The 144,179-nt window shown below is 45.4% G+C and overlaps 2 protein-coding genes and 1 pseudogene across 2 annotated transcripts; 2 read left to right on the forward strand and 1 right to left on the reverse strand.

Moving 5' to 3' along the window:
• The first annotated feature begins 25,481 nt into the window (after window positions 1-25,481).
• On the forward strand, window positions 25,482-26,303 carry LOC125534639. Its single transcript, XM_048697808.1, has 2 exons — window positions 25,482-25,875; window positions 26,079-26,303. Exons 1-2 carry the CDS (start codon window positions 25,611-25,613, stop codon window positions 26,300-26,302), a joined length of 489 nt encoding a protein of 162 aa, XP_048553765.1. The 5' UTR covers window positions 25,482-25,610; the 3' UTR covers window position 26,303.
• Window positions 26,304-38,386: 12,083 nt separating this feature from the next.
• Window positions 38,387-103,305, reverse strand: LOC125538559 (annotated as a pseudogene).
• Window positions 67,265-69,918, forward strand: LOC125540477. Its single transcript, XM_048704091.1, has 3 exons — window positions 67,265-67,853; window positions 68,056-68,285; window positions 68,767-69,918. Exons 1-3 carry the CDS (start codon window positions 67,316-67,318, stop codon window positions 69,388-69,390), a joined length of 1,392 nt encoding a protein of 463 aa, XP_048560048.1. The 5' UTR covers window positions 67,265-67,315; the 3' UTR covers window positions 69,391-69,918.
• Window positions 103,306-144,179: the final 40,874 nt, after the last annotated feature.

The raw sequence follows: 144,179 nt of genomic DNA on the forward strand, positions 1-144,179 counted from the left end.
ACTAAGAGGTCTCCAACAATACCCTCGGGATAGGCCATAGTAGTAGCGATGTCCACTCCGGCCCGATCCACACTCCCACCCCACCACTCTCTCTCTCTCTCTCTCTCTCTCTCTCTCTCTCTCTCATCCCTAAAAAATACTCTCTCACGAACTCACATGCTCCTCTCCCCACGATCTCCTCGCCGCCTCCACCACCCAAGCCGGCCGATTCCGGCGAGCATCGGTCGCGCGCAATACTCCCCCAAGCTCCGCCCCTCCCTCCCCTCCGTCCAGATCCGACATGGCTGCAGTTCCTACATGGCCACCCTCCACCGCGCTCTCGCACCACCTCATCCCGCTCCTCCGCCGCCAGGCCCGCCGCCGCCGCCTCCTTTGCCTGCGGCCCGCTGCGCGCAGTGTCGGCGCTGCTGGCGCCGCGGAGGCGGCTCCTGCTGCCCGTGGCTGTGGGGGATGCCGAGGGGGAGCAGAGCGAGGGCAAGGCCGAGTACTCCGAGGAACTCAAGGTCTTCGTCGGATACTTGTAGTCGTTACGTCCAAGGGATGTGGCTCCGTTCAAGATTCCGGCGTCAGTTGCGTGCTAGTTGGGGGTCCATCGCCAAGGTGAAGGGGAGATTTACTTGCTCATCCGCTCTTTGATTCGTTTCCCGGTCTTCATTTCGTCTCTTCAAAACTGCAGGCTAGGTGTTTGTGGAATTGCCTGCCTCCTTTGCAACTGCAACGGCAACGCCAGCAAAGTAAGGAACGCTAAGGCTAGGCAGAGCAAGCAAGGGGAAGGATGACCATGCCGTGGGGGCTGGCGGCATACATGGTGGACATGGTGTGGGCGGTTCTCGCCGGGTGGGTGTCGGCGTGCCTGCTGGTCACCAACGAGATCGCCCGCGGCATGCGGGCCGCGGAGATTGGCCCCTTCGTCGTGGGGTGATTCTCACTTCGGGAATCGTCCCTTCTGACTCCTTCATGCAGGTGCTCTGCTCTGAACCTTCTGCTCTAGTTTCTTTGCTAGTAAATTGATGAATGATATGTCTCCAACGTATCTATAATTTTTGATTGTTCCATGCTATTATATTATCCATCTAGGATGTTTTATATGCATTTATATGCTATTTTATATGATTTTTGGGACTAACCTATTAACCTAGAGCCCAGTGCCAGTTTCTGTTTTTTCCTTGTTTTTGAGTATCGCAGAAAAGGAATACCAAACAGAGTCCAATTGACGTGCTAATTTTTGATGATTTTTTATGGACCAAAAGAAGACCACGGAGCATCGGAGTTGGTCAGAAGAGCCCCGGGCTGCCCACGAGGGTGGGGGGCGCGCCCCCTGCCTCGTGGATAGCCCGAAGACCCCCCTGACTTGTTCCCGACGCCAAAAATTCCTAAATATAGAAACCTCCAGAAACAAACCTAGATCGGGATTTCCGCCGCTGCAAGCCTCTGTAGCCACCAAAAACCAATCGGGACCCTGTTCCGGTACCCTGCCGGAGGGGGGAACCCTCACCGGTGGGCATCTTCATCATCCCGATGATCTCCATGACGAGGAGGGAGTAGTTCACCCTCGGGGTTGAGGGTATGTACCAGTAGCTATGTGTTTGATCTCTCTCTCTCTCTCTCTCGTGTTCTTGAGGTGGTACGATCTTGATGTATCGCGAGCTTTGCTATTATAGTTGGATCTTATGATGTTTTTCCCCCTCTACTCTCTTTTAATGAATTGAGTTTTCCCTTTGAAGTTATCTTATCGGACTGAGTCTTTAAGGATTTGAGAACACTTGATATATGTCTTGCCGTGCTTATCTGTGTTGACAATGGGATATTCATGTGATCTACTTGATGTATGTTTTGGTGATCAACTTGCGGGTTCACCTTGTGAACTTATGCATAGGGGTTGCCACACGTTTTCATCTTGACTCTTCGGTAGAAACTTTGCGGCACTCTTTGAAGTACTTTTGTGTTAATTGAATAGATGAATCCAAGATTGTGTGACGCATATCGTATAATCATACCCACGGATACTTGAGGTGACAATGGAGTATATAGGTGACATTAGCGTTTTGGTTGATTTGTGTTTTAAGTTGTTATTCTAGTACGAACTCTATGATAGATTGAACGGAAAGAATAGCTTCGTGTTATTTTACTACGGACTCTTGAATAGACCGAGTAGAAAGAATAATTTTGAGGTGGTTTCGTACCCTACCATAATCTCTTCATTTGTTCTCCGCTATTTACTGACTTTGGAGTGACTATTTGTTGCATGTTGAGGGATAATTATATGATCCAATTATGTTATTATTGTTGAGAGAACTTGCACTGGTGAAAGTATGAACCCTAGGCCTTGTTTCCTAGCATTGCAATACCGTTTACGCTCACTTTTATCATTAGTTACCTTACTGTTTTTTTATATTTTCAGATTAGAAAAACCTATATCTACCATCCATATTGCACTTGTATCACCATCTCTTCGCCGAACTAGTGCACCTATACAATTTACCATTGTATTGGGTGTGTTGGGGACACAAGAGACTCTTTGTTATTTGGTTGCAGGGTTATTTGAGAGAGACCATCTTCAACCTACGCCTCCCACGGATTGATAAACCTTAGGTCATCCACTTGAGGGAAATTTGCTACTGTCCTACAAACCTCTGCACTTGAAGGCCCAACAACGTCTACAAGAAGAAGGTTGCGTAGTAGACATCAATGAACATGGGGATACATTTTTTATTACCCTATCTGCTCTGTATCCTGAAATACACGCCGGCTATGTGTTAATTGGCTCTAAGATTTGTGTTTGCCAAATATATTCGAGTACCTAACAAGAGGCCAATGAGAGACTTTATACAGAGTAGTTTTATCTACATCAGTTATCGTGTATTAGGGAGAACTGATACATTTTTCCAAGTCATTTCTGTCATGATTAGGATAGAGATTTCGAGTCGGGACGTTTTGTTTAAGTGTAGTGTCAGGTTGTCCAAGGGATTTGGAATTGTTGCTGTGTAGATTGTGTCCTCCAGGATAGGATAGGGTACTGTAAATTTTTCTCGGCGTGAAGTAAGTTGGAGTTGGTTCAGTACTTCAGAGGCCTCGTAAATCACTACAATGAGTGACTGCTCAATTGTACCAGAGCTGCGCATGGACGTGGAGTTGTTATATTGGTATAGGTTATTTTTCTTCTGGATAAGATAAGATGTTGTAAAATAGTCTCGGCTTGAACTAAGTTCAAATTGGTTCAGTAAATCACTATGCAAATGAATGCTCCATTGCAGCAGAGCTGCACATGGACGTGGAGTTGTTATACTAGTTCCGTCCTCCACCTCAGGTGAGCCCTTCCCTCCTGTACCATGTTTCGTCAATTTTTTCCCAGAAGTTTCTCGCGGTATAACTGCAATTGGTCAACGCAGTTAGTAGCCACTAGTTAGACGCCCGTGCGTTGCCATGGGATAACAAAAATATATATAATGATAGGTTGAAAGGTGTCATGTGTGGTTTCTAAAAAGTCATTATGGATGTTCATCTCTTCCTATGTTACGCTCTTTTGGTTCGTTTTCTACCACCTTGTCCCCGCTACTACCCCTTTCGTAGCGCTTTGACCTCATAGCCATGACGCCACGTCTGAAATCGTCACTGTCCCTAGGGTTGCCTATGACTTGTTATCCGGTGTCCTCATCATCGCCAGATATCACCTCCTCTTTACCCACAGCCCAACAAGACATGAAAATGCAATCTAGGCACATGTTGGCCCAATGTAACATAGCACAGGTTGCACAGCCCAACAAGGCATAATAAGCAATCGGGCACCTAAGAACTTTACAAAAACTTAGCTCTCATGGATGCATATAAGATAGTACACTATCAAAACAAAGTAGTCTATGTGGTAATTTGATAAAAAAAAATTACATGATCATACTGAAACCTTCATCAGTAGATTATGTTCTGTAAAAGGTTATACACTCAGACATACATAGCTTTGACTTCAAAATACACATTCACTTGTCAACACGCACAGAAGGTGTCATCTCAAAAATAAGTAATCATAAGTGTTATACTCATACACTTATCTCACACAGACTTACCATGAACAAAGCCACGAACCGATTTCTACATGCATCTGTAATCATGCATCAGCCCTTGCACATACAAAATCCATCTTTTCCGTTTTTGCGGGCTACATCTATATTTGTTGGAGCTACAATTCAGGATGAAAGGCACCTCACAACAACTTTAAGCAACGCCCCTTGCTTTAGCATACTCCAGAGATATGAGTCCCAGGAAACCAAAAAAATAGAGTGGGCCAAAATTAGATAATCACATGGAATAAGCAACAACCTTAGTTGGAATGAAATTGTATTAGTAAACAAGAAACACAATTTTGATTCATTTTGCACACTTGAAAACAAACAGATTCATGGCCATAAATTCACTTCACTTTGAGTATAAAAGATTGCGTATAAATAGCGTGAAGCCTAGCTAAATCTTGCAGTGTAATACTATAACTGTGTAAGGGCCTGAATTTCTAGTCAAATCTTCACAACAAACGTCACTAGTAGGAAAAAAGCAAGACATGCATAGATTGTCGACTCTGTGATCCCTCCTCCTCCCGCGGGCGTCCGGGAGGCTAACCCTAGCACTGCCGCCTCCCCTCCCCTCCTCCCCCTCCCTCGCCGCCACCTGGGGGCAAGCCCGTGCGTCGCCGGCGGCATTGGGACTCCTTCGTCTCCTTGCACGCGCGCGCCGCGGGGGGGGGTGGGTGGCTTCGTGTCGGCGCGTCCGTATCCGCATTTGACGCTACGGGTCGTGGGTGGCCTCTCTCGCCGTGGCGCAATGGTGAGGGGGCAGTGCGGCAGCGGCGGAGGTGGGCGGCCCCCATCCAGTCGGGCCCTTGCGGCTCGACGGTGGTGCTTGGCGCGGGAGGGTCTCCTTGGTGGGCTTGGCTGCGGCTACGGGTCAATGTGGTATCCCTCGTCGGTGGGCGCGCGGTTGCGGGAATGTGTGTCGGCTGCCATGGTGAGGCGACACGGTGGGTTTGTTCGATGGGGAGCTCAGTAGGAGGGATGGGTGGCCTTGATGCGGTCGTGTCACCTATCGCTGACACAGGGGTGTGCCGGTCCGGATGCGTTCACTCCTCGTTCTCACCCTATCCTCGTGTTCAGCGGGGAGCTCGGTAGGAGGGATGGGTGGCCACGATGTGGTCGCGTGACCTGTCGCCGGAACAGGGGTGTGCCGGTCCAGATCAATGCACTCATTTGTACTTTTTCTTTTGCGGGTGAAAAAAAAGTACGAATGAGTGCATTGATCCCGACCGGCAAGTTCTAGTTTGTAATTCAAATAGTGAAACATGCTAGTGCCTACTGACCTCTTCCCACTGGTTGTATGTAATGCCACAAAAATGATTCGCCATCAGAAGCATGAAGTATAGGTACACTCGCAGTCTTGAATCATCACAAGAATACAATACGATCAGCACCATGACTAACTATGTCTCAAGCAAAAATAATATCAGGTAAAGTTCACTGATAAGTCGTTGCACTGATCAATGGAGAAAAGGGTACAAAGATGAATATTTTGGGGGTGGCGCAAAATAATTCGCTTCTCCACAGGATATCAAACTAACCGAGGCTACAATGCCAGTTCCCTACAGGATTGAATGGAATAAGATATAGAGCAACACATCTCTTGCACCTCGCATTGCAAGATGGTAAACAAATTGAACTGGACAAATGCACGTAATATAGTGTTGGACAAACCGAACCTGCTAATGAAGATGCAAATAATCAAGGCTGATTAGTCGGATCCTTCTCACCGTAAAATTCAGAAGCAGCAACATCCATTCCAATGACCAACTGTGACACATGAAAAGTATACAAGGTCTGAATCATGAGCTATGTGTAGACAAAAATAAATTCTTCTAGTGTAGCCAGCCTTAGCTACAGCTGTCTTCAACAGTTCAAAAATCAAGACCCTCTTTATTTTTGTGCATGAGTATAAGTTTTTCTAAAGCACATATGAGCATTTGGATTCACGTATTCAACTGAAGTCGTCACAAAACAGTCAAGGCTCATTGTGCTATCCTATGATATGGTAGCACCAGAGAAACATGTGGGTGACTGTTACCTGAATGCTAGGTGCAAAACCACCTTTCATGATCCTAAATGTTTGTCGGGTCTTGGCCGTACTTCTTGGTTATGCGATGAACACTCCATCTACATATTTTGAAGTATAAATACATTATGAAAAGGCCAGGTTAGCTGTTCACCTTGAAGTGGTTGTACACCTGAACTCCCATCTTTAATGGCCTCCCTGAACAAGGAGGCGCCATCATGAACTCCTGTACATTACAAACATATTATCTGACATGTTGTGGGAAATTATATTCATTCCCCAGAAACAATATAAGCCGCTTGGCAAGCTTGAGGAGACATGGAAGCAGGGATCTTCTTTCTAGCAAGATTGGCAGCGTGCTGCTGTAAACAGATGATATACTTGAGGATCTTCTTTCTAGCAAGATTGGCAGCATGCTGCTGTGAACAGCTGATATACTTGAGGATCTTCTTTCTAGCAAGATTGGCAGTATGTTGCTGTGAATAGCTGATATAATTGAGTACATCATCTAATAAATCAACAGATGACCTGTGCAGTTCAATTTTACAAACCTACGAATGAGGGCTGGGTCCTTCCGACCTTGTGGTACGCCCTAATCCCCGTCCGACAAACGATAGGTTGTCGCCGCCGTTGTGGTCGCAGGCCAGCGGGATAGGAGGAGACCTGTACACCATCCGGGTCGGCTTCGGTGATCATACAGGAGCGGTAGACCATGTCAAGGTCCTCCAACTCGAGGTCTGAGCTGTTGTCGGTGTACAGGTTCATTGAATTGGCGACGATGCACCGTGGCAGAGGGCAAAGACAGTGGATCGAGGTGGGGCGAGAACACAAGCGGCGGCGATTTTCTGGGGAGAGAGAGAGGAGGGGAGAGAAGAACGACGAGGAAGATGGATCGTGCGTGCAATCGTGGGTTGGGGTTGTTTCTTTTTTTTTGGTTGTTTTTTCATGAGCGGGATGGACGGGGCGTGGGCTGTTTTTCCGGGTCTTTATTTTCATCGAACGAACGGGGGTGGAAGGGGTAGAGTAGGGGGGATCGAACGAGGTGGTCGAACCACGAGGGAAGGTCGAACCATCACGACGTTCGATCCCCCTTTAATAGTAGAGATTATGCCTCCAACTGCAATGCATGTGGCGTTTGTGAATCGTGAAATGGTTCCTTTGCTTGCTTGCGATTAGTCTAGTCTATGCAGCAGGTGCACGCTCTGAGCTCGCTCGCAAGGTGTTTGCCACAATGCCTCTAGGAAAGTTGAAATTTCAATTTGTTCAGCCAGTGTAGAATTCTATGTTCCACAAGATACGAACGAGCCTATGGACCTTAAACTTTGCTCATTAAATTGAAAAGAAAACATTATACTATTCGTACACAAACAAAACATTTATGGGTGGGGATGTTGGCATTGCGCGATTAAATTGAAAAGAAAATGCTCTGATAAGATTAGCATATACGGTGTGCTTCATGCATCCAAGAGACCAAGACAAACTTGTACTCCTAACAGTGGGGCTGTAGCATATACGGTGTATTTCCACTAGCGTCTCTTCTCTGTAGAGAGAAGCTGATTTTGCATTGACGGCTAATGATGATTCTTTGTGTTCCATAGTTTAAAAGGCAACCATTTTGCACTGGATAACCAAGTATTCTGCAAGGGTTAAATTTAATTAAGAATGCTGTTCTGCACTTTTGCTTATTGCACGCTCCTCATTTTGCCCATTTTATTTCCTTAGGCAATGTACTCTGATTCAGCCAGGACATCACACGACCGTGCCCTGTTTCTTCTCAGGTCCAGCCTGATTCGAGCTTCCTGGACAGCCACAAGACATGCCTTGGCCGCCATTGAGCAGAATGCCGCTGGTGGCCAGCGGCAACAGAGTGCCGTCTCAGCGCACAAGGGAGTATCAAGCGAGACATCATCATCATCAAGCGAGCATGGGAGTTTTTCCTGCAAGCAATTATCTCATTATCCTTACCTTCATCTGAACCACACTTGCATTTTCAAATCTTTGGAGATGACGTAGGATAAGGCCCAGATGAACGCTAGTGGAAATCAAGTTTAGTCCTGATAGACTGGGCGTAAGTGGATTGGTTTGCCTTTTGATTAGTATAAGTAGATGGTAGCAGACCTGGACAAATAACATTGGATCTTAATATCTCATGACATTGAGTAGAGGACAAGAGATCGGATGAGTCTTATTGTCACATGTGGTTCGGATGGTCAAAGTAGATGATAGTTGGATCCGAGCACCCAGCCAGTGATGCTCTGCCGCCCGATTTAAAATGGTGCTCTCTGGAGAGTCAACGTTGACCCCGGCGCTGGTGCAGGAGGTGTCCAAGGGCAACGTCCTCAGCGCAAAGCTCGGCTAGGCCCCGGCCATGTAGGCCTCTCTCCGCGTCGCCTGCTCAACACCGTACCCTGCACTACTGTCAACAAAGTCTGCTCGTCGGGGACGAAGGGTATCCATATTTCATCTCTTCACCTGCAATGTCTCCGTAGTTACTTGTCACCGCTGCTAAAAAACTTATGTTGTTGCCTGTTGGCCTGCTCCTTGCTATCTGAAGTATATATTTTTTGTCTATCGCTCATTCGCGATCTGAAGAATTTTATGAAGGTAATTTTAGTGTGTGTTTAGCTTTCAGTTTTTGCTTCTACTTCACAGATTGGAAGATCGTAAGAAAACATTGGATGATCTTTAACAATTATTCTTAGAAGTAAACCTGAGCAGTATTTAATGATATATTGTGAGTCACTGAAAATGTATACTGTTTTTTTCTTCAGGATATGGATGACTATCTAAAGGGATGCAGGTTTCTTCCCAAACTTAAGAATGAGATACCTGGTGAAAGAAATGCTCCCTAGTCCCTACAGGGAAAGGTTGAGCAGCCTAGAGAATTTAGTACTGATCATGGTAAGGCCGACGAAGCCTGAAATCTCATTTTGATCCACGTTCAAAGATTACATGCTAGCATATATACTTGAAGTTGGCATAGAATATCAAAATTGAAAATAGACTTCGCCTATTCCCTGTTTTGAAGATCAGTGGGAATCAATTTTCTGATGTCCTTTGTTGGCGATTTCCCTATCCATGAAATGATAAATTTTGAACAGATGTTAACTGTCAAATATTTCAAGCATATATAGCTCAAATACACTAGTATTTCTTGAATGCACCAAAACAAGAAGATAGCATGAACACGTACATCTAGGGTATGCATTTAGTAGGTGTTTTTCCGTTTTGAAGATTCATAATAGACTAAAAGAGACAAATAATTGAAGAAAATACCCTACTGGATCTGCATGAGGGCGCTAACTAACAAGTTTTCACTTTCTCGACTGGGTGCAGGCTGATCGACGAGGACTACTGCGGCTCGATGGTGAAGGAAATATGCCCTAGAGGCAATAATAAAGTTATTATTTATTTCCTTATATCATGATAAATGTTTATTATTCATGCTAGAATTGTATTAACTGGAAACATAATACATGTGTGAATACATAGGCAAACAGAGTGTCACTAGTATGCCTCTACTTGACTAGCTCGTTAATCAAAGATGGTTATGTTTCCTAACCATGGACAAAAGAGTTGTTATTTGATTAACGAGATCACATCATTAGTTGAATGATCTGATTGACATGACCCATTCCATTAGCTTAGCACCCGATCGTTTAGTATGTTGCTATTGCTTTCTTCATGACTTATACATGTTCCTATGACTATGAGATTATGCAACTCCCGTTTGCCGGAGGAACACTTTGGGTGCTACCAAACGTCACAACGTAAATGGGTGATTATAAAAGAGCATTACAGGTGTCTCCAAAGGTAGATGTTGGGTTGGCGTATTTCGAGATTAGGATTTGTCACTCCGGTTGTCGAAGAGGTATCTCTGGGCCCTCTCGGTAATGCACATCACATAAGCCTTGCAAGCATTACAACTAATATGTTAGTTGTGAGATGATGTATTATGGAACGAGTAAAGAGACTTGCCGGTAACGAGATTGAACTAGGTATTGGATACCGACGATCGAATCTCGGGCAAGTAACATACCGATGACAAAGGGAACAACGTATGTTGTTATGCGGTCTGACCGATAAAGATCTTCGTAGAATATGTAGGAGCCAATATGGGCATCCAGGTCCCGCTATTGGTTATTGACCGGAGATTTGTCTCAGTCATGTCTACATTGTTCTCGAACCGTAGGGTCCGCACGCTTAACGTTACGATGACAGTTATTATGAGTTTATGCATTTTGATGTACCGAAGGTTGTTCGGAGTCCCGGATGTGATCATGGACATGACGAGGAGTCTCGAAATGGTCGAGACATAAAAATTGATATATTGGAAGCCTATGTTTGGACATCGGAAGTGTTCCGGGTGAAATCGGGATTTTACCGGAGTACCGCGAGGTTACCGGAACCCCCCGGGAGCTATATGGGCCTTAGTGGGCTTTAGTGGAAAGGAGAAAGGGGCAGCCCAAGGTGGGCCGCACGCCTCCCCCCTCCCCTAGTCCTATTAGGACAAGGAGAGGTGGCCGGCCCCCTCTCTCTCTTCCCCCCTCAAGGAATCCTATTCCAACTAGGATTGGGGGGGGGGAGTCCTACTCCCGGTAGGAGTAGGACTCCTCCTGCGCCCACCTCCTGGCCGGCCGCACCCCTCCCCTTGGCTCCTTTATATATGGAGGCAGGGGGGCACCCTAGGACACACAAGTTGATCTTCGTGATCGTTCCTTAGCCGTGTGCGGTGCCCCCTTCCACCATATTCCACCTCGGTCATATTGAAGCAGTGCTTAGGCGAAGCCCTGCGACGTTAGAACATCAAGATCGTCACCACGCCGTCGTGCTGACGGAACTCTTCCCCAACGCTTTGCTGGATCGGAGCCCGGGGATCGTCATCGAGCTGTACGTGTGCTAAGAACTCGGAGGTGCCGGAGTAACGGTGCTTGGATTGGTCGGATCGGGAAGACGTACGACTACTTCCTCTATGTTGTGTCAACGCTTCCGTTGTCGATCTACAAGGGTACGTAGATCATACTCTCCCCTCTCGTTGCTATGCATCACCATGATCTTGCGTGTGCGTAGGAAAATTTATGAAATTACTACGTTCCCCAACAGTGGCATCCGAGCCTAGGTTTTATGTGTTGATGTTATATGCACGAGTAGAACACAAGTGAGTTGTGGGCGATATAAGTCATACTGCCTACCAGCATGTCATACTTTGGTTCGGCGGCATTGTTGGACGAGACGACCCGGACCGACATTACGCGTACGCTTATGCGAGACCGGTTCTCCCGACGTGCTTTGCACATAGGTGGCTTGCGGGCGACTGTCTCTCCAACTTTAGTTGAACCGAGTGTGGCTACGCCCGGTCCTTGCGAAGGTTAAAACGGAGTCAAATTGACAAACTATCGTTGTGGTTTTGATGCATAGGTGAGATTGGTTCTTGCTTAAGCCCGTAGCAGCCACGTAAAACTTGCAACAACAAAGTAGAGGACGTATAACTTGTTTTTGCAGGGCATGTTGTGATGTGATATGGCCAAGACATGATGCTAAATTTTATTGTATGAGATGATCATGTTTTGTAACCGAGTTATCGGCAACTGGCAGGAGCCATATGGTTGTCGCTTTATTGTATGCAATGCAATCGCGATGTAATGCTTTACTTTATCACTAAGCGGTAGCGATAGTCGTGGAAGCATAAGATTGGCGAAACGACAACGATGCTTCGATGGAGATCAAGGTGTCGCGCCGGTGACGATGGTGATCACGACGGTGCTTCGGAGATGGAGATCACAAGCACAAGATGATGATGGCCATATCGTATCACTTATATTGATTGCATGTGATGTTTATCTTTTATGCATCTTATCTTGCTTTGATTGACGGTAGCATTATAAGATGATCTCTCACTAAATTATCAAGAAGTGTTCTCCCTGAGTATGCGCCGTTGCGAAAGTTCTTCGTGCTGAGACACCACGTGATGATCGGGTGTGATAGGTTCTACGTTCAAATACAGCGGGTGCAAAACAGTTGCACACGCGGAATACTCAGGTTATACTTGACGAGCCAAGCATATACAGATATGGCCTCGGAACACGGAGACCGAAAGGTCGAGCGTGAATCATATAGTAGATATGATCAACATAGTGATGTTCACCAATGAAACTACTCCATCTCACGTGATGATCGGACATGGTTTAGCTGATTTGGATCACGTGATCACTTAGAGGATTAGAGGGATGTCTATCTAAGTGGGAGTTCTTAAGTAATATGATTAATTGAACTTAAATTTATCATGAACTTAGTCCTGGTAGTATTAGCATATCTATGTTGTAGATCAATAGCTCGCGTTGTTGCTTCCCTATGTTTATTTTGATATGTTCTTAGAGAAAATTGTGTTGAAAGATGTTAGTAGCAATGATGCGGATTGGATCCATGATCTGAGGTTTATCCTCATTGCTGCACAGAAGAATTATGTCCTTGATGCACCGCTAGGTGACCAACCTATTGCAGGAGCAGATGCAGACGTTACGAATGTTTGGCTAGCTCAATATGATGACTACTTGATAGTTTAGTGCACCATGCTTAATGGCTTAGAATCGGGACTTCAAAGACGTTTTGAATGTCATGGAGCATATGAGATGTTCCAGGAGTTGAAGTTAATATTTCAAGCAAATACCCGAGTTGAGATATATGAAGTCTCCAACAAGTTTTATAGCTAAAAGATGGAGGAGAATCGCTCAACTAGTGAGCATGTGCTCAGATTGTCTGGGTACTACAATCGCTTGAATCAAGTGGGAGTTAATCTTCCAGATAAGATAGTGATTGACAGAATTCTCTAGTCACCATCACCAAGTTAGTAGAACTTCGTGATAAACTATAATATGCAAGGGATAACAGAAACAACTCCCAAGCTCTTCTGATGCTGAAATCAACGAAGGTAGAAATCAAGAAAAACATCAAGTGTTGATGGTTGACAAGATCACTAGTTTCAAGAAAAGGGCAGAGGGAAGAAGGGAAACTTTAAGAAGAACAGCAAGCAAGTTGCTGCTCAAGTGAAGAAGCCCAAGTCTGGTCCTAAGCCTGAGACTAAGTGCTTCTACTGCAAAGGGACTGGTCACTGAAAGCGGAACTACCCCAAGTGATTGGCGGATAAGAAGGATGGCAAAGTGAACATAAGTATATTTGATATACATGTTATTGATGTGTACTTTACTAGTGTTTATAGCAAACCCTCAGTATTTGATACTAGTTCAGTTGCTAAGATTAGTAACTCGAAACGGGAGTTGCAGAATAAACAAAGACTAGTTAAGGGTGAAGTGACGATGTGTGTTGGAAGTGGTTCCAAGATTGATATGATCATCATCGCACACTCCCTATAATTTCGAGATTAGTGTTGAACCTAAATAAGTGTTATTTGGTGTTTGCGTTGAGCATGAATATGATTTGATCATGTTTATTGTAATACGGTTATTCATTTAAGTAAGAGAATAAATTGTTGTTCTGTTTATATCAATAAAACCTTATATGGTTACACACCCAATGAAAATAGTTCGTTGGATCTCGATCATAGTGATACACATAATCATAATATTGAAACCAAAAGATGCAAAGTTAATAATGATAGTGCAACTTATTTGTAGCACTGCCGTTTAGGTCATATTGGTGTAAAGCGCATGAAGAAACTTCATGCTGATGGGCTTTTGGAATCACTTGATTATGAATCAGTTGATGCTTGCAAACCATGCCTCATGGGCAAGATGACTAAGACTCTGTTCTTCGGAACAATGGAGCGAGCAACGGATTTGTTGGAAATCATACATACTGATGTATGTGGTCCGATGAATATTGAGGCTCGCGACAAGTATCATTATTTTCTGATCTTCACAGATGATTTGAGCAGATATGAGTATATCTGCTTGATGAAACATAAGTCTGAAACATTTGAAAAGTTCAAAGAATTTCAGAGTGAAGTGAAAAATCATCGTAACAAGAAAATAAAGTTTCTACAATCTGATCGTAAAGAAGAGTATTTGAGTTACGAGTTTGGCCTTCAGTTAAAAACAACGTGAAATAGTTTCACTACTCATGCCACCTGGAACACCACAATGTAATGGTGTGTCCGAATGTCATAACCGTACTTTATTGAATATAGTGCAATCTATGATGTATCTTACCGATCTACCACTATCGTTTTGGGGTTATGCATTAGAGACAGCTGCATTCACGTTAAATAGGGCACCATCAAAATCCGTTGAGACGACGCCTTATGAACTGTGGTTTGGCAAGAAACCAAAGTTGTCGTTTTTTTAAAGTTTGGGGTTGTGATGCTTATGTGAAAAAGTTTCATCCTGATAGGCTCAAACCCAAATCGGAAAAGTGCGTCTTCATAGGATACCCTAAAGAAAATGTTGGGTACACCTACTATCACAGATCCGAAGGCAAAATATTCGTTGCTGAGAATGGATCCTTTCCACAGAAGGAGTTTTTCTTGAAAGAAGTGAGTGGGAGGAAAGTAGAAAACTTGATAAGGTAATTGTACCTTCTCCTTATTGGAAAGTAATTCATCACAGAAATCTGTTCTTGTGACTACTACACCAATTAGTGAGGAAGCGAATGATGATGATCAAGTAACTTCAGATCAAGTTACTTCTGAATCTCGTAGGTAAACCAGAGTAAGATCCGCACCAGAGTGGTACGGTAATCCTGTTCTGGAAGTCATGTTACTAGACCATGACGAACTTGCGAACTATGAGGAAGCGATGATGAGCCCAGATTCCGCGAAATGGTTTAAGGCCATAAAATCTGAGATATGATCCATGTATGAGAACAAAGTATGGACTTTGATGGATTTGCCCGATGATCGGCAAGCCATAGAAAATAAATGGATCTTCAAGAGGAAGACGGACGCTGATAGTAGTGTTACTATCTACAAAGCTAGAATTGTCGCAAAAGGTTTTCGACAAGTTCAAGGTGTTGACTACGATGAGAGTTTCTCACTCGTATCTATGCTTGAGTCTGTCCGAATCATGTTAGTAATTGCCGCATTTTATGAAATCTGGCAAATGGATAAACAAAAATGCATTCCTTAATGGATTTATTAAAGAAGAGTTGTATATGATGCAACCAGAAGGTTTTTTCAATCCGAAAGGTGCTAACAAAATGTGCAAACTCCAGCGATCCATCTGTGGACTGGTGCAAGCATCTCGGAGTTGGAATATACGCTTTGATGAGTTGATCAAAGCATATAGTTTTATACAGACTTGCGGTGAAGCCTGTATTTACGAGAAAGTGAGTGGGAGCACTACAGCATTTCTGATAAGTATATGTGAATGACATATTGTTGATCGGAAATAATGTAGAATTATTCTGTAAAGCATAAAGGAGTGTTTGAAAGGAGTTTTTTCAAAGAAAGACTTCGGTGAAGCTGCTTACATATTGAGCTTCAAGATCTATAGAGATAGATCAAGACGCTTGATAAGTTTTTTCAATGAGTACATACCTTGACAAGATTTTGAAGTAGTTCAAAAATGGAGCAGTTAAAGAAAGAGTTCTTGCCTGTATTACAAGGTGTAAAGTTGAGTAAGACTTAAAGCCAGACCACGGCAGAAGATAGAAAGAGAATGAAAGTCATCCCCTATGCCTTGGCCATAGGTTCTACAAAGTATGTCATGCTGTATACCAGATCTATTGTATACCCTGCACTGATTTGGCAAGGGAGTACAATAGTGATCTAGGAGTAGATCACTGGACAGCGGTCAAAATTATCCTTAGTAGAATAAGGAAATATTTCTCGATTATGGAGGTGACAAAAAGGTTTGTCATAAAAAGTTACGTCGATGCAAGTTTTGACACGGATCTGGATGACTCTAAATCTCGATCTAGATACATATTGAAAGTGGGAGCAATTAGCTAGAGTAGCTCCATGCAGAGCATTGTAGACATAGAAAATTGCAAAATACATAACGGATCTGAATGTGAAAGACCGTTGACTAAGATTCTCTCACAAGCAAAACATGATCACACCTTAGTACTCTTTGGGTGTTAATCACATAGCGATGTGAACTAGATTACCGAATCTAGTAAGCCCTTTGGGTGTTGGTCACATGACGATGTGAACTATGGGTGTTAATCACATGATGATGTGAACTATCGATGTTAATCACATGGTGATGTGATCTAGATTATTGACTCTAGTGCAAGTGGGAGACTGAAGGAAATATGCCCTAGAGGCAATAATAAAGTTATTATTTATTTCCTTATATCATGATAAATGTTTATTATTCATGCTAGAATTGTATTAACCGAAAACATAATACATGTGTGAATACATAGACAAACAGAGTGTCACTAGTATGCCTCTACTTGACTAGCTCGTTAATCAAAGATGGTTATGTTTCCTAACCATGGACAAAAGAGTTGTTATTTGATTAACGAGATCACATCATTAGTTGAATGATCTGATTGACATGACCATTCCATTAGCTTAGCACCCGATCGTTTAGTATGTCGCTATTGCTTTCTTCATGACTTGTACATGTTCCTATGACTATGAGATTATGCAACTCCCGTTTGCCGGAGGAACACTTTGGGTGCTACCAAACGTCACAACGTAAATGGGTGATTATAAAGGAGCATTACAGGTGTCTCCAAAGGTAGATGTTGGGTTGGCGTATTTCGAGATTAGGATTTATCACTCCGATTGTCGGAGAGCTATCTCTGGGCCCTCTCGGTAATGCACATCACATAAGCCTTGCAAGCATTACAACTAATATGTTAGTTGTGAGATGATGTATTACGGAACGAGTAAAGAGACTTGCCGGTAACGAGATTGAACTAGGTATTGGATACCGACGATCGAATCTCGGGCAAGTAACATACCGATGACAAAGGGAACAACGTATGTTGTTATGCGGTCTGACCGATAAAGATCTTCGTAGAATATGTAGGAGCCAATATGGGCATCCAGGTCCCGCTATTGGTTATTGACCGGACATTTGTCTCAGTCATGTCTACATTGTTCTCGAACCGTAGGGTCCGCACGCTTAACGTTACGATGACAGTTATTATGAATTTATGCATTTTGATGTACCGAAGGTTGTTCGGAGTCCCGGATGTGATCATGGACATGACGAGGAGTCTCGAAATGGTCGAGACATAAAAATTGATATATTGGAAGCCTGGTTACCGGAACCCCCCGGGAGCTATATGGGCCTTAGTGGGCTTTAGTGGAAAGGAGAAAGGGGCAGCCCAAGGTGGGCCACATGCCTCCCCCCTCCCCTAGTCCTATTAGGACAAGGAGAGGTGGCCGGCCCCCTCTCTCTCTTCCCCCCTCAAGGAATCCTATTCCAACTAGGATTGGGGGGGAGTCCTACTCCCGGTAGGAGTAGGACTCCTCCTGCGCCCACCTCCTGGCCGGCCGCACCCCTCCCCTTGGCTCCTTTATATATGGAGGCAGGGGGGCACCCTAGGACACACAAGTTGATCTTCGTGATCGTTCCTTAGCCGTGTGCGGTGCCCCCTTCCACCATATTCCACCTCGGTCATATTGAAGCAGTGCTTAGGCGAAGCCCTGCGACGTTAGAACATCAAGATCGTCACCACGCCGTCGTGCTGACGGAACTCTTCCCCAACGCTTTGCTGGATCGGAGCCCGGGGATCGTCATCGAGCTGTACGTGTGCTAAGAACTCAGAGGTGCCGGAGTAACGGTGCTTGGATCGGTCGGATCGGGAAGACGTACGACTACTTCCTCTACGTTGTGTCAACGCTTCCGTTGTCGATCTACAAGGGTACGTAGATCATACTCTCCCCTCTCGTTGCTATGCATGACCATGATCTTGCGTGTGCGTAGGAAAATTTATGAAATTACTACGTTCCCCAACAGATGGGAGTCGTGCTCTTCAACTACTCGGAGGCAGGCTTCACCGTGAAGCCCCGCAACCGCGTCATACAGATCATCGTCCAGGTGATTACGACGCAGGAGGTCCCCGGGGTGGAGGACCTCGATGCCACCGTCCGGAGGTCACCGAGGTGGAGGACGACACCACCGTCCGGAGTTCCTCAAGGTGGAGGACCTCGACGCTTTGTACATACATCTAGAGAAGTGGTCTGGTTAGGTTGGTGGTGAAACGCTAGGGAAGGTACCAACCTTTTGATGGTGGTTGTGTGCGTCCTCGTGATCTCTTCGAGTTGAGATGTTGAATGTTGCATCCATGAACACTGCAAGTGTTAAGATGGTTCTATGAAATTTATTTTGCACTGGACGTGTCTCTGATCTCCATTCATGAATACTTCATCTATTTTTATTTTTTTAATTCCTAATTTTTTACTAGTAGCATTGGGAAAAAGTGCCCTACTAGTATTTAGGATACTAGTAGCGCTGGTATTATAGGCACGCTACTACTACTTCACTAGTAGTAGCGCGTGTTTGTAATAGCAGCAGCGTGGTTAGTAGTAGCGTGGGTTTTACCCATGCTACTACTAACTATTAGCTGTAGCGCGATACTAGTAGCGCAGGTACCCGTGCTGCTAGTAGCCTTTTTCCTAGTAGTGTTAAAGATCCATCCACTAGACAGATCCAATTAGCAACTTCTTTGACGACAATAGAGCCACACTTGCTCTCCGGGCGTCATGGCCTCGACCCCAAGCCGCGCATGGATGAGTTGCTTCCATCAGCGGCAGGCAGGCTGTGCACGAGGCCCAAGCTAACCGGTTAATGCCGTCGTGAGTGTCATGTGCGTGCTTGCAAGCTAACGTACGGTGTGTCTGCTTGAGCAGCCACTGTTAGATAAAATGATAATAAACGAGACACAAGAGACATAGATTTTTTACATGGAAACCATTGCCGGAGAAAACCACGGATGCACGAAGGCGCAATCACTATGAGGAAGAGTATTACAAGCACGAGACGACATGCCGTCTTCAGGTGCGACTTCGTGGGGTACATATTAGGGGCAACACATAAGAGTCTTTGTAGGACAAGTAAATGAGTTGTACTCGTACCCATCGGTACCAACACAAAACCCGCACCGGTTGTACTACGTCTAGTCCAACACGGTATTAGAATTTGGATCACAATTTAACAATCTCCACCTTGAGCCAAATTCCCTCTAGTATTCGAAGAAAGTAAATAACTCCATCCAAATCAGCATAAACACCTTGTGCGTCAAAGTCCATAGGACTAGTGAGAAATACCAACTAAGCATGAGCAAAGCTTGAACTTATTGGTAGGAACTGGCTTTGTCATCATATCAGCATGATTATCATGAGTACTTATCTTGTATATCTTCAAATCACCTTCAACAACAACATCTCGAATATAGCGATATCTGACATCAATGTGCTTTGTTCTCTCTTGCTACATTGGATTCTTTGTACGATATATAACACTTTGGCTGTGAGAATATATGATAGGGAAAGAATAATCTCCACAAAGATCAGTGCATAAACGTCTCAACCATATAGCTTCTTTGCATGCCTCAGAAATAGCCATATACTCGGCATCAGTAGTGGAACAAGCCACCCTAGACCGCAAAGTTGCTCCCCAACTCATAGCACAACCACCAATGGTGAAAACATAACCTGTGAGTGAACTTATCTTATCAAAATAACCAGCAAGAGAATATTTCTAGGTCCCAATATATATACCCAATGCCAGATCGCTGCCAAGAAACACAGGCCAGAAAACACAATATGCGTACCTGCCACACCTTCATAACTCCAAATACCTGGATTTGTTACAGTTCCTCCTGAAATACTCCAACCACCGCACGAATCCGTTATTCCTAAACGAGTCATGAAGGGAATTACGAAAATACCTTTTCCCCACATTGGATCCAGAACAGGAGCAGAGGGATCAAAAACTACTAATTCGTATAAAGCCATTGAGCCAGCCCAACCAGAAACTAGAGCTCGACAAAACCAACAAGTCCATCTCCAGTTTTTCCAAACTATAAATAAGCATTAGAAGCACCTCGCAGGTATCGGAAAATCTACTGAACTGCTTTCCAATGCTATTTTCGAAGAAAAATATGCCCTAGAGGCAATAATAAAGTTGTTATTTTAAATTTCCTTATATCATGATAAATGTTTATTATTCATGCTAGAATTGTATTAACCGGAAATTTGATACATGTGTGGATACATAGACAAAACACCGTGTCCCTAGTAAGCCTCTACTAGACTAGCTCGTTAATCAAAGATGGTTAAGTTTTCAAACCATAGACATGTGTTGTCATTTGATAACGGGATCACACCATTAGGAGAATGATGTGATGGACAAGACCCATCCGTTAGCTTAGCATAATGATCGTTCAGTTTATTGCTATTGCTTTCATCATGTCAAATACATATTCCTTCGACTATGAGATTATGAAACTCCCGGATACCGGAGGAATACCTTGTGTGCTATCAAACGCCACAACGTAACTGGGTGATCATAAAGATGCTCTACAGGTATCTCCAAAGTTATTTGTTGAGTTGGCATAGATCGAGATTAGGATTTGTCACTCCGAGTATCGGAGAGGTATCTCAGGGCCCTCTCGGTAATACACATCATAAGCTTGCAAGCAAATGACTAAGGAGTTAGTCAACGAGCTGATGTATTACAGAACGAGTAAAGATACTTGCCGGTAACGAGATTGTACTAGGTATGAAGATATCGACGATCGAATCTCGGGCAAGTAACATACCGACAGACAAAGGGAACTACGTATGTTGTCATAAAGGTTCAACCGATAAAGATCTTCATGGAATATGTAGGAATCAATTTGGGCATCTAGGTAAAGCTATTGGTTATTGACCAAAGAGGTGTCTCAGTCATGACTACATGATTCCCGAACGCTTAACGTTTGTTGACGCTAGAGTAGTATTGGGATATTTGATGAGTAGTAACCAAATGTTGCTCGGAGTCCTGGATGAGATCCCGGACGTCACGATGAGTCTCGGAATGGTCGAGAGGTAAATATTTATATATAGGAAGTCATATTTTGGGTTCCGGAAAAAGGTACAGTTTTTTCGGTATTGTACCAGGAAGCTTCTAGAAGGTTCCGGCAGATTCCGGAGGGGTTCGGAAGTCCACAAGTGGGTTCACCGCGACCCAAGGGCTAGCATGGGCTGCGGGGAGGTGCCCTAGCCTTATTGGGCTAGGCGCACCAAGTCCTGAAAAGCCCATGTGGGCTAGGGAAAGGAAAAAAGGATGGAGTCCTAGTAGGAATACGATTGGACTTGGATTCCAAGTCCCCCCCCCCCCCCGGCTGCGCCTTGGACTTTGGAGGGGCTGTTGCCACGCCCCCACCTATATATAGAAGGGAGGGGGCGCCCCAAGAGTACACACAAAGCCCTTGAGGCCCCTCTCTCTCCCATTACTCTGTAGTTCGAACACCTCGTCCCGGCGATGCTTAGCGAAGCGCTGTCGGTGCTCCACCACCACCATCACCACCATGCCGTCATGTTGGTTGTCATCCCATCTACTTCTCCTCTCCCTCTTGCTGGATCAAGAAGGAGGAGACGTCATCGAGCCGCACGTGTGCTAAACTCGAAGGTGCTGTCCGTTCGGTACTAGATCGGTTGGATCGTGATCAGAGCTAGAAGGAGTCCAACTACATTAACCGCGTTGTCTAACGCTTCCGCTTTCGGTCTACGAGGGTACATAGACACACTCTCCCCCTCTCGTTGCTATGCATCTCCTAGATAGATCATGCGTGAGCGTAAGAAAATTTTGAAATTGCATGCTACGTTCCCTAACACTTTTCTAGGATTAGCCATGTATCAACTGACAACACTCAATGCATAAGACAAATCCGGACGAGAAAAAACCATGGCATGCATAAGTGAACCAACTGCACTTAATAGGGAACTCTAGACATGTACTCAATATCTGCATCTTACTTAGGACATAAAGCTGATGATAACTTGAAGTGTGCAGCTAACGGAATACCCACCAACTTGACATTATGCATATTAAAATGACAAAGAACTTTATCATTATACCCCTTCTGACTTAGATATACTTTTCCAGACGGTCTATCTCTGGATATTTCCATGCCAAGTATTTTCTTTGCTGCACACAAATCCTTCATCTCAAATTCATCACTCAATTGCTTCTTTAGTTCATTAATATCTAACATACTCTTTGCAGCAATAAGCATAGCATCAACATAAAGGATAAAATAAATAGTTGATCCATTGACGGTTTTCAAATAGACACAACTATCATGATTAGACCATTTGAAACCTTGAGAGAGCATAAAAGTGTCAAATCTCCTGTACCACTATGTAGGGGATTTCTTTAACTTATAGACAAGCCTTTTCTTTTCCAACAATAACAAAACCTTCAGGTTGTTACATATAAATATCCTCTTCTAATTCTGCATGTAAGAATGCAGTTTTAACATCCAATTGTTCAAGCTCAAGATCATGCATGGCAACAATACTGAGTAAAGTGCGAATAGAGCTATGCTTCACAACAGGAGAAAAGACTTCATTATAGTCAGTACCTGGAATTTGACTATAACCTTTAGCAACTAACATTGCTTTATATTTTGTCTCATCATTAGGAGAAACACCTTCTTTCCGCTTGAAAACCCACTTGCAACGAATATGTTTCTTCTCTCTAGGTAATTTTACTAAATCCCAAGTGCCATTCTTTTCAAGTGATTCTATCTCATCATGCATAGCGGTTATCCACATATTACTATCACCAAAAATAATAGCCTCGGAATATGAAAAAGGCTCAGCATTACCTTCAATTTCTTCTGCAACATATAAAGCAAAAGAAACAATATTGCACTTTTCAATTAACCTTTCAGATTTATTAGTACCTCGCCTAACTCTGTCATGTGCAAGCTTCCAACTGGGTGGAAAAATAGGATGATTTGGAGTGGGAGTGACATGTTCATCATCAACGATGGGTTCATCATGTGCATCAACATTTTCCTTATAAGATGTATCACCTGAATCAATAATATGCTCCACGTGAACAGTAGGATGCTGAATAGTAGCCTGCTGTACACTCTCAATAGGAACATTAGTAGATGAAACATCATGTAACATAGCAGATGCATTAAAGATAACGTTTCTGCTTATAACAACTTGCTGGGTGTCAGGATTCCACAATTTAAAACATTTAACACCAGACTTATAACCAAGAAAGATGCACTTAACAACCTTAGGCTCCAACATTCCATTATCGACATGAGCATAAACAGTGAAACCAAAAACTCTCAATTGTGAATAATCAGCAGGTGAACCAGACCATACCTCAATTGGAGTTTAAGGAATAGACTAAACCCTATGAAAAAACTCAAATGGACTGTGAATTAGCAAAAGACAATACATGAGCACCAATTAACCTATGAATATTTCTCCAAAAAAAATGATGGCTAACGAAAAAAACAAAGGATTAATTTAAATGTGGTTTTAGAAACTCAAGGAAGGAGACGGAGCGCGAGTCCGGAAAGAGGACGGAGATTCGGCAGTGGATGGAGATGGAGGGGAACTCAAGAAGGTTCGGTACAAACTCAACAAGAAGACGAGGAGCTGTTGGAATTAGGTAACCACAAGGACGCGTCCGGCTTGGAGTTGAACTCGATTAAGAGTCGTTCTCAGTTATTACTAGTAAGATATAAAAAGCGATCCAGTGGGCCGGTTTCTGGCTGAGCGTGAGACCCCACGGTGTACGTAAAATTGCCACCGACCGGCGAGCGGCGGCGGTGAAGCCATCTCTTCTCTTCTCAACACCCCACCCCACCCCCCAACCAGAGATCCTTCGCCCCCCTATATACCCTCCCCAACGAGGGATCCACGGCCGGAGGCGGCGGAGAGGGATTCCGGCAGTAGATGGAGGGGGAACTCAGCAAGAAGACGGAGAGCAAGTCCGGCCAGGGGACGGAGATGGAAGGGGAGCTGATCAGGAAAGAGCAGGAGAGGATCAGGAAGCTTCGGGACCAACTCATCAAGAGTTGTGAATCCTCCACGGACCCGACGACGCAGAGGATATTCTTGGATCAGCTGGATAAACTCTGGATGGAGGAGTACGCACTCCGCACCAACATGAGCAAGTCCGGGATGGAGATTCAGAGGGCTTCCGGTTCCGATACCGATTCCGATTCCGATTCCGGTTCCGGCGATGAGATGGGCAGTTCGGGGGTGCACCCATCCCTCATAAGGATGGAGTGGAGACTCAGGAAGGAGATGATGGAGAGGGATTCCAGCAAGGGGACGACCGAGATCGAGTCCGGCAAAGAGCAGGAGATGGTGGGCAAACTCAGCAAGGAGCACCAGAGACTCAGGAAGGTTCGGTACCAACTCAACAAGAGGTGCCCGGCGACGCAAAGGATACTCTCGACTCAGCAGGAGATACTCTGGACCAAGGAGCAAGCACTCCTCACCGTCATGAGGCAGTCGGGGAGGGAGATTGATTCCGATTCCGGCAATGAGATGGGCACAGATTCGCCCCTCATAAGCATGGAGTCGGGACTCAGCAAGGGGACGGAGAAAGACGCCAGTGGCAAGGAGATGTGTCAGATGGCCAATGACTTGGTTGTTGCTCTTTCTTGAGGTGCTTAAGAGGGAGATCTCGTTCCTCAGGACTAGGGCTGGACACGAGCCGAGCCGAGCCGAGTTCGGTCCGAGCCTGGATTTGGCTCGCCATGAACGAGCCATGCTCGGCTCGGCTCGCTAGTTGAACGAGCCCGCATCTGGAGGCTCGGCTCGTCTTGCCTATGGCTCGGTCCAGCCCGAGCAGCTCGTTTTGCCTCTGGAGGCTGGGTGCGTGGGCGTACGGGCGCCTCAGGCGAGGTTGGCTTGACGGCGTTGAGGGGAGCACGACGGAGACGTGCCGGCGTGGCGAGGTCGGGCGTCTGGTGCGTCGAACGCAGGTGGCTAGCCTCCGTAGCAGTTGATCTTGCTTCCTCTCGTACGTGTACATCCAGCCAACTCCAGGATTCAATCAACGTGCTTCAAGTTTTGTACTTGTGTCCAAGAATCAATCAACAGGCTGGTGATGCGTGCGTGCGCTGCGGCCGCTGGATGCGCTCGTGCGTGCCGACACCGGTGGCAGGATGCGTCGTGGTGGCATGCAGGAAATAGCTTGGCGAGAAGCGTGGGACGGCGGCGGCGGCGGCGGCGAACCCTAGCGGGAGGAGACAGTGGAGACGACGCGACTCGCTGGGTTGGGCTGGTTGCGCTCCTCTGCTGGGCTGCGTGATTGCGTCGCGTCCTGGGCTTCGGCTTCGGACGAGCCACCGAGCTGGACCGGGCCAAAACAGGCTCGGCTCGGTCGGCCAACGGGCCCATTTCACGTGGCTCGGCTCGGCCTATTTAGCTCTCGGGCCGAGCTGAGTCGGGCCGAGCTGGAGCGAGCTCCGAGCCAAGCCCATTAGCCCGTTCGGACGTCCAGCTCAGGACAGAGGTCACCTCCCGGGGCAATGGCTCTGGTCAAGAGCACATCATCAGGTCTAATCTGTCCCTCGATGATAATCTACTCAAGAGGAAGGTGAATCTGCCATACCTAGGTTGTGAGGCTGAGGATGTAATGGATTTCCTGCTCATCGAGACGCAGCAGTTGCTCTACCGCTTCAACTCTTTCGTACCCATTCTACAAAAATTCAGAATCCCCATATCTTCGGACAAGATTGAGAAGCTGCGTCTCATATTCAATGCGCTTGTGGGCATCTCGGAGCTTATCAAAAGGCACAAATCTGCTGCTGCCAAGGGTCATGGAGATTGTTTGGACCGTGCCGGCTGGGATGCTACGTGGGGATGCTCGACGAGAACACATGGTGCCTTTGACGACATAAGTAAGCCAAAAATACTGCTATATAGCTATCTTAGATTTCCTCTCTCTAATTAATTAATCGTGCCTCGGTCAATGAAATGCAATGCCCTTCTTCTATGTCGCCGTAAAATACAACTCTTCTTATATATGCATAGATTTCAATCTGCCAACTTTAGCAGTAGCTCAATTTCTAACAGTCCTCAATCTCTTGATTTTGTGCTGCAGCGACATTGAGTCCTATGCAATTCACGGCTTGCACGCCTGGAATCTTCCCATTCTCGTCCGTGGCAGGCCCTGCCTTGCAGATCTATTCAATCAGGCTCGTTAATCTTAACCGTAATCTGAGTTGGCCACTTGATGTCTACGGCGTGGTCGCTGCACGAGACGATTTTGACCACAACCTCAACATTCTCTTCCGACGGCCAAGTGCAAACTGCCAAAGAATTTAGAAAGAGGTATGTATAATGTCTATCTTCTCGTTTTACTTTAAATGGAGTGGACAACTTGAATGCTACCTTTTTGTCTATGTACAACTAGAATTTCTCATTTTCTTACACATAGAGCCTGGTTATGCATGTTGCTATACTACATTTGGAGCCTGGCTGTGTTGCTATACTAGTTTCTTTTTAGACATACAACTAGTATTTTTCATGTCACTGCTGTTAAGTTATTCCACTCTTGATACTTGGGGTATTGAACTAGTTTACTAGTTTTGATTTCTGGCTTGCGCGGATGTTGGTGATAATGTAAAGCATAACCTTATTTTTTACTCGTATTGTAACTGAGTTCTGGTGGATGGATGGATGCTTTGGTTTGATGTTGCTATCTTGAGGCAGTGTGTGAGCTGAAGCCAGTTGTTTCATCGCAATTTGTATATATAGCCTTGGGTCTGTTTTCAGTTTAATCCTGGGAATATGGTTTTCTGGAACATGTTTCTTGAATTGCAGACTCTGAATTTGCAGGTAGGTTAATGTTACTGCACGGTCGGTTGGATCTGGAACACTGGACCCTCAAATGGCAGCAACATATTTGACTTTGCAAAAGTAGATTATGTTCTGTTTTAGACTGGTTCTGTGGTTTTGGATTTCTGAGACTGCTAGTTGACTGGCTAGATGTTAGTCTGCTAGGTAGAAGAACTACTTGCCTTGTGAAACGCCCAGATCATGGTTGAATATATGTTTCTTCCCTGTCATGTTATGTTCATTTCTGTATATCGCACAAGCAATGCAGCAAAGGCTGAGTGAATCCGGCTGACATTGGCCGCCTGATTGGGTGGTTGTGTGACAGACGGACGCTAGAGGTATGCAAAGGTTGTAAAATCTGGATATTGACCTGCTGTTTCTTTGGGTGTGGAAGCAGTAGGTGCCGGTTGTAAATACAAATTCATAACCAGTGTATTATAGTAGTAGAGATTAGTAGAATCTGTTTGGGAACTATTTCTTTTAGTTTCTGGCCAAATTATGGCCATGTAATCTCTATTAGACTATGTCTAGTTAAACTGAACTGTTATTTTGCCTGATGTGGGTGACTGACGTTGATGAACCTGATGCTTGCAGGAACCTTTCTTGCAGTTGATTGGCCCGTCTCGTGCAATTGTGGCTGGCGAACCTGTTTTGTTTCAAATTGACCTGAAATTGAAGTATGGAGCACAGTTTGAACATACAGCATCGTTCACTGCCAACCAAAGTTACCGCGCTATCAAGCGGTGTGACACCATGCAGATCCGCAACTCCTGTTGTACAGCAAAGATAAGACTTGGGCGAGTTGCCGCAGCAATCCAGGCCACAATAGTAGGTGTTCGTGTGGTTGAAGGGAAGTGACCTTTTAAGTATGGATGTAACGTTTCTTGCTTGTTTTCTCCTGCTGATGCAACTGAGGGATGCGCGGAAGAAGTCGTCTTGCTTGACTGCCGCGCTAAAAGGATGCGTGCTGGATCAGATGGCTATCTTTCTTTGTCAAGAAATGTTGTGTCAGTGGCGTTGCAGGGCACACTTCGAGTTGTCACAGGAGCATACTCAAAGTCCGGACTCAGTATTGTTCGAAAATATCACATCGAATTTCCTATCCAGCAGTCTCAGACAGATAGTTGTAGATGCTCAGTTGACGGCTCCACATTGGAGATAGTTATTGCTTGGTCTCGCCTTGTCATGGACAAGCATGATCATGTACTCGACGGTTACTGAAGGTGTGTGGAGTCGTAGTGCTTAGGCTTTTATCTTGATTTTTGAGCTTAGCTTAGGCTTAGTATTTTTATTCAGATATGATATTAGTTTCCCACTTTCATCTGATAACTTATTACTAAACATTTCTAATGTGCAGGTCGAAGCGGGGTGATTTAATGGAGAAAAGGTTTAAGAGCTCATGTTATTGATTTGGTAAGTCGGAACCAATAGCTAATTAATTTGTTAAGTCGTGGTCTCCGATTTTGTAAGTAAGATAAGTTTGAATCAGTAGCTAGTCGAAACAGTAGCACGACAGTAGCATGCTTAGTAGGATTACTGAGTCTCATGCTGGTGGTCTCAGTTTTAACGAGCTGGTCCATTTTCTTCCAATTCTTACGAACGAGCTGGTCCATTTTCTTCCAATTCTTACCCTTCTGTTCGTTGTCTGGCCCTAAAAATATGTTCGTTAATTCGGAACAGCGCATGGATTTGATTCTAAGCAATTTCTGCCTACAACACACATGACTGACGCTGCTACATATAAATAGGAGATGAAGTTTTAGATGCACATCAACCCTCATTCAGTCTAAAATACACGTAGCAAATCAGTCATGTTAAGCCATACTAGCAAATTCCAGCATGAAATTATTTGTCCAGTCAGGAATTAGGGGGTCATTACAGCACAAATAACACACGCACCTTCACATGCAAGTATTTTTTACTCTAAAATGTTAGTTTCAGGATGTCATTGCTGGGAAATTTTAATAAACAACTCAGGGTGCGTTTGGATGTAAGGCAAGGGGCAGCTCTACCCTAGCTCGGCAAGGTTTGCCATTTGCTATCTGAAAGCAATCTAGCCCTCAACTGCCAAGAAAACCTTGCCGCTGGAAGCTAGCCGAATTGGCTCTCCCACGCCGGCAGAATGGCAATCGTGGGCGATTTTTTTTTTTTTTTTGAAATGGAGGCGTATCCCCGGCCTCTACATCATAATGATGCATGTAATCAGCTTATTAAAAAAACATGAAGTAGCACAAAGTCATAAAAGTATTACAGCTCGCAAGCGGAGCGAAGCAAAAGAAAAAAAAGTGCATGCTGACAAACACAACCGGTACGGCAATATGAAGGATAAGCTTCCTAGACTTCTATCATGTTATGGGACCGCCATTTGAACCGGTTGATTATAGCTCGTGCTACCATCTCCCACTGATTGCACCCACTAACCAAAGGCTCACTGGAGTCTATAGGAGTGAGTAAGGACCACGTATGGATCGATGCGATAGCTCTGAAGTTGACCTGCAAGAAAGTTAAAGTTTGTTGTCCGTTAAAAATCAAATCATTCCTACAGTTTCATATAGCCCACAGAAGCGCATATATTCCAATTCGAATACGAGCCGCAGTAGTATGTTCAACCCCAGCTAAGCACGTTCCAAACAACGACTCAATGTCAACTGGAGGATTAATGTTGAAGGCTATATGAATCGTTCTCCACAGCAATTTGGTGAGTGGGCATTCAAGAAATAAATGTTGTATTGTTTCATCATGATCACAAAAACAACAACGTGAACTACCTACCCATCGCCTCTTGATTAAGTTGTCCTTGGTGAGTATTACTTGCTTGTGGACGAACCACATAAGATTTTTAATACGCAAGGGAACCTTAATCTTCCAAATATGCAACAATCTTGAGATTGGACCAGAATTAATCAAATCAATATAGAAAGATTTCACTGTAAATATCCCATTTTTTAGCTAATTTCATTGCGTCGAATCCGGCTGGTCGGAGTCTTGAACATCTATCAACCAAGTGCATCCAGGCAGTCCATCGCTCACCAGGTAGCGCACGTCTGAACTGAATATTCAAGGGAATCGTTTGAAAAACTGTGCCTACGTAATCCTCCTTACGTTGCATAATGTAATAAAGGGTGAGATATTGTACGGCTGGGGGTGTCTCTCCTAACCACGTATCCTCCCAAAATCTAGTTGACATCCCATTGCCAACCGAGAATTTGATCCTACGAAAGAACAAGACCTTCGTTCTCATAAGCCCTTTCCAGAATGACGAGTCAGTTGGTCTCATGGTAACCTGGGCGAGCATTTTCGACTGTAAATTCTTATTGCGCAAAATATGTGCCCACATGCCCTCCGGCTCTGTCTCTAACCTGTAGAGCCATTTGCTCATAAGGCATTTATTCTTGATTTCTAAGTTCCCAATCGTGGGAGGTTATAGCTCTAATTAGCCATTATCAAGATAACTAGCCTTGCTTCTAGCAGCTCTATTTTTGAAACATTTTATTTTTTATTCTTTTGAAACATTTGCTTCTAGCAGCTCTTGCCGGAGCAGGCTAGATAATTATAGCCCAGCTAAGCTAGGTGAGCTAGCTATCCAAACACACCCTCAGTTGCCCAGGTTGGAATTACGCCCAACAATTCAGCTTACAAGATAACAAAGAACCCTTTGCAATGCACAACTGGAGGGAATTCGATTCCTACTGTCTAACTATTTGGCATCAATGCCGACTATTCTTTGTAAAACTCAAGCCCCTGCCCCCAATGTCAATTCAGCCGCCTTTTGTACAATTGTTTCTCCAGTGACCCTCTACACTTGCACCGAGTAGGTTTGCATGGTTGCTTCATATCTCCCCGGGCAGGTAGTTCACTTGTTTCTTTGTCATTGTCTCGTCGGCATATTGTGTAGAACCTTGTCTTCATTCTAAGCATTTCGTATGGGGCCTTCTCCGCAGCTAACCTGTTTCCTGTATAGTTTTAAATAGCCGGCTATAACCCGCTATTGCCTTTTCAGCAAAGTACCGCTAAATGGTCGCCTTCTTAAATAGCCCGCTTTAGCCCGCTATAGCTCCACTATAACTGATTTTGAGGTCCGCCGCTATTTTCCATAGCCCGCTAAACATTGGTTTCCAGGCATAAAAACTGAAAGGTTGTCTCCGCTAACTGCAGCTGCTGGTTTTACTTCAGTGTCGTGTTGTACAACTTCTCTATCCACCTGCACGATTGCTCCATTTTCTGCTAGATGATCTTCCAATCCTAGTCCATCTCTTGTCTGAGCATATAGTTGCATTTCGGCCATTTTAAATTGAACAAGGCGATGAGCCGATCATAAGCATTGGTACTAGTGCCACCGAGTCAAAACTCCATTGCGTGCATATACATGTTTAAGTATCCATAAGAGCAACTCCAATCGGGTGACCCATTTCGTCCGCCCATGTCCATTTGGGTCGAAGCAGACCCAAAACGCATCTGGTTCGTGTCCGCGCCAATGCATTTCAGACTGACACGAAGCGGACGCGCTGCACATCCCCTCAGTGTCCTCCACGGGCCCACATGTCGGATAGCCAACCAGCACACGTGCTCGTATTTATTGCGGCCACCTACCGCCGGCCCAAGCGTCAGCGAGTGGAAGCTACGGGAGGCCATCCTTTTTTATCCACTTCCACGGCCCGTCCACATCTAGCCCCCGTGTGCTCCCTCATCGGTGACAAGCAAACCCTAGCCATGGGTTTCCTCAGCGGATCCGGCAAGAGGAAGGGGAAGCTCACCCCAGGGGCTATCTTGTCCCGCATGCTTCCTCCTTCACCGCTTGCCCTCCTCGTCAGGCAGCGGCTACACATTCCAGCGCAACAGGCACGGTGGTACTGGCAGTACAGGTAGCCACTGTCGTACCTAGACGTCACCCTACCACAAGACCGGCATCTTGATCCGCAACGGATCTCGATGCCGCGGTCGCAGTGGGCGCATGCCGGCGTGTGCAGGCGGCGGGAGCTCCTGACGCCGGAACAACATTGGCTTCCGACGTATGCGGCGGACTCTGCCGATTGGGAGATGTGGTTTGCCTCGAGCACGAGGAGATAAATAAAAAGGAAAAAAAATGCAGCAAGGTATTTTTGTGTTTTTATATATGATAAAGGTAGACCCGGGGGGCCATAGTTTTCACTTGAGGCTTCTCTCATGATAGCAAACATACGTGGGTGAACAAATTACTGTTGGGCAATTGATAGGAAAGTGCATAGTTATGACGATATCTATGGAAATGACCATGTATATAGGCATCACGTCCGTGACAAGTAGACCGAGTCCTGCCTTAAGCAAGATGAAAACAGAGTAACGCCTTAAGCAACATGACAGGATGTAGACAAAGTAAACCCAATTAATATGAATAAAGCCCTTCGTTTTATCCTTAATGGCAACGATACAAATATGTGTCATGTCCCTTTCTGTCACTGGGATTGAGCACCGCAAGATTGAACACATCACAAAGCACTTCTCCCTTTACAAGATAAATCAATCTATTTGGCTAAACTAAACAGGTAGATCGAAGAGAATAAATAAAATCATGCATAAAAGAGTTCATATTTGACTCAAATAATATTCATAGATACTCTGATCAGAAACCCACAATTCATCGGCTCCCAATAAATACAACGCAAAAGAACATTACTTTGGATAGAACCCCATGAACAGGTTGATGTAGAAGCCCACCATGCATGCTCGATTCCCCCTCCGGTAGAGTACCGAAAAAGGCCTCCAGATGGGATCGCAGAAGAACGGAGACTTGTGGCGGAGGAAAAAGAGTTCCAAGTGCCTCTCTGGTATATTAAGAATATTTGTGAATTTACAGAAGCGAAATTATGTCAGGAGGTGCCACGAGGGGCCCACAAGCTCAGCACCCCCGGAGGGCACGCCTGGTGAGCTTGTCGAATGCTTGAGACTCCCAAGGTCTTCTCCTGAACTTTATTGTGATAATTCTTCTACCATCACACAAGTCAAGGAGCCGAGCAACCACCACAAGAACAGACACACTGATCGGAAATATCACCTGATATGAAAGATCGTAAAGAGTGATGGTATGGAGTTATGAAAAATTCACATGGATGCAAATGTTGCAGATCCGTTGATTAAGCCGCTTCCACAACCCAAGCGTGAGGGGCACGTTAGAGCTATGGACATACAATGTCTATTTGATTGACTCTTGTGCAAGTGGGAGAATGTTCGAGAAAAGCCCTAGAGGCAATCATGTATGATGATATTTCCTATGTGATTATGATTAAAGATAGTCCTTGGATATTATCAATGATGTGTATCACCAAGTACGCGACTTGTTTGTGTGGCAATGCATTTTACGATGACTAGCCTAAAAGGTCCCTAATCGTAAGGGTTATGTGGATGCTCAAAGAACTATACTAGCATATGATATGATGGATGGCTCGCTCTCACTAACCATGGAGTATTGGATGCTAACCGGACAATAGGGACTTGGAAAGGTTTCGTCGGATTCGATGTAGTCATATCCAAGTCGGACAGACCGAACTATGAGACACAACGATATGTCATGTGTAAGTTTCTAGTACAACCTAAGTTCTATGTTCTAATACCTGAGTTGGCGCATGTACTCGGGATGGTGACATACCTGCTTTGGGCCGACCAAACGCTACTCCATAACTGAGTAGTTATAAAGGTAGGTTTCGGGCTTCTTCGAACCCGTGTTGCAAGACATGGTCAAGCAAGATGGGGTTTGCCCCTCCGATCAAGAGAGATATACTCTGGGACAAGGATTATGAGATAGTCGGTCTGTGGTCAGCATCACTAGAGCGAGAAAGAGGCCGGGCTAGCACAAGGATGACAGACTCGCCTTGAGCCCGACAACATATATTGTGTGGTAAAGGGAATGTAAGTGTGACATACAGGTTCACCAACTGGCTTCATAGTCTACTTGGTGGTCGGCATGCCTTGCTGGAGGCTTCTACCAACCGAGCAGGTCGGAGGTGATCCGGCCTGCGAACGAGACGACTTGAACCTAAGGGTTCGCACAGTTAAGGAACCTGCAAGGTTGGATCCGAGGACACTGGTCGGATGTAACCCGATCTGGACTTGGATCGTGACCAAGTAGACATTGGCCTTTTGGGATCCGTGTGAATCCCAAGTGCCGAGCCCTTGATGGATGCCTATATATATATTGGAGGTGTGGCACACTTATACGGTTGATCGCTTCGGCGCCATCATTAAGGCTTTGCATGTGTTGCATCTAGCCACCTCCAAACGCCGCTGGTTGTTGTTGGGGAACGTAGCAGAAATTCAAAATTTTCTACGCATCACCAAGATCAATCTATGGAGTCATCTAGCAACGAGGGAGGAGTGGATCTACATACCCTTGTAGATCGCGCGCGGAAGCGTTCAAGAGAACGGGGTTGATGGAGTCGTACTCGTCGTGATCCAAATCACCGATGATCCTAGCGCCGAACGGACGGCACCTCCGCGTTCAACACACGTACGGAGCAGCGACGTCTCCTCCTTCTTGATCCAGCAAGGGGGAGGAGAGGTTGATGGAGATCCAATAGCATGACGGCATGGTGGTGGAAGTAGCGGGATTCCAACAGGGCTTCGCCAAGCGCTGCGAGAGGTGGGAGATGTGTCATGGGAGGGAGAGGGAGGCGCCAGGACTCAGATTGGTGCTGCCCTCCCTTCCCCCCAGTATATATAGGGCCAAGGGAGAGGGGGGGCGCAGCCTTGGCCCTTCTTCCAAGGAAGGGTGCGGCCAGGGAGGAGTCCCTCCTCCCCAAGGCACCTCCGAGGTGCCTTCCCCCGTTAGGACTCTTCCTTTTCCTCTTCTCTTGGCGCATGGGCCTCTTGGGGCTGGTGCCCTTGGCCCATACAGGCCAAGGCGCACACCCCTACAGCCCATGTGGCCCCCTGGGGCAGGTGGCCCCACCCGGTGGACCCCCGGGACCCTTCCGGTGGTCCCGGTACAATACCGGTGACCCCGAAACTTGTCCCGATGGCCGAAATAGCACTTCCTATATATAATTCTTTACCTCCGGACCATTCCGGAACTCCTTGTGACGTCCGGGATCTCATCCGGGACTCCGAACAACTTTCGGGTTACCGCATACTAATATCTCTATAACCCTAGCGTCACCGAACCTTAAGTGTGTAGACCCTACGGGTTCGGGAGACATGCAGACATGACCGAGATGACTCTCCGGTCAATAACCAACAGCGGGATCTGGAGACCCATGTTGGCTCCCACATGTTCCACGATGATCTCATCGGATGAACCACGATGTCAAGGACTTAATCAATCCCGTATACAATTCCCTTTGTCTAGCGGTACGATACTTGCCCGAGATTCGATCGTCGGTATCCCGATACCTTGTTCAATCTCGTTACCGGCAAGTCTCTTTACTCGTTTCGTAACACATCATCCCGTGATCAACTCCTTGGTCACATTGTGCACATTATGATGATGTCCTACCGAGTGGGCCCAGAGATACCTCTCCGTTTACACGGAGTGACAAATCCCAGTCTCGATTCGTGCCAACCCAACAGACACTTTCGGAGATACCTGTAGTGTACCTTTATAGCCACCCAGTTACGTTGTGACGTTTGGCACACCCAAAGCACTCCTACGGTATCTGGGAGTTGCACAATCTCATGGTCTAAGGAAATGATACTTGACATTAGAAAAGCTTTAGCATACAAACTACATGATCTTGTGCTAGGCTTAGGATTGGGTCTTGTCCATCACATCATTCTCCTAATGATGTGATCCCGTTATCAATGACATCCAATGTCCATGGTCAGGAAACCGTAACCATCTATTGATCAACGAGCTAGTCAACTAGAGGCTTACTAGGGACATGGTGTTGTCTATGTATCCACACATGTATCTGAGTTTCCTATCAATACAATTATAGCATGGATAATAAATGATTATCATGAACAAGGAAATATAATAATAATCAATTTATTATTGCCTCTAGGGCATATTTCCAACAGTTGTGTGATTGGACCTAGCAGTCCGCTGCACGACGTTCCTCCTGAACATGTGGATACCGTCTGAGGCGGTGCACTTGCGCTGCCCCGGCGAACCTTTTCATGGGATCTGATCGGCTACGTGGGAGATCGACAAGGAGGAGACGACTCCGGAGACGCGCTACCCCGACTCTTCTTCCGCTGGACGGCACTGCGCGTCTAGTGGCAATGATCTCTGATCAATCTGTCGTAGCATGTTCTTCGATGTTGTGCGGGCATGAATTTCTAATTTGCAGTCAACGCACCCTACCGTAGATCTCAGTAGACAACATATATGTATAACTAGTTTTGACAACAACAAAATAGGACTATTTCATATAAAAAATAGCAACAAAGTTTTAGGATGACAACATATATGCATAAGGTGCATTATATATAGGATGAAAAGCATATAATGAACTAAGTTAATTGTCTACATTGCCATATCGAACTACGTTAATTGTAGGCAGCATCTAATGAGCTAAGTTAATCGTCTTCATTGCCAAATGTGACTAAGTTAATTGTAGGTAGCATCTTATGAACTAAGTTAATTGTATACATTGCCAAATCTGACTAAGTTAATTGTGTGCCCTAATTCAAATCTGACTACATTATCAAATCCGACTACATTATCAAATCCGACTAAATTTCCTAACTGAAACATGTGTATCAAATAAAAATGCCAAGAAATTATCCACATGTGTATCAACATGTCTATCAACTAAAAATGCCAACAATTTGGCACTGACTTGGCAATGCACTAGGGCAAACACATTTGTTAAACATTGTAGTTTCTAGTTCAATTTGGCCTGCTCACTCTAATTCAATTTGTCCTACCAAAGAAACAAATTGTAGTTTCTAATTCAGTTTTGCCTACCCATTTTAATTCAATTTAGGTAGGCTCACTTCACTGCCAAACTGAAACCAGGGACGCAATCAAATCGGGAGGGGATGATCTCACTGATGATTTGCAATGGAGGGGTGATGGTGGAGGGTATGAACCCTAGCAGTTTGTCGTTTCTGCAACAATCGTCGCTGAAACCCTAGCGACACAAATCAAAACAAAATGGAATGAAATCGAATCTGAGGGCAATTAGCGGCGAGAGAGGGAGAGGAGATGAGAGATTAGTTGTTACCTCACTCGGAACCAGCCAGAATCGAAGCGGTGACGACAGAGAATGGAAGGGGAACGAGAGAGAGAGAGAGAGAGAGAGAGAGAGAGAGCGTAGGGGCAGAGAGTGAGGGAGGGGGCGAGGCCATTGCCCCTTGGTTTTGACCCCCACTACTTCCTAATAATTTTTGGGCTTCGCCGAATATGCAGAAAGTAAATTTAGGAAAACATAATTTTTTCTTACTTTAATAAAAGCAATACAATATTTCTACTTTACTAAAACAAATAAAAGACTCAAAATAACAATAGTACATTAATAAAACTCAAAAATATTCTTAATTTCATTAGAAACTAAAATACTAAATATGTTTTCAAAAATGTCAGAATATCCAATTAAAATGATATAAATTTATTAAAAGTAAAATACAAAATACCATAAAAATGATCACCACCTACCAAAAAATTAATTTTTTAAAAAAGTTGATGTCTCAAAATATAATATAATAATGTCCACATTGACAAAATAATATTATTAAACACATTTCAATCATTTAAGAATAAATACTTATTAAATTATATATTTTAAAATGGCATTATTTCCATTTAAAATAATTTAAATTTGATAAATGTAAAATATAATATAATATAATATAAAAATGATCACCACCTAAAAAAAGTAAAATATTGAAGTATCAACATATAATACAAGAATCTTCACATTGATAAAATAATAGTGATGTCGTTCCATGTTAATCAATTAAGAATAAACAATTGTAAATAAAACTAATTTGAAACATTAGACCCCACGTCATATAGTGCTGGCGTGGCAACGCATGACATGCCACAACTAAACTTAATAGTGCTAGTGGCATTTCCGCACATGGGAGTGCGAGCTTCCAGTTTTTTAAAATGTGTTTTAAATGTATTTTGAAATGTTAAAAAATTCAAAAAAGAAATTTGGCGCACCCATTGTCATATTGTACATGCTCATCAAGTCCTTTCGAAAAAAACCAACAACTTATGTGTAGCGTGCGAGAAAGACAAAATCCGATGTTCAAAAGTGCTTTCCACAAGACATCTTTTTGTCCTTTTTACACAAGTAAAAATAGGACGGTTTTCTTCGAAACTTGACGCGTAATGTCCAGATGTGTGCGCCACATTTTTGTTTGGAATTATTTGATACTTTGAAATATTTTTTCCGGTGGTAGGAGCGCGTGCTCCATGTGCCAAAGCGAATTTCTGTGGTATTCCATGTCGTACCACACCAGCACTATATTACACCTTTTATAAAATGTGGGTCCTATATACCTGTTACATCCAACTATTTTCCTACGCTACTAGTGTATCCCTAGTAGTGTTGTACAAAATAAGCCAACGTAACAAGTATTTGAAATATATAGTGTTGGCATCGTTTGAAAATGACGAGCCTAGCAATTTTTTCACTAGTGGTAACATTTCTATATCTCCCTAACGACCAGCCTCCCTTTCGGCCTCACTATTTGGTCCACCTCCAGAATCACCATTCAGCACTTCGGTCAGACATTCAATCACATCCAATGGTTCTATCAACAACCATAACAACGATATGTTTTTTGTTGGAAATATGAGCAATTTACGAATGATTTTATTAACAGAAATATTAGATAAAGCATGACTAGTATAGCAGTGATAAAACAAGCAATGCGATTTGACAAAGAGAAGGTAAACAACATCTTCATATATGAACCGTAACTAAACATATCTAGAGCAAACAGTATAGCAAGTTGCATATATGAAATATAGTCTAACATATCTAGGACAAATACTAGAACAAGGAACTGCAGTAGGACCTCTAATAGAAAGATGAAGAACACGTATGGGACAGCAATAGCAGAAGCGCTGGTCTTGGGGTCGGTGTCCTCGCCAGCCATGTCGTCGAGGAGGTCATGGACGTCGTTGAAGAAGTTGTCGGAGTCCGGGGCGTCCGTGACGAAGAAGTCAGTAGTCGCGCGAAGCGCTCCCGAAAAACCTTATCACCCTTCTCCCGTACAGGAGTCAAAAGGTGCGGTTTCGGAGGCCTACTGTCCCGACCTGCGGTGCACGCCGCAAGCCGGGATGGGGAAGATCGTAGCAGTAGCTCAGTGTCGGGAACTCTGAGGCGAGAGGGTTGTGTTGTTCTGGTGCGTCTCTCTGAGAGGAGCGACCTCCCTTACGCGCAAGAGAAGGAGGCAAGAGGGCATCAACGGAAGGTGAAACGAAGAGACGGAGATGAAGCGAATAGCCAGCAGCCGAAGGGTTGCACCGTTTGCATTCGAACTCCACTTTCGCAAAAAATCTTTTCAGCTTCCATGTGACCTTTCGTATACCCGTAGTGCGTGGCAAAAATTTAGACATCGGCTCGGCTCATTCCCGCAACCCGCGGCGCGTCGTGATGAGGCGTGGCGTGGCGTGGCAAGGCGGGCGATGGAGGAGAGCGCGCGTGGATGTCCCTCTTGTTCTCATGCTCATACAAGTGGGGAAAGAACCTCCCTTATAAAGAAGTCCAACTCCCTCTAAACTAGCAATGTGGGACTAAACTTTAGTTCCACCTCTTGCCTTGCACGAATGGCCTGCGTGCGCCTCTAGGATTTATTAGGAATTTCTGAAACTACTATTGGGCTAGGACCAAAACAGACAAAATTCCAGCAATCCCTCACCAGATCCCAGAGGCACACAAAATTTGCCTTTGGTTCCAAAACACTGTTTTATATACCGGTATTGCAGTGGAGACTGTTAAGTTGAACATCCACCTAGAACTCTATGCTACACTAGTAAGCAAGTTGAACAGTGGACTGGGCCTTGAACTGCAAGTTTTCTCCGAATCTAGCTTCACACAAAGCCTTGACCGAATGGTGGCTACCGTGGGTCTTCCCCGCGGGTGGAGCTTATGCGTCATACTCTAAGACATTCTATGAGTTTACTAGAGAGAACCCTACTCTCATAGATTGCGACGTTTTAACAATTAGACTCATAGGTGCGTTCTTCAAAAGATGTTCTGCAGGACCACATCTCTTCTTCAAAGATATACATCAACCTGCCATGCAGATTAGGAGAGTATTGCATCTTCATGGAGTGGTATTGTTAATAGTAAGGATACTCTCATCTCAGTTGATCAACAGCTTGTCTTCCACATCTAATTCACGGGATCTCCGATCACAAAGAATAGGTTACCACTGCGAACAACATATATTGTGGGTCTCATACCCATCTCCCTCGATGCATTATCTATCACATTACGTGATAGACTCTTAGTAAAAGGATCTGCCAGATTTTTAGACGTTTGGATATAATCCAATGCAATAACTCCGGAGTTTCTCATTTTTCTGACAGACTTTAACCTTCTCTGAACGTGTCTTGATGACTTCATGTTATCGTTTGAGCTGTTCACTTTCGTCATCATAGTTTGATTATCGTAGTTCATAAGGATACCCGATACAGGTTTCTCAACAATCGGCAAGTCATTCAAGAGCCGACGAATCTAATCTGCTTCGACCGTAGCTATATTTAGTGTTGTGAGTTCTGCTTCCATTGTTGACCTCGTTAAGATGGTCTGCCTACAAGACTTCCAAGAAACAGCGCCACCTCCATGAGTGAATACATATCTGCTCATGGCATTTATCTCATCAGCATCAGAGATCCAGTTTGAGTCACTATACCCTTCAAGCACCTTTGGGTGCCTAGTGTAGTGAATTCCATAATTCGCAGTGCCTTTCAAATATCGCAAAACTCTCTCTAGAGCTTTCCAATGCACATCTCCTGGTTTTGAGACAAACCGGCTCAGTTTGCTAACAGCAAAAGAAATGTCAGGTCTTGTAGCACTGGTTACATACATAAGCGAGCCAATAATCTGAGAATATTTCAATTGGTCTCTAGCAATTCCTTGATTCTTTCGAAGCAACACACTAGAATCATATGGTGTTGGAGAGGGCTTGCAGTCACTATAGCCAAAGCGACTCAAGATCTTTTCCACATAGTGAGATTGAAGCAATGTATCCCACCATCATCGTCTCTCAACAACTAGATGTTCAGAATGACATCAGCCACTCCAAAATCCTTCATCTCAAAGCAACGAGATAGGGAATCCGTGACCTCCTTAACAACCTTTAGATTTGTTCTGAAAATCAGAATGTCATGAACATACAAGCAAAGGATAACTCCCTCGCCCCCACCATGGCGATAGTACACACATTTAGCAGCTTCGTTTACAACAAAGCCTACGGCTGTTAAAGTTCTTTCAAACTTCTCATGCCACTGCTTGGGTGCTTGCTTAAGTCCATACAAAGACTTCAGCAACTTGCACACTTTCCCTTCCTGACCATCTCTTACAAACCCATCTGGTTGTTCCATATAAATTTCCTCTTCTAACTCTCCATTTGGGAAAGCAATCTTAACATCCATTTGATGAACAAGAAGACCATGTGAGCAGCAAGTGAAAGTAGTGCTCGAATAGTGGTCAGTCGAGCCACAGGTGAGTAAGTATCAAAGAAGTCTTCACCTTCCTTTTGGGTATAACCCTTAGCCACGAGCCGAGCCTTGTACTTATCAATAGTACCATCGGGCCTAAGCTTCTTCTTGAATAGCCATTTGCATCCTATAGGTTTCACCCATAAGGACGATCAGTTATTTCCCAAGTTTCATTTGCCAAGATGGAGTCCATCTCACTACGGACCGCTTCCTTCCAGTAGTCAGCATCTTCATATGCATAGGCCTCTGAAATAGAACTGCGAGTGTCATCTATGAGATACACAAGAAAATCATCACCAAAGGACTTTGCAGTCCTCTGTCTTTTGCTTCTAGTAGGAACTTCATTGTTCTCCTCCACAGGACTTTCAAAGTCTTCCATCGAAATGGCAGGTTCGGTAATTGTAACTGGTTCCTGATTTGATGAACTAGGCATCTCCTGATTAGATGAGGTAGCCATATCCTTCATGGGAAAGATATCTTCAACGAAAGTTGCATCATTCGATTCCATGATCGTATCGACATGCATGTCAGGTACCTCAGATTTTACAACCAAGAATCTATAACCAATGCTATGAAAAGCATATCCCAGGAAAACACAATCCACAGTTTTTGGTCCTAGCTTCCGCTTCTTTGGAATTGGCACATTGACTTTCGCCAAACAACCCCAGGTTCGTAGATAAGAGAGCTTTAACCTTTTCTTCTCCCATTCCTCGAATGGAGTTATCTCTTTGTTCTTTGTGGGAACTCGGTTTAGGACATGACATGCGTCCTCTCATGGATTATACCATGTCTCTCTTGTTCTCATGCTCATACAAGTGCGGAAAGAACCTTCCTTATAAAGAGGTCCAACTCCCTCTAAACTAGCAATATGGGACTAAACTTTAGTTCCACCTCTTGCCTTGCACGAATGGGCTGCGTGGGCTGCGTGGGCCTCTAGGATTTATTAGGAATTTTTGAAACTGCTATTGGGCTAGGCCCAAATTAGACAAAATTCCAGCATTTTTTTCATGCATAAATTCAGCAGGTTAAACAACATTTGATAGTCATGGTGATTTTCATGCCATGTCGGTTTCTCTAGTGAAAAGACCATTACCTCTACTTAATCTTGGAGAAGAGATGGCTTACGTGGACAAGATCATAGCTTTCTAGGGTAGGTGCTAAACCACTAGCACCAGTCATTGTAGAGTCCAAACAGCTCGCCCTCGTATATGATTGCTAGCGTGTGAGGTGAGTCGATTGGAACTACATTCATGTCCCGCAAAGCTGCTGCAAACCTATAATAGGACGAGGATGACACAGATTAATATCACGTAGTGCAGTATGCTGGATTTTCCCGCTCCAGGACTTGCAAAGAACAGTTGATGTCAATGCTACTAACATAGATTGCAGTGGAAGAAAACTGCAGACTGGATGGCAGAAGTTTTTCCTTTACAGTGCTAGAAACAATGATGACATGCTATGTTATTATTACTCCCTCCGTCCCATAATGAAGGAGTGTTTTTTACACTAGTCTGATGTCCAAAATGCTCTTATATAATGGACTAAGGGAGTAGTTCTTACCCTCTGCAAATAGCTTTCATGTACATGACATATCTGACAGCAGACCAATCAATACGCAGGCCTTCCATATATGAATTGCATATCACCCGCTTCTAGTGCTTGTAGTCTACTTGAAAATCCCCAGTGGCAGGTTTTCAATATACTCCAGTCTCAGAGATTTGCAGCCAGTAAGGAGGTCCTTCCACCCGCAATGGCCCTTCCTCTGGCCACCGTGAACCGTGGACGATGGGCTCTACGGGCAATTTATGCATACAAGACTGCAATGAAACATTCCTGAAGGTCCATGAGAGAATATATGAAACCAAAATTAGGTAAAAGATTTGGTGACCGGCATCAAAGATCCTGTTGAGAATGTGAACACTCACAATGCAGCATCAGGATTATTGTTGTTGACCGAGCTACCCGGAGCTGAGAACGAGGAGCTAGAGAGACAAGGGTTTTGCGTTAACGTTGATTTTGATGAACTTGGTTTTTCTGTCAAGGATCGAAGGATGAAACGGGTGATCCTCCGGTGTAACTCCGCCGGCGATGAACTGTACCCTGTCACGCAGTCTGCTCCGTGCTGGTAAAGTTTCTCTGTAGGTCGACCTACATGGAACCTCTTATCTTCAGCTCTCCAACATTTCTTTGAGATCTGTACTCTTCAACTAACTTACAACAAGAAGATTTCCCTTTTTTGTTTCTCTCAAATGAAATAACATATAGACTTCAAACTTTCCAGATCAAACAAACTTTACAATTTCAATGTGTGAAAAAACTTTCAGATTTTTTGGACCGACATAAATATGCAAAATGAGAATTTTCTTGATTAAAAAAATAATTTTAGCATTTAAAATGCATGAAAAAATCCGAAAGTTTTTTCCCACATAGTAATTAGAATGTTTTGTTGTCCTGTGAAGTTTGAAGTTTATACGTTGTTTCGTTTGAGAGAAACAAAAACGACAAATGTTTCTGCACGGATCCTGATGCAAAAATGGATGGCTAAGATAAGGGGTACCATGTAGCTCGAGCTACACAAAACCACACTCCCTCCATGCTCCTCCGACCACCATGTCTTCACCGCCACCATCGTCTCCTCTGACCTCTGGCACCAACGCCTTGGTCACCCCGGACACGACTCGTTTCACCGCACGCTGTGTGCCAGCTCCATCCAAGCTCCCGTCGGCTTGTCCACCGTCTGTCATGCGTGTCAGTTAGGCGAAAGTGTCATTTTTCCTTTTCAGTTAGTTCATTGCGATGTGTGGACCTCGCCTGTACCTAGTGTCTCGGGCAAGAAGTACTATCTCGTGTTGCTTGATGATTATAGTCACTTCGTCTGGACGTATCCGCTCTCTCACAAATCTGGTGTGTTCCCGCTCATCCACACATTTGCGCATTTTGTTCACCATCAGTTCAACCGGAACCTCCTTGCCCTCTAGTGTGATAATGGCAAGGAATTCGACAATGCACAGGCACACTCCTTCCTCTCTGATGAGGGGATTGCCCTACGCATGTCCTGCCCGTACACTTCTCCAGAGAACGGCCGCGCCGAGCGTGTTCTTTGCATGCTTAACGACATCGTTCGCTCACTCCTCACATATGCGCCCATACCGTATATACTGGGCGGAAGCTCTCAACACAGCCACATTCCTCCTCAACCGTCGCTCGTGTCGGTCCCGGCACGGTCACACACCCTTCTTCCTTCTTCACGGCGTGCATCCCGACTACTCTCGCCTGCGCGTGTTTGGCTGTCTCTGCTACCCAAACATCTCATCCACCGCTCCACACAAGCTCGCCCCTCGCTCAGTGCTTTGTGTCTTCCTTGGTTACTCTGACGAGCACAAGGGATACCGGTGTCTCGATCGTTGCACCGATCGCGTTCTCGTCTCTCGTCAAGTCGTCTTCGATGAAACATGGTTTCCCTTCCACTACCTTGCTCCCGGATACACCAGTGACGACGAGGACCATCTCCATTACCCACCACTCACCATTCCCCGCCGCTCCCGCTCATGTCCCACTACACACGTCGAAAGCGCTGCTGACGGTGTCCTGGACTAGGGGGTACTCACCACGTCATCTCCCGATCTATTAGATTGGGCCGATGACCCCCATGGCCGTATACTCATAACACTTTTCGGTCCTTGACCGAAGAGGGAGAAGCCGACGCTCGGTTAAGACGCGTTTAAAGTTCGGTTGATAATAGATATGATATAAGTACTTCGGTACATGCAATCATTCTTTTACCCAAGTCACATGGGGCTCTTAAATTTATATGAGCCATTTTATGGTAAGTGTTCTTCTTCTTAGTCGTTGCAACGTTTTATTATTATTATTATCTATCACTCCTTTTTTCGACACGAGCGTGTGGTCACTAGCCGGGGAGCCTAATTTCTCTCTCAATGCCGCTAGAGTTTAGTTTGCTAAACTGGCCAAATGAGAAGTACTCCGCCCTCGGGATTGGAGGTCGAAGCCGTAGGCTGACCCGCTTGAAGTCTTGAGATAGGATGTATCATGTTAAAGCACGACAGAAGCACTTCTTTTGCTAAGGCCAATTTTCGGATTGGCACCGAACACTTGATCTTGTTCGGATGTCAAGTTTTTACTGACGTTTTTTGGTTTTCCAAGATTATGGCACTTTTAAACTATTTTTGTGTTTCAGCACAAGTCTCGCAGTGCAACGCCGGACACCTTTAGAGATTCGGCAAAAACATTCTCGAATATTGCTATATATGCATCGGTTTCGAATTGTGTCTTTGGTCAATAGTTGGGTTGCCCGGCTCCTACGCTTGCCTCCTACGTTCCGCTTTGTTTGGCTAGGTGTGCAAAGGGAGAACCACTGCGATTGTGCTTCCAGCTCACATGGTTAAGCACCTGAGTGGAGAAAGCCGAAAACTGACTATCACAATAAGCATAAACTGGTCAGCGATCCGATGACGGTGTTAAATGATGGGCCATTCATAACAACGGCCGAAGTGTTTACGGCTTGACCTCGGCTGTCGCCGAACACTACCAGGGGCTATTAACTAGCCTCCCAAACTAAATCCTCGATATTTTGCTCTTAAATTGGAGCTGAGGTTTCATGATCATGCTTAGCATGACAACCCAAAGAAAGGAACCGATAGCGGGACTATTTTCTCTGGAAGACATTTTTTCTGTTAAACAGAAATATAACATATCTCTCTGCGTACCTTTGTTTATAAAACCGTGTGGCCAGATTGCCTTGTTTGTCGTAAATCTTTGCCCTCATAAAGGATTTATAAAGTACGATAAACACTCCTCGGCTACTGGCCGAGGAGGTGGAAGCCGATGGTCGGTCAACAAAGTTTTGTACAATGCGGATCCGAGCATTAATGACGTAAAGTACTTGGATACATAGAGTCATTACACATAATTTGTGATTTTTATGGATACCGATCCTTAATTCGGCCACCCGTGCCCGCATTAAGGCTCGGGGGCTACTGGGCTTCGGGGTTATTATTTACAAATATTAAAGGGGCACATCGATCCCCTGATCTGGTGTTGCCACCCGACCAGTGTCTCGGGGACTACTGCATTGCCGGTTCAATGCAGAAAATTTTATGTGCAATATAGTTTCTGAGGAGATTTTGATCCTCAGGTTGGTCGGCCGCACCCAACCCGAGTCTCGAGGACTGAGCATGCCGCTTTTAGTGTCTCGAAGTATTCTGCCGAGCTAGGACTTGATCCTCAGGCCGATTTTGTAAATCAACCTGAGTCTCAGCGGCTACTGGGATCAGCGGTCTTATGTCATCCTTCATCTGCATCTCGGGTTTTAGACCGATACCCACCTTGAGGGCTACTGGCTATATATCTCGGCAGAGAATAAATTGCACCAATCAAAAATGTTGACAAAAATTGGCCCACATTCGGGGTGGTGCACCACCTCGGAAGCAGTCCGGCATAATTCTCGGGCGCTAGTGGCTGGCTCCATAGAGGGCATTTCAGGCATTAAGCTCGGCTAAACTCCTTCAAACTTCTTTGAACCAAGGTAATTTACGACACCTCGAATACGGTCCGGCGTTGGAGCTCGGATACAGTCCGGTGTTGGAGCACAGATACATAGTCCGGCGTTGGAGCTCGGATACAGTCCGGCGTTGGAGCTCGGATACATAGTCCGGCGTTGGTGCTCGGATACATTCCGGCATTAGAGCTGGGAAGCGGTCCGGCGTTGGTGCTCGGCTGCAAAAGATACCTCGAATGCGGTCCGGCGTTGGAGCTCGGACGCAAGAGGACACTGCCTCCCAGGAACAACTTCAAACCCGAGGTGTGGCATAAAAATAACAAGGCATCGATAAAGGCCGGAAACTTAAAGGGGCTCCTCAGATACCCGACGTGTAAACTCGTCGAATGCATTTCGGCGATCCTCAAGATCGAAGATGAGAAGATTTGTTGAACCATTTTTCAAGACCGGCGACCGAAGATGAAGAACAGTTCGGAAGAATCGAGGAGCGTCCCTAACTTGAAGACCGGTTCAGGGGGCTACTGACGGTGTCCTGGACTAGGGGGTACTCACCACGTCATCTCCCGATCTGTTAGATTGGGCCGAGGACACCCATGGCCGTATACTCATGGGCCAGTTCGGACAGTTGCCGCATACAAGGAAGATTCCACAAGACTTGGCAATCAAGACAAGGACTCCTCCCCACCGGCGTATTCGGCTAGGACTCTTGTTATCCTAGGCATCTGGTGCATTATATAAACCGAGGCCAGGCTAGTCGATAGATAACATACAACAATCATACCATAGGCTAGCTTCTAGGGTTTAGCCTCCTTGATCTCGTGGTAGATCTACTCTTGTACTACCCATATCTTCAATATTAATCAAGCAGGACGTAGGGTTTTACCTCCATCAAGAGGGCCCGAACCTGGGTAAAACATTGTGTCCCTTGCTTCCTATTACCTTCCGCTTAGACGCACAGTTCGGGACCCCCTACCCGAGATCCGCCGGTTTTGACACCGACAGCTGCCATGGCAGCCCCTCCTGACTCCCCACGAAACGCTGCCACGGCAGTGATTTCCACCCCTACACAACACGCGGCCACGGGCCCTTCCTAAACACTCGCCACCAGGACCTCCCTCTCACCTGCCGGCTTCTTCACCCACTAATGCTGCCGCTCCCACTGCTCGTGCCCGCCGCTCCATGGTGCCCACTCACCCCATGGTCACGCGTGGGCAAGCCGGCAAATTTCTTCCCAGCCCAAAATACGCTCAGAACCACACTGCCGGCGTTGAACCCACTATCTCTCAAGTTCCCAGATCCGTGCACACCGCGCTTCGAGATGTCCATTGGCTAACTGCTATGCAGTATGAGTTCAAGGCGCTGACGGCGAACCGGATGTGGATGCTCGTTCCTCGTCCTCCTGGAGCAAACATTGTCACGGACAAATGGGTGTAGCGGCACAAATAAAAGGCGGACGGGAGATTGGACTGGTACATGGGGCGATGGGTTGTCAGGGGCTTCTCTCAGCGCCCTGGCGTGGACTTTGACGAGACGTTCTCTCCAGTCGTCAAGGCGGAAACAATTCGCACCGTGCTCGCCATTGCCGCTGCTCGTGACTGGCCCGTGAACCAAATGGACGTCAACAATGCGTTCTTGCACGGGCACCTCACTGAGCGCGTCTACTGCCAGCAGCCGGCCGGCTTCGTCGACAACCAACACCCCGAGCACGTCTGCCTCCTCGACAAATCTCTGTACGGATTCAAGCAAGCCCCGCGGGCTTGGTTCGCCCGCTTCGCCGCGTTCCTGAGCACGCTCGGCTTCATTGCTTCTCGTGCCGATCCGTCATTGTTCACGCTCCACGGCGCCTCCGAGACTATGTTCTTGCCGCTCTACATCGACGACATAGTGCTCACCGCGTGGAGCGCGTCCCTGCCTCGTCATCTTCAGCATCTCATGGCGGCCGAGTTCTCCATGAAGGACCTTGGCGCCCTCCACTACTTCCTCGGCATCAGCGTCACGCGCGACTCCAATGGCTTCTTCCTCTCCCAACAGAAGTACGCCGCTGAGCTACTGGATCAGGCCAACATGGCCACCTGCAAGCCCGTCTTCACTCCCATTGACACGCACTCCACACTAGTAGAAAAAGCCCCATTCATCCAGGTTGGTTAGGGCCTTTTGTCCCGGTTCTTGAACTGGGACTAAAGGGCCGTTACTAATGCCCTAGACCTTTAGTCCCGGTTCTAACACAAACTGGGACAGATGGGCCTCCACGTGGCCGGTGCGCCGAGCCTAGGCAGGAGGGCCTTTGGTCCCGGTTGGTGGCACCAACCGGGACCAAAAGGCATCCACGCGTCCAGCATTTCAGGGGCTGGGGTTTTTGTTTTTTTTGAAAGGGGGGGGGGGGGGTGGGGGGTTTGGGGGGGTTAATTTAGGTGTTTCATATATTGTGTTAACTAGCTAATTAGTAGAGAGAAGTGTCCTCTCTTATGTCCGTGCTTGGTCGACGCACTACTAGGAAAAGGGCTATAGATGGAATTGACACTAATGGCGCACCAGACATGTGGTGCGCCATTACTATATACTAATGGCGCACCATGTGTTGGTACGCCATTAGTGTCCAAATACTAATGGCGCACCACATCCGCGGGTGCGCCATTAGTAAATTTTTAATTTTTTTTCAAAACTACTAATGGCGCACCGTGGGAGTGGTGCGCCATTACTAGTTGAACTAGTAATGGCACACATGCCACGGTGCGCCATTAGTAACTGGCCACCACTTCCACCGAATGCACCCCCCCCCCCCCCCCCCGTGGATCGCCTTTTCAGTTTAAAATAAAATAAAAGAAAATGATGAAAATGTCAAAAAAATAAAAGAAAATAAGTTTCCCATGTGATATGTGGTCTAGTTGTTGGGAAAATTTGCAAATATAAATTTCGACTTCATTTGCAAAATCTCTCGAGAATTTGTAAAAATGGGCATAACTTTTGCATACTAACTCGGATGAAAAAGTTTTTTATATGAAAAATCATCTACTCGAAAAGTTACATCCGAATTTAACCGGGGGAACCCCGTTAAACATTTTCAAAATCCTCAAAAACCTAACAGAGAAAAAGATACGGGGCTTTTAAGATCTGGAGAGGCAAAAAAATTCAAACTTACTAATGGCGCACCTACCCATGGTGTGCCATTACTATCTTCCCGCCTTCAAAATTCAAAATAAGTCAAAAAAATGAAAAAAAGTTACTAATGGCGCACCTGCCCGTGGTGCGCCATTAGTATCTTCCCTCCTTCAAAATTCAAAATAAATCAAAAAAATAAAAAAAAAGTTAGTAATGGCGCACCTGCCCGCGGTGCGCCATTACTATGCCGTATATATGGCTGGCCGTGGTCCTCTCCTCCTTATCTCTTCATTCCACCTCTCCTACACTCCATCTCCTCTTCTCCTCCACTCCATCTTCCCTTCTCTCCTCCACCATACTACCCTCCTCCTCTCCGGCGACCTCCTCCTCCTCCTCCTCTCCGGCGACCTCCTCCTCCTCCTCTCCGGCGACCTCCTCCTCCTCCCTCCTCTCCTCCCCTCCCCTCCCCTCACGGTTTCTTCTCCCTCCTCTCCGGTGAGCTCCTCCTCCCTCCTCTCGGGTGAGCTCCTCCTCCCTCCTCTCCTCCCATCCCCTCATGGTTTCTCCTTGCTCCTCTCCGATGCTCCGGTGAACTCCTCTCCGGCGACCTCCTCCTCCTCCTCTCCGGCGATGTAGGCGAGCGCCTCTCCGATGACCTCCTCCTCCTCCTCCTCTCCGGCGAACTCCTCTCCGGCGAACTCCTCTCTGGCAAAAGAACACGGCAAAAGAACGTACAAGATCCAAAAACAGGAACAAAATTTGAAATAATGTCGTGCCAAAAAACAAGCAAAAAATCACGATCCAGATCCAGATTCAAAATTCAAAAAATAGCAATGGAGCACGGTGGGGGTTAGATGGTGCGCCACTACTATTTTCCCGCCTTCAAAATTCAAAAATACTAATGGCGCACCAGTGGCCTATACTAATGGCGCACCAGTGGCCTATACTAATGGCGCACCGTGGCCTATACTAATGGCGCACTGCCTGGTGCGCCATTAGTATACCAGATACTAATGGCGCATCATCGGTGCGCCATTAGTAATAAATACTAGTGGCGTGGTACTAATGGCGCACCGGTGGTGCGCCATTAGTAGGCAAAACCGGTGCGCCATTAGTAGGCCTTTTCCTAGTAGTGACGCTACGTACTATACATAGAGAGGCCCTCGACACGCTAGCTAGTAAGAAAATGAAGGAAACCATTAAGTACAGAAGTTCGTCATGAATACCGAGAGAAGTGATCGATCAACCTCTCCATCACCGAGAGATTGGTCGAACAACAAGTTTTCGTATTATCTATCCGACGCTACTGGCTACATACATATACAATGTGTAAGATCTCTTACAATCCCCTAGCAATTGAAATAAACTTCCACATGGTATTCTCCGGCTTTATTGATGACGTGGTCAAGAAAGAATCCGGCCAATTCCTCTTGAATTGCTTTCATGCGATCTTGTGGTAGGAGTTAATTCCACATTTGCCACGTCTAATTTGAAGAAGGGGGTTAATACATATATATGAATGAAACTCAACAGAAATGGTGTAATAAAATGAAATTGTGAATATTATAGCTTACGCACTTCATATTGTCTTTTAGAGTAGCCCCGCTTATTTTTCAAATTCGCGTTGTAGATGAACTCGCACACATAGTATCCACAGTAATCATTCACTTGTTCCTGCCACAAGCACTTTACGAGAAATAGAGGTCAATCAAACTGATAATGAAGCATTATAAATAGCATTGATGAAAGTATAGCTACAGAATCAATGGGAGATGCGCGCAACTAGCTAGCTAGTAGTACTTACTTTCGGGTATGTATATCGCAGCTCCTTCGGCAGTCCCGGAGCTTCTGCAGTGAACTGTTTCCAAACCCTGCAAGACAAAGAAAATAATTATTGTTACTTGAGATATCAGGAAATGAACAAAAAGTTGCCGATATGGTGCGATAATGATCGATTGAACTTACTTGTTCAGCATTTTAGTCATGTCCGCATAGGTTTCGGGATCTTTTCGTCTCGAGTCTAAGACAGTTACTAGTCCCCGCTCAAGCTTAATCTCCAGAAGAACATAGTGGAAGCTGTGCACGCATGCATAACTCATCAATTACATTACTATAACCTCGCTTGAGTAATAAGGGAAACCGAATATGCACACGACAGTAACACTCACTCAAAGTTGTAAGGAAAGAGTATTAAATCTTTGTTTTGATTTTTGATCAACGATTGTAGCAAGTTGGCCTCGACCTCTTCGGCGTTCTTTGTAACCAGAAATTCATCTATGATATTTGTTAATGAACCCAATATCATACATTTCTTATTTTCTGCACTCGATGATCTTCAATCTGCATAATATAGTGAGGATAATTAATTATAAATACATGCAATGAAAGAGCTGAGCTATATATAGAGACTTAATGACAGAAATAGTACTTACAGACAATAGCAAAAGACCGTTAATTTATCTAGGGCCTTTTGATTGAAGTACTCGAAGAACTCCTCAAATGGAACAGGCAACAGATCATTTCCAACGAGGTCGTGCTCCTCTTTAATTCTCAGATACAAAGTATTCGTCCCCCCAGACTCTCTGCAGGTTTTCATGTACCAATTATGGAATCTTCGCATCATCGTTGTTAGAGATTTTTCATATTTGACGAGAGGCTTCCCGTACTCGTATCTGTGTTCGTCCACCTCCATGAAATCAAAATGTACATCGTCAGGCAGGTAATCTCTAAGATTGCTATAACCGGGCACCGTCCCCGGAGCATTAGCGACGATGTCGCTAGACACATTGAGCGGGGGGCACGATTGATTCGCTTGTTCGCCGAGCAGGGCAATTTTTTTCGCAGCTGCTCGTTCTTTTGACCTTTGATGTCTGACAGTACTTCCCGACCGCTCCGCTTTAAGATATGCCTTTTCAGTAATGCGCTCATAGTTGGTTTTCGGCTGAGACTTTGGTGGTTTCCTCAGGGCATCGATAGTGCGCTTTGCTTTCACCGGATCTACCTTCTCCTCCGGAGGTGGATGTCTCTTTGCTTTCAACCCTTCAAAGAAGTCCTTCACTTTGGTCCGTACTAGTATCAGGAGCCGTCAAGACATGCTCCGGCTGAAGCAGCTCGGTGGAAGCCATGCTACTTCTCCGCTGAGATGGCGGCGTAGCTTCGGGGGAAGCTTCGACAATTCGTTTGTTGTGATTTGCTTCTCGTTCCTCTATCGCTTGTACCCTTGCGTGCAGCGCCTGCAATTCGGTCTGCTGCACTTTCTTCCTCCTCTCCTGGCATTTGTAACCGCCTGCGTCAGGAAATCCAACCTTCCACGGAACAGAGCCTGGCGTGCCTCGTGTCCGTCCAGGGTGCTCAGGATTCCCGAGGGCCATTGTGAGCTCGTCGTTCTCTCTGTCTGGAACGAACGTCCCTTTCTGCGCTGCATCGATATAGTGCTGAAGCCTCTTGACTGGTATTTTCATTTGCTCGTCCGTCCAAAGGCACTTGCCTGATACAGGGTCCGAGGTTCCGCCAGCCCCGAAGAACCAAGTCCGGCAATGGTCTGGCCATTTCATTGTCTCTGGTTCGATCCCTTTATCAAGCAGATCATTCTCAGCCTTGGCCCACTTAGGCCGGGCTTTGAGGTAGCCACCTGACCCGTGCGATGGTGAAGCTTCTTCTTCGCAGCATTTTGCTTGTTTGTCGCCGACATCTTCTTAATCTTTTCCGATGTCTTGTGGGCCACAAATGCGGGCCAGTGATCTCTGATCTTCTCATATTTGCCGATGAATTCTGGTGTCTCTTCTTTGTCGACAAACCTTTTCATCTCATTCATCCACCTCCTGAATAGGCCTTCCATCTTCTTAAGAGCATGAGACTTGATTAATTGCTCTTTAACTGGCTTCTCCGGATCCTCCTCTGGCGGTAGGGTGAAATTTGCCTTCAGCTCAGTCCAAAGATCATCTTTCTGCATATCATTGACATAAGACACCTCAGGATCTTTGTTCTTAGGCTTATACCATTGGTGGATACTGATCGGGATCTTGTCCCTAACAAGAACCCCGCACTGAGCAGCAAATGCATCCTTTGTCCGGATGGGTTCAATCGGTTCGCCGTCGCGCGTGATTGCTGTGATCTCAAACCTTTCATCTGAGCACAACTTTTTCTTCGGGCCTCGTCTCTTTACCGAAGTTGTGCTCGATCCGGAGGGCTAGAAAACGGAAGGAAGACGAGAGTTAATTAATATGTGTACATATACCAAAACAATGAATGCATCAATTAGCTAGTCAGCACAGGCTTAACTAATATATATACCTGGCCGGACTCGGTTCGGTCACGGAAGCCGTCATCACTGTCTCCTTGCACCGTCATTGGGTCACCGGAGCCATCATAATCATGTCTTTCCTCCTCCATTCTTCGATCACCGTAGCCTGCTTCTTCACCCTGTTCTTCCAGACCATCATTGTCGTTAAGATACGACAAGATATCACATCCGGCTAAGATTATGTCCCCCAACACCTCTTCTGCTTCCTCGTCTCGTATGTGCTCCATTGTTTCTGCAAATATTACAACATGGCAATTATTACACAAACATGACTGCAGGTGGATATATTAGTGGCAAACGTAGACCGAGCTTATTCCGGGTTTGGGGTGGCCTCGGCAACGCTTCAAGGGTAGGGGCACGGCGGGAGGGGTAGGAGGCCGACATTGTTTTTTTCTAGAGTTTGGGTGTCCTCGAGAGTTTTGGTCGAGCGAGAGGGGGTGGCCTCGATAGAGTTTGTCGGGTAGGGGCGCGGCGGGAGGGGGTAGGAGACGACATCGTTTTTTCTAGGGTTTGGGTGTCCTCGAGAGTTTTGGTATAAGTTATCACAGTCGAGAGGGGGTAATATCGACAACGACGACATACATACACGGGAAAATGGTGTTATCGGGGAGGGGGTATATTGACCCCCCCCCACCACGTGTTGAAGTTATCGGGAGGGGGTTATATCGACAACGACGACATACGTACATGGGAAAATAATATTATCGGGGAGGGGGTATATCGACCCCCCCTCGTGTTGAAGTTATCGGGAGGGGTATATTGACGACGACAGACCTGATAAAACATAAGAAAACGAAGAAGAAATAAAAAGAGGAGAAGAAAAAAGGAATAGAGGAGAGATCGAAGAAAAAAAAGAGGGGTACTCTATTTTTTCTTCTTCTCCTCTATTCCTTTCTTCTTCTCCTCTTCTTTTTCTTCTTTTTTCCTCTTCTTATTCATTTCTCCTCTTCTCCTCCTTTCTTCCTCTTCTTATTTTCCTTTTTCCTCTCATTCTTTTAGTATTGCTTGTTTTTTTAAAAATGTTCAAATAGAAAATTTCGAAAAAAGTAAAGGTTTTGCCTATTGCATTGTTCATATGAATATACAAACATTTGCATATTCTACAATAATTAATATCACCAAAAAAATCTGTGAACAGAAAAAAATCCTAACTTTTCTAAAAATCTATCTTTTGCATATATACATGTACATATATATACACAGAGAATATATATACATACATATATACATTTTTATAAAAATGCAAAAAACAAAAGATCTAAAAAAAGGACATATAAATAGATATACACACATACATAGACTCATACATATACATATAATCAGGAAAAAACATCATATATATGTGCAGAAAAAACAGGGAGGAAGGGGACGGTGCCGGCCCTGACCAAAGGATGAGAGGTGCGGTGTGGTCGTGGTAGGGGCAGAGGCACGGCGCGCGTCGGGGTAGAGGCGACGGCGGCGTGGTCGGGGCAGGCCGAGCCAGAGGCGACGGCGGCGTGGTCGGGGCAGCTGGGGCGATGACGACGTGGTCGGGGCAGGGGCGCGCGGCGTGGTCGGGGCGGGCCGCCGGCGGCGTGCTCGGGGCAGGGGCCGCTGCGCGTCGACGAGGCAGAAGAGGGCGGCGACGGCGTCGATGGGGCGAGCTCGGGCAGCCTGGCGGCGTCGTCGGTGCGGGGAAACTGATGCAGATGAATCTGAAAAACACTAAGTGCTTTCTTATATACTAAGAGAATTGGTCCCGGTTCGTGGCACCAACCGGGACCAATGCAACCCTTTAGTCCCGGTTGGTGGCACCAACCGGGACCAAAGGTCTCTTTTCAGCAGCCCAAAGGGCGGGAACCGGTGGCCTTTGGTCCCGGTTGGTAGCACCAACCGGGACTAAAGGGCGGGCATTGGTATCGGTTGGTGCCACGAACCGGTACCAATGCACCCCCCTTGGTCCCGGTTGGTGCTATCAACCGGGACCAAAGGCCCCTGTGCTGCCCGCGTCGCGGCCAAAGTTTAGTCCCACCTCGCTAGCTGAGAGAGCTCGAGAGTGGTTTATAAGCGCTGCTGCGCCCACCCTCTCGAGCTCCTCTCAATTGTAGGCTTTCGGGCCTAACCGTACGCTGTGTGCCTATGGGCCTATTGGGCCTCCTGCGGGCCTGAATCCTGGCCCATGGTAGGGTTTCTAGTCGTATTCAAGCCGTGGGGGCCCTGTAGGTGGCACTTTTTTTTGTTTTTTGTTTTCTTTGTTGCTTTATTTATTTTATTTTGTTTCTACTTACAACAAAATACTTATTGTTGCTATTTTTATTTATTTTATTAAAGTTTATTTTTAATTATATTTCTTTTAGGTCACAAAAATTATAAACTTTCTATTAGTGCCATTACTTTTCAAAAATTATAAATTTGTATAGTTAAAATTACTGTGTTTAAAATTCAAAGTTTTTTTTCATGTTTTTTTTGCATTATTTATTTTCTTTTGTTTTTTGCTTTTTTAATTCTTTTTTCTTTTAGGTCAGCAAAATTATAAACTTTCTGTTAGTGCCATTAGTTTTAGAAAAATTATTTTGTTATTTTGTTTTCTTTGTTGCTTTATTTATTTTATTTTGTTTCTACTTAGAACAAAATACTTATTGTTGCTATTTTTATTTATTTTATTAATGTTTATTTTTAATTATTTTTCTTTTAAGTCACAAAAATCATAAACTTTCTGTTAGTGCCATTAGTTTTCAAATTTAAATAGTTAAAATTTGAATTCTTTGAAATTTGTGTGAATCACAAGTGTGTGATTAACTTTACTAAAAAAATGAGCATAGATGCGCCTATAGAGAAAATTCAACCTAAATTCATAATAAATTTCTATGAATTTCAGAGAAATTCAGTCTGAATTTAGGTCAAATTCCCTGTATAAGGGCATCTATTTTCACTTTGAGAGGAGCTCAACAAGGCAGAGAGGGAGGGGCTTATAAACCAGTGTGAGCGCCCTTCGGTTGGCGAGGTGGGACTAAACTCTGACCGCAACGAGGACCAACCCTTTAGTCCCGATTTGTGGCACAAACCGGGACTAATGGTCATGGGCCAGGGGCGAGGCGCAATGGTCCCGGTTCGTGCGTGGAACCAGGACCAAAAGGTCCAGACGAACCGGGAGCAATGGCCCACGTGGCTGCCCGCTTGAGTGTTCTTGGTGAGAACATAGTTGACAAGGAGCGAACCGGGATTAATGGTATTACGAGGGCCGAACCATTAGACATTAAAGAATTTCAAATGAACTCTGAAAGAGTTGAAAGTTGGCATGGTATCATAATTTCACCCACATAGCATGTGCATGTACAAAACGGACAATGATAGCATACTCGTCTGTTACAAAGTTGGCATGGCATCATCATAATAGTTGCGGTAGAAAGTCTTCACTTTTTCTTCGCTTGTGTCATTTGCTTATTGCGCCGTAACCATGGATAATCTTCATCATTTATCAGGATGCTTGGGTCAGCCTTGACTTTGAAGGGAGGAATTTCATGAAACTTTTCATAATCTTCAGACATGTCTGTCTTGCCCTCCACTCCCACGATGTCCCTTTTTCCTGAAAGAACTATGTGGCGCTTTGGCTCATCGTATGATGTATTCGCTTCCTTATCTTTTCTTTTTCTCAGTTTGGTAGACATGTCCTTCACATAGATAACCTGTGCCACATCATTGGCTAGGACGAACGGTTCGTCAGTGTACCCAAGATTTTTCAGATCCACTGTTGTCATTCCGTACTATGGGTCTACTAGTACCCCGCCTCCTGACAGATTGACCCATTTGCACTTAAACAAAGGGACCTTAAAATCATGTCCGTAGTCAAGTTCCCATATGTCCACTCTGTAACCATAATATGTGCCCTTTCCCCTCTCGGTTGCTGCATCAAAGCGGACACCGCTGTTTTGGTTGGTGCTCTTTTGATCTTGTTCAATCGTGTAAAATGTATTCCCATTTATCTCGTATCCTTTGTAAATCAATACAATCAAAGATGGTCCCCTGGACAACAAGTACAGCTCATCACAAACAGTCTTGTCACCTCTGAGACGTGTTTCCAACCTACTGCTGAAAGTCCTGATGTGTTCACATGTAATCTAGTCGTCGCACTGCTCCGGGTGTTTGGAGTGCAGACTGTTCTTGTGTTCATCGACATACGGGGTCACCAAGGTAGAGTTTTGTAGAACTGTGTAGTGTGCTTGAGACCAAGAATATTCGTCCCTGCATATTATTGAGTCCCCTCCAAGCGTGCCTTTTCCAGTCAGTCCCCCCTCATATCGCGATTTAAGGAGACCTATCTTCTTAATGCCAGGAATGAAGTCAACACAAAACCCAATGACATCCTCTGTTTGATGGCCCATGGAGATGCTTCCTTCTGGCCTAGCGCGGTTACGGACATATTTCTTTAGGACTCCCATGAACCTCTCAAAGGGGAACATATTGTGTAGAAATACGGGCCCAGAATGACAATCACGTCGACTAGATGAACTAGGACGTGTGTCATGATATTGAAGAAGGATGGTGGGAACACCAGCTCGAAACTGACAAGACATTGCGCCACATCACTCCTTAGCCTTGGTACGATTTCTGGATCGATCACCTTCTGAGATATTGCATTGATGAATGCACATAGCTTCACAATGGCTAATCGGACGTTTTTCGGTAGAAGCCCCCTCAATGCAACTGGAAGCAGTTGCATCATAGTCACGTGGCAGTCATGACACTTTAGGTTCTGGAACTTTTTCTCTGGCATATTTATTATTCCCTTTATATTCGACGAGAAGCCAGTCGGAACCTTCATACTGAGCAGGCATTCAAAGAAGATTTCTTTCTCTTTTTTCGTGCAAGCGTTGCAGGTCCTCCCGTGCCTCAGGTGTATCTTTTGTCTTCCCATACACGCCCAAGAAGCCTAGCAGGTTCACGCAAAGGTTCTTCGTCACGTGCATCACGTCGATTGAAGAGCGGACCTCTAGGTCTTTCCAGTAGGGTAGGTCCCAAAATATAGGTTTCTTCGTCCACATGAGTGCGTGTCCCTCAGCGTCATTCGGAACAGCTAGTCCGCCAGGACCCGTTCCAAAGATTACCTGTAAATCATTGACCATAGCAAGTACGTGATCAACGGTACACATGGCGGGCTTCTTCCGGTGATCTGCCTCGCCTTTGAAATGCTTGCCTTTCTTTCGACATTGATGGTTGGTCGGAAGAAATCGACGATGGCCCACGTACACATTCTTCCTGCATTTGTCCAGGTATATACTTTCAGTGTCATCTAAATAGTGCGTGCATGCGTGGTATCCCTTGTTTGTCTGTCCTGAAAGATTACTGAGAGCGGGCCAATCGTTGATGGTTACAAACAGCAACGCGTGCAGGTTAAATTCCTTCTGTTTGTGCTCATCCCACGTACGTACACCGTTTCCATTCCACAGCTGTAAAAGTTCTTCAACTAATGGACTTAGGTACACATCAATGTCGTTGCCGGGTTGCTTAGGGCCTTGGATGAGAACTGGCATCATCATGAACATTCGCTTCATGCACATCCAAGGAGGAAGGTTATACATACATAGAGTCACGGGCCAGGTGCTGTGATTGCTGCTCTGCTCCCCGAAAGGATTAATGCCATCCGCGCTTAAACCAAACCATACGTTCCTTGGGTCACCTGCAAACTCAGTCCAGTACTTTCTCTCGATTTTTCTCCACCGCGACCCATCAGCGGGTGCTCTCAACTTCCCATCTTTCTTACGGTCCTCATTGTGCTATCGCATCAACTTGGCATGCTCTCCGTTTCTGAACAGACATTTCAACCGTGGTATTATAGGAGCATACCACATCACCTTCGCAGGCAAGGTTGTCAGAATCGCGATTTTGAATCGGATCGGAGCTCTGATGGTAGAATCGTAAATCGTAAAATCTTCACTACCAGGATCGTAGAAACGTAGATTTTATGAACTAAAATCGTAGAATCAGATGGGTAAGTTTGGATCGTAAAGTCGTATAATCGCATAACAGAATCGCGATTCTAACAACCTTGTTCACAGGAACCCTCTTCCTGGGGGGCTCGCCGTCAACATCACCAGGGTCATCTCGTCTTATCTTATACCGCAATGCACCGCATACCGGGCATGCGTTCAGATCCTTGTACGCACCGCGGTAGAGGATGCAGTCCTTAGGGCATGCACGTATCTTCTGCACCTCCAATTGTAGAGGGCATATGACCTTCTTTGCTGCGTATGTACTGTCGGGCAATTCGTTATCCTTTGGAAGCTTCTTCTTCAATATTTTCAGTAGCTTTGAAAATCCTTTGTCAGGCACAGCATTCTCTGTCTTCCACTGCAGCAATTCCAGTACGGTACCAAGCTTTGTGTTGCCATCTTCGCAATTGGGGTATAACCCTTTTTTGTGATCCTCTAACATGTGATCGAACTTCAGCTTCTCCTTTTGACTTTCGCATTGCGTCCTTGCATCGACAATGACCCGGCAGAGATCATCATCATCGGGCACATCGTCTGGTTCCTCTTGATCTTCAGCAGCTTCCCCCGTTGCAGCATCATTGGGCACATCATCTGGTTCCTCTTGATCTTCAGTAGCTTCCCCCGTTGCAGCATCACCGTATTCAGGGGCACATAGTTGTCATCGTCCTCTTCTTCTTCGCCGTCTTCCACCATAACCCCTATTTCTCCGTGCCTGGTCCAAACATTATAGTGTGGCATGAAACCATTGTAAAGCAGGTGGGTGTGAAGGATTTTCCGGTCAGAGTAAGACTTCGTATTCCCACATTTAGGGCATGGACAACACATAAAACCATTCTGCTTGTTTGCCTCAGCCACTTCGAGAAAATCATGCACGCCCTTAATGTACTCGGAGGTGTGTGTGTCACCGTACATCCATTGCCGGTTCATCTGCGTGCATTATATATAATTAAGTGTGTCAAAAACCATTAGAGAACATCATAAATAGATAATTAAGTGACCAAATTAATAGAAGTTCATCATCATATTAAAACCAAAGTACATACATAGTTCTCATCTAACAACATAAAGCTCTCCAGAGCATCTAAATTAATTAAACCATACATTGAAACTATGTAAAGCATTTCAATGCAAAAACAAATGCGATCATAATCGCAACCAAGGTAACAATTGATCCAACGACATAATGATACCAAGCCTCGGTATGAATGTCATATTTTCTAATCTTTCTAATCTTCAAGCGCATTGCATCCATCTTGATCTTGTGATCACCGACGACATACGCAACATGCAACTCCAATATCATCTTCTCCTCCTCAATTTTTTTTATTTTTTCCTTCAAGAAATTTTTTTCTTCTTCAACTAAATTTAACCTCTCAACAATAGGGTCGGTTGGAATTTCTGGTTCACGTACCTCCTAGATAAATAAAATCTATGTCACGTTGGACGGCATAATTTTCATAAACAATAAATGAAGCAATAGTTATAAAGATAATATATACCACATCCGAATCATAGACAGGACGAGGGCCGACGGGGGCGGATACCAAAACCATCGCACTATATAATAACAAGCAATAAAATAGTAAGAAAATTAGACAAGTATCTATCTAAAGAAAGATTTTTTTCTTTCAGAAAGAAGATAAGAACAAGAGGCTCACCACGGTGGTGCCGGCGACAAGATCGGCGCGGGCGATCGACGACAGTGAAGACGGGGACGGGGCGTGACGGGCCGCTAATATAAACCTAGACAAATCTCGGGAAAAATAGAGTTCGGAGGTCGTGCTTCGAGAGGAGAAAGCTTAACTAGTGTGGCTCGGGCATTTCATCAAACACCTCATGTGCATAGGAGGTGAGCTATTGCACCACAAAGCCCTCCCCTCCCCGGCCAGAGAAAAACAGAGCAGTGGAGTGCTCTGCTTGCGGCGAGGTGTATATATAGGCACCTCAATGGTCCCAGTTCGTGGCACGAACCGAGACCGGGACTAAAGGGCAGCCTGTTGTCCCGGTTCAAGCCACCAACCGGGACCAATGGTGGTGGGCCAGGAGCCAGGCCCATTGGTCCGGGTTCGTCCCACCAACCGGGACCAAAAGGTCCAGACGAACCGGGACCAATGGCCCACGTGGCCCGGCCGGCCCCCTGGGCTCATGAACCGGGACCAATGCCCCCATGGGTCCCGGTTCTGGACTGAACCGGGACTAATGGGCTGACCCGGCCTGAACCAAAGCCCTCTTTTCTACTAGTGCCAAGCTGTCTGCCAGCGACGGCGTGCCTGTCCGCGACGCCTCCAAGTACCGCAGCCTTGTAGGCGCACTCCAGTACATCACTCTGACGCGGCCGGACCTCGCCTACACTGTGCAACAAGCCTGTCTCTGCATGCACGATCCCCGTGATCACCATCTGGCGTTGGTCAAATGGATCCTCCGTTACCTGCGCGGTACCCCGATACACGGGCTTCATCTCCGGTGCTCTGACGAGCTCAACCTCGTGGCGTACTCCAACGCCAACTGGGCGGGGGTGCCCCGACACACGGCGCTCCACGTCCGGCTACGCGGTCTTCCTCGGCGACTCCCTCGTCTCCTAGTCATCCAAGCGGCAGCCAACGGTGTCACCTTCGAGCGCGGAGGCCAAATACCGTGATTTTGCCAACGTGGTGGCAGAGTGCTGCTGGTTGCCCCAGCTCCTTGGCGAACTGCGCGTACCCCTGCCCACCGCCACAGTCACCTATTGCGACAACATCTCCACGGTGTACATGGCTGCCAACCCAGTACATCACCCCCGCACCAAGCACAACGAGCTTGACATCCACTTCGTCCGCGAGAAAGTTGCGTTGGGACAGCTGCGTGTTCTTCATGTCCCCACCGCACAACAATTCGTCGACATCATGACAAAGGGGCTCCCGTGATGACACCAAGTTTCTCACGCATTCCCATGAACCTGATCCTTCCCAGCGCCGTGGTGAGAATGTCAGCGAGCGGTGGCGGCGGCGGTGTGGTTAGGCATCTCTTCTCTTGTCAGCCCACCAAAACCAGAAATCGAGTTTAAAGAGGCGGAGGGGAAGGAGGAAAGAAGATGGAAAGCGAGTCCGGTAAGGAGACGGAGGGGGGATCCCTCAACTGGACGGAGGAGGGGACGGAAATCGAGTTGGATTGGATCTGGGGAGGAAACTCGAGAAGATGGAAATCGAGTTATGGACGGAGGAGGCTTCCGGCAAGGAGCAGGAGACGGTGCGGGATCTGAAGAAGAAGCACAGGAAACTCAGTAAGAAGCGTTTGTACCTCTCGCAAGAGATCGTCTCAGGGAAGGTGAAGGAATTGTATTCTGATTCCGGCCGCAACAGGGCCGCAACAAGGAGCTGGACAAGGACTCAAGGAGTTGATGATTATTAAGGAGGAGAAGGAGAAGAAGAAGAAGAAGAAGAAGAAGCAGGAGTCGGTGGTGGATTCCGGCGAGGAGGAGATGGGCAGGGATTCGGCGCAGCACCAGTCCCTGATGGAGGAGATCATATCCGTGGAGAGGGAGCGCAAAGACCTGCTTGGCTCACTTACTCCCACCTTTTCTCTCTGGAAAGAGATTGATTCTCAAACAACCTGGACGATCGCCACAACGGAGTCTGCTACTTTTTCTCGGGACAACAATGAGAATCCACTTGCAGACTACTTGAACCTGATCCTCCAAGGTATGGAGGACCTGGGTCATCGGATGCTTTCTACATTATATTTTCTCAACAAATCCGATGACTCCGTCTGCTCCTACAAGGCCACCGAATTGTGCAATACAGCAACCAAACTGAATATGCACATCAAGGGATTCAGCCCGGAGCCGGAGCCGGAGCCAGAGCCAGAGCCAGAGCCAGAGGAGCAGCCGGGGCAGATCGATTTGTCGAGTCTTTTCAGAAAATATTGTCGATTTCCTGATAATTACAACAACACCTTGGCCCGGTTAGATATGGAGGAGCATGAGGAGAACAATTGTGAGGATGTTCATGTGAAGAAGACCAAGGAAGAGGAGGACAAGGAGAAGGACGTATCCTCAATGGAGTATCTCAAGAAAAGGATGGACATCGAGCAACAATTTTTAGCCAATCATCGAAAATCCTAGGAAAATGTGTGGGGCAGCAGGATTGGACGGTGCGGTGGATTTATGGATACAAGTAAGTAACTAACTTTCTGCTCGTATCTACTAGTTTTCGTAATATTTTCATGCACCACAATGCTTCCTTTTCTCTGATATTCTCTCGCTGTGATCCTCAAATGTTAGTTGCACAAATGTCGTACCCATTGGATCTTTAGGGTCGCCGTCTTGTCGCATTTACAGATATTTTGTGCCTGCCATGATAAATTTAAATTGTGCAAATGCTGAACCCATTGGATCTTTAGGCTCGCTGTCTTGTCGCATTTAAAGATATTTTGTGCCTGCCAGGATAAAACTGTCAGGTGGGTTGCGTAATATTGAATAATTGACTGAAAAAAATGTTATCAATTGTAATACTGCGATACCTTGGGACTGGTGTAGTAACAGGACAGCATGGACACTTATAAGTGTCCCCCTCTGCTTGAACCTCTTTCCAGCAATCCTTGCAACTTCTGTGCCACAAGTCGTACGTGAAAATCACCTCAGTAATTCGAATCTTGAACTTACAGCATTCTCCCTTTATGGATAAAGCAGATTTTTTATATCGCAAATTAATTAGAAACACTGCATGCAGCATTAATATATAGTAGTAAACTCCTACATATTATACTTGTGAATCAGTCAACAACCTGCTAAATTAACAAGTTCTAATTGTAGAAGATGAAACTATCCTTTCAAGCACTGTGGCAATTTTTGGAGTAGGAATATTAAAGTACCATCTGGTAGCTGACGACGATTTAAATGCAAGCAAGCCAGTGGTGTAAGACAGATTAACACAGCTCACACTGATAATCAACAAAGAAGTAATAACTCCATCCTTAGTAGAACAAAAATGACCCTCCTAAGAAATAACCTACAGTTAAACCACTAAAGAGCGGTACCATTGGCTCTCTACAGAGCATGACCACAGCAACACGACTTCAGTTTTTTAATGTGGCAAGAAGAGAACAGGGAATTAGCTAACAAAACTACACTTCAGTTTTTTAATGTGTCTAATAAATGAGAGGTGAGAGCACAACCAAAACACCATGAAGACATGACTTGTTTGAAGAGCTATCGTAAGCGCCTCGTCAAATTTTCACTCAGATATTTGTCTGATTAGCTCCTTCATTGGATCTGCTGGTACATCAATCTAAAACATCCATTGGCAATGTTAGCGTCCCAGGCCCAGCTCCCGGCCTCCGGCATATGTTCGGACGTTTTCGGTGTGCATCGGACACACCACTACAAGCAAAGAACCCACCACATCCCAAAAGACTAGCCTGAAGGGAGTGTGGCACTCTTTCTTATAAGGTGGTCCTAGCCCCCTCCCATATTCGAGATGGGACTAAAGTCACTGGCAACGTTAATGGCCAGCGTCTCTGACACCCCATCCCCCTAAACAGGGCGGACTGAGGCCCAGCTCTGATACTAATTGTTAGCGTCCCATGCCCAGCTCCCAGCATCCGGCATATGTTCAGACGTTTTCGGTGTGCATCGAACACACCACTACAAGCAAAGAGCCCACCACATCCCAAAAGACTAGCCTGAAGGGAGTGTGGCACTCTTCCTTATAAGGTGGTCCTAGCCCCCTCCCATATCCGAGGTGGGACTAAAGTCACTGGCAACGTCAATGGCCAGCATCTCTGACAGGCAAACACCTTTAGTGGTAAAAATCTGGGCAGTAGTTTCAGCAACATAGGGGGTTTGTACTTTGCTTACTTTATTTTCTTATTCATATTAGAATTCTGACATTTGACGCTTATCTTTGGTGCTGCAGCCATATTGAGCCCTATGCAGTTTACACACTACACACCTGGTAGCAACCCTTCCCCTGCTGCCATCACCGGCAGTACCATGCAAATCTATTCAATCAAGATAAAGAGTATAAAAGGGTTGAACTGACCACTCAGAGTGTATGGCGAGGTTGCTGCTCGAGACACTGTGGACCGCAACCGCAACATTCTATTCTCTCGGTCAAGGTTTGACTACCAAGAACTCAATGGAGAAGTATGTAGTGTATTCAGTTTTCTGTTCTATTTTCCTTTGTTTCTTCCTCCTGACTATGTAGCACATTATGATTAGGTGTTTATAATAATGATATGATGCTTGCAGGATGATTGCTTATGCTTGACTGGTCCGTCTCGTGCTATTGTTGCCTCGGACCATGTTGAGTTTGAAGTTGATCTCCAAGTAGCCAATGGAGCAGAGTCTCAAACATTGATGAGCTGTAGGGGTTGTTATGGCGGTACAGATGGTTTTTTCTCTTCCTTGGCCAGCGTAACTGATGGTGATGATGGATGTACCTTGTCGTTCTCCAACAAGAGCTGTAGAGTTGAGGTGACCCTTGACCGGATTGATAAATCACTCCAGGCTACTATTGTGGGCGTACATGTTACCAAAGGGCGTTGGCCTTTTAAGCATGGATGCCGAGTTGTGTGTTCTTGGTCTCCTGCTGCGGCAACAGATGTCATTGGTAAGACTTGCAGGCGAGTTGTGCTTCTTGCTCACCGTGGTAAAGGAATGCACAGAAGACCAGACAAGTACCTTCATCTCTCAAGGAGAGTCGTTTCAGTTGAATCATGTGGGACGCTGAGAGTGTCCATAGAAGCATATGGAAAATCTCGTCGCTGTATTGCTCGAGAAGGTCACTTCAACTTCCCTGTTCAGCAGTGCCAAACAAGAAGGATTGAGTGTCAAGTTGGCGACTCCACGGTGGAGGTTGCTGTAGGCTGGTCGTTGCTTGTGAAGGAAAAGGCGTGCCTCTTGAATCAGGAGCAGATACTCTGGACCAAGGAGCAAGCACTCTTGACGGTGATGAGGCAGTCGTGGATGGAGATGTATTCTGATTCTGATTCTGACTCTGGCTCTGGCTCTGGCTCCGGCTCCGGTTCCAGCCATGAGATGGACGAGAGGGATTCCAGCAAGGAGCCGGTGAGGGATGCCGGCGGCAAGGAGATGGTGCAGATGGCCAATGACTTGGTTGGTGTTCTTTCCGGCCACCTTGGGATGCTTAAGAGGGAGATCTCGTTCCTGAGGACAGAGGTCAAGTCCCGGGGATTGGCTGGAAACAGGACTTGTCAAGAGCAGATCATGTCTAACCTGCCCCTCGATGAAAATCTTCTCAAGAAGGTGAATTTGCCTTACCTAGGTTCCAACACTGAGGAGGTGATGGATTTTCTGCTGGTCGAGACGCAGCAGTTGCTCTACCGCTTCAACTCTCTCGCATCCATTCTACAAAAACTCAGAATCCCCATATCTTCCGACAAGATTGATAAGCTGCGTCTCATATCCAATGCACTTGTGGGCATCTCGGAGCTTATCAAGAGGCACAAATCTGTTGCTGCTGACAAGCAAGAGGGTGAAGATCGTTTGGACTGTGCCGGCTGGGAGGCTACATGGGGAAGCTCGACAGGAAGACATGGTTGCTTTGACGACATAAGTAAGCAGAAATAAATACTGTCATCTAGCTATCTTTTCCTCTCTTTAATTGGGCCTCAGTCAATTCAATGCACTTTTCCTTTTTGTATATATCACTGCAAAGCAAAGTAGAACTCTTGTTATATATGCATTGATTTTAATCTGCTCATTTTATTAATAGCTCGATCTCTAACCGTCCGCAATCTCTTAATTTTGTGCTGCAGCAACATTGAGTCCTATGCAGTTTACCACTTCCACGCCTGGAAGCTTCCCATTATCGTCCGTGGCTGGTCCTGCCTTGGAGATCTACTCAATCAAGCTCATTAATCTGAATCCTAATCTGAGTTGGCCCATTGATGTCTATGGCGTGGTCGCTGCACGGGATGATTTTGACCACAACCGCAACATTCTCTTCTGCCGGTCAAGTGCAGACTGCCAAAGAATTAACCAAGAGGTTTGTATAATGTCTATCTTCTCGTCTAATTGTTATAAAGGATTATGTGTAGAGCATTTGTTGTGTGACAAAGGATTAAGTTATAATTGTTGCATTATGTTTGTAGTTTAAACTGAGTTGTTTGGTTACCTACATACCTTGGAATTGTTTTGTGCAATCAGATTCGTTTAAGGTTCAAACTAGTCGGTATCAGCTTTAGGCAAGTTATGCAGGCCAGGGAGTATGTACTGACCTGCACCGTTGAAAATTTTCTGCCATATTTAGTGAGCATAGAGCAAATCAGCAAGAAAAGCAATTAAAGTAGTCTCGCACTTGCCGAGGCTGTTTCTGGATGATAGCAGGGCACATGCCACTGTTATGTTTCTCGAACTATTTTTTTTTCAGATTTTGGCCATGTAATATCTGTTAGTCTATGTCTAGTTAAACTGAATTGTTATTTTGCATGATGTGTGTGACTGATGTTGATGAACATGGCTTGTAGGACCCTTTTTTGCACTTGATTGGCCCGTCTCGTGCAATTGTAGCTGAAGAGCCTGTGATGTTTCAAATTGAACTGAAATTGAAGTATGGAGCAAATTTAAAAGATACAGCATGGTTCACTTCCAACCAAAGTTATCGCTCCATCATGCCATATGATACCATGCAGATCTGTAACCGCTGTTGTACAGCAGAGATAAGCCTCGGCCGAGTTGCTCCAGCAATCCAGGCCACAATTGTAGGTGTTTCTGCTGAAGGGGAGTGGCCTTTTGAGTATGGATGTAAAGTTTCTTGCTTGTTTTCTCCTGCTGATGCAACGGAGGGATGCGCGGCAGAAGTCGTTTTGCTTGACCGCCGTGCTAAAAGGATGCGTGCGGGATCAGATGGGTATCTTTCTTTGTCAAGAAATGTCGTGTCAGTGGGATTGCAGGGCACACTCCGAGTCGTCACAGAAGCTTACTCAGAGTCCGGACTCAATATTGTTCGAAAATATCACGCTGAATTTCCTATCAAGCAGTGTCAGATAGATAGTTGTGAGTGCTCAGTTGACGGCTCCACATTGAAGATAGTTGTTGCTTGGTCTCGTCTTGCCATTGACAAGGATGATCTTGTACTCAATGGTTATTGAAGGTGCGTCGACCTAGCTTCTTGCTGCTGCTAGTTTGTCAAATCTTATGTAGCAGCTCTTGTTGTTGCATATATACTAAATTTGAGCATGTAGTTGTCAACCTGTGCACAAAAAGGAACCTCTTGTTAGGCATAGGTTTGGCAAAGCATAATTATTTTTATGGCAGATTTGACTGGCTCCATTTATCTTTTCTCTCATGCCTGCCATTTGGTCTTGTAGGAACTGAGGATGCACAAAGGAAGAATGGAGCTGGTGGTGCTGTGTGATGTCGAGTGGCAGGCGATGGTTAGTTAATTCCTTAGTTTAAATGGAGCTGGTGGTGGCATGAAGGCGTGGTTCCTTAGTTTGGAATGTTGAATCGTGATGATGTCTAGTTAGAAAGACGAGAATTATCATGGTACAGCTGATGACTAAAAAACTATGCATGTTGAGGACTTTGTCCATGGTTTGATTCTGTGGGTTGAGAGCTACTGTAATTTGGTTGGCTTCCTCGACATTATGCCTGTGAATTTTTTGTGCCTGAGAAAATTGATGTTCTTGCCTCACCAGGCCAGAATATGCCTGTGAATTTTTTGTGCCTGAGAAGAGGCGTTTGGTTGGGTCTGGCCTGGTGGACTCTAAGCTTGTCGTTATTTTCTCCCACATCCGCCTCTGTTTTATCTTCAGGCTGATGCACCAGGCGTCCAAAATGGCTAACCGTGCTGCCTCATGCTCCATCCAGGCTAACTACTTGCTCCTATTCTCCAGGCCTCAGGACATGCACCAAACATGAACGAGGCAACGAACCAAATGGCCCATAATCTTGCTATGTTCTGAGGCCTACCACAAGTAAAAAATAATGATAAAAACTAGGCACTGCTTGAGATTGAAAAACAAAAAAATGTCTCAACTTTGTGAAATGATTTTCAACAAAACAAATATATAAATGCATGCACCTCATCAGCGACTTTGTTCATCTTATTACCTGTATGTATGTATGTTAGGCTCAATCTTGCAGAGCCTACTCACCCGTAACAACATGAACAATAATCATCATGCATTACATACATCACATCACATCACATTCGATGCCTAGCCTAACATTTATTATCGTAGCTTCTCAGGTACTCCCTACATTCGAAATTACTCGTCTAAGAAGTGGATGTGTCTAGATGTATTTTAGTTGTAGATACATCCATTTTTGTAACAAGTAATTCCGAACGGAGGGAGTAGGTGCTAAATGACTCGTACCAGTCATGGTAGAGTCCAAACAGCCCGCACTCGTATATGATTGGGAGCGTGTCAGGTGAGTCGATTGGAACTACATTCATGACCCACACCTTCATGTCCTGCATGCAAAGCTGCTGCAAACCTACAACAGGAAGGGGATGACACGGATTAATATCAGATAGTGCAGTACGCTGCATTTTCCTGCTCCAAGACTTGCAAAGAAAACTGCGGACTGGATGGCAGAAGTATTCCTTTACAGTGCTAAGAAAAAGAACAATGATGACATGCTATGTTATTAGTTCTTACCCTCCGTACACAGCTTTCATGTCCATGACATTTCTGATAGCAGACCAATCAATACCCAGGCCTTCCATATAAGAATTGCTTATCACCCACTTCCAGTGCTCATACTCTGCTTGAAAATCCTCAGGGGCAGGTTTTCCATATACTCCAGTCTCAGAGCTTTTCAGCCAGTAAGGAGGACTTTCCACCCTCAATGGCCATTCCTTCGGCCACCATAAACCACAGATGGCGGGGTCTGCAGGCAATTTATGCATACAAGACTGCAATGAAACAGTAGTAGAAAAAGGGCCATTTGTTCCGGTTCATAAGGCCCATCTGTCCCGGTTGGGGAACCGGGACTAAAGGGTCGTTACTAATGCCTAGGCCTTTAGTCCCGGTTCTTACACGAACCGGGACAGATGGGCCTCCACGTGGCCGGTGCTGCGAGCCCAGGCAGGAGGCCCTTTAGTCCCGATTGGTGGCATCAACCGGGACCAATAGGCATCCACGCGGCAGCTGTTCAGGGGCTAGGGTTTTTGTTTTTTCTTTCTGAAAGGGGGGAGGGTGGATTTGGCGGTTTTGTATGGTTAATTAAGGTGTTTCATATATTGTGTTAGATAGCTAATTAATTAATAGAGAGAAGTGTCCTCTCTTATCTCCGTGCTTGGTCGACGCTACGTACTATACGTATAGAGAGGCCCTCGACACGCTAGCTAGTAAGAAAGTGAAGGAAACCATTAAGTACAGAAGTTCGTCATGCATACCGAGAGAAGTGATCGACCTCTCCTTCTCCGAGAGATTGGACGAACAACAAGTTTTCGTATTATCTATCCGACGCTACTGGCTACATACATATACAATATGTAAGATCTCTTACAATCCCCTAGCATTTGAACTCAATTTCCACATGGTATTCTCCAGCTTTATTGATGACGTGGTCAAGAAAGAATCCTGCCAATTCCTCTTGAATTGGTTTCATGCGATCCTGTGGTAGGAGTTCATTCCGCATCTGCCACGTCTTATTTGAAGAAGGGGGTTAATACATATATATGAATGAAACTCAACAGAAATGATGGTGTAATAAAATGAAATTGTGAATATTATTGCTTACGCACATCATATTGTCTTTTAGAGTAGCCCCGCTTATCTTTGCAAGTCGCGTTGTAGATGAACTCGCACACGTAGTATCCACAGTAATCATTCCTTTGTTCCTGCCACAAGCACTTTACGAGAAATAGAGGTCAATCAAACTGATAATGAAGCATTATAAATTGCATTGATGAAAGTAGCTAGAATCAACGGGAGATGCGCGCAACTAGCTAGCTAGTAGTACTTACTTTCGGGTATGTATATCGCAGCTCCTTCGGCAGTCCCGGAGCTTCTGCGGTGAACTGTTTCCAAACCCTGCAAGACAAAGAAAATAATTATTACTTGAGATATCAGGGAATGAACAAAAATGTGCCGATATGGTGCGATAATGATCGATTGAACTTACTTGTTGGGAATTTTAGTCATGTCCGCATAGGTCCCGGGATCTTTTCGTCTCAAGTCTAAGACGGTTACTAGTCCCCGCTCAAGCTTAATCTTCAGGAGAATATAGTGGAAGCTGCGCACGCATGCATAACTCATCAATTACATTACTATAACCTCGCTCGAGTAATAAGGGAAACCGAATATGCACACGACAGTAACACTCACTCGAAGTTGTAAGGAAAGAGTATTAAATCTTTGTTTTGATTTATTATCAATGATTTGAGCAAGTTGGCCTCGGCATCTTTGGCGCTCTTTTTAACCTGAAATTCATCTATGAGATTTGTGTTAATGAATGCAATATCATACATTTCTGCTTTTCTGCACTCGACAATATTCAACCTGCATAATATAGTGAGGATAATTATAAATACATGCAATGAAAGAGCCGAGCTATATATAGAGACTTAATGACAGAAGTAGTACTTACAGATAGTAGCAAGTGACCGTTAATTTATCGAGGACCTTTTGATTGAAGAACTGGAAGAACTCCTCAAATGGAACACACAACAGATCAATTCCGACGAGGTCGTGCTCCTCTTTAACTCTCAGATACAAAGTATTCGTCCCCCCAGACTCTCTGCAGGTTTTCATGTACCAATCATGCAATCTTCGCATTATCGTTGTTAGAGATTTTTCATCTTTGACGAGAGGCTTCCCGTACTCGTACCTATGTTTGTCCACCTCCAAGAAATCATAAGTTACATCGTCGGGCAGGTAATCTCCAAGATTGTTATAACCCGGCACCATCCTCGAAGCATTAGCGACGATGTTGCTAGACACATTGAGCGGGGGGCACGATTGGTTCGCTTGTTCGCCGAGCTGGGCAATTTTTTCCCAGCTGCTCGTCGTTCTTTTAACCTTTGATCACTGACAGTACTTCCCGACCGCTTCGGTTCGAGATATACCTTTTCAGTAGCGCGCTCATAGTTGGTTTTCGGCGGAGACTTTGTTGGTTTCCTCAGGGCATCGATAGTGCGCTTTGCTTTCACCGGATCTACCTTCTCCTCCGGAGGTGGATGTCTCTCTGCTTTCGCCCCTTCAAAGAAGTCCTTTACTTCTTTTTGCACGATCTTCTTGTTTTCTTCCACGGTCATCTCATACGGTAACTTCTCTTGAGGCTTGAGAGGTGGACCGTATCTGTATTGCCTCTCGCCTCTGGATGTACTGCTAGACGCTGGAGCCGACGGAGCGGCTGCGGCTGTCTTCTTTCGTGCTTGCTTACGAGGCGGAGGAGAAGGACTATGACGCGCCGGAGCAGCCGGGGCGGCGGCGGGTCTCTTTCGCCCTTGCTGGCGAGGCGGATAAGGAGGAGGCTGGTGGCTGCTCGGGCGTGTCGGCGCAGGCGGAGAAGGAGGCGGAGTGCCGCCATGCGCCGAGAAGGAGGCTGAGTGCCCTGATCGTCACTCGCCGGAGGAGGAGGCGGTGGAGGAGGCGGAGTGCCCTGACTCGCCGGAGGAGGAGGAGGAGGCGGAGGCGTCCAGTTCGGAAGGTTGATGAGCTCCTTCTGCCATAGGCATGGAGTCTTCAGACAAGAATCCAGCCGAGTCTCCCCGTCACCCGTAGGGTGGTTGAGGGAGTCCTGGATTAGGGGGTGTCCGGATAGCCGGACTATACCATCAGCCGGACTCCTGGACTATGAAGATACAAGATTGAAGACTTCGTCCCATGTCCGGATGGGACTTTCCATGGCGTGGAAGGCAAGCTTGGCGATGCAGATATTTAGATCTCCTACCATTGTAACCGATTTTGTGTAACCCTAACCCTCTCCGGTGTCTATATAAACCAGAGGGTTTTAGTCTGTAGAAGAACAATCAGACCATAGGCTAGCTTCTAGGGTTTAGCCTCCTTGATCTCGTGGTAGATCTACTCTTGTACTACCCATATCATCAATATTAATCAAGCAGGACGTAGGGTTTTACCTCCATCGAGAGGGCCCGAACCTGGGTAAAACTTTGTGTCCCTTGTCTCCTGTTACCATCCGCCTAGACGCATAGTTCGGGACCCCCTACCCGAGATCCGCCGGTTTTGACACCGACATTGGTGCTTTCATTGAGAGTTCCTCTGTGCCGTCGCAATCAGGAAGGATGCCTCTTCCCGTCTTTAAAGACGGCGCCGTTACTAAGGGAGCCTTGGCTGTCGGCCAAACTCTCCGGCTAAGTGGTTTTCTTATGACCGCCTGCTCGGCTGTTGCGCCGACGGTGACCTCTCGGGTCATCAAAAGCAATCTTCACGTCAGCTCGGAACTCGTCGAGCAGTTAGATCCAATGGAGCTCTCTTCCGTAAACGAGCTCTTGGATCGCATCGCCGCCCTGGGGGTCGCTACAGATTACGACCAAGTTGGGCTTAAACCCGATCTAAGAGAAATTAACTCTCCCCAAGCCACCCATCACGTTGCCGTGGTCGAGGCGCAGTGCGGCGATCCTTCATCTATCCTAAGGACTAGCTACGTCCGGATTCCCGATCCCTCCAAGCCGGATACCCGCGGAGGGGAGGACGTAACTCAAGACCTGAACTTAGAATCAGGCAGCGGGCTAGATTCATTGGACAACTTCCAAGAATCCAAACTTCAGAGTTCGGAAACTCCTTGGCCTCTGAGTCTCAGACTGGGAGAGGTTTCGGATTTAATTCCACCCACCCACCCGAACGTAGGCGATCTATCCCAAATTAGGCAAAAGCCCGAAGAAACAGTACATCTTTACTGGGCCAGATTCCTCCTGGTTATGAACAGGATAAAGGACTGCCGTGAGGAAGACGCAATTTCAATATTCTGCAATAATTGCACAGACAAGGGAATCCTCAACGCCATAAGTCGGCGCGATATTACACGCTTTGCTGACTTGGCGTCCATAGTACAAAAGTACTGTGCGATGGAAAGCGCCTGGAAAACCGAAACAAAATTTTGGGACAATCCGGCCCTGAATAGAAACCCCGTCCGAAATAAAAGGGTGTATCATCGTCAAACACCCGAGTTAAACACCAAAAAACCAAAACCCTCTACAGGGCGTGGAACCGTACTGGCAGGATGGCTTAATGGACCCTGTAAAATTCATAGTACAGCGGACACCACACCAACTCACAGCCTTAGAGCATGTTGGATACTCCGGCAGGTCCCTTCATAATCGACCAGGTCCTAACTGGTGGAGCGTACCGCCTGCGAGATGCATCGGATAACCGACTCGAGCCAAACCCGTGGAACGCAGCCCGTCTCCGAAGATTCTATGCCTAGCGCCGGACTCTGTGTTCGTCTCCTTCCTCTGTCCATTTTTTATATTATCCGTCTTACATTTCTCTCCTTCCCCTCTTTTTTCTCTCTTATATAGCCCTTAAAGGCTCATCAAGTGACGCGCTACCCGCGCTCACTAAAACCTGGGGGCTTCTTTAAACAGAAGCTTATTTATACGGGCTTCATGCCCAACACATGTGTCTACTTCCGCATGTACCTTTTATTCACCATTATATGCATCGATATGACTTAAGTTTTGGCCAAGCTGGGTTGCCTGGCTCCTCTGCTTACCCCTACGTTCCCGATTGTTCGGCTAGGTGTTAAAAGGAGCACCTCTGCGATTGTTACTGCCGGGTCAGCCGGATGTGTACCTCAGACTGGGTGAAGCCGAAAGCTAGCGTTCTTAAGGGAATATTCGGTCGGTGAACTAAAGATGACCTTTGTACATATTTACTTATGTGCCCCCAGATGCTTTTTCTATGTTCGCAGTCCGGACATGCACTTTAGGGCATGCCTCCCAGAGAAAGGAACCCCTAACGGAACTATTCTCCCTGGAAGATGTTTCTTACTAACCATGTAATATAACATAACTAGTTGGGCACTTGTCTGATAAAACACTAATGACCCCTACGCCTGGTCTCCATGCATACCTCGGTTTTTATATAACCACAAGGGTATTCGGACACACTCCGGACCGTCAGGTCCCGAGGACGAAGCAAAAAGGTCGGCAACGACAAACGATCTACAATCCGGCTAGAAGGCATTACACATGTCAATTAAAATTACATAGTCACTCTGACTGATTGTATTCCTCTTCAATACCATCTAACAGGCTGTCTAATTTACAGTCCTGCTGGGAATACTTTGCAGCCAATTCTACTTGGCCGTATACTAAGCTTATAGGGATCTCCTTCCCATCGGGCCCTACAGGTCCGACCTCGGCCATGTGGTTTGGGTCAGCCTTTGTGTACCACGTCTTCACCATGGTCCAGGCCTTCCTAGCGCCTTGACAGCAGGCCGATATCTTCCACAATCGGAAGCGCCGCCGCGCTCCCTTCAGCTTCTCTGCAAGCTCTCCAAGGCCCTCGGGCATGGGGAGGGATGGCCATAAGGCTTGGGCAACGCCTTGCATCGCCTGCCGAACTCGCTCGTGTAGTCGCGAGAGCTCGGGAAGAAGGTCACCCGTAGAACCGGGCATCTCCTCTGCAGGACGACCTGTTAGCATACCTACAGACATCAATCTGTTAGTCGACTTCCTCGCTGAACCTTTTTTTCAAAAGTTCGTTCAAGCACTTACTAAATATGCCGCGTCGAAGCCGCTGATTCTCCTTAACGGAGTCCGACAGCTGGGCACGAACATCTTTCAGTTCAACACCCAGCTTGGTGTTGGCATCATGAAGATCAATGTTCTCCTGCCTCACCTTTGTTAGCACGCTCTCGCCAGCCTTTAGCCGGCGTAGTAGTTGTTGCTTGTCCGGATCTAGTCCGGCGCCACCTGCAATTTCACTTGTCAGGTCGGCACATATGCCGCACTTCACACTTATCTTTTTGAAGCATGTATTACTAGAAGGGGGCTCCTTGGGCTCCCCCATCGCGGCTAGTGCGGCCTCAAGTTGGGCTTTGCACTCTTTTAGCTCCTGGGACAGTTCGGTATTCTTCTCTGAAAGAACCTACGTATTACACAATCCTTAAATCAGTTATTCTAACAGTTTCAAGTCTCAGGGGCTACTGATATATATAACCATTAAATTTTCTCACCCGTATGTCTTTTACATATTGCTCCGTGGCTCTGGCTAGACCATTTTGAGCGGCACGGAGATACGCATCTCCCGAATTGAAGGCATCAGACGCCTCTTGGGAGAAACAAGCGTCGCGAAGAACAGTCCGGCGACGCCTGTGGTTCATGGCACTATCCACCTCGGAATGGGTGGCAGACAGCCTGTCCGCATCCTCTGTCGGAGGAGCGTCCGGTACGCGCCTCGTGTTCGCCTCCGCCTCTGGGCCAGGCTGTGGAGCCTGGCTGGTGGAGGCGCGATTGGCAGCCTCCTCGGATATAGTCCGGCGAGGTCTCTTTGTCCTGAACAGAGCACGAGTGTTAATATGCCTTGAAGGAATAAACACCGGGGAATAAAAAAGGCGCGCTATACCTCTGCGCCGGTACCTCGGTCCGGACTACACTTCTTTTTATCCCACGGGGCCCCGCAGCCCCTCGTGGGCTGGCCGCCGTAGGCTCGGCCTCCCGCCTCAAAGACCTCCTCTGCGAAACACGATCGTTATACGGTCATCAAAAACACGCGAGGATGGGCCCCCTTTCAAAGTACTGGGATTTCGGTCTCAGTTACCTGGGAGGCGGGGATTAGCCCTGGGTAGTCAGCCGTAATGGCCACCAAGGCGTTGTCCTTACTTAATTGATAGAACACCCCATCAATTAGCTCCACAGATATGTCCGGATCCTCTTGGGAGGCCGGGTCGAGGGACCGTCCCGGATCTTCGGGTTGTGGAGGGGGGCTGTTTATCTTTTAACAGCCTGGCGCAGTTCCTGCGTCGAAGTCGTCAGACCACATATTTAATAGTAAGAATACAAAACGGATGGACTGGTGAAAGCGTTCGCTTACCCAGTTCGGAGGATTATACATGGTAAAACCACCCTGAGGGTTGACGCGGAGAAATTCCTCCTCTTCTCCCTTGTACAAAGTGGACAAGATCTTTATCAGAGCAGCAGCGAGTCCGGCCCCTTACGGCCGTGACGGGTGGCGTCGTCCTCCCCATTGAAATCCCACATGGGGTGACTTCTATATTGAAGCGGCTGCACCCCCCGCATGATGCATATGGCCATGACTCCAATCATGGTTAGTCCGGAATGAGCCAATAATCTTATTCGGCCCATTAGGTAAAGGAAGACCTTGTCACTTTCTCTCTGAGGGCTCCGTGGGCGCCAGCTTAGGCGCTTCTTCGGGGGAGCACTATTGAACTCAGGGAGGCCGATCCGAATAGGATCCGGCAGCGGGACATCCTCTATATAGAACCATTCCGAAGGCCATTCCGCGGACGCCTTCTTTGGGGTTCCGGATAGATATCCGGTCCCGGCGATGCGCCACACTTCGGCTCCGCCCACTTCATATATTAACCCCTCTTGAGAACGGGGCACGAGGCAGAACAGCCTCTTCCACAGCGCGAAATGAGCCTCAACACCCAAGAACAGCTCGCAAAGGGCAACGAAGCCCGCGATATGCAATATAGAGGCAGGTGTGATGTTGTGCAGCTGGAGGCCATAGAACTCCAGAAGCCCTCGGAGAAATGGATGAATTGGAAATCCGAGTCCCCTGATTAGATAAGGGACAAGGCATACCCGCTCTCCTTTGGAGGGAGTGGGAGTGCTCTCTGCTTGCTCTCCGCCATTATAGGCGGCGAGTCCGGCTCGAACCGGGACCATGTAGGCCGGAGGGAGGAATCACTTGGTCTGAAGCGATACTAGCTCGCTATGCGGGATGGAGCACCTCTCCCAGTCTCCGGGCTTAGGACTGGAAGAGCGAGAGGAGGAGTTGCAACGGCTGGCCATGGTGGAATGGACCTTTTCTGGATGCGCTCTGATGACTACTCGCGGAGGGGAGAAGGTGTGGTTTGGATCTAAATCCCCATTCCTTTAAATAGGCAGCTCATTTACGCGGCTAGGGGTGTGAATGTAAAAACACCCAGACTTTTCGTATTCGTTCGACACATGGAAGACGGCCCTTATTGGACGTAGAAGCCAAGGAGCGCTGCATTTATAAAGAACAGGACATTATTCAACAGGTACACGAAATCCGGAAGGGGAACCCGCCTTGCAATGCCGAAAACAATCTGCGCACCGGACTCGTCGTCATTGAAGCCTGGTTCGGGGGCTACTGAGGGAGTCCTGGATTAGGGGGTGTCCGGATAGCCGGACTATACCATCAGCCGGACTCCTGGACTATGAAGATACAAGATTGAAGACTTCGTCCCGTGTCCGGATGGGACTATCCTTGGCGTGGAAGGCAAGCTTGGCGATGCGGATATTTAGATCTCCTACCATTGTAACCGACTTTGTGTAACCCTAACCCTCTCCGGTGTCTATATAAACCGGAGGGTTTTAGTCCGTAGGCGAACAATCAGACCATAGGCTAGCTTCTAGGGTTTAGCCTGCTTGATCTCGTGGTAGATCTACTCTTGTACTACCCATATCATCAATATTAATCAAGCAGGACGTAGGGTTTTACCTCCATCGAGAGGGCCCGAACCTGGGTAAAACTTTCAGGCCACTCCTTTCCGTCATCTGCTCACCGACCGCTCCGACGGTCTCTCCTTCCTCCACCCAATCCCCACCTCCAGGCCACTCCCGTACTTCCTCCACTCGTAATCCTAGTGGAAACCATCACCCCTACACACCATCGTCTACTATCCCCTCCGCCCTATCTTCACGAGGATGGTTGATCCGCAGCATGTGTTGCTGATCTGCCTAGTTTGACGGCGGCAGCAGCCCGACTGATGAGATCCGCGTCTTGGGCGCGCGTAGATCCAACATGGGCTCAACCCCCATTGTTGGCCTTGTTGGAGCGGAGCGACCGTGCGGTGGCCGGTCTATGACAATGGCTCGCGGGAGGCCGTAGCCCTTGCCTCCACTGGATTCTGGTATGACTCCCGCCCCTTCTGTTGGCTTCCTCGACGCCATGGCCTCATTCTGCTGCTTCGACCACAGGTCAGTTTCATTTGCCTAAGCCGGTAGCCATAACAGCCGTTCGTGGGCATGGTGGTAAGCCTAAGGCTGGTGCGTGGCCTCCATCTTCAATCGATTGCTTAAGCTTGGCTACTGCCTTCTCCAAATCTTAGGGTGTGTGTGTCCATGCTGACATGGCGGCGACAACGTCTATCGAGGGCTACAACGTGTATATGAGTGAGATGTGTGTGCGTGCAGTAGTCGGTGTGTTGTGTTTGTGTGTTTCCTCTGAATCTTTAACACTGAATTTTCTCTGTATCTTTACACTGCAGGGTACCTAGTAGAGACAGGAGGCAGGTCGACCTCCTTGATTATGATCTCTTTTTTTTGGATGTAGGTCTATGTGGTGCCGTAATTTTGCCGAGATACCCTGCCTGCACTGTAAAGATATAGAGAATTAATTTAGTTTAATTTTCTCTGAATTTATACGAGGCCTAGGTTGTCGGCCTGCCATAGTTTGTTGTACACACTGCGGGGTGGTGTACTATTGCGGAGGTTGACCTGGCTTGTCTAATACTAGTAGGCAGGTCGACCTGCCATAGTTTCTTATACACGCTGTAGTTCACTGAATTAAACACGAGTTGAAGAAACTACAGTAGTTCATCAACCAGCTGCACTGGGCTATGTGGGCTTCTATCAAGATCTAATTTAGTTTAATTTTCTACCAAGATCTAATTCAGTTTATATTTTTTTGACAGTTTGATGTGTCTCTGTTCTGTAAATCAATATAATTAAATGTTCTATATGCATTCAGTTTAGTTTTCTATCAAAATATAATTCAGTATGTATCAATGTAATCAGGTGGTGAATAATTTCATCAAATAGGAGACATAATTTCTTTTACTGTATTAATATGGCGACATGTTCTGTTTAGAGGTTTCTCCATACACTTCTGTCCATATTGTCAACTGCAGCTCATTGAATATATATAACCAGAATTAAGTTTAATCTGAATCTAAGAAGAAAATTATGTTGGTACAGTGGCAGTCCTATAGCTGTAATGCAGAGGTTTAAACTTGTTCATTTGTGTACTAAGCACATGTAGTACTGCTACTATTAGTTGTGCGCCTACTAGTACTAGAACCAATGCCATGTAAGTTCACTCTCCCTCAACCTGGAGGCACGCACCAAGCTAGCAGTTGACAACACAGTGACACATATTTCTTCAACTCATGTGCTCCTTGCCAGGTCGACCTCCACAGTAGTTTTGCCGACAAGTAAGGATTGATGTCTACTCTCTGATCCTAAATCTTTTCCCTGATGTTTTCCCATCTTTTTTATGATCAATTAACACTGTAATCTCCTTGATTATGATTTCTGTTTTTCAGGATGTACGTAGGTCTAGGCGGTGCCATAGTAGCCGTGCCGCTGCATGGCGCAAAATAGAGCTCGAGAGGGCGGCCGTGATAACTGTGGTGGAGCTGCTCTGTGATCATCCAGGGGTTGGCTCTACTGCCACTCCTATGATTTCTCTGGTATTTACATTCCCCAGCTCAACTGCTACTGAACTGCACCTATTTAGTTGATTTAGTTCTGAGTTAGGCATTTTTCACCATGGTGTGATTTTTTACTAATTTGTTTGTGCCCCTTGGATCTTGGTGAAATTTATCATCTCATGCACTTGAATTAAAGTAACCCCAGCATGCATGTTTTTAAGAGCAACAGTTTATACATCTATCCAGTATCTCCTAAGAGAACCATTTGCCACTTAGTTCTATAGATTTATTAGTGGCCGCACCTTATAGTTATTTTGCATGCCATTTGAAGTTAACTTGTCAAGCAGTTGTTTTTTACTAGTGTAAGTGCCTCGGATAAACATTTAGTTTCACGTGTATACATCTTGACACATGAAAATTTGAATGCCATTTTGCCGTCGGGTTTATATGGCCTCAACTGCTACTGAGTACTTGTGTTCTCTGATGTATGTTCTATTACGATGTCACTTATATGTCAACTTGATTAGACTTTCATTTAACCCACTTTTATTTGGATTAATTTTAGGCAACCTCACTTGATTAGATACTTTGTTATTCTCGTATGTAGGCACAGTAAAATTTAAGAAATTTGGACAACTGTTAATTTATTTTTGAAGTTTGTTCTTATTCTCTTATTTGTATTGTCTACTACTATCTAATGTTGTTGTAAATATGTTAGGTATGATTGGGTAGCAGGCTTCTTGGTGCTGGCCATCACAATCCGCCATGACATGATACTTACCATTAGGAGGGCTGATGACAAGAACCTGAATAACAAGCTCAATAGTATCAAATGTTCTGTTGTTGTAAATTGGATTGTATTGGTTCCTAACCTTGTTGTGTGATATATTTTGGCAATATATTTTGTGAATTATCATTTCATGGTGGATTTTGTAAGTTGATGTGGTATATATAAAAATGGATGGATGCATATTGAATATTTGTGTAATATATGATCATTCTTTGGAAATACTTGGTCTTGGCCCAGAGTTGGTATTATCATTTGTGTAATGCATTAGGCTAAAATATGTACTGGTTCAAAATTGGTGCAGCAGATGTGTGTTAACGAAATTTAAATTGTGCCAAATTCCACAATGATTTATGTGATGAAAAATAATGTCCATGTAGGCAGGCACGTCATTCCAATTGGTCGATCGAAAATCCTACGTGGCGTTGGTCCTGTGACAGCTTGTTCCGTCATGAATGGCTGGGCCTATTTTGGGCTGGGTGGGCTTTAGGGCAGATCCATGACGGTCAAGGACTGTCATGGAAGGCCTAATGTCAAATTATGACGCAATATACATGACGGATTTCAAATCCGTCATCGATGGGCACCCATGACAGTTTTGCACTGATGCGTGACGGACAAGGACTGTCACGTATTAACAGGTTTCTTGTAGTGGATCCGCCGGTTTTGACACTGATAGTGGTCAAGCTGGAGGACCTCAAATCCTTCTGTGATTTCATCTACCATCACTCTAGCATATCCTTCTGGAATCGGCCGACAGTGAAAACTTGCGCCAGGTTCAGGAGGTGCAATAGAGCCAATAGCCGCCTTGACTTTCAATTCCATCCACTGCGCCATAAGGTGGCAATGCTAAGACTCCGTGATAGCATCTACGGGGTAGCTAGCAGGAGCCGTGAAGACAGGCTCTTGAAGCAGCTCCGTGGAAGCCACGCTGCTTCTCCGCTGAGATGGCGGGGTAGCTTCAGGTGTAGCTTTGGCAGGTCGCGTGCTGCGAACTGCCTCTCGTTCCTCTAGCGCCTATACCCTTGCGTGCAGCGCCTGTAGTTGGGTCAACTCCTTTTTCTTCTTCCTCTCCCGGCGTTTGTAACTGCCTGCATCGGGAAATCTAGCCTTCCACGAAAGGGAGTCTGGCGTGCCTCGTGTCCGTCTGGGGTGCTCAGGATTCCTGAGGAACTCTGTGAGCTCATCGTTCTCGCTGTCCGGAACGAACGTCCCTTGCTGCGCCTTTTTGATATACTCCTGAAGCTTCTCGATGTGCGTGTTCAGCTGCTCGTTGGTCCAAATGCCCTTCCTTGTTATAGGGTCCAATTTTCCCCCAACCCTGAAGAACCAAGTCCTGCAACGGTCTGGCCAGCGTCGCATCTCTGGTTCGATCCCTTTATCAATGAGGTCATTCTCAGCCTTATCCCACAACGGACGGGCTTTCAGGTAGCCACCTGACCCCGTGCGATGGTGATGCTTCTTCTTTGCAGCATTTTTCTTGTTTGTCGCTGACATCTTCGCTGCTCTCTCAGATTTATTTTTGGTGACAAATGCGGGCCACTGATCTTTGATCTTCTCAAATCGGCCGATGAATTCTGGAGTCTTGTCTTGGTCGACAAATGATGATTTCAGCTCATTCTTCCACCTCCTAAATAGCTCAGCCATCTTCTTAAGAGCATAAGCCTTGATCATTGGCTTTTTAACTGGATTCTCTGGATCCTCCTCTGGCGGGAAGGTGAAATTTTCCTGCAGCGCGGTCCAAAGATCAGCTTTCTGCCTATCGCTGACATAAGACACCTGAGAGTCTTTGTCCTTAGGCTTCAACCATTGCTCGATGCTGATCGGGATCATGTCCCTAACTAGAACCCCGCACTGAGCATTAATTTTTTGCTTGGTCCGGAGGGGTTCAATCGGTTGGCCAGCGCGATCAATTTCGATGATCGTGTACCTTTCATCTGCGCGCAACTTTCTCTTCGGGCCTCGTCTCGTTACCGAAGTGTTGCTCGATCTGGAGGGCTAGAAAAGAAGAAAAAGAAGAGAGTTAATATGTGTACATACCAAAAACAATTAATGCATCAATTAGCTATAGTCAGCACATGCTTAATTAATTAATATATATACCTAGCCGGACTCCGTTCGGTCACCGGAGCCGTCATCACGGTGTCCTTCCCCCTCCATTAGGTCACCGGAGCCGTCATCACGGTGTCCTTCCCCCTCCATTCGGTCACCGGAGCCGTCATCACGGTGTTCTTCCTCCTCCATTGTTTGATCATCGTCGTAGCCTGCTTCTTCATCCTGTCTTTCCAGACCATCGGTGCATGTGTCGTTGAGAAATGACAAGATGACATCACTTTCGTGTGCGATTATCTCCCCCAACACCGTTCTTTTGCTTCGTCTCGGGGGTGCGGATTGCTAACTCTTGAGCACTGCATTGGATTTCCTTGAAGAGGAAAGGATGATGCAGCAAAGTAGCATAAGTATTTCCCTCAGTTTTTTAGAACCAAGGTATCAATCCAGTAGGAGGCTACGCGCGAGTCCCTCGTACCTACAGAAAGCAAATAACTCCTCGCAACCAACGCGGTTAGGGGTTGTCAATCCCTTCACGGTCACTAATGAGAGTGAGATCTGATAGAGATGATAGATAATATTTTTGGTATTTTTATGATAAAGATGCAAAGTAAAATAAAATAAAAGTAAAAAGCAAAGGCAATAAATAAAGTGATGGAAGATTAATATGATGGAGATAGACCCGGGGGCTATAGGTTTCACTAGTGGCTTCTCTCAAGAGCATAAGTATTCTACGGTGGGTGAACGAATTACTGTTGAGCAATTGACAGAATTGAGCATAGTTATGAGAATATCTAGGTATGATCATGTATATAGGCATCACGTCCGAGACAAGTAGACCGACTCCTGCCTTCATCTACTACTATTACTCCACTCATCGACCGCTATCCAGCATGCATCTAGAGTATTAAGTACAAGAAAACAGAGTAACGCCTTAAGCAAGATGACATGATGTAGAGGGATAAATTCATGCAATATGATAAAAACCCCATCTTGTTATCCTCGATGGCAACAATACAATACGTGCCTTGCTGCCCCTCCTGTCACTGGGAAAGGACACCGCAAGATTGAACCCAAAGCTAAGCACTTCTCCCATTGCAAGAAAAACCAATCTAGTAGGCCAAACCAAACTGATAATTCGAAGAGACTTGCAAAGATAACCAATCATACATAAAAGAATTCAGAGAAGATTCAAATATTGTTCATAGATAATCTTGATCATAAACCCAAAATTCATCGGTCTCAACAAACACACCGCAAAAATAAGATTACATCGAATAGATCTCCACGAGAGAGGGGGAGAACATTGTATTGAGATCCAAAAAGAGAGAAGAAGCCATCTAGCTACTAACTATGGACCCGAAGGTCTGAGGTAAACTACTCACACTTCATCGGAGGGGCTATGGTGATGATGTAGAAGCCCTCCGTGGTGGATGCCCCCTCCGGCGGAGCTCCGGAACAGGCCCCAAGATGGGATCTCGTGGGTACAGAAGGTTGCGGCGGTGGAATTAGGTTTTTGGCTCCATCTCTGATCGGTTGGGGGTACATAGGTATATATAGGAGGAAGAAGTACGTCGGTGGAGCAACATGGGGCCCACGATGGTGGAGGGCACGCCCTAGGGGGGTGGGCGCGCCCCCTACCTCGCTCCCTCCTCGAAGCTTCCTTGACTTAGGGTCCAAGTCTCCTGGATCACGTTCGGTTAGAAAATCACGTTCCCGAAGGTTTCATTCCGTTTGGACTCCGTTTGATACTCCGTTTCTGCAAAACTCTGAAATAGGCAAAAAAAACAGCAATTCTGGGCTGGGCTTCCGGTTAATAGGTCAGTCCCAAAAATAATATGAAAGTGGAAAATAAAGCCCAATATTGTCCAAAACAGTAGATAATATACCATGGAGCAAGCAAAAATTATAGATACATTGGAGACGTATCAGGCATCCCCAAGCTTAATTCATTCTCGTCCTCGAGTAGGTAAATGATAAAAAAACAAATTTTTTGATGCGGAGTGCTACTTGGCATAATTTCAATGTAATTCTTCTTAATTGTGGTATGAATATTCAGATCCAAAAGATTCAAGACAAAAGTTTAATATTGACATAAAAATAATAATACTTCAAGCATACTAACAAAGCAATCATGTCTTCTCAAAATAACATGGCTAAAGAAAGTTATCCCTACAAAATCATATAGTATGGCTATGCTCTATCTTCACCACACAAAGTATTTAAATCATGCACAACCCCGATGACAAGCCAAGCAATTGTTTCATACTTATGACATTCTCAAAAAATTTCAATCTTCACGCAATACATGAGCGTGAGCCATGGATATAGCACTATATGTGGAATAGAATGGTGGTTGTGGAGAAGACAAAAAGAGGGAAGATAGTCTCACATCAAGTAGGCGTATCAACGGGCTATGGAGATGCCCATTAATGGATATCAATGTGAGTGAGTAGGGAATGCCATGCATCCAACTCGCTTTCTCATGAAGACCTAGGGCATTTTGAGGAAGCCCATCATTGGAATATACAAGCCAAGTTCTATAATGAAAAATACCCACTAGTATATGAAAGTGACAAAATGAGAGACTCTCTATCATGAAGATCATGGTGCTACTTTGAAGCACAAGTGTGGTAAAAGGATAGTAACATTGTCCCTTCTCTCTTTTTCTCTTATTTTTTTATTTGGGCCTTTTCTATTTTTTATGGCCTCTTTTTTTCTTTTTTTATTTAGTCCGGAGTCCCATCTCGACTTGTGGGGGAATCATAGTCTCCATCATCCTTTCCTCACTTGGGACAATGCTCTAATAATGATGATCATCACACTTTTATTTTCTTACAACTCAACAATTACAACTCGATACTTAGAACAAAATATGACTCTATGTGAATGCATCCGGCGGTGTACCGGGATATGCAATGAATCAAGAGTGACATGTATGAAAGAATTATGAACGGTGGCTTTGCCACAAATACGATGTCAACTACATGATCATGCTAAGCAATATGACAATGATGGAGCGTGTCATAATAAACGGAACGGCTGAAGGTTGCATGGCAATATATCTCGAAATGGCTATGGAAATGCCATTATAGGTAGGTATGGTGGCTGTTTTGAGGAAGGTATATGGTGGGTGTATGATACCGGCGAAAAGTGCGTGGTATTAGAGAGGCTACCAATGGTGGAAGGAAGAAAGTGTGTATAATCCATGGACTCAACATTAGTCATAAAGAACTCATATACTTATTGCAAAAATCTACAAGTTATCAAAGCAAAGTATTATGCGCATGCTCCTAGGGGGATAGATTGGTAGGAAAAGGCCATCGCTCGTCCCCGACCACCACTCATAAGGAAGACAATCAATAAATAAATCATGCTCTGACTTCATCACATAACGGTTCACCATACGTGCATGCTACGGGAATCACAAACCTTAACACAAGTATTTATCAAATTCGCAACTACTCAACTAGCATGACTCTTATATCACCATCTTTATATCTCAAAACAATTATCAAGCATCAAACTTTTCTTTAGTATTCAACACACTCATAAGGAAATTTTACAAATCTTGAATACCAAACATATTAAGATTATTTAAGAAAATTACCATGCTATTTAAGACTCTCAAAATAATCTAAGTGAAGCACTAGAGCAAAACTATATAACTCAAAAGATATAAGTGAAGCATATAGAGTATTCTAACAATTTCCAAATCATGTATGGCTCTCTCAAAAAGTGCGTACAGCAAGGATGATTGTGGTAAACTAAAAAGCAAAGACTCAAATCATACAAGATGCTCCAAGCAAAACACATATCATGTGGTGAATAAAAATATAGCTCCAAGTAAAGTTACCGATGGAAGTAGACGAAAGAGAGGGGATGCCTTCCGGGGCATCCCCAAGCTTTGACTTTTTGGTGTCCTTAGATTATCTTGGGGTGCCATGGGCATCCCCAAGCTTTGGCTCTTGCCACTCCTTCTTCCATAATCCATCAAAAATCTTTCACCCAAAACTTGAAAACTTCACAATACAAAACTCAACAGAAATCTCGTGAGCTCCATTAGAGAAAGAAAACAAAAGACCACTTCAAGGTACTGTAATGAACTCATTTTTTATTTATATTGGTGTTAAACCTACTGTACTGCAACTTCTCTATGGTTTATAAACTATTTTACTAGCCATAGATTCATCAAAATAAGCAAACAGCACGCGAAAAACAGAATCTGTCAAAAACAGAACAGTCTGTAGTAATCTATAACTAACGCAAACTTATGGAACTCCAAACAATCAGCCAAAATAGGACGACCTAGACAATTTGTTTATTGATCTGCAGCAATTGGAATCACTATTTTATCACGTTCTGGTGGTTTTTAACAATTGTTTTCCTGAACAGAAAGTTTCTGAAAATTACAACAAGATCAAATAACTATCATCCAAGAAGATCCTATAGGTTTAACTTGGCACAAACACTAATTCAAACATAAAAAAAATCTAACCATAGGCTAGATCTAAGATTTATTGAATAACAACAAGGAAAAATATTGGGTTGTCTCCCAACAAGCGCTTTTCTTTAAAGCCTTTTAGCTAGGCATTGATAATTTTAATGATGCTCACATGAAAGACAAGAATTGAAGCACAAAGAGAGCATCATAAAACTCGTGACAAACACATCTAAGTCTAACATACTTCCTATGCATAGGCATCTTATAAAAAAACAAATTATCATAGCAAGCAAAAACTAGCATATGCAAGGAATCGGAAAAGAACAATAGCAATCTCAACATAACGAGAGGTAATTTAGTAACATGAAAATTTCTATAACCATATTTTCCTCTCATAATAATTACATGTAGGATCATAAGAAAATTCAACAATATAGCTATCACATAACATATTCTCAACATGATCCATATGCATGCGAAGTTGACACTCTTCCAAAATAGTGGGATTATCATTAACTAAAGTCATGATTTCTCCAAGCCCACTTTTATCAAAAATTTCATAAGATTCAATATTATCCAAATATGTGGGACCTAAAGTTGACACTCTTCCAAACCCACTTTCAATATTATTACAAACACTATTATCAATCTTATATTCATCATGGGGCTTAAATAAATTTTCAAGATCATAAGAAGAATCTCCCCAATCATGATTATTGGACATAGCAAAACTAGCACCCCAAGCTTAGAGTTTTGCATATTATTAACATAATTTACATTAATAGAATTTATAATAAAATCATTGCAATCATGCTTTTTTATTCAAAGATCTATCGTGAAGCACTTCATCACAATTTTAAGATTTACGGATTTCAGGCAAAAGCTTATAAAGATAATCTAGTGCATCCAAATCACTAGGAATTGGTTCATCATAATTGGATCTCTTAAAAAAATTGGCAAGCGGATGAGGATCCATAGATATTAGCTTCTCTGTTTAGGAATAAATACTCAACTATTTCGACCAAGCGAGAAAACGAGCCAAGAAAGACATCAAAGCGAACGGAAAAGAGTGGGCGAATAAAACGGCAAGGGTGAAGTGTGGGAGAGGAAAACGAGAGGCAAATGGCAAATAATGTAATGCGGGAGATAAGGGATTGTGATGGGTACTTGGTATGTTGACTTTTGCGTAGACCTCTGCGGCAACGGTGCCAGAAATGGCTCGTTGTCGGGAGTCCAGATCTTGACTTGACTTTTGCATAAGCCTCCCCGGCAACGGCACCAGAAATCCTTCTTGCTACCTCTTGGGCACTTCGTTGGATTTCCTTGAAGAGGAAAGGGTGATGCAGCAAAGTAGCGTAAGTATTTCCCTCAGTTTTTGAGAACCAAGGTATCAATTCAGTAGGAAGCTATGCGCGAGTCCCTCGTACCTACACAAAGCAAATAACTCCTCGCAACCAACGCGATTAGGGGTTGTCTATCCCTTCACAGTCACTTACGAGAGTGAGATCTGATAGAGATGATAGATAATATTTTTGGTATTTTTATGATAAAGATGCAATAAAATAAAAGAAAAGTAAAAAAGCAAAGGCAATAAATAAAGTGATGGAAGATTAATATGATGGAGATAGACCCGGGGGGCATAGGTTTCACTAGTGGCTTCTCTCAAGAGCATAAGTATTCTACGGTGGGTGAACGAATTACGGTTGAGCAACTGACAGAATTGAGCATAGTTATGAGAATATCTAGGTATGATCATGTGTATAGGCATCACGTCCGAGACAAGTAGACCGACTCCTGCCTGCATCTACTACTATTACTCCACTCATCGACCGCTATCCAGCATGCATCTAGAGTATTAAGTACAAGAAAACAGAGTAACGCCTTAAGCAAGATGACATGATGTAGAGGGATAAATTCATGCAATATGATAAAAACCCCATCTTGTTATCCTCGATGGCAACAATACAATACGTGCCTTGCTGCCCCTCCTGTCACTGGGAAAGGACACCGCAAGATTGAACCCAAAGCTAAGCACTTCTCCCATTGCAAGAAAAACCAATCTAGTAGGCCAAACCAAACTGATAATTCGAAGAGACTTGCAAAGATAACCAATCATACATAAAAGAATTCAGAGAAGATTCAAATATTGTTCATAGATAATCTTGATCATAAACCCACAATTCATCGGTCTCAACAAACACACCGCAAAAAGAAGATTACATCGAATAGATCTCCCACAAGAGAGGGGGAGAACATTGTATTGAGATCCAAAAAGAGAGAAGAAGCCATCTAGCTACTAACTATGGACCCGAAGGTCTGAGGTAAACTACTCACACTTCATCGAAGGGGCTATGGTGATGATGTAGAAGCCCTCCATGATGGATGGCCCTCCGGCGGAGCTCCGGAACAGGCCCCAAGATGGGATCTCGTGGGTACAGAAGGTTGCGGCGGTGGAATTAGGTTTTTGGCTCCGTCTCTGATCGTTTGGGGGTACGTAGGTATATATATAGGAGGAAGAAGTACGTCGGTGGAGCAACGTGAGGCCACGAGGGTGGAGGGCGTGCCCTGGGGGGTGGGCGCCCCCCCCCCCTACCTCGTGCCCTCCTCGAAGCTTCCTTGACTTAGGGTCCAAGTCTCGTGGATCACGTTCGGATAGAAAATCACGTTCCCGAAGGTTTCATTCCGTTTGGATTCCGTTTGTTATTCCATTTCTACAAAACTCTGAAATAGGCAAAAACAGCAATTCTGGGCTGGGCTTCCGGTTAATAGGTTAGTCCCAAAAATAATATAAAAGTGGAAAATAAAGCCCAATATTGTCCCAAACAATAGATAATATAGCATGGAGCAATCAAAAATAATAGATACGTTGGAGACGTATCACGGATCCATAGTTTCTACAAATATTTACAACATGGCAATTCTTATTCAAACATGACAGATGGATATATTAGTGGCAAACGTTGAACTAGCTAGCTAAGCACAATACAGAATCATATTAGTGGCCTGGCATCGACGCTTCTCTAGGGTTTGGGGTGGCCTCGGCAACGCTTCAAGGGTTGGGGGTGGCCTCAACAACGCTTCAAGGGTTCGGGGTGGCCTCAGCGACAATGCTCTTTTAACTTGGTAAATTTGAGTGGCCTCAAGAGAGTTTGTCGATCGGGTAGGGGCGCGGCGGGAGGGGTAGGAGACCAACATTGTTTTCTTCTAGGGTTTAGGTGTCCTCGGGAGTTTTGGTCGAGCGAGAGGGCCGGTGGGTGCTCCGGACATCCCCCTCACTTTAATAAAGAACTACCTTAAAAAAAGACTTGCTTCGCAGCGGGTCCTTCTTCATTTTTCCTTTGTTTTTTCTTATATGTTTGTTTGCGTTTTCATTCTACATTTTCGTACATATGAAAAAAAATAATGTTTTTATACAAAAGTGCAAAATTTTTATGAACAAATTACAACATCTAAATTAACTATACATCTAAATAAATATAACTATACATCTGAAATTTTCCTAATCTTAAAACTAAACTAAGCATAAACTAAAATAATCTTAAAAAACATGTAAAAACATCTAAAAATAGCATCTAAAAACATCTAAAAACATGCAAAAAATCTAATAGCTAACACCCGGCAGGGGCGGAGGGGCACGGCGGAGGGGCCGGCGCCGGCGGGGCAGGGCAGGGGCGCGGGACAGGGGAGGGGCGCGGGAGCAGGCTGGTTCTCACAGGGGCCGGCGAGGCACGGTGGGCGGCGTGTCAGGGCCGGCAGGGGCGTGAGGGTCGACGCCGTCGTCGGGGCAGAGGGCGTCAGCGGCGGTGGCAGCGACGTTGAGCAGCCTGACGGCGTCGGTGGCGGCGGCGACGGTGACGGCAAGGCGGTGCAGGGGCGTCGGGCGGCGACGGCGAGGAGTAGCAGGGGCGTCGGGGGAAGAAGTGATGGATTTGGTCGAAACTGCTAAGTGTTTTCTTATATAACTAGGGCACTGGTCCCGGTTCGTAACAGCAACCGGGACTAAAGGGGTGGCATTGGTCCCAGTTGGTGCCACGAACCGGTATCAATGCACCCCTTTAGTTCCGGTTGGTGCCACCAACCGGGACCAACGGCCTTGTGTTGTTGCGCCCGTGTCGAAAGTTTAGTCCCACCTCGCTAGTTGAGAGGGGCGCGCAGTGGTTTATAAGCCGCACTGCCGCACCCCTCTCGAGCTCCTCTCCATTGCAGGCTTACGAGCATAATTGTGACTGCTATGCCTGATGGGCCTACTGGGCCTTATGCGGGCCTGAATCCTGGCCCCTGGATGGGTTTCTAGTCGTATTCAGGCCGTGGTGGCCTAGTAGGTGGCAATTCTTTTTAATTTTTCCCAGTTTTTTGCTTTATTTTTTGGTTTTGTTTCTACTTACAACAAACTACTTATTTTATTTTATTTTATTTTGTTTCTAATTACTTATTTATTTTATTTTATGACAATTCTTTTTGCTATTAAAGTTTCTAACAAACAAAGTTCTTTATGAAAATTCTTTTTTGCTTTTAATGATTTTGAACAGAAAATACTTTGATAATTTTAGCTGCATCAATTTTATATAATTTTAGTTTCATAAATTTTAGAGGTTGCTTATAATTTTTTGAACAGAAAATACTTTGATAATTTTAGTTTCATAAATTTTATTTATGTTATTAAAGTTTATTTTATTTTATGTTATTTTATTTTGTTTCAACTTATATATTTTATTTAAGTTTATTTTATTTTGTTTCAAATTACTTATTTATTTTATTTTATGATAATTCTTTTTGCTATTAAATTTTCATGCATTTACTGATTTTTTAGCTATAAGACCCTGAAATTGAAAAGCATTTCAGATGAACTCTGAAAAGGTTGAAAGTTGGCATGGTATCATCATTTCACCCACCTAGCATGTGCAAGAAAGTAGAGAGGCTTACAGCAAAAACTGGATGCACTTCGTGTACAAAACGGACAATCTCTTTCGAAGTATCAGGGTTTCATACGGAAACTCGTCTGTTATAAAAGGATATCATTTTTTTGAAATTATTTGAACTCCATACTTTTCTGTGTTCAAAATGCACCATTCAAAGCCACATCATCAATTTTCAACCCTTTCTGACTTTATTTGTTATTTTTCATGCATTTACTGATTTTTCATCTATAAGACCCTTAATTGAAAACCACTACAAATGAATTCTGAAAAGGTTGAAAGATGGCATGGTATCATCATTTCACCCACATAGCATGTGCAAGAAAGTAGAGAGGCTTACGACAAAAACTGGACGCCCTTCGTGTACAAAACGGACAATCTCTTTCGAAGTATCAGGGTTTCATACGGAAACTCGCCTGTTACAAAAGGATTTCATTTTTTTGAACTTATTTTAACTCCATACTTTTTTGTGTTCAAAATGTACCATTCAAAGCCACATCATCAATTTTCAACCCTTTCTGACTTCATTTGTTTTCTCATGCATTTACTGATTTTTTTGCTATAAGACCCTGAAATTGAAAAGCATTTCAAATGAACTCTGAAAAGGTTGAAAGTTGGCATGCATTTCACCCACATAGCATGTGCAAGAAAGTAAAGAGGCTTACAGCAAAAACTGGATGCACTTCATGTACAAAACGGACAATCTTTTTCGAAGTATCAGGGTTTCATATGGAAACTCGTCTGTTACAAAAGGATTTCATTTTTTTGAACATTTTTGAACTAAATACTTTTCTGTGTTCAAAATGCACCATTCAAAGCCACATCATCAATTTTCAACCCTTTCTAACTTCATTTGTTATTTTTCATGCATTTACAGATTTTTTCAGCTATAAGACCCTGAAATTGAAAAGCACTACAAATGAACTCTGAAAAGGTTGGAAGTTGGAATGGTATCATCATTTCACCCACATAGCATGTGCAAGAAAGTAGAGAGGCTTACGGCAAAAACTGGATGCACTTTGTGTACAAAACAGACAATCTTTTTCGAAGTATCAGGCTTTCATACGAAAACTCTTCTGTTACAAAAAGATTTCATTTTTTTGAACTTATTTGAACTCCATAGTTTTTCTGTGTTCAAAATGCACCATTCAAAGCCACATCATCAATTTTCAATCCTTTCTGACTTCATTTGTTTTTTTCATGCATTTACTATTTTTTCAGCTATAAGACCCTGAATTGAAAAGCACTACAAATGAACATGGATAGATAAGTGACCAAATTAATAGTAGTTCATCATCACATTAAAACCAAAGTACATACATAGTTTAAATTGAACAACATATAGCTCTCCAGAGCATCTAGTTAAACCATACATTGAAACTATGTAAAACCTTTCAATGCAACAGCAAATGCGATCATAATCACAACTAAGGTAACAATTGATCCAACGGCATAATGATACCAAGCCTCGGTATGAATGGCATATTTTCTAATCCTTCTAATCTTCAACCGCATTGCATCCATCTTGATCTTGGGATCATCGACGACATCCGCAACATGCAACTCCAATATCATCTTCTCCTCCTCAGTTTTTTTATTTTTTCCTTCAAGTAATTGTTTTTTTCTTCGACTAAATTTAACCTCTCGACAATAGGGTCGGTTGGAATTTCCGGTTCAACCACCTTCTACATAAATAAAATCTATGTCACGTTGGTCGGCATAATTGTCATAAACAATAAATGAACCAAATAGTTATAAAAAGATAATATATACCACATCTGAATCATAGACAGGACGAGGGCCGACGGGGGCGGATACCAGAACCATCGCACCATATAATAACAAGGAATAATAAAAGTAAGAAAATTAGACAAGTATCTATCTCAAGTAAGAATTTTTTCTTTCAAAAAGAAGATAAGAACAAGAGGCTCACCACGGTGGTGCCGGCGACGAGATCGGCGCGGGCGATCAACGGCAGTGAAGACGGGGACGGGACGTGACGGACCACTAAACCTAGAAAAATCTCGGGGAAAATGGAGCTCGGAGGTCGAGTTTCGGGAGAAAAAATATTAACTAGTGTGGCTCGGACATTTCATCGAACACCTCATGTGCATAGGAGGTAAGCTAGAGCACCCAAATGCCCTTCCCTCACCGGCCAGCAAAAAAAGAGCAGTGTGGAGTGCTCTGCTCGCCGGCGATGGGCTATATATAGGCAAATCATTTGTCCTGGTTCGTAGCTGGAACCGGGACCAATGGTGATAGGCTAGGAGCGAGGCCCATTGGTCCCAGTTCGTGCCTAGAACCGGGACAAATGGGTCCAGACGATCTGGGACCAAAGCCCGCGAGGCCCCAGCCGGCCACCTGGGCTCACGAACCAGGACGAATGCACCCGTTGGTCCCGTTTCGTATAAGAACCGAGACTAATGGGCTGGCCAGGCCCGAACAAAAGCCCCTTTTCTACTAGTGAAACATTCCTGAAGGGCAATAAGAGAATATATGAACCTAATATTAGGTACAAGATTCAGTGACCAGCATTAAAGATATAACTTGTTGAGAATGAGAACACTCACCAGGCAGCATCAGGATTATCACAATCTCCACACAGTGGAGGGTTTGCAGTAGACCTTCCGTCATAGCACCGGTTGTCCATTAGTTTCTGAAAAATCGCTACACCTACTCGATTTATCCTATCCTTTACTTTATTGAAATATTTGCAGCACATTGACCTTGTTAGAGCAGACATCGCTGGCAAAGTGCAAAACAAAATACTCCCTCCATCTCATAATGCAAGACGCTTTTTGACACTAAATGTCTTACATTATGGGACGGAGGGAGTAGATATTAGATAAGTAATTCACCATTTCATCACAACAGTCGAGTTGACATAGCATTTGGTAGCAACAATGGTATGTCCACAATGTAAAAAATAAAAAATCAATGATGTAATCATCAAACAATTTACCTTCCCATATCTTGACATCTTCTGGCAGTTCCTGGTATACAGGAGTAGCAGACCACACAAAGTAACCACCAGGTTGTAACAGTCTGTTCAATTCTAGCAAGAGCTTACCGCCTGCCAGACAACACTGATAAATTCAGACAACAGCAACATAGAGGAATGATATTGTACAAGAGGAGGCTTGTTGTAGAAGAAAGTAGCTTCAATATGCCACGGTACTCTACAGCGTGCACAGTGTACAGCATCAAAGACCCTGCTGGGAAATGGGAGCCTTTCGTACCCATAACCACTGATATAGCAGGGATTCCTCTCTCGACGGCAAACTGCACCTGAGCTTCATGCTCATCCTTAGGTGCAAACGACATCGTAAGCACATCTCTCTCAAACAGATATCCTCCAAAGCTAGCAACAACTCCACTGCCAACGTCTACCCGGGTCCGTTTTCCCCATGCCACATCTTTATGTGCCTGCGTGGTAGCATCAGGCATATCAAACAGAGAACCTCATATTTAAGTTTTAACTACATTTAATTCCTAAATCCAATGCATTTTCCTTTTTCCCCAAGGAAGGAATAATCCTATTATGTATAGAACTTGTGCGCAGCACTTGCTCAACGAATCATTTGCATTATCTGATCATAGCATGACTAGAGTAACTTATTGTGTATAAACACTACTAGAAAAACTGGGGTTGCCGACGGCCAAATCTATGCCGACGGCCCCCGTCAGCATCTGTGGACCTATGCCGACGGCCGAGGATAGGCCGTAGGCGTAGAATAGCTGTCGGCATACATCCATCTATGCCGACGGGGCCGTCGGCATAGACGAGGCCGTCGGGACCGCCCGAGATAGGCCTACGGGGCCCGTCGGCATAGGACACGCCGTCGGCATAGCCCAGGCACACCTGCCCGGTCAGCGCTGACCATTTGACGGCATTGATCCTACGCCGACGGGCTGTAACGGCGGCCGTCGGCATATCTGTGGCAGAGGTATGCCTACGGCATAGCCGTCGGCAAAGGCCCCTCTGCCACGTCAACGATCCGTGTGCCACGCCACGTCATCGATCCGTGTGTGCGCAGATATGCCGACGGCCTTGCCGTCGGCATATGTTTACTTTACTTAATTTTTAATTTTTACTTTGGTTATCTGTGGCAGAGGTATGCCTACGGCACAGCCGTCGGCATAGGCCCCTTCGCCACGTCATCGATCCTTGTGCCACGCCACGTCATCGATCCGTGGGACAACCTCCGTGTGTGCACAGATATGCCGATGGCCTTGCCGTCGGCATACGTGTATTTAATTTATTTTTTTATTTTGACTTTGTTTTGTTATTTTTACTTTATTTTACGTTTTGCTGTTGCATAAGATAATTATGCCTTATCTTGCTAAAAAAACATACCTGATGGTATATCGATTGCCCCCCGTTACGAACGTCGCTATCGCCATGTCACGGAGGGGGGAAACGGTCGACACAGAAGGAATTCTGGTTGGTGGGGGGATTCAGGGTGTAGCTATGTCACCGAAACATCGCACGGGTCCCGATGCATATGTGAAAGTGTTCATGCATGCGTAGACGCCCGTCTTGGGGCTCCGGGGTGTGCCCCCCCTGACGGACGGCGCTGCCACCGGCATCTCCGAGGGAAATATGGAAACAAAGCTAAGATTGAAGCTTCCATAGCTGAGGCAGTTATCCTAGAGGAGGTGTCAGACCTCAGGACATCATACTATCCAGACCACGTTCCCCATCTGCATAACAAGGTGCCTCGATACAATGAAAATGACATACTTATGCTAGAAAAGTTAAACGAAGACGCGGACGACGAGGAAGAGCCTCCAGCTCCGTCGGACAACGAAGATGATATGATTGATAGTGATGATGAGACGGACCGAGAAAGAGGTTACAACAGTGATGATTCATATGGGTTCTAGCAGATGTACGTTTCAAGTATTTTTTCTATAGTTTAGGAATATGCCTTTTTATGCATTTTTATTAATGTGTTTATTATCATGCCTTTTCCTTCATTTCATTAATTTACTAATTGCTTTTTCTCTTTTCAATGCAGGTTCGTGGAACATGGGAAAGGGGAAGGCCGACGGCGTGGGTTTCCTACGCAAGGTCGTCGGCCTGCCTAGTCGGAGTGGTCGAGCACGTAATCCTCCCCCTCGGCCACTTGACGATGACTCCTCACAGGGAGGTCGAGGGAGAGGTGCCCCTAGAGGAGGAGGGGGCGGGGGGAGAGCCTCTAGAGGACGAGGTGCTGGGGGAGAGCCACTACAGGGGGTCGCGGCCAGAAAGAGCGCACCCTCACCGACTTAGGGGTGTTATCTTCGAGGCCCTCCACTAGTGAGGTACCCTCCTCTAGTGAGGTACACTCTAGGGAAGAGGAGGAGGAGGAGGATGTGGTGGTGGAGGAGGAGGAGGAGGTGGAGGAGGAGGCAGGCAAGGAGGAGGAGGAGGTTGGGGAGGAGGTTGGGGAGGGGGAGGCAGGCGAGGAGGAGGGTGGTGGCGGGGATGATGGTGGTGACGGGAAGGGGGTTGACAAGAAGGGGTGGCTGCGTGGCAACGCAAAGCTACCAAAGCAGGTTCCTGCTACTGAGGAGCAGAAGTGGCTCATTGAGCCCATGGGAAAAGAGTAAGTGGTTCATTATTTTGCTTGTCACATGCTTATTCTGGTTGTTATTTATTTTTCTTGTCACATGCTAATAGTTCATTCTTTTGCAGCAACTGGATATATTCTAAAGGGGTCCGTATTCCCAACGGCCTCATCACCGTCTTGCTGAAGTTATATTGGCCGGGGTTGTACTGTCCTGATCCAGTCAGGCAGCCGGACCGTCGGGTTTTGGCCACGAGCTGGGACCACTGGGAAGCGGCCCGCCACGCGGACCATGAGACCCATGCCAAGGCCGTGATCACTACTTTCTGGGTGAGTTCTCTTCAGAAGCACAAGTCCATTCTAGTTTCATGAATGATTTAACTCATGGCTTCTTCCATTCTTGTTTCATGCATGATTGTAGAAATTCTATCGAGTTCTTCCGGAGCACAGGGCTAGACGGGACCAGATCGTGCTGCGCCAATGCAAGAAGAAGGCCCGCCAGATGCAGTACGAGGTGCGCTATGTGGCCATCTCCACATACTACCACGACTATCTTGGTGTGAAGATGACCAAGGAAGAAGCGCAGAGGATGGGCATTACCTTGGAGAGGCCCGAGTTCTTGGCGGTAAGTATAAAAGATTTTTCATTATGCTTTCATTATGCTTTCATTACCTTGTGGTACATTATGCTTTATGCTTCCATAACACCAATTTGGACACACCTACATGCCATTATGCTTTTATTATGTAGGTGTGTCCAAATTGGTGTTATGGAAAAGACGAGTCATGGGCGGCATTGGTGGATCTTTGGTGTGATGAGGCTGGAGCCTGGGCGGCTATGAGAACCAAAAATAAGGCTAACCGAGGGACAGAGGGAGTACATGCTCAGGGAAACCGAAACCACTATCTCCACAAGGCAGTTAATGTATGACTAACCCCATTAAACATTCTTCTTCTTCTATTTACCATCACTTTCTTATGTATGACTAACCTCTGTTTGGTGGTGCAGGAGGAGAAACTGAAGCGGCCGCTCTCACACATGCAGGCATGGGAGATCGCCCATACGCGGAAGGACCCCAAGCCTGGCGAGCCCAAGTACTACGGCAAGAAGACCGCAGGGAGGAAGAAGGCCTACTCTGAAGCGTATCTGAAGTTACATCCTGACACACCTGACCCCATTGCAGCGCCTCTGGACGACATGGCGGTGGTGAGGATGGGGCCCAAGGAGCACGGTCGGGAGGCGGTTTTCGATGCTGTGATCACTCCTAGTATCTCCTACGTACACACAGCTTCGTCGGATCGACCCGAGCCTGAGCCAGCGCACGAGCCAGCCAGTGACTAGTACACAGTCCCTCTTTCAGGAGCAACAATCTGTAAGTATTTTCCCTCTTATCTTCATTTCTCACTTCATTTTCCGCATTTAGTAGTTTTATGAGTTCCATCATGTCATACCGTAGGCCTACATGGAGTACACACGCCAGGAGACCATGGCGTGGCATCAGAGGCTTTATGAACACCAAGTGCAGAGGGATAGCCAGATGCAGCAGGCTTTTCAGGATATGGCGGCCGGCAGGTGTCGTCAGTTCCCTCCAGCACAATGCCCTCCAGCACAACCAGTGCTGATGAGCTTTGAGGAGTTTGTGGCACAGAACGCTGGCCCCTCGCCGGTTAGTTCATCCCCAATCTATTCACCCAAAGCATGTCATGCCTTTCAAGACAGTCATATATCTCGTGCATATGTCTTTTCAACATCCAGGGAACAGGTGGATCTTCCGTTGGCGGTGGTCTTCGCAGCACTCCGGAGACACGGAGCCCGACCACTCCGATCCACGGAGGCGGAGGCGGAGGTGGAGGCGGAGGCGGTCTTGGCGGTAGCGCTGCCGCTAGCAGTGACGACCTGGGCTTTGGCCGTCTTGGCGGTGACGACCTCCGCGGTGCTCGATGATCCTTGTGTGGTGATGATGCTTGAGATGACTTGTGTGTGGTGATGATCATTTAGATGACTTGTGTGCTTCTCTATATGCTTATGCTTATGTTGGTTGTGATGATGTTCATTTAGAGACTTGTGTGTGATGATGCTTATGCATATATTGTTGTGATGGAACCGGATGATATCCCGTTGTGTTCTATATGTCTATCCCATCATATATATCTGCTGATATGTGTTGCTATTTGAATTGAATTGATCTGAAAACAAACAGAAAAAAGAAAAAAAAAAGCAAAAGCAAACTATGCCACGGCTAGGCCGTCGGCATAGGGCTAGCGTGAGCTCCGAGTAGCTGACACGTGGCACCTATGCCGAAGGCCTGGCCGTCGGCATAATTTGAAACTAAGCCGACGGCCAGGCCGTCGGCATAGGCGCCCATGTGTCAACTACTGGGAGCTCTGTATGAAGGACTATGCCGACGGCCTGGCCGTCGGCTTAGTTTCAAATTATGCCGACGGCCAGGCCGTCGGCTTATTTTCAAATTTTGCCGACGGCCAGGCCGTCGGCAGGCCGTCGGCATAGCCCTGGTCCTAGAGCAGCGGCTGGTCGCCATGTGGCACACCTATGCTGACGGTCGAGCCGTCGGCATAGTTTTTGACTAAGCCGACGGCTAGGCTGTCGGTATAGTGGTGCCACGTGGCGACCGTTCGTTGGGCAGACTTGACGACGGCCGCCGTTATGCGTGATAGTTGCCGACGGCCAGGGCCGTCGGCATAGATGTACGGCCCCCGTCGGCGTATCATATATATCGACGGCTTTTCCATGCCGTCGGCCTCCCTGGCTGTGCCGACGCATATGTTGCCGATGGCCCTATGCCGACGGGGGCCGTCGGCATAGGCTATCCCGACGGGACTCAGGCCTATGCCGACGGCCCTGGCCGTCGGCATAGGGGGCGATTCCGGTAGTGAAACTGCTGCAATAATTATTTCACAATGCCAAGGCTCTGAACTTGTCAACTTCTGAATGATACTCTAAGGAATGGTAGCATGTCTGAGTGTTACCTCCTGAATGAAATCAATGTAATGCAGAGCACCATGCTTGAACTGAGTTCTGTCTCCCGGAAAGACGAAGTGCTCCCCGGAGACATTAAACCAGTTCTGGTGCCCCTTGTACTGCACCAGCTTGGTATGAGAAACGTTGCTATACCATATCTGCACCAACAAAACCTCGGTCAGTCAGGTAAACAAACCAAAACCATGTCTGAAGATATCTGAACTCAAGCATCAACACAGATAATTCAGTTCAGTGTCCAGCTAGAAAGAACCTGGTCTCTGCTCTTCGGCCACCTTATCGGACTCCGGAAACCCGGCGGCAGGTCGGAGGCTCCTCAGGGCAATGCCTCTCCATGTGCTCGTAGTGCTTGTTGCTCCGGATGTAATCGGCGGCTCCGGCCTTAACGTCGCAGAGCTTCCAGCTGTGGCTCGCTCCTTGTTGGACTCCGCGGTCTGTTGAGGAGCTCCGCGTCCTTGGCGTCCGGGAACACCTCGACATCGTCCGCCTGCTGCCGCTCTGTCATCGGCGCTCTCCTCTCTGACGCCGACCGGGGGCTTGTCGGCGCCCGCGGTCCCCTCCTCCGGAGCGGCGGGGCGGCGCAACAATGGGGCCTGGAACGGGGAGAACTCGGCGGGGGTGACGAGGGTGGAGGAGGCCATCCAGACGGCGACCAGGCAGAGCCCGACGAAGGCGGGGGCGGAGCAGCAGGAGGAGGATGCGGCGTGCTGCTGCTGACGCCACCGGACGTTGAGGCGCGTGTGCCCGAGCGCCATTGGTCGGCGGCTCCTTATCGCATCCAGCAATCCGGAGAGAGGGAAGATCCATGAAGGCTCAGAAGATACCAAAACACGATTGATTTCGCCGCGACAAGGAAGAAGAATCACGAGATAATTGCATTTATATTCCTCGTAGTTGCTGGCAACGTCTAACTTGGTCCTGGAATTTGCGTATTGCTTCAATACGACCCCGATACATGAAAATACATGATCAATACGGTTCCTAAGGTTGAAACAACAGTCGTGGCTGTACACATTGCATACGTAACTTGTATTTGCGTGAGTTTTTCCACGAAACCTATGTTTGATAAACAATGTTTGCTCACCTGCGAAACAGTTGCGCCACGAAAGGCTGCTTTTTGTTTGCTCGCCTGCTAGCTACAAGGGCAAGGGCAAGAGAATATAGGTGAACTTTTGTTCTCCTCTTTACACTTTTATCAAACCCGACAACTTCTCGCCCACAGCTTCGGCTTCAAGCGTGTTCCCGCCTTGAGCTCCACAGCTTCGGCTCCAAGGGAGCATGGGGGCATCTGCATGAAAGCTACGTCTACCAAACAAACGGAGACTAATCCGCCCGGCTAGGATGTTAACGATGTCTCATGTTCATACCACAAGTAGTAGCAAAACTTAACCACAACGAGAAGCTACTGCTGGTTGGAGACTAATCCGGCCTCATGATGTTAATGTCTCATGTTCATACTGCAAGCACTAGCAAGCTTAACCACAACTGGCTTCAGTTCAGCCTAGCGAGGACCCTAATCGATGGTCGTGTGCTTATCAGTGAGGTGATGGTGCTGCGACGCCAACCTCGATCAGGTGTGTGTCAAGTCACATCTCACCAACTCAGTGTGTTTGCCACTAATGGCGGCAGGGCCTCGTTAATTAACCTCCTCATGTGTGGCATCCGTTGCCGACAAAAGCCAACGCTACCATGCATTTTCGCTTTCCATTTCGCGCTATGCAAGTAGAGTATCCTTTAGATTCAGAAAGGCAGGAAAGCACATATAGAAAAAATCAGAAAAAAAGGAATAAAGCACGCCGCAGGGATTCGAACCCGCAAACTTTGCTGCGCGACCAAGCCACCAGAACAAGCGCGGTCTTGCATATGTGGGGATGCACACTTTACTATATGTACGCTTTGGCCTTTTAAAAAGTTTCATGAATTTATAAAATGTTCATGAGTTTTTTTTAGACGTTCATCGATTCAAAAAATGTCCAAGATTCCAAACTAAAGGTTCGTGTCTACAAAACAATGTCCATGAATTTATAAAAAATATTCAAAACAATGTATGGAAATGTAAAAAACAATCTTTTAAAAAATGTTCACTGATTCAACAAAATATTCATGAATTCAAAAAATGTTCGTCACAAACAAAAACTGTTCTTGAATATCAAAATTTGTTACCCTCGAAAAAAAAGAATATCAAAATTTGTTCCCAAATTCCAAGAATTTTTTGCCTATGCATAAAAACTTGTTCGCGAGTTCTAAAGCAATGTATGCAATTTCAATAAATGTTTATGAATTCAAATAATATTCACATATTTGTAAAAAACCATGATTTGAAAAAAATTTGCATTTTAAGAAATCATGTACGTATTGGGTCCCAGGGGGGGGGGGTACGCGTGGTTTTTTTTCAGTAAACAAATGGATTTTTAATGCCTCAAAAATTCCAAAATTGTATGTATATGCATGTATAGTAGCAAAATATCACTGTGCACTATTTCATCAATAAATGTGCTTGTATGTGAGAGATACAAAGAACAAAAATACATGAAAAAATACTTGATGAAGAAAAAATCATCAAAAATGCTAACATTATTTTAAATTCTAGGTCAGTTTTCGAAAATGGGGATTTTTTGTATTGCTAACCAAATTTTAAAATTCAGAATAAGAATTTATAACCAGGAAAAATTTGAAAATAAGAAAAAAAATTGCAAGTGAAAACTTTTTTGAAAACTTCTAATAGTTTTTTATACCGTGACCAAAATTTGAAACTTCAAACTATTTTGAAAAAAATGTGATTAGTTAATAATTTCTGAACTAGTTTTGAAAGCTCTAACAAATGTTGAATACTTTAAACATTATTTTATAAATTAAAATAAACAGAAAAGGAAGAAAAGAATAAAGAAACAGAAAAAAGAAAGTAAGGTTCGAAACCATGTTCATTTTTTTTTGAAACTCAAACCATGTTCATTTTATTAGTAGGAACTACTACTTTTTTTGCAATAAAAACTACTGCCAGCTTAATTCGCTAACACGTGCGTCCTTAAAAAAAAGTCTGGCATCATATAATATAGAAGACTTTCCATCCTGATATTACCAGAATGGGTCCCTTAGTGTGGTTGCTTGCGCGCCCAGATATGGGCCGGCGGTCGTTGGTTCGAAACTCTGCGGCGCATGGGCTTTTTCCTTTTTTGTATCTTATTTCTGGCTGCCACTGACATATGGGTCCCAGGCTGACGTGGCCCCGTGCTGATGTATCATACGAGAGAGTACGCGATATGTATGCAATGTGTAGAGCCAGGACTGTTGTTTCAACCTCAAGGACCGTATTGATCACGTATTTTCATGTATCGGGACCGTATTGAAGCAATACACAAGTTCCAGGACCAAGTTGGACGTCGCCAGCGACTACGAGGACTATAGATGCAATTATCTCGAATAATCACCAGGGAATCAAGCAGCAAAGCATCAGAAAAGGGAGAAAAATCCGGCCCTTTTGCTGCGAGCGATGGAATAGAATCGCGGACGGATCCAGATTTCTTCGTGTCCGGACGCGACCGCCGCCGCCTATCCGGCACCCTCCCGCGACACTCGCCCATATAAACCGTGCCCAATAACAAAAATAAATAAATATGAAAATAGAGTAAAAACTCACACGTTTCACCTTTGGATTTTCTTTAAACTAGCACGTTTTTTTATAGCAAATTCGGAAAATATAACACCTAATGTAAAAAACTAGAACTATGACCCCATCGGCCTAGTGTGGGCCGAAGAGGTTGTTTTCGGTCATCATTTGGCCGAAAAGAGTTGACCGAAGATATGCGTAGCTGGGCCGAAGACTTGGCGTCGGTGGAGGGCCAACCGAAAATAGTAACTTCGGCCACGCGACGACCGAAGTGGGCCTTTTTGGCTAGGCAGCGGCAAAAGAGAGGTTTTCGGCCTCCCATCGACCAAAGAGGTCTGGATAAGCCCCGCGCACGTATCCTTCCTCTCGTCTGTTCGCCTCTGTTCTTCCTTTCTCTGTCTCTCTCTCGTTCTTCTCTGTACCTCTCCACCCCGCACCGATCTCCTCCATTTGCCACCTATTTTCACATCCAAGCCACATAATCGGTAGATCGTAGCAATCCCCGACGGCCTATGGTGTTTTTTTGCTATGGGATAGTTTTCTGTGCATTTGGGGAGGAATAGCCATGGTGGGGAGGAGGAGCCATGGTGAGGAGGAGGAGGTGCGGTTGGGCAAGAGGTGCTGGTGAGGAAGAGTAGCTGCTGTGGAGGAGGAGGTGGTCAGGAGGAGGTGCGGCTTGGGGGTGACCGGAGTTCAACCTTCGGTCGTCGAGGGGGCGGCGCTGTCGTTGTCCGCTGGTGCAAGTACTCCGCGAGGTGGCCGGTGCCGCTGAGTCGAAGAGAGGAGCAAGAAGCTAGGGACACACGCTTCGAAGTTATAACCATGTCATCACAAATTTTCTCTGAATTATATAGTTTATTTAGTGTACATAAGTCATATTGCGAATTGTAGTGTTTGTGGAGGCATTTTAACGCATAGTTAGTGTAGTGGGTAATAATAGTGTTCGTTGTGATTAATAAGATGACAATGTCTGACAGGTGAAAATATCTGAATCAGTAAATTTGACTGTTTACTACGACACTAGTAATGTTCGATATAATGACTTGGGGGTTGATCGTCGCGAGTTTAAAAATGGCGTCATGACACTAGTTGTTGAGGAACGTATTAATTTCAAAAAGAATCCTACGCACACGCAAGATCATGGTGATGCATAGCAACGAGAGGGAAGAGTGTGTCCACGTACTCTCGTAGACCGAAAGCGGAAGCGTTAGCACAACGCGGTTGATGTAGATACGTCTCCAACGTATCTATAATTTTTGATTGCTCCATGCTATATTATCTACTGTTTTGGGCAATATTGGGCTTTATTTTCCACTTTTATATTATTTTTGGGACTAACCTATTAACCGGAGGCCCAACCCAGAATTGCTGGTTTTTGCCTATTTCAGTGCTTCGAAGAAAAGGAATATCAAACGGAGTCCAATTGACATGAAACTCCACAGAACTTATCTTTGGACCAGAAGAAGCCCATGGAGTACCGGAAGCTCACCAGGGGAGTCCCGGGCTGCCCACGAGGGTGGGTGGCGCCCCCCCTAGGGCGCGCCCCCCTACCTCGTGGACAGCCCGGAGGTCCACCGACGTACTTCTTTCACCCATATATACCCACGTACCCTAAAAACTTCGAAGACGAGAATAGATCGGGAGTTCCGCCGCCGCAAACCTCTGTAGCCACCACAAGTCAATCGGGGCCCTGTTCCGGCACCCTGCCGGAGGGGGGAACCCCCATCGGTGGCCATCTTCATCATCCCGGCGCTCTCCATGACGAGGAGGGAGTAGTTCACCCTCAGGGCTGAGGGTATGTACCAGTAGCTATGTGTTTGATCTCTCTCTCTCTCTCTCTCGTGTTCTTGATTTGATACAATCTTGATGTATTGCGAGCTTTGCTATTATAGTTGGATCTTATGTTGCTTCTCCCCCTCTTCTCTCTTGTAATGGATTGAGTTTTCCCTTTGAAGTAATCTTATCGGATTGAGTCTTTAAAGATTTGAGAACACTTGATGCATGTCTTGCCGTGCGTATCTGTGGTGACAATGGGATATCACGTGACTCACTTGATGTATGTTTTGGTGATCAACTTGCGGGTTCCGCCCATGAACCTATGCATACGAGTTGGCACACGTTTTCGTCGTGATTCTCCGGTAGAGACTTTGGGGCGCTCTTTGAGGTTCTATGTGTTGGTCGAATAGATGAATTTGAGATTGTGTGATGCATATCGTATAATCATACCCATGGAATAGCCCAACAGATTGATTGGAAAGAATACCTTTGAGGTGGTTTCGTACCCTACCATAATCTCTTCGTTTGTTCTCCGCTATTAGTGACTTTGGAGTGACTCTTTGTTGCATGTTGAGGGATAGTTATATGATCCAATTATGTTATTATTGTTGAAAGAACTTGCACTAGTGAAAGTATGAACCCTAGGCCTTGTTTCCTATCATTGCAATACCATCTACACTCACTTTTATCATTAGTTACCTTGCTATTTTTATATTTTCAGATTACAAAAACCTATATCTACCATCCATATTGCACTTGTATCACCATCTCTTCGCTGAACTAGTGCACCTATACAATTTACCATTGTATATATTGGGTGTGTTGGGGACACAAGAGACTCTTTGTTATTTGGTTGCAGGGTTGCTTGAGAGAGACCATCTTCATCCTATGCCTCCCACGGATTGATAAACCTTAGGTCATCCACTTGAGGGAAATTTGCTACTGTCCTACAAACCTTTGCACTTGGAGGCCCAACAACGTCTACAAGAAGAAGGTTGTGTAGTAGACATCAATGTAGTCGTATGTCTTCACGATCCGACCGATCAAGTACCGAACGCACGGCACCTCCGAGTTCAGCACACGTTCAACTCGATGACGTCCCTCGAACTCCGATCCAACCAAGCTTTGAGGGAGAGTTCCGTCAGCATGACGGCGTGGTGACGATGATGATGTTCTACCGATGCAGGGCTTCGCCTAAGCACCGCTACGATATTATCGAGGTGAATTATGGTGGAGGGGGGCACTGCACACGGCTAGGAGATCCAAGGGATCAATTGTTGTGTCTATGGGGTGCCCCCTCCTCCGTATATAAAGGGGGGAAGGAGGAGAGGGCCGGCCTGGGGGAGAGGCGCGCCCGAGTGGGGGCAATCCTACTCCAAGTAGGTTTGCCCCCCCCCCTTTCCTATTCCAAGTAGGAGAAGGGGGAAGGGGGAGGTGGAGAGAAGGAAGGAGAAGGGGGGCCGCCGCCCCTTCCCTTTCCCAATTCGGATTGGGGCAAGGGGGGCCACGCGCCACCTCCTGGCCTCCCTCTCTCCTTTCCACTAAGGCCCATAAGGCCCAATAGCTTCCAGGGGGGGGTCCAGTAACCTCCGGTACTCTGATAAATGTCCGAAACCTCCCGGAACCATTCCGGTGTCCAAACATAGTCATCCAATATATCGATCTTTACGTCTCGACCATTTCGAGACTCCTCGTCATGTTCGTGATCACATATGGGACTCCGAACTACCTTCGGTACATCAAAACATATAAACTCATAATATAACCGTCATCGAACTTTAAGCGCGCGGACCCTACGGGTTCGAGAACTATGTAGACATGACCGAGACACGTCTCCGGTCAATAACCAATAGCGGAACCTGGATGCTCATATTGGCTCTCACATATTCTACGAAGATCTTTATCAGTCAAACTGCATAACAACATACGTTGTTCCCTTTGTCATCAGTATGTTACTTGCCCGAGATTCGATCGTCGGTATCTCAATACCTAGTTCAATCTCGTTACCGGCAAGTCTCTTTACTCGTTTCATAATACATCATCCCGCAACTAACTCATTAGTTACAATGCTTGCAAGGCTTATAGTGATGTGCATTACCGAGTGGGCCCAGAGATACCTCTCCGACAATCGGACTGACAAATCCTAATCTCGAAATACGCCAACCCAACATGTACCTTCGGAGACACATGTAGAGCACCTTTATAATCACCCAGTTACCTTGTGACGTTTGGTAGCACACAAAGTGTTCCTCCGGTAAACGGGAGTTGCATAATCTCATAGTCATAGGAACTTGTATAAGTCATGAAGAAAGAAATAGCAGAATACTAAACGATCAAGTGCTAATTAAGCTAACGGAATGGGTCAAGTAAATCACATCATTCTCCTAATGATGTGATCTCGTTAATCAAATGACAACTCATGTCTATGATTAGGAAACATAACCATCTTTGATCAACAAGGTAGTCAAGTAGAGGCATACTAGTGACACTCTGTTCGTTTATGTATTCACACAAGTATTATGTTCCGGTTAATACAATTCTAGCATGAATAATAAACAGTTATCATGATATAAGGAAATAAATAATAACTTTATTATTGCTTCTAGGGCATATTTCCTTCACTAGTAGACCCGGACAGACTGGACATTAGACAGTTGAAGTACTGGTTGACAACTAGTTTCGGGTTGGATCCTCAAGTATGTTCTGTCAGTATTACTAATGCTTATTTGTTGTCATGCACATCAACAGTTTGTGCATAGCCAGGTGAGGGGCTGCTACTCGTCCTTCACGTCGCAGTTTGATAGTTTGCACGAGGATCAAGTTATCTGGGAGCCATACTCGCATAAGGCTATATTATCGAGGTGCCCAGTTGGGATTTCTGGATTGTGCACTAGAGATCAACACTATTGGATGACCAAGGCCAAGTTGGTGTTCGACGTGACGGTTGAGGATATGGCTCTTCATAGGGTGATGAGACAGTTCGGTCTATGTCAAAAGCCTGACATTCCAGTTATTCCATACTTACCAAAACACATGCACAAGTAAGTAGTAATACTATTTTAGTTCTCAGCTCTGCATTCAAAATATACCTAATCATGTAACACACATGTCAATCTCAGGTACATTTTCCTAGAAGGAATCAAGTCCATGGCTTATTGGCTTCAGAGCATTACCCCTTACGTTGAAGAATGGACTACCGTGCCGACAAATATCTCGGATGAGGTTCGACCCTTAACTAGGACAAGTTTGGGTGATCTGCAGCGCTACCGGCATACAACGAGGATCTACTTGGTTCCATCAGCTGCTCCTGATCAGATCGAAGCCCCTCTCACCAGTGATATGTACCCAACTGCCTTTGTTGTGGGAACCAGACACCACATGGTATGTGCCATGGTTCTCATATGTTAAGTATTTTCTTAACATAGACATATTCAATTGGTTATCTATTCATGGTGTCTGTCATACAACGAGGATCTAATTGGTTAAATCTTCGTGTACAGGGTGACTTGACGAGAGAGGCGCAAGAGGAGGTTTCCGCTTTAGTGCAGCGCTTTGAGAGGGGAGATACTATCCCACCGGGAGAGCACGTCTCATAGTTGAGGCGTCTTGATGACAAGCTACACGGGATTTACGTAGCTGTTACGTGTAGATTATCTTCGGATGTTGCACTTCCTTCTCCAGCAAATCGTCCGCCACGTCCCTCTCTACAACATTCAGAACCACAACCCTCTGTGCACCATTCAGAACCACGATCCTCTGTGCACCGTTCAGAACCTCATCCTTCACAGCCAGGGAGCTCCTCCTGGCATCAGCCACCTCCTTCACAACTAGGGAGCGCTTACTGGCATCAGCAGATCGAACTAGGTAATTACTCACTACATTCTTTTCAACATTGTAGTAAGTGTTCACGAATTCTGTGCAGTCACCGATGCTTAGTGGTGGTGCTTTGTTCATGCATTTGTATCAATTTTACATGTTTTACTTTACTGCAGGTGGCAACCAGTCACAACCGTTCATGCATTCAGTGCAGTCACTGATGCTTAGTGGTGGTGCTTCGTTCTTTGAGGGCGACGGCAAGGATGATGACCAAACTGCAAACACTTATGACTTCTCGCAGACAGTGTTTCACACTCCACCACCACAACCGATGCAGGAGACACAGACTTTGACAAACGAGGTTAACTATGGTCGTGGTTATCGCGAGCCTCGTCCACCGCCTCAGCGCTTATCGCCTTCCGGTCCTCGCCCGAGGAAGACCCAGATTCGTCGTCGTCCCCCATAGTGATATGGTTATCTATGCATGAGTCATTATCTATGTTAGTTTCAGACTATTCGCATATGTGAGTCAGTATTTATGTATGAGACATGCTTCATGTATGTGTTACTATTGCACTTGCTTCTATCTGATGAGGAGACATATATCGTTTTATGTATGCGAGAGACATATTACTATTAATTCGCACTGTTATTCCAGTTACATTTCCAAACAGACTGCAACCGATAATTAAGATACAAGTACATCTGAATAAAACAGTAGGGCTGAACTTAAAAAAAATACAGCTTACATACTACATGAAGGCATCATCGTCATCCTCCGTTGATGCATCACTCTTGCCCGTCGACGGTGTGGTACTCTTGCCCGCCATTGATGCAGCACTCTTGCCCTTCAACAATGCGATACTCTTTCCCGCCATCGATGCAACACTCTTGCCCGTCGACGATGCAGTACTCTTGCCCTTCGATGGTGCGGTACTCTTGGCCTTGGTGCTTGGCATGAACATATCGTCTTCGTCTTCGCTGTTGGTAGTCCATAAATATGTATGCTTTGCTACAGTCCTTATGAAATTTTCACTCTTCGTCTGCACTACCTTCTTCCACCTTCCATGCAACCTAAGAAGTTCTTTACGTACCTCCTCATAGGTCCTTTCGGGCCACCCAGACCTACGTAATGCTTGAGCCAACTCATTCTGTATGGTGTCACTACCGATGAGTTCATCCCATGGAACTATCCTATTATCCATCCTGAAGTCGGTGGCTAGCCTAAGGAGACATTTGCTCATCCCAGGGTGAAAACTATGATCAAAAGGATAATCATACATCTCCACTACACTAAACTGGATTGCTTATCCACCTCCGTCTGAAGGGGGTTTTATAGGCAGAGAGGAGAAAATGGCGGGAAAGAACGACTGCGGTATGGAGGGAAAGGGTTGGCGGGAACATATGGCGGGAAGGGGTTGGCGGGAACATATGGGGGGAAAGAGTTGGCGGGAAAGGGTTGCGGGAACATATGGAGGGAAATAGTTGGCGGGAAAATACTAAGGGAAAGGATTGTGCGAAAATATTTTTTTCAATGTCTAAGATGAACAATGGTTGCACAACATTCATAAGTCAAAATCCAAAAATAAAAAATCATTTCAGCCTAACATAAGACAAAGAGCGCAGCCATGCACCTTCGGCCACACGTTCGCGTAAAAAGGTGGGCCCAGGGTCCCTTCGGCCTACTGTTGACCAAAAGCCACTTTTCGGCCTACTGCTGGCCAATAAGGTCCTTTTCGGCCTACTGCTGGCCAATAAGGTCCTTTTCGGCCTACTGCTGGCCAATAAGGTCCTTTTCGGCCCATCTACGCATGTCTTCGGCCAAGGCACGACCGAAAAGCCCTTTTTAGCCAAATGATGACCGAAAACAACCTCTTCGGCCAGACAAGGCCGACAGGGTCATAGTTTTGATTTTTTGCATTGGGTGCTATAGTTTCCGAATTTGCTATAAGAATGTGATAGTTTTGAAAAAAAATCTCACCTTTGACATAGATGAAACGCTGAATTAAGCGAATTCAAAAACAAAATAAAAAAGACACGAACAATTATGTTCAGAGCTTAGTGCTTAGAGATATAGAATTCAAAGAAGGGACTGATAGAAATCATCATGTTAAACATGTTGATAGTGAGCTTTACTTAACAAATGTGTGTTCCCCAACTTGGGGACTTATCACAGTGCTAAAATGGGTCGGGCTATAGTTAAAATGAAGCCATATATACCTCATATGAGAGATTTATGTAAAATACCGTCCAATTTGGAGGGTGATGATAAATTTGGTTCTTTTTATAAGGACCAAAAGGAGGATATGATAACAGTAATTGGAATATAGCAAGATGATTGCTCTCATAATATTCCAGAAAGTGATACTCCCTCCGTCCCAAAATAAGTGTCTCAATGAGACACTTATTTTGGGATGGAGGGAGTATGTTGGAAGGATGTTACCTAGAAAAATTTGGGATTAGAGAAAGGAGAGATTTGAATTGGGGGGCGGGGGCATGGATGGTACCAGAGGCGGGATAGATTTGAAATATTGGGCCAACAATTGTGTTGGGCAGATGTTGGAGGTGGGCTTTGGACATCCCAGACAAGCCCATGTGATGAAAACTCAGATCCTAGAGTTGGAAGTCTGTGATTTCTCCCTACCCTCGGTGACGGGAGAGGCGGCGGAAGAACTTAGGGTTGGTGAGGATCTAGACACAGAGTGTGAAGAGAGAGAGAGAGGAGAGGAGAGGATGGCTGGAAGACAGGGAGGATGGCTAGGGAGGTTCAACAAGAACTGGTAGGGGAGGCCATGGACGGTGGAGGGAGATTTGGTTTCTCCCAAGGAAGAGGAAATTATAGCAGGCAAGATGGAGGAAATCTTGGCAGGTATGATAGACACGAGTCAGATTATAATTTCAGGGGAGGATCTGGTGGGAGTGTTAGCAGCCAGGGTGGGAGTGAGAAATCGCAGGGGAGAAGCTCAGATGTTGTTGCCGATGTTGGTCAAGGTGGGCAGAGCTCAGGGCATGATTTTCCTTAGAATCAGGTTCAGTAGTAGGGTGGGCAGGCTAGTAATCACCCAACACAAGGATTGGGGGTGTTTCTACAGGTGGAGAGCAGCAAATTCCAATGCAGTTTCCCATTATACCTCTGCAAAATTTCCCTCAATTGATGCCTATGGGGATTGGAATGGGACAGATGGGATTTATGCCCACTGACCAGTTACAACAACAATACCAATAATTGATGTCTAACATACCCAAATACACCACACTACCCACTCATGTGATGGAGAAAGATGTTGGAGGCAGAGACTAAAAGAATGAAAATAAGGAAATTAGAGCCAGTGAACAGATTTGTGGCAAATACAAAGGGAATGGGCATGTGAGTAAGGACTGTAAGGTACAAGTGTTTTGTGTGGTTTGCTTAAGGCCGTCACACAAAACTGAAGACTGCACGGTGATGAAATAAAAAAAATCTATTGCAAAATATGTGGTGTATGGGGCTAAAGGGCTAGGGTATTTGTTGGTGCAGAACACAAAAGGGATTGTTGCCGTGGGACATGTTAATCCAATGTCATTGGTCACTGTGCACTATGGGAAACTGAAAGAAACTCAGAAGTTAGATAAAAATTTACTGCAACAAGCATCCCAAGAAGTAATACTGCATTTAGGCAAAGCTAAAAACCATTCTTTTGATTTTGAGGCATATGAAAACATGCATGATTTTCACATCAGACAGGCATGAGAGAGGCGCGCGATCCGCAAAGTATCCTCTCCCGAAAGATAGGTCGACTCATCAGATATGATTCTAGATAATGACCAATGCCTCATATCGCTAACATAGTTATATTGGATAATTGATCTTCATATAAATGAAGCATAAAAGTTTAGAAACCTAGTTTTGTTTGTGGAAGAGATCATGTGTGCCAAAACTGAGGTGATTTGGAGGTGGTCGAAAAAATGCCCGCATTCTGGAGGGACCATTTGGTCTTAACTTAAGCCAGTTTTTGAAAAAACGTGAATTTTTCCACCACCTCCAAATCACCCAAATTTTCCTGTACATGGTGACCCACATGTGCCAAACATGTGTATGAAAGAAATTTTTGGAAAAGATTATTTCACGATGCCCCCTTGAGGCATAGACCGATGTTTTCAGCAGTCAGTCTAGAGGGCATTATAAATTCAAAAAAATACAAAAACTTGGAAACCTAGTTTTGTTTGTGGAAGAGATCATGTGTCCCAAAACTGAGGTGATTTGGAGGTGGTCGAAAAAATGCCCGCATTCCGGAGGGACCATTTGGTCTAACTTAAGCCAGTTTTTGAAAAAACGTGAATTTTTCCACCACCTCCAAATCACCCAAATTTTCTTGTACATGGTGACCCACATGTGCCAAACATGTGTATGAAAGAAAATTTTGGAAAAGATTATTTCACAATGCCCCCTTGAGGCATAGACCGACGTTTTCAGCAGTCAGTCTAGAGGGCATTATAAATTCAAAAAAATTCAAAAAAATACAAAAACTTGGAAACCTAGTTTTGTTTGTGGAAGAGATCATGTGTGCCAAAATAGAGGTGATTTGGAGGTGATCGAAAAAATGCCCGCATTCCAGAGGGACCATTTGGTCTAACTTAAGCCAGTTTTTGAAAAAACGTGAATTTTTCCACCACCTCCAAATCACCCAAATTTTCTTGTACATGGTGACCCACATGTGCCAAACATGTGTATGAAAGAAAATTTTGGAAAAGATTATTTCACAATGCCCCCTTGAGGCATAGACCGATGTTTTCAGCAGTCAGTCTAGAGGGCATTATAAATTCAAAAAAATTCAAAAAAATACAAAAACTTGGAAACCTAGTTTTGTTTGTGGAAGAGATCATGGGTGCCAAAACTGAGGTGATTTGGAGGTGGTCGAAAAAATGCCCGCATTCTGGAGGGACCATTTGGTCTAACTTAAGCTAGTCCCCGACTCTTGCATGCAGGTCCCCGGCTCTTGCATGCAGGTCCCCGACTCTTGCACATTTCTGATACTTTCACAGGTTACAAAATATATTATTGGACAGAATATAGACAGCAGCACACAACAACAGCACATTCATCGAATACAATAGAAGATTAGTCTCCGAATACAATTCATCATATTAGTCTCAAAATTCAAAAGACCGAACAAAGATAGAACATTACAAGTCTCGAGGCCGTGAGTAGCGAGTTTGTCTTCACATTACAAGTCAATATCGATCATCTGAACTAACATCACATAGAAGAGAGTTGCGGTCATCGCGATGAGCATCATCGCGATGAAACTGGTCTTCATCCGGTTCCTCCAACGCTCCCTCCTCTCTCCCGCTAGATAGCGGGCGTATCTAGATTCCGCCTCCGCCCTAGTGGTGTACCCTTTGTAACTGTTACCGCTGAAACGATGAACCTGTCTCCGACACTCCTCCCAGTCTTCGTAGACTCCGGGAACCTGTAACGCCCTCGATGCGGCTATAGCTCCCACGTGTCGACGCAAGACTTAGAGACATAACCGCATTGAAAGTAATGTCGCAAGTTAGGCAATCATCACAACATCCCATGTAATAAAGATAGTAAAAGGGGAGATACATAGTTGGCTTACACTCGCCATTTCAATCAAAGTACATAAATAACATACGTCATCCAAACAATCATGGCCCGACTACAGCGCCAAAATAGAAGAAAACCCAACATGCGACACGGTCCCAATCACCCCCAACTGGGCACCACTACTGATCATCAGGAAAGGACACATAGTAACGTTGAGAGTGCTCGTCGAACTCCCACTTGAGCTCATACGCGTCACCTGGAGCGGAATCACCAGGACCTGCATCTGGTGTAATAGGAATCTGTGAGCCACAGGGACTCAGCAATCTCGCACCCTCGCGATGAAGACTATTTAAGCTTATAGGAAGGGTAAGACAAATATATGTGGAGCTGCAGCAAGCAACTAGCATGTATGGTGGCTAACTTATTCGCAAAAGAGAGCGAGAAGAGGAGGCAAAGCGCGAGCGAGAAAAACTAGAGGACAACCTACGCAAGCATTACTCCAACACCGTGTCCACTTCCCGGACTCCGCCGAGAAGAGACCATCACGGTAAAACACACGGTTGATTCATTTTAATTAAATTAAGGTTCAAGTTATCTACAACCGGACATTAACAAATTCCCATCTGCCCATAACCGCGGGCACGGCTTTCGAAAGTTCAATCCCTGCAGGGGTGTCCCAACTTAGCCCATGACAAGCTCTCATGGTCAACAAAGGAATAGACCTCCTCCCAAGACGTTCCGATCAGACTTGGTATCTCGGTTCTTCAAGACAACTCCGACAATGGTAAAACAAGTCCAGCAACACCACCCGCTATGCCGACAAATCCCGATAGGAGCTGCACATATCTCGTTCTCAGGGCACACCAGATAATCTAAGCGTACGGGAGCCAACGTAACCCAAGTTTCCAAGGGACGTCCCCGCACGGTACTCTAGGTTGGACCAACACTCAGAGGAGCACTAGCCCGGGGGGGGGTTAAAATAAGATGACCCTTGAGTCCGCGAAACCCAAGGGAAAAGGGGGCTAGGTGGCAAATGGTTGGGCATTGCTGGAGGAGTTTTATTCAAGGCGGACTGTCAAGGGGTTCCAATTATAACCCAACCGCGTAAGGAACGCAAAATCCGGGAACATAACACCGATATGATGGAAACTAGGGCGGCAAGAGTGGAAGAAAACACTAGGCGAGAGGCCGAGCCTTCCACCCTTTACCAAGTGTATAGATGCATTTAGATAACATAGCAATATAATGATATCCCAACAAGTAAATAAATGTTCCAACAAGGAACGGCTCCAACCTTCACCTGCAACTAGCAACGCTATAAGAAGGGCTGAGCAAAGCGGTAACATAGCCAATCAATGGTTTGCTAGGACATGGTGGGTAAGAGGTTTGACATGGCAATTGGGAGGCTGACAAGCAAATGGTAGGCATCGTAGCATTGGCATAGCAAAAGAGCGAGCAAACTAGCATAGCAAAGATAGTAGTGATTTCGAGGGTATGATCATCTTGCCTGCAAATCTGTCAGAGTTGACTGGATCCTCAAAAGCAAACTCAACGGGCTCCTCCTTAGCGAACTCATCTCCCGGCTCTACCCAAACAAGACAAACAAGCAACAAGGACACAATCAACCACGTGCAAGAATCAATCAATAAGATGCAATGATGATATGCTATGCGGGATGCGATGCGAGATGCAAAATGCAAGATAGGACAGGAAATGCATGAACCTGGCCTCAGCATGGAAAACCAAGCGTGCCACTGGAAATATGAGATGAAATCGCTTGAAAACAATATAAAGATCACCGGAATCGGAGTTACGGTTTGGAAATGGCAAGCGATTCAAATATGACACCGGTCTGCGATTTACAGCAAGTAGGCATCTAAATGCAACGAAATGAGCATGCTACAGCACTCAAAAATGACAACAAAATACATGGCAGGGAAGCATTCAAGATGCTTAACAAAAGTCTAGCACTGAGCTACGGCCAATTCATCCATTAACAGGTTCAAACAAGCATGGCAAAAACGCAAATGGTAAACAGATCTCAGACTTAGTGAAATTAACACTTGTCTGAAATTTCAGATCATATAGCCCTCTTCGGAGCAACAAAACAACATGCTACAGGACCTGATTATGACAAAGAAGAACATGGCATGGAGCTACTCAACAAGCTTAACAAAAGTCCCGTAGTGACCTTAAGCCAAAAGGAATCCGAAAATATACTAACGAGCCCACGAACATAGCAAAAACATAATCAGTTTTCAGACTTAGTGAAAACTGACACATGCTGAAACATAACTCACGAAGGCATGTTAACGAGCTCGATGCACTCACTACGGTGCAAGTCATGGCAATAGAAGCATGCATCCATTAATAAGGCACAAAATGCAAGCTAGACATGGCAAGAACAATAGCATAGCATGCATAGGATCAACTACAACATCACCGGCAAAATTGCAAACGAGTTGACAATCTGCCCAGATTCACAACGAAGCAAAAGTAGAGCTCTATTGACTCAAGCTAGGGTGCTCCATTATTGCAAACAAAGACATGGATGGATAGAGCACTACAATATTAAGAAAACTCTTTTACTGATCATCCTCAAAAGAGGCATGGAACACTAGGAAACAGCATGGACATATGGCATCATGAACTAAACAATCCCAGGACTTAGTGAAAATACTAAGTCACTGAAAACAGAGTTACCGGGTGCCTCACTTTGCAAGCTTGCACAAGACACCACACACATCACAAAAATACATGGGTTGCACCTCTGGAAAGATGACAAAACCATTAACAAAACATATGTAGGACTCATGGGCATATCATGCACACAACAATCATGGCAAAAATGACAAATGTCTAAGATGAAGTAGCAGATCTGAGAAATAACTCATGAAGCCCTCTTCCAACAGCATTTCGGGCATCAAGATGAACTCAAATGAAAATGATGCAATGGAATGAAATGATGTACTCTCCGAGTCGAACATTTTGATATGCTATATGTCCAAATCGGAGCTACGGATGCGGAGATATAGCAGGTCAAAGTAGGCATGAAAAATTAGGGTTTGGAGGAAAAAGTCAACCCGATCCAAAATCCTCAGATCCAGATCCGGATCGGCGCGGAAGACGAGGTCACCGGAAACACTGTTCACCGGGGCGGGGACGACGCCGGAGATGGAGGGGCCGGCGGGGGCGTGGTCGCCGGAGCCGGATCCGGCGAGAGGAGGACAGGGCGGCGACGGCGGTCGTCGGACGCGGCGCCGGCGCGGACTGGCGGACGGCGGCGAGGGGCGGCGGCGTGGTCCGGGGCGGCGCTCGCCGGTAGCTGGGGCGGCGGTCGCCGGGCGTGGGGACGAAGGCGGCACGGGGCGCGCGGCGGGCGGCGCGGCGCGATGGGCCTCGGGGCCGGCTCCAGGCTCCCCGGGCCGCGCGGCGGCGGGCGGGTGGCACGGCGCCACGTGGCAGCGGCGGGGCTGGGCGGACGTTGTCCGGCGCGGGCCGGACACGTCCGGTGCGGCGGATCTGGGGATTTTTAGGGTTAGGGGGGAGAGGACCCGCGAATTGGAATGGGGGATGTATATATAGGCATAGAGGGAGCTAGGAGAGTCCAAATGAGGTGCGGTTTCCGGCCACGCATCGTGATCGAACGCTCTAGATGATGGAGCAGAGTTTGGTGGGTTTTGGGCCAAATTGGAGGGGTGTTGGGCTGCAACACACACGAGGCCTTTTCGGTCCCTCGGTTAACCGTTGGAGTATCAAACGAAGTCCAAATGATATGAAACTTGACAGGCTGTCTACTGCTAGTAAACCAAGGCCGCTTGGCAAGTCTCGGTCCAATTCGGAAATGTTTAATCCCCACACACGAAAGAAAGCTAGAATTGACCACCGGAGGAGAACGAAGTGCCGGAATGCAAAACGGACAACGGAGAAAATGCTCGAATGCATGAGATGAACACGTATGCAAATGCAATGCACATGATGACATGATATGAGATGCATGACAATGATAACAACACACGGAGACAAAAACCGGAACCCGAGAAAATAAATATAACTTAACGCCGGAAACGGCAATAGTTGGAGTACAAATTGGGAAAGTTATATCCGGGGTGTTACAACACTCCACCACTACGAAAAGATCTCGTCCTAAGATCTAGGACTGAAAGAACGCCGGGTACTCAGAACGGAGGTGATCCTCGCGTTCCCAGGTAGCTTCACGGTCGGAATGGTGTGGCCACTTGACTTTGAGAAATTTGATTGACTTGTTGCAAATCTTGCGTTCAGTCTCTTCGAGAATAGCAACTGGGTGCTCACGGTAAGAGAGATCTTCTTGGAGCTCAATGTCCTCGAAGTTGACGGTGCGGTCAGGAGTCTTGAAGCACTTTCGAAGCTGAGAGACATGGAACACATCATGAACATTTGCAAAGTTTGAAGGAAGCTCGAGTTGATAGGTGAGGTCCCCTCTCTTACTGACAATCTTGAAAGGTCCCATGTATCTAGGGGCAAGCTTCCCTTTGATACCGAAGCGACGAGTCCCTTTCATAGGAGAGACGCGGAGGTAAACATGATCTCCGATCTCGAAAGCCAAATCACGGTGCTTACTATCATAGTAGCTCTTCTGGCGGGATTGGGCTGCTTTGAGGTTATCATGAATGACTTTGCACATTTCTTCTGCCTCTGTGATTAAGTCATTACCCAGCAGCTGACGTTCACCGGTTTCAAACCAGTTGAGAGGGGTACGGCCCTTCCTGCCATACAGAATTTCAAATGGGGCCTTGCCTGAACTTGCTTGAAAACTGTTGTTGTAGGAGAATTTAGCATAAGGAAGACAATCCTCCCACTTCATGCCGAAGGAGATCACACAAGCCCTGAGCATATCTTCAAGAATCTGGTTGACACGCTCGACTTGACCGCTTGTTTGAGGATGGAAAGCAGTGCTAAAGCGGATGTTGGTGCCGATGGCCTTCTGAAAAGAATCCCAAAACTTGGAGGTAAAGATGCTGCCACGGTCTGAAGATATCACTTGAGGAATACTGTGCAGAGAGACAATTTGAGAGGTATAGAGTTCCGCCAATTGAGCTGCAGTGATCGACTCTTTGATAGGCAGAAAGTGAGCCACTTTGGTGAGTTTATCGATGACAACGAATATAGCATCATTGCCACGCTTGGACTTTGGAAACCCAGTCACAAAGTCCATTTCAATGTGATCAAACTTCCATTCTGGAATGGCAAGAGGTTGGAGGAGACCAGCTGGCCTTTGGTGTTCTGCCTTCACTCTTCTGCAGACATCACATTCATTCATGAATTGAGCGATCTCGCGCTTCATTCGAGTCCACCAATAAGCTTGCTTGAGGTCCTGATACATCTTTGTACTCCTAGGGTGGATGGAGAGGAGAGAATTGTGAGCCTCATTCATGATCACTTTACGAAGTTCACCTTTGGGTACAACAATTCGATCCTCGAAGAAGAGAGTATCCATCAAGGCGGTAGCACTTGTACTTGGACTGACTCTTGGCAATCCCAATCTTCACCTTTTTCACCATAGCATCAAGAAGCTGGGCTTGGGGAATCTGGTCTTCCAAGGTAGGAGAGACTTGAAGGTTGGCGAGGAAACCTTGAGGAATAACTTGCAGATTCAGTTTGCGGAAAGCTTCACAAATCTCAGGTTGAAAAGGCTTAAGAATCAGACTGTTGCAATACGCTTTTCTGCTCAAAGCGTCAGCAATCACATTGGCCTTGCCTGGAGTATACTCAATACTCAGATTATACTCTTGAATCATTTTGACCCATCGAGTTTGCCTGAGGTTGAGATTAGGCTGAGTGAAGATGTACTTGAGACTCTTGTGATCAGTGAAAATGTCCACTTTTCTTCCCAATAGAAGATGTCTCCAAGTCAACAGAGCATGCACAACTGCCGCCAACTCGAGATCATGAGTGGGGTAGTTCTTCTCATTAGGCTTCAACTGGCGAGAGGTATAAGCAACAACTTTCTTCTCTTGCATCAAAACTGCGCCAAGACCTTGGAGAGAGGCATCACAAAAGACCTCGTACGGCTTGGATTCATTAGGCGGAGTCAGAACTGGAGCAGCGATCAATTTCTCTTTCAAAGTGTTGAAAGCAATATCACACTCCGGAGACCAAACGTGCTTGACATGCTTCTGAAGAAGATTTGAGAGAGGCTTCGCGATCTTAGAAAAGTTTTCAACGAATCTTCGGCAATAGCTTGCGAGACCGAGGAAACTGCGGAGTTGCTTCACGTTCTGAGGAGGTTCCCAATTCACAATTGCAGACACCTTCTCAGGATTCACGGCAATGCCCTAGGCGGAGATGATATGACCAAGATAAAGAACCTCATCGAGCCAAAATTCACACTTGGAGAACTTGGCGTAGAACTGATGTTCCCTGAGCTTATCGAGAACCAAACGCAAGTGTTTGGCATGATCTTCCTTGTTCTTGGAGAAAACCAGAATGTCGTCGAGATAGACCAAAACGAAGTCATTGGTGTAGGCGTTGAAGATGAAGTTCATCATGCGAGAGAACGTCGGAGGAGCGTTGACGAGGCCAAAAGACATGACAGTGTATTCATATGAACCAAAGCTTGTCCTGAAAGCCGTCTTGGGAATATCTTGCTCACGGATACGAATCTGATGATAACCCATACGGAGATCAAGCTTGGAGAATACTTGGGCACCTTTGAGTTGTTCGAACAGCTCATTGATGTTGGGAAGTGGGTATTTGTTCTTGATGGTCTTCTTGTTCAATGGACGGTAATCAACACAAAGTCGGTCCGATCCATCCTTCTTCTTCACAAAAAGAACACCACAACCCCACGGAGAAGAACTAGGTCAGATGAGACCCATTCTCTCTTGCTCATCGAGTTGCTTCTTCAGCTCCTTCAACTCTTCAGGTCCGAGCTTGTAAGGACGTTTGCACACAGGTTCCGTGCCAGGCTCAAGATCAATAACGAATTCAACTGGCCGGTGCGGAGGCATTCCTGGAAGCTCTTCTGGAAAGACGTCTTGATATTCGCAAATGACTGGAATTTGCGAGATAGCATCCAGTTCATCCTTCTCGTTGAGAGAAAACAGACGGATGGTATCATCATTCGCGGCAAAGAAAATTACATCCTCAGACGAATGAGTCAATTGAATCTGCCTGGCTGCACATTCAAGATGAGCCTTGTGCTTAGAAAGCCAGTCCATTCCGAGAATAAGATCAATATCCGAGTTACCAAGAACCATTGGAGAAGCCAGAAACTTGAAATCACCCATCATGATAGAAATATCTGGGACTATTGAAGTAGCCCTCATAGACTTAGCCGGAGAAACCACTCCCATAGGTTTACCCAACATTTGTGAAACAAAGTCATGCTTGGAAACAAATGATCTTGACATGAAACAATGCGATGCACCAGTGTCAAAAAGAACTCTTGCGGGAAAAGAGTTAACTGGAAAGTTACCCATGATGACATCTGATGAATCCTCTGCCTGAGCTGCATTCATTAAGTTGACCTTGGCATGCTTGGGGTTATGCTTGACCACAGCTGTACTTGCCGATCTCACAGGAGGAGGAGGAGAAAGACGCCTCTGGTTGAAACACTTGTTGGCATAGTGACCCTTTTCTTGGCACTTGTTGCACGTGACCTCTGAGAGCGGACGGTGGTACGGAGCACTCGATCTTGGAGGTTGAGACGAAGACTTGTTCTGAAAGCCAGGGTTGGGTGGGTGGAAAGAACCACTGCCACTTTTGCTCTTCTGCTGATACGGCTGACGAAACGGAGGAGGAGGAAGCCAATACTTCTGCTGCTTGGCCACTTGAGTAGAGGAAGAAGGAGTAGCATCTCTGGCTCGCTTCTTGGAAGCATCACACCTCAACTGAGCAGCCTCTTGCTTCAGTGCCATGTTGTAGAACTCATCGTATCTCAACGGCTCAAAGAGGACAAGAGCGAGCTGAATTTCTTCTCTGAGACCACCCCTGAACTGGTATATCAAGCTCTTCTCATCAGGTACGTCCTGCTTGGCAAAGCGGGTGAGCTTCTGGAACAACTTGTTGTAGTCATAGACAGACAAAGAGCCTTGCTTCAAGTTGTGGAATTCCTGACGCTTACTTTCAACCACACTTTGAGGGATGTGATGAGCTCAGAAATCTTGATAGAAATCAACCCAAGTGATCAGACGTCCACCTCTGGAATCCTTGTACTGCTGGAACCATTCTGCAGCTTGATCTTTGAGTTGGAAGGAAGCGAACTTGATGAAATCTTCAGGCCTGATGTTGCTGCACTCCAAATGCTTACCCAGATCCACAAGCCAATCGTCAGCATCGGATGCCTCAACACAATTGCTGAACGTCTTTGGCCCATTAGAAAGGAACTGGTTCAGTGTAGCAAAATGATTCTGATTGCTGCCTTGATTCCCTTGACTGCCTTGATTGCGCTCTTGGAGGATTTGCATGATCAACTGTGTGTTTGCATTGGTTGCGGCCATCACAGCTTGCCATGCCTCCGGAGGAGGTGGAGGTGGTGACGGATCTTGATTCTCGTTCTGACTGGTGCTCTTAGCGGGAGCCATCCTGAAGAGGTTGACCACCGTTAGCACATAGACAGATAAATGAAGCTGAAACCAACGGAATGAAAATTGCAACATAAAGTCTTCACATCCAAACAAAATGAATGGATGCATTTCCCTTGAAATGGTCACATATCCATAAATTGAGAAGCCACGTAGAATTAGGTAGAAGAAGTAAATCAACAAGGTACGGATCAAGAACGAATAATCGGTAAGAAATCCCAATCTCAAACCAATATCCGTGGAAGAAAAGCTAGAGCTACGAGAATTCCCACCTATGAAACTCCCGAAACTTTCCGGTTATGCAATCAGGTGTTGGGGATACAGGGGAAGCATAATATCTCACCCAAACTAGCAAATCCTACATCCAGCTGTATCCATCCTTCAACACATAACCAAGAAACCTTCAGAAACCATCTACCTCAACCTTCGAAAAGCATCCGTTATACCAGTCATGGCGATACTCCCGAACTCCCGCCCAGTACTGGGTGGCGTCGAGGTTATCTCACCAACGAACTGCATAAAAGAGATTTTCGATGTCGGCGAAAATATCTCAGGTATTCCCGAATTGCAATGATAAAATTATGATGACAACACCTTAGAGCTCAACTCCCCGGGACACTTCCACTAAACCCCTGACAGGAGGCACCAAGACAATGTTCCAATCATAAAACCATCGGAACGATTCCAAGATACCCGCGTGATCCTAAAAAAATTTTTAGTGAAATTTGAGAAGAGAAGAGTCAAAACTCTACGTCAGGATGCCTTACCAGAGCGATGAGGAGACTGGGAAGTAAAAAGAATTCCTAAACTCTCCGATATATAATTCCTAAATGACTCAAAACATTTTTCTAGACACAAGTCGACTGCTAAAAACGATCAAGCAATGCGGCTCCTAAGGTCGGGGAAGGCTCTGATTACCAACTTGTAACACCCTCGATGCGGCTATAGCTCCCACGTGTCGAGGCACGACTTAGAGACATAACCGCATTGAAAGCAATGTCGCAAGTTAGGCAATCATCACAACATCCCATGTAATAAAGATAGTAAAAGGGGAGATACATAGTTGGCTTACACTCGCCACGTCAATCAAAGTACATAAATAACATACGTCATCCAAACACTCATGGCCCGACTACGGTGCCAAAATAGAAGAAAACCCAACATGCGACACGGTCCCAATCACCCCCAACTGGGCACCACTACTGATCACCAGGAAAGGACACATAGTAACATTGAGAGTCCTCGTCGAACTCCCACTTGAGCTCATACGCGTCACCTGGAGCGGAATCACCTGGACCTGCATTTGGTGTAATAGGAATCTGTGAGCCACAGGGACTCAGCAATCTCGCACCCTCGCGATGAAGACTATTTAAGCTTATAGGAAGGGTAAGACAAATATATGTGGAGCTGCAGCAAGCGACTAGCATGTATGGTGGCTAACTTTTTCGCAAAAGAGAGCGAGAAGAGGAGGCAAAGCGTGAGCGAGAAAAACTAGAGGACAACCTATGCAAGCATTACTCCAACATCGTGTCCACTTCCCGGATTCCGCCGAGAAGAGACCATCACGGTAACACACACGGTTGATTCATTTTAATTAAATTAAGGTTCAAGTTATCTACAACCAGACATTAACAAATACCCATCTGCCCATAACCGCGGGCACGGCTTTCGAAAGTTCAATCCCTGCAGGGGTGTCCCAACTTAGCCCATGACAAGCTCTCACGGTCAACAAAGGAATAGACCTCCTCCCAAGACGTTTCGATCAGACTCGGTATCTCGGTTCTTCAAGACAACTCCGACAATGGTAAAACAAGTCCAGCAACACCACCCGCTATGCCGACAAATCCCGATAGGAGCTGCACATATCTCGTTCTCAGGGCACACCGGATAAGCTAAGCGTACGGGAGCCAACGTAACCCAAGTTGCCAAGGGACGACCCCGCACGGTGCTCTAGGTTGGACCAACACTCAGAGGAGCACTAGCCCGGGGGGGTTTTAAAATAAGATGACCCTTGAGTCCGCGAAACCCAAGGGAAAAAGGGGCTAGGTGGCAAATGGTAAAACCAAGGTTGGGCATTGCTGGAGGAGTTTTATTCAAGGCGGACTGTCAAGGGGTTCCCATTATAACCCAACCGCGTAAGGAACGCAAAATCCGGGAACATAACACCGATATGATGGAAACTAGGGCGGCAAGAGTGGAACAAAACACTAGGCGAGAGGCCGAGCCTTCCACCCTTTACCAAGTGTATAGATGCATTTAGATAACATAGCAATATAATGATATCCCAACAAGTAAATAAATGTTCCAACAAGGAACGGCTCCAATCTTCACCTGCAACTAGCAACGCTATAAGAAGGGCTGAGCAAAGCGGTAACATAGCCAATCAACGGTTTGCTAGGACATGGTGGGTTAGAGGTTTGACATGGCAATTGGGAGGCTGACAAGCAAATGGTAGGCATCATAGCATTGGCATAGCAAAAGAGCGAGCAAACTAGCATAGCAAAGATAGTAGTGATTTCGAGGGTATGATCATCTTGCCTGCAAATCTGTCAGAGTTGACTGGATCCTCAAAAGCAAACTCAACGGGCTCCTCGTTAGTGAACTCGTCTCCCGGCTCTACCCAAACAAGACAAACAAGCAACAAGGACACAATCAACCACGTGCAAGAATCAATCAATAAGATGCAATGATGATATGCTATGCGGGATGCGATGCGAGATGCAAAATGCAAGATAGGACAGGAAATGCATGAACCTAGCCTCAACATGGAAAACCAAGTGTGCCACTGGAAATATGAGATGAAATCGCTTGAAAACGATATAAAGATCGCCGGAATCGGAGTTACGGTTTGGAAATGGCAAGCGATTCAAATATGACACTGGTCTGCGATTTACAGCAAGTAGGCATCTAAATGCAACGAAATGAGCATGCTACAGCACTCAAACATGACAACAAAATACATGGCAGGGAAGCATTCAATATGCTTAACAAAAGTGTAGCACTGAGCTACGGCCAATTCATCCATTAACAGGTTCAAACAAGCATGGCAAAAACGCAAATGGTAAACAGATCTCAGACTTAGTGAAATTAACACTTGTCTGAAATTTCAGATCATATAGCCCTCTTCGGAGCAACAAAACAACATGCTACAGGACCTGATTATGACAAAAAAGAACATGGCATGGAGCTACTCAACAAGCTTAACAAAAGTCCCGTAGTGACCTTAAGCCCAAAGGGATCCAAAAATATACTAACGAGCCCACGAACATAGCAAAAACATAATCAGTTTTCAGACTTAGTGAAAACTGACACATGCTGAAACATAACTCACGAAGGCATGTTAACGAGCTCGATGCACTCACTACGGTGCAAGTCATGGCAAGAGAAGCATACATCCATTAATTAGGCACAAAATGCAAGCTAGACATGGCAAGAACAATAGCATAGCATGCATAGGATCAACTACAACATCACCGGCAAAATTGCAAACGAGTTGACAATCTGCCCAGATTCACAACGAAGCAAAAGTAGAGCTCGATTGACTCAAGCTAGGGTGCTCCATAATTTCAAACAAAGAGATGGATGGATAGAGCACTACAATATTAAGAAAACTCCTTTACTGATCATCCTCAAAAGAGGCACAGATCACTAGGAAACAGCATGGACATATGGCATCATGAACTAAACAATCCCAGGACTTAGTGAAAATACTAAGTCACGGAAAACAGAGTTACCGGGTGCCTCACTTTGCAAGCTTGCACAAGACACCACACACATCACAAAAATACATGGGTTGCACCTCTGGAAAGATGACAAAACCCTTAACAAAACATATGTAGGACTCATGGGCATATCATGCACACAACAATCATGACAAAAATGACAAATGTCTAAGATGAAGTAGCAGATCTGAAAAATAACTCATGATGCCCTCTTCTAACAGCATTTCGGGCATCAAGATGAACTCAAATGAAAATGATGCAATGGAATGAAATGATCTACTCTCTGAGGTGAACATTTTGATATGCTATATGTCCAAATCGGAGCTACGGATGCGGAGATATAGCAGGTCAAAGTAGGCATGAAAAATTAGGGTTCGGAGGAAAAAGTCAACTCGATCCAAAATCCTCAGATCCAGATCCGGATCGGCGCGGAAGTCGAGGTCACCGGAAACACTGTTCACCGGGGCGGGGACGACGCCAGAGATGGAAGGGGCCGGCGGGGGCGTGGTCGGCGGAGCCGGATCCGGCAAGAGGAGGACGGGCGGCGACGGCGGTCGTCGGACGCGGCGCCGGCGCGGAATGGCGGACGGTGGCGGAGCAGCGGCGAGGTCCGGGGCGGCGCTCGCCGGCAGCCCATACGAAGGCGGCGCGGGGCGCGCGGCGGGCGGCGCGGCGCGATGGGCCTCGGTGGCCGGCTCCGGGCTCCCCGGGACACGCGGCGGCGGGCAAGTGGCACGGCGCCACGTGGCAGCGGCGGGGCTGGGCGGACGTTGTCCGGCGCGGGCCGGACCCGCGAATTGGAATGGGGGGTGTATATATAGGCATAGAGGGAGCTAGGAGAGTCCAAATGAGGTGCGGTTTTCGGCCATGCGAGTGATCGAACGCTCTAGATGGTGGAGTAGAGTTTGGTGGGTTTTGGGCCAAATAGGAGGGGTGTTGGGCTGCAACCGTTGGAGTATCAAACGAAGTCCAAATGATACGAAACTTGACAGGCGGTCTACCGGTAGTAAACTAAGGCCGCTTGGCAAGTCTCGGTCCAATCCGAAAATGTTTAATCCCCACACACGAAAGAAAGCTAGAATTGACCACCGGAGGAGAACGAAGCGCCGGAATGCAAAATGGACAATGGAGAAAATGCTCGAATGCATGAGATGAACACGTATGCAAATGCAATGCACATGATGACATGATATGAGATGCATGACAACGATAACAACACATGGAGACAAAAACCCGAACCCGAGAAAATAAATATAACTTAACGCTAGAAACGGCAATAGTTGGAGTACAAATTGGGAAAGTTATATCCGTGGTGTTACAGAACCTTACCCTTGTACACGACATACGACGGCATCTCTATGCACAAGCCAAACAACAGACAATACATAAGCATGAAACAAAAGGATCGGAAGAGAAAAGCAAGACATTAATAGCACAATTCATGGTCCTACTAATAAATAGCATCGATTACATCTAAGTTGAACGACTGTCCAATCAATGTTTCAGAACTACACATAGCATCACTACTTTCGACTCGACTCATGGGACCGGAGCGTGGATGAAGCCGCCGTCTGTCCTGATGGTCATGAAATCGCAGGCGTTGTCGGCCTGCATTTGTAGCATTGTGTCTATCTCACTGCATAGAACACGAAATGTTAGAAAAAAAAGAACGATCAAAATCTAAGAAATCATATGTTATGGGGCGGATGATCCTGATGTAGTTTTTCTACTACAATTCTCTCCAGGTAGCAAAATGCATGAGACTTTGGTTATGAAGAGGCAGATGGTGAAGATACAATGCAAAATCTGGTGCCATTTTGGCTGATGGTGAAGATACAATGCATCAAAACTCTGGTGCCATTTTGGCTGATACTTTGGTGCAATTTTGGTGGCATTTTTTGCTGTTTTGGCTGATGTTGTTTTGGTGCTATTTTGGTGCCATTTTGGATGGCTGCAGTGACTTTTTGGTGCCATTTTTATCTCTTAATATGGTTGCAGTGATCATTAAGTTTAGAGCAAAATCTGGCTGTTATTTTTTTGTTTTGTTTCAGAAACAGGACAAACCAAAGGGCCCACGTCTCCCCTCCAGATTTTTTGAGGGCCAAAGGGCAGGACGTTAGAGTTTTCGAGGCAACTCCCCACGTCTCCCCTCCACTTGCAACTCCCCACGACTCCCCTCCACTGGCAACTCCCGACGACGCAGGGAACTCCCCTCCTATTCCATTGCCGATCCATCTGCCTCCCTCTGCCTCCCTCCTCATTCCATTGGTGCTCCATCTTCCTCCCTCTGCCTCCCTCTGCCTCCACCATCAAGCAACTCCCCTCTGCCTCCACCATCGCTGGCCAGGAGGGCAATGGCGGAGGAATCGTGGAGCAACTCCCCTCCGTCTGCCAAGAGAATGGTGGGGCATCGTGGAGCAACTCCCCTCCGTCTTCCAAGCATCACGTAGGTGTGGCGTCTGGCAAGGAGCCGCTGGTGGTCGACGACGACGTTCCGGTTCCCGGGCAGAAGCAGGACTACACCGTGCCGCTCATGGTTGATATCCACCTGAAGAAGGAGAAGCTGGATGTCGTATGCACCAGCAATCCAGACGAAGCCGACAAGAGGATCCGCGAGATCAGGAGGAGGCTCGCCGGCATGCTTTCTCGGTCGATCGGCGTTGATGTTGAGTATACAAGGGAAGACGAACCTCCGCAAATGGCTGCAGTTCTGCAGTTATGCGTGGACGATCTCGTCCTAGTATACCACATCACCGCGGCAACCAAATGGTAAAAACATCCAGTTCTGAAGATTCTGAAGTTCTAACGATTCTGTCTAATTAGTAGTTTCCGAAGTTTGTGAAGTAGATGCAATAGTTCTGAAGTTGTGAAGTAGATGCAATATTAGTTCTGAAGTTCTGAAGTTTCTGTCTAATTAGTAGTTTCTGGAGTTTCTGAAGTTTCCGAAGTAGACGCAATAGTTCTGAAGTTCTGAAGTAGATGCAATACTAGTTCTGAAGTTCTGAAGTTTCTGTCTAATTAGTAGTTTCTGTAGTTTCTGAAGTTTCTGAAGTAGATGCAATAGTTTTGAAGTTCTGAAGTAGATGCAATACTAGTTTTGAAGTTCTGAAGTTTCTGTCTAATTAGTAGTTTCTGAAGTTTCTGAAGTTTCTCAAGTAGATGCAATAGTCCTGAAGTTCTGAAGTAGATGCAATACTAGTTCTGAAGTTCTGAAGTAGATGCAATACTAGTTCTGAAGTTTCTGTGTAATTAGTAGTTTCTGAAGTTTTTGAAGTAGATGAATTTGATGCATGAGATTAATTTGATGCAGGCCCAAGGAACACCGCCCGCTCCTGCAGGAGAAGAAGTTTTACACCTTTGTTGGCTTCTCCATTGAAGGTGACAAGGAGAAGCTGAAGTTGTCTGGTTTGGAGATCAACCCCGACAAGTACGTCGACATGCAGCGCAAATGGAGAGTTCCAAACAATGGAATGAAGTGGCAGAATTTGGCTGAGTTTGCAGCTAGCCTCATCCACCCATCATACAAGGAAATGAAGCAGAAGATCAACAAGAAATTGGACCACAAACTATGGGGGGACAGCCCACTGCCAAACAACCTCATCGAGTACGCAGCGAAATATGCGTACGTCACCTACGAGGCATGGAAGAAAATCGAAACCATCAAAGAAGGTTTGAAGCAATGGCAAGAGGTGGAGGATCATTGGGATGACCCCTACTACTAGGGATATTGAGTTGTTTGTGGTATTATGTGTCTCAGTTTGTAGTTATGTGGTTGAAGAAGTTTGCTTTTGTAATGATGAACAAGTTTGCTTTTGTTTTGTTGAACAAGTTTGCTTTTGTAATGATGAACAAGTTTGCTTTTGTTATGTAGTTATGTGATTGTTATGATGCTGGTGCAGAACACTTATGGTTGTGATGTGATGCAAAATCCTTCAAGTTTTGGTGATCATTTAGTTCAAGTTTTGGTCAGATCATACAGAATGTTGCCTAGAAGTTTTTGTGATCATTTAGTATTTTTTTATACAGAAGCCTTTTACTATAACTGTCTGATCCTAGCAAAGACATGCATGACACATAACTACTCCCACAAAACCTGCAGAAGTGCAATAACTGAAAAAGCTGAAGTTCTCAGCATGAAGAATCACACAACACATCACCTACATTATGATGATACACTATCAACTGCAGACCTGAATGCATCCAATTCGGCCTTTCCCAAGCAGTGATGGTAACTGAAAGCATGACAACTAAAAACGCTGCTCTACTGTATGTGTCCAATAGTGCCATCATAACAGAACTTTGAAAAGTCCTATATTATACAGTAGCAAGCATCACAAGTTTCAGATGGTTTTCTAGCAAGTATTTTCCAGAAAAGTGGATTGGTGGCACAAAATTGCTACACTCAATCGATCTACCTAGCATTATCAGCATGGATACCATTGAGACGTGAACAGAAACTGGGGTACCTGCGTTGTCCTGCGGTGGTTGAGGAGATGGATCCGGCAGCGCGCTCGGCCGATCCCGTTCGGGGGGCGCGGGGGCGGCGGGGGTGGAGTCGCCGACGGCGTGCAGGCGCGGCGGACAGAGGGGGTCGAGTGGGGGATCTGGCGATGGAGGGAGGGAGGCCACAGTGCGAGGGGAATAGGTGGAGTGGGGGAGGGTTCTAATGGCCTAATTCGGATGGGCCTAATTCGGATGGGCCGTCCCACGCCAGCCTCACCCGCTGGGTCGCTGGATGGACCGTTGGGCCATCTCATTGTCTGCGCCTGAGGCATGCATGCATGGGAATGGTGGCGACGTGGGTTTGCATGCGCGGGTGGCGGACGTGAACTTTATACATCCGAACTATGTTATGATTTCTACCCAAAAACAAGCTCCCGTGCGACGCGCTCCCGTGCGCCGGTGGGTTGTTTTTCATGTTGGTTGTGGGTTCTGTTCCGTTCTGTAATGTCTAGTACTTTGTTATGATTTCTACCTGTCTATTTGATATGTCGTTGGTTAACTGGAAATTGTTTTTCGACGTTGTATGGTTTTGTAGGCTATAATGATTACACACACGTGTAGATGAAAGGCACGAAAAAACAGTTTGAACAAAGACAACATAAATGAATTTTTACAAGTTTTATAGATGGAAACTTCTTTAGATGCAATGCCATCTCACAAACAACTGTATGATTGATCATAAAACACATGCATTGTTGTTCAAAGAACTGTCTCATGAATAAATTGTACCATAATTGCGAACATAGTGTGAAACAGAAAAAAATGTTTGTTTGCAACAAAATAATCCTGGTTTGAAGCTAAAACTAGTCTTGTAGTCCTAGGTGCTAGTACTATATTACAAGTTTTAGAGTGGTTGGGCTTTCTTAGAATTTTTTTCGACTCCGAAAACAATTGAGCCTACTCCATATGGTCTTCTGCACTGCCAAAATCCAGTGACCTCTTGCGTTGCGTCGTTGGAGATTGCGTCGGGCTTGGTGACGACCCATATGCTTCAATATTTTTCTCTTTAACATCAATGTAACCATACAACTGAAGATGTTCTTGGTCTCTCTCCGCCAACTCTCTAGCAAGACCCTCCATTTCTTGGATTCTCACTTCCTGTAGAAAACAATAGGAATTGTATTACGAAGAACTCAAAAAAGACGTAGCCATAAACTAGATGCATGTAACATTTAAAATTTAAACCTCAGGATCAATGTCATCCTCGGGAACACAACCCGTAGTTCTATTGTACACAATGTATAGGTGACATGTCTTGCTGCCATTCAGATCAGAAAGCATTTTTTCTACATCATCTGGTCATGCAACCAAGAACATTCCTTCTGGCAGCTTCCACGCAGACCCGGCTAAGAAGTAGTAGAGTTCTGCTCCCAGTTTGCAACCAAAATAATCTCTCATTTCACTCATAATGAGATCATATGTCACTTTGGCGGGTTCAAAAATTCTGACTTCTGCCGGGTGTTCATCAAAGTATGCTCTCAGGACATGTGACATCTCATCATCCCTACTAACAAAAAATTCCATGACCAGCACCTAGTATCTCAGATCAAAGTAAATACATTCAATGAGTAAAGGGGCAAACATAATTTTGTATGTGCATAGCAACATTGTGGCGTTGTTACCTGCTTTTGTTGAATGTATCCTTCATGTGGAGTGACTGGGGATTGTGCCATCTCAAATCTTCTCACCTTGTTATGTGGAATGTATCCTTCATGTGGTGTGACTGGGGACTCTGCCATCACAGGTTTCTTATCCTGCGTATGAAACGTCGACAGTGGGTTTAGACACAAGTTTTGAAAGGTCATACCATATCTTGGGTATGCATCGTTGCGAGGTACTTACAAGGGGAGAATTGACGATATTTTGTTGGGGTGGACTGATGTGGCATTGAACGGGTGACTCTATCGCAATGTCTCGAGTGAATGGCGACTGTGTCGTCTCATGATGCTTAGCCTACATACAATCGCCGGCATAAGGTTGCCACAAATTGAAGATGTTTGTATCATAGAATACGTAGGTCCTTAATATATAGAATCGGTGCGGGATACTTACAGGGGGAGAATAATTGAAGACATGTTGTCGGGGTGGCCGTGAGATCGCACGGTCTTCTAACATATGTCCTTCCAAGCGGACCTTCTCCAGCATGGCGTTATAATCCATGTCCGACCGTTCCTGTAGCAGCTTACTGTCCATATCCGCACGTGCCTGCAACACATAGGCATCCATCCTGACTCACTCTGTCTGTATAATAATGTCCACAAGCTTCCAGTCCTTCTGCAACGCTTGATGCATTTCCTTGTAGCCAAAGACGAACTTTTTTCCATGTACTCACAGTCCCGCTTATACTTTTCTTCAATCTCAAGACGCATCTTCGCCATCTTACTGGAAAACTCCTCACGCTCCTCCTTTATCATCTTGTCCACGTATGAACGTTCTTTTTTCAGTTTCTTATCTACCTCAGCGCGATCCTTTTGCACCTTCAAGTCGATCTCCCGACGCGCTTAATGCAAAGACTTGTCGTACTCCGCACGGTTGTTATGCGCCTCTGAGACCATGGTCCCTACAGCAACACATATACCCATAGTATGAAAACTGTATGCACAACATCATCCAACTAATTCGAAACAATACGACCGTGAAAAATATTCATAATCAGTTCGTACGATCAACTACTACAAACTATCAATCAAAAAGATCTTGCATGACATCCTGTACTCGAATTACACCAGAACTACTCAACTATGGCAAAAGTTGGATTTTCTAATCTCTTCGGAAATTACTTCTTGGTCGAATCAATGGAAAAAATAAACAGCACTGCAATCGAAGATGAGAGGAGCCGTGGAGGAGACCTTTTTAATCTGGCGTCGGCGTGTTCGCTTGAGAAGCGATGGCGCGATCCCGGCGATGGCTATGTGAGGAGAAACAAGGTAGATGGGGGTGGTTAGGATAGGGTAGATATGCGGTAGAATGGGAAGGTATATATCCGTGATTGTAGGGTTAATTAGTTATGTTGATGTAATGCGCTTCGATGCAAGTTTTTTTTAACGAGCGCGGTCTTTTCGGGGCTTCCAAAACATGTGCACTGACCGTGGGTCGAACCACATATCACACAAGCCCGAGCCATCGCCGTGCCCGTGCCAACCCGCGTCCCACCATTCTAACTTATTGTTCTCTAAAAAAGGAAGAGCAATAAATACATTCCGAGAATTTCCAGAAATAATTGTCATCCCATTTTCGTTGGTAATTACGAGATATGTTTGGCGCAATTTAGTGGCTAACTAGGTTTTTTTAGGAATAGTGGCAACTTGGTTTGATACATGCCAAATGTTACGTTCAGATTAGTTGCATTATCTCTATGGGGTCATGGGATGCCATGAAAAAAGTTTGGGATTATACACCCCGAAAGCACTAACTGGTTTCCTCACCTGTATGAAACCAACCCAACATTGATCCGGTCTAGTGGATGGATGCATGCTCTATGTGGCACGAAGTTTGTCGGCCGAGCCATTCAACGGACCGGATCGATGCTACCGGAGGGAATCCATTGTAGACCAACGCTCCACCAATGTCCGGTGTGTGTGCTACGTCCACCGTAAGACAAACATAGTTCCGTCAAGCCTAAAACCCTTAAACCCTAAACCCTGATAACCCTAACCCCCCCCACTAAACCGTAAAAACATTCAAATTTATGCCCCACATGGAAACCATTATGCATGCATTCTCTATGTGGTCATGGGATGCCATTAAGAAAGTTTGGGATTATACACGCAAGTACGATCTCTGACATGCGCATTTCCGTCCTAGCATGTCAACACCCCGAAAGCACTAGCTGGTTTCCTCACCTGTATGAAACCAACCCAACATTGATCCGGTCCAGTGGATGGATGCATGGTCTATGTGGCACGAAGTTTGTCGGCCGAGCCATTCAACGGACCGGACCAACGCTCCACCAATGTCCGGTGTGTGTGCTACGTCCACAGTAAGACAAACATAGTTCCGTCAAGCCTAAAACCCTTAAACCCTAAACCCTGATAACCCTAACCCCCCCCCCACAATAACCCGTAAAAACATTCAAATTTTTGCCCCACATGGAAACCATTATGCATGCATTCTCTATGTGGTCATGGGATGCCATTAAGAAAGTTTGGGATCATTAGTACATATACATGCAAGTACGATCTCTGACATGCGCATTTTCGGGCTTGCATGTAAACACTCAACCCTAAACCCTGATAACCCTAACCCCTGATAACCCTAAACACTGAACCCCTAAACCCCTAAACTCTAATAACCCTAAACCCCTAAACCCTAAACCCCTAAACCCCTAAACGAGTTGACAAGATTTTCTTATTTCTTTATATCATTTATCCAAATCTCACATAACTCACGCGGCCCACCCCTCCCTAAATCCCGCGATTACAGCTCCGCATTCTAACCACCTGGGCCGTCCGCACCTCCCACGACCGCTGCAAGATCAGATCGGAGACGCCGGTCGCCCACGGAATACAGGAGTTGGCGGCCACCACTCGCCGCCCACCGCCAACGTGATCTGAGGGCTCGGACGTCAGTGTTCTTCTCACCGCCTCCTCCTCGCGTGAACGCTTCGTTTTTCCTTTGCACCGTCGACCGCGCTATACCGGCACTTATAGTTTCCGACTCACTAACCGCCGCCATCTACTCGGTGGCTCCGTCTCCGAGATAAGGTATTAGCTGATCGTAACTCTTTATAATCGTTGTCCGCCGCTACTTTAGTTGTTTAACCCTCATAGGTTTTGCACCCAAATAGGTTCTGTGCTTAAACCCATAAGTGGATCATATGTTAAATGAGCCAGTTAATTTTGTTAAAATTAATTGTCTGCTAATTTTGTTATACATTTTCCAATTTTGTTCAGATTAATTGAGCCAGATTTTATCATTGCATACGAGGCAGCAATGTCAGTTTCAGATACGAACCTTCATAATGGAGAAAAGCCCATCTCCGAAACTACCGATGCGGTAAGTAATTGACTGTTTGTGTACAATCGTTTCGTACACATAATTCATGTGTACTCAGTATAATTTGATGGAATGTAACAGGAACTCGCCGAAAAGCATGGTCATATGAAGTTAGTATGCTCACAGACAAGGTTCGGAAAAATCATGAAACTGTTGTCAGAAGACCACAAAAAGTACATCATATCAGAAACCAGTCTTGGCGGTCTAACCCAGAGGCATGAAGTGACTCTACGACGCATAATGTTGGTTAGACTAGCCAAGAGCATAGATATGGACACGAAATCCATTACCATCGGTAAAACGCCAATTCCTATAACAAAAGAGGACGTGCAAGGTATATTTGGCATTCCGATAGAAGGGGAGGATATAGAGCCACATCTGGAAAATCTAACCGACACAGAATTGTTTACCGCCTATGCAAACAATGGGCAAATTTTGATTTTTGACCTTGAAACGGCGATCCGAGCTTCCAAAGCCCCAGACGGCGATTTCCTGAGACGGTTCATTCTGTACGCAATTGGTACTGTTCTAGCACCAACAGCACAACATTATGTGGACTCGAAATTTCTCAACCTTGTTACAGATCTTGAAAACCGTCGGAAATTTAACTGGGGATGTTTCACACTTAATCACTTCTTCAAGTCCGTTCACAAGTTTAGAAATCGAGATCACGTAAATCTACAAGGAAATCTAATTCTGCTCCAGGTTAGTGCTAGATCACTACTTAATGTCCTTTAATTATTGTTCTGTTGCATATCTGTATGGTGATGAAATAATTTAATGTGTAGTATTGGTACTGGGAGCACGTGCGTAGTGGCCGATTAATGTATGCTTCTAGACCCCCTCCATTGATCGCACGATGGGACGAAATGATGGATATTTAAGAAGCGATGCTTACGAGAAAGGAGGTCTTCATAACGGGCTGGTACCTATCTACAATTGAACTTTCTATATCCGATTTTGTATTTTGTACTAATGGTTCATTATATTTTATAAAACTAGGCTGTCATGGAAATTTGTGCTCCTCAACGACTGTCCGAGAATTCTAATAATTTTCCAAGAAAAAAAGATGAACATGTGCATCAACATGATTCGTATCGAGCACCATCACAAGGACAGCAATTTAGTAGCCAGCAAGTATGTACTCCAAAGGCTATTTGTTTTTGCAATACACAAATAGGTGTCATGGAACCTCATTCATTTAGCTATTGTTATCAACGGGGTTTTATTTTGTTTACACAGATTGAAATGGTAGTTGAAGTCATGAATGCACGTTTTGCTGATCATGAAAAGAAGGTAGGCAGGAAGTTAATGGAAACTGAGCACAGATTTGATGTCAAATACCAGACTCTAGTGAAGACTTGATCGACATGAAGACTAAAAATGGCACTAATCCTATGTTGTCGAAGGCCGAGGACGAAATTAAAGACTTAAGGAGGGAACTCCATGTATGTCATACTGTGCATTTTGTATTTTTTATGAATATGCTCCTTCATGTTCATTATTGTTTGCATTGTTACAGGAATTAAAATACGAATTTACAAGCAACCGACAATCAGTGTCACAGAAAGGAGGCGTGCAGGTGATCAATATGGCCCAACACGTTAATATCTAAAAGTAACAAACTAATGATGAACTACCTTTGTTCATTGTAGGATCAAGTCAATGTGTGCAATTCATCCCTGACAGGAACTCCTAGGGCTAGCCAATTCACGACAGGGACTTCGAGTACACCAACTGCAAGACATGTGACGGAAATCAATGAGGAACCACAATTAACTCCGATGAAGCCTGTCTTTGGTAATGATTACAAGTTCACGGATGAGGACATAGAGACAGCCGTTTACATCCACGTAACATACGACCCTGTTGAAATAGCTAGAATCGGAGACATTACCCTCACAACAGAAAATCTAAAGCGAAATTTGGACGACAAATACATTTATGATGATGTAAGCCCATTATACTCTATTCTACATCATTACTGCAACAACTGTCTTATTATTGTATGATTGAAAATTTGGCAGGTTATTATGGCATATGCTAGCATTAGCCAAATTGAGAATGATACTACCTCAATCATATCCCCTCAAGAAACTGAAAAGCTGTTACAAATGAAGGGGGTGGTTCCTGTTGGACGTGCAGCCTCATGGTTAGCTCGTGTAGCAAGAAAATTTGTAGGGCGCCGAAAGGTACACGTTTTCCACACTTTCATAGTTTACGTACACACTGTACACGACAAATTTCGGTTCTCAACCCAACCCAAATTTTACTGCAGGTGCATGTCCCACTGAATGTACACCAAAACCATTGGATGCTAATGATGTTTAATTTTGACAAAAAAGAATTCAGACTCTGAACACCATGAATTATCATTGCGACAAGACCAAGGAAGATTCTCTTGTAAGTGTTCTTTTGCTGCCTCGTTTGATCCGCATGGAACATGAGATCCCAAAGTACCGTAACCCTATGTATAACTCGTCGTACCCTAGGTGGACTCGATTCAGTTCTGCATTGATGAAGCTGTCAAGAAAGGGTTGATATCACTAGCTAAGAACATCAATTTTGCCGAATGGATCAAAAAACGCTATGGGAACATACCACAACAGACCGATGGGTACGCATGGCCTCATAAATTATTATTTGCGTACAAGAATAAGATTACTGATCTTTAACTAAACATCGCAGGACTTCCTGTGCAGCTTGGACACTGCAGTACATGTTGTCATGGAACGGAGATGAATTGACCGATATTTTGAAACAGGTAATTGAATGCCTAATTTAAATTTGTACTTTGTTTAGCTTGAAAGCTATGCTGACGTCAGTGTCGGTTATCCAATATAGGCAAGGATAGATATTTTCAGGTGGAAAATATGTACAGCCTTACTGCATTCAAATTGCAATGCGCTTCGTCTCCAATCATATAAGTTCCCCATAACGGTTAGCGCTACATCAAGAATATATCATTTATTTCACAAGTCTCATGATTAGAACTAAGGCAGCACTCTCTCTTATACAGAAGGAGGTGTACGATGTCCAGCAAGCAGTTCAACCTGATGCTTCAGAAGAGGACGTACAATTAGTCAACAATCCTGATGGTTCCAACGAACCCGACACATCCAACTCCCAGAAGGATACCGGTGCACCCAACTCCCCCAAAAATGGTGCACCCAACTCCCCCAAAAGGAAGAGAGCACGTGGACGCCCGAGAAAGCTAGTAGATCCCGAGGAAGCACCAAAAACAAAGAGTCTTAAAGAACTGAAACTTAAATTTGACAGCAAGACCATAGCCAACCAAGTGTCTTCGTTACCATCACGGTCACGCAGAGAGCATAAACCAGCACTAGCTTTATTGAGCCCATTCAAACACAAATAGGTAGCATCAATTGATCATTAATTGATACATGCTCATGCTCATGCTCTACTTTTAGCATCATTTGATACACGTTTTGTTTTTCTTATCAGAAAGTGGAAATAGGTACTTTTGGCAATCATGAGCGTCCTCTACTTATTGCAATATCTAATGCATTAATACATTCTCATGCTCATGCTCTACTTTTAGCATCATTTGATACACGTTGAGTTCTTATCAGAAAGTGGAAATAGGTACTTTCGGCAATCATAAGCATCGTCTACTTATTACAAAGCTTGATTTGGCAATAGGTGGAATCGGCAATCATTTGCATGCTTTAAGTTTGTCAAAAATTAATGCATAGTTCAGTTGTAACTGCTCATAGATATGGCAGGAACATGCTGAGTTATACACTAAACATATTCATGCCAAGCTATAACTACCATAGTCATATTATTAGAGTTCCTAGCATGCATCACCGTACGGCAGAATAACACAGCAACCATAACATAGACCACCGTACGATACTTGAGTTGCTAAGCCCTTGTACAATGCAAGGTGCTTAGGGGAGTTGCTTATAGAAATAAACCAGACTTTTCTTAAGCACAGGTGCTTATTTGTACAGGGTAGACGCATAACTAGGCGTCTCTCCCGTAGAAATAGGCACCGGTGCTTCAGAAAAACCCTGTTTATTTTTCTAAGCACCACCCTAAGCATCTAGCATTGTACAAGGCTTAAACATGCATCACCAAAATAGTATTAACAACTAGGAACACTAAACCAGAGCAGCAGCAAACTCTTAACATAAACGGCAGATCAACCACCGCTCAGCATAGGTTCAGACACACCATAGGACATCAGTTTTAGACTCAACAACAAAGAAAGATAGATAACATAAGAGGACACGGCGGTCCTGGGGCAGCAGCAGCACTCTAGCAGCACATCACTTCTCTCCCTTCTTCAATGCATGTTGTAGGGCTCATTGACTTTGACAATCTCAAGGAAGCGTGCGTAGGCAGCATGTTTAGCCAGAGTACTGGCACTACGATTCTTGCCATGTCCATTGCCAGTGCTGAAGGCATGCTGGATCATGCCATCTATGCCGCCACCGATCACCTTGCAACAGAAAGGGCATCCAATCTTGCCAAAGAAACGGTACTTGATCTTCCCAGCAATCAGATGCCTCAGGGTGTACCGGCTCTTGTTGTGCCTGTTGTCCATGCTGTAGTCCACGTCGTCGTCATCCTCCTGTGAATTAGTGAATTAGTACACATAGAACAACTCAGCTAATCTATTATGGTACATTGACTTTAATTACAATGTTTTGAAAGTACACATGTGTAACATGGCAACTATCTATTTGCTAGAAATAGGGCGTATGTGCACATACATAATTGAGCCAAATAAATTGACATGCATAAATATGGACGGTGGAATAGTTGCATTTATAGATTAGTGCACAAGTAGTACATAATTAACACATGAAAGACTACATGAAGTGGCTTGGTTTAATGATATTTGATACTTGTTACAGGTGTAATTCTTATTGGAATCAGAAAAATGGCTTCATTGTACTCCTCCATGTTTCACACAAGGGGGGTTTGTTCTATCTACTGGAATGAAGAAACCATTATTTTTTCTGACAGCAGCAATACTGCTTCTCCAACATTGTTAGACCCTGATAACTTTCAGAAGGAAATTGGTAAAGGAGCTATGGGGTGTCTCACTGCTCATATTGATGAG

This window comes from Triticum urartu, chromosome 2, assembly GCF_003073215.2.
Source record: "Triticum urartu cultivar G1812 chromosome 2, Tu2.1, whole genome shotgun sequence".
NCBI lineage: Eukaryota > Viridiplantae > Streptophyta > Magnoliopsida > Poales > Poaceae > Triticum > Triticum urartu.

What these genes read in the sequence shown, in the direction of transcription:
- LOC125534639 (XM_048697808.1), top strand. Translation starts at nt 25,611, where the DNA reads ATGGATTTCCTGCTCATCGAGACGCAGCAGTTGCTCTACCGCTTCAAC. An exon ending in TGGTGCCTTTGACGACATAA is followed by an intron (nt 25,876 to 26,078) that starts GTAAGCCAAAAA and finishes TTTGTGCTGCAG; the next exon opens with CGACATTGAGTCCTATGCAA.
- LOC125540477 (XM_048704091.1), top strand. Translation starts at nt 67,316, where the DNA reads ATGGACGAGAGGGATTCCAGCAAGGAGCCGGTGAGGGATGCCGGCGGC. An exon ending in TGGTTGCTTTGACGACATAA is followed by an intron (nt 67,854 to 68,055) that starts GTAAGCAGAAAT and finishes TTTGTGCTGCAG; the next exon opens with CAACATTGAGTCCTATGCAG. An exon ending in GCCAAAGAATTAACCAAGAG is followed by an intron (nt 68,286 to 68,766) that starts GTTTGTATAATG and finishes CATGGCTTGTAG; the next exon opens with GACCCTTTTTTGCACTTGAT.